We start from the raw sequence: 144179 nt of genomic DNA, 5'->3' as shown, positions 1-144179 counted from the left end.
AGTCAGCGAGAGAGAGAAACCGATTATCAGGAAGCCCAGTCAGAGAGAGAGAGAGAATCAGATTATCAGGAGGCCCAGTCAGAGAGAGAGAGAATCAGATTATCAGGAGGACCCAGTCAGCGAGAGAGAGAGAGAGAATCAGATTATCAGGAGGCCCAGTCAGAGAGAGAATCAGATTATCAGGAGGCCCAGTCAGAGAGAGAGAGAGAATCAGATTATCAGGAAGCCCAGTCAGAGAGAGAGAGAGAATCAGATTATCAGGAGACCCAGTCAGAGAGAGAGAGAGAGAGAAAATCAGATTATCAGGAGGCCCAGTCAGAGAGAGAATCAGATTATCAGGAGTCCCAGTCAGAGAGAGAGAGAATCAGATTATCAGGGAGACCCAGTCAGAGAGAGAATCAGATTATCAGGGGGCCCAGTCAGAGAGAGAGAGAATCAGATTATCAGGAGGCCCAGTCAGAGAGAGAATCAGATTATCAGGGGCCCAGTCAGAGAGAGAGAGAGAGAGAGAATCAGATTATCAGGAGGCCCAGTCAGAGAGAGAGTGAATCAGATTATCAGGAGGCCCAGTCAGAGAGAGAATCAGATTATCAGGAGGCCCAGTCAGAGAGAGAGAGAATCAGATTATCAGGAGGCCCAGTCAGAGAGAGAGAGAGAATCAGATTACCAGGAGGACCCAGTCAGAGAGAGAGAGAGAGAATCAGATTATCAAGAGGCACAGTCAGAGAGAGAGAGAATCAGATTATCAGGAGACCCAGTCAGAGAGAGAGAGAATCAGATTATCAGGAGGCCCAGTCAGAGAGAGAGAGAGAGAATCAGATTATCAGGAGGCCCAGTCAGAGAGAGAGAATCAGATTATCAGGAGGCCCAGTCAGAGAGAGAGAGAGAATCAGATTACCAGGGGGACCCAGTCAGAGAGAGAGAGAGAATCAGATTATCAAGAGGCACAGTCAGAGAGAGAGAGAGAATCAGATTATCAGGAGCCCAGTCAGAGAGAGAGAGAATCAGATTATCAGGAGGCCCAGTCAGGAGAGAGAGAGAGAGAGAAACAGATTATCAGGAGGCCCAGTCAGAGAGAGAGAGAATCAGATTATCAGGAGGCCCAGTCAGAGAGAGAGAGAATCAGATTATCAGGAGGACCCAGTCAGCAAGAGAGAGAGAGAGAATCAGATTATCAGGAGGCCCAGTCAGAGAGAGAATCAGATTATCAGGAGGCCCTGTCAGAGAGAGAGAGAATCAGATTATCAGGAGCCCAGTCAGAGAGAGAGAGAGAATCAGATTATCAGGAGGACCCAGTCAGCGAGAGAGAGAGAGAGAATCAGATTATCAGGAGGCCCAGTCAGAGAGAGAATCAGATTATCAGGAGGCCCAGTCAGAGAGAGAGAGAATCAGATTATCAGGAGGCCCAGTCAGAGAGAGAATCAGATTATCAGGGAGGCCCAGTCAGAGAGAGAGAGAATCAGATTATCAGGAGGCCCAGTCAGAGAGAGAGAATCAGATTATCAGGAGGCCCAGTCAGAGAGAGAGAATCAGATTATCAGGAGGCCCAGTCAGAGAGAGAGAATCAGATTATCAGGAGGCCCAGTCAGAGAGAGAGAGAATCAGATTATCAGGAGGCCCCAGTCAGAGAGAGAGAGAATCAGATTATCAGGAGGCACAGTCAGAGAGAGAGAGAATCAGATTACTCAGGAGGACCCAGTCAGCGAGAGAGAGAGAGAGAATCAGATTATCAAGAGGCACAGTCAGAGAGAGAGAGAGAGAATCAGATTATCAGGAGGACCCAGTCAGAGAGAGAGAGAGAATCAGATTATCAGGAGGCCCAGTCAGAGAGAGAGAGAGAGAATCAGATTATCAGGAGGCCCAGTCAGAGAGAGAGAGAGAGAGAATCAGATTATCAGGAGGCCCAGTCAGAGAGAGAGAGAGAGAGAGAAGCAGATTATCAGGAGGCCCAGTCAGAGAGAGAGAGAGAGAATCAGATTATCAGGAGGCCCAGTCAGAGAGAGAGAGATCAGATTATCAGGAGGCCCAGTCAGAGAGAGAGAATCAGATTATCAGGAGACCCAGTCAGAGAGAGAGAATTAGATTATCAGGAGGCCCAGTCAGAGAGAGAGAGAGAGAATTAGATTATCAGGAGGCCCAGTCAGAGAGAGAGAATTAGATTATCAGGATGCCAAGTCAGAGAGAGAGAGAATCAGATTATCAGGAGGCACCAGTCAGAGAGAGAGAATCAGATTATCAGGAGGCCCAGTCAGAGAGAGAGAGAGAGAGAATCAGATTATCAGGAGGCCCAGTCAGCGAGAGAGAGAATCAGATTATCAGGAAGCCCAGTCAGAGAGAGAGAGAGAATCAGATTATCAGGAGGACCCAGTCAGAGAGAGAGAATCAGATTATCAGGAGGCACAGTCAGAGAGAGAGAATCAGATTATCAGGAGGCCCAGTCAGAGAGAGAGAGAGAGAATCAGATTATCAGGAAGGCCAGTCAGAGAGAGAGAGAGAATCAGATTATCAGGAGGCCCAGTCAGAGAGAGAGAATCAGATTATCAGGAGGCCCAGTCAGAGAGAGAGTAAATCAGATTATCAGGAGACCCAGTCAGAGAGAGAGAGAGAGAAAATCAGATTATCAGGAGGGCCCAGTCAGAGAGAGAGAGAATCAGATTATCAGGAGGCCCCAGTCAGAGAGAGAATCAGATTATCAGGAGGCCCAGTCAGAGAGAGAGAGAATCAGATTATCAGGAGGCCCAGTCAGAGAGAGAGAGAGAATCAGATTATCCAGGAGGGACCCAGTCAGAGCGAGAGAGAGAGAATCAGGATTATCAGAGAGGCACGTCAGAGCCAGTAGAGAGAGAATCAGATTATCAGGAGACCCAGTCAGAGAGAGAGAGAGAGAATCAGATTATCAGGAGGCCCAGTCAGAGAGAGAGAGAGAGAATCAGATTATCAGGAGGCCCAGTCAGAGAGAGAGAGAGAGAATCAGATTATCAGGAGGCCCAGTCAGAGAGAGAGAGAGAGAGAGAAGCAGATTATCAGGAGGCCCAGTCAGAGAGAGAGAGAATCAGATTATCAGGAGGCCAGTCAAAGAGAGAGAGAGAATCAGATTATCAGGAGGACCCAGTCAGCGAGAGAGAGAGAGAGAATCAGATTATCAGGTTATCAGGAGTCCCAGTCAGAGAGAGAATCAGATTATCAGGAGGCCCAGTCAGAGAGAGAGAGAATCAGATTATCAGGAAGCCCAGTCAGAGAGAGAGAGAGAATCAGATTATCAGGAGGACCCAGTCAGCGAGAGAGAGAGAGAGAATCAGATTATCAGAGGCCCAGTCAGAGAGAATCAGATTATCAGGAGGCCCAGTCAGAGAGAGAGAGAGAATCAGATTATCAGAGGCCAGTCAGAGAGAGAGAGAATCAGATTATCAGGAGGCCCAGTCAGAGAGCGAGAGAGAATCAGATTATCAGGGGGCCCAGTCAGAGAGAGAGAGAGAGAATCAGATTATCAGGAGGCCCAGTCAGAGAGAGAATCAGATTATCAGGAGGCCCAGTCAGAGAGAGAGAGAGAGAGAGAATCAGATTATCAGGAGGCACAGTCAGAGAGAGAGAGAATCAGATTATCAGGAGGCCCAGTCAGAGAGAGAGAGAGAATCAGATTATCAGGAGGCCCAGTCAGAGAGAGAGAGAGAATCAGATTATCAGGAAGCCCAGTCAGAGAGAGAATCAGATTATCAGGAGGCCCAGTCAGAGAGAGAGAGAATCAGATTATCAGGGGCCCAGTCAGAGAGAGAGAGAATCAGATTATCAGGAGGCCCAGTCAGAGAGAGAATCAGATTATCAGGAGGCCCAGTCAGAGAGAGAATCAGATTATCAGGAAGCCCAGTCAGAGAGAGAGAGAGAATCAGATTATCAGGAGGCCCAGTCAGAGAGAGAGAATCAGATTATCAGGAGGCACAGTCAGAGAGAGAGAATCAGATTATCAGGAAGCCCAGTCAGAGAGAGAGAATCAGATTATCAGGAGGCCCAGTCAGCGAGAGAGAGAAAGAATCAGATTATCAGGAGGCCCAGTCAGAGAGAGAGAGAGAATCAGATTATCAGGAGGCCCAGTCAGAGAGAGAGAGGGAATCAGATTATCAGGAGGACCCAGTCAGCGAGAGAGAGAGAGAGAGAATCAGATTATCAGGAGGCCCAGTCAGAGAGAGAATCAGATTATCAGGAGGCCCAGTCAGAGAGAGAGAGAATCAGATTATCAGGAGGCCCAGTCAGAGAGAGAGTGAATCAGATTATCAGGAAGACCAGTCAGAGAGAGAGAGAGAATCAGATTATCAGGAGGCCCAGTCAGCGAGAGAGAGAGAGAGAATCAGATTATCAGGAGGCCCAGTCAGAGAGAGAATCAGATTATCAGGGAGGCCCAGTCAGAGAGAGAGAATCAGATTATCAGGAGGCCCAGTCAGAGAGAGAGAGAGAATCAGATTTATCAGGAGGCCCAGTAAGAGAGAGAGAGAGAATCAGATTATCAGGAGGCCCAGTCAGAGAGAGAGAGAGAATCAGATTATCAGGAGGCCCAGTCAGAGAGAGAATCAGATTATCAGGAGGCCCAGTCAGAGAGAGAGAGAGAGAGAGATAATCAGATTATCAGGAGGCCCAGTCAGAGAGAGAGAGAGAATCAGATTATCAGGAGGCCCCAGTCAGAGAGAGAGAGAATCAGATTATCAGGAGGCCCAGTCAGAGAGAGAGAGAGAATCAGATTATCAGGAGGACCAGTCAGAGAGAGAGAGAGAGAATCAGATTATCAAGAAGGCACAGTCAGAGAGAGAGAGAGAATCAGATTATCAGGAGGACCCAGTCAGAGAGAGAGAGAGAATCAGATTATCAGGAGGCCCAGTCAGAGAGAGAGAGAGAGAGAATCAGATTATCAGGAGGCCCAGTCAGAGAGAGAGAGAGAGAGAGAAGCAGATTATCAGGAGGCCCAGTCAGAGAGAGAGAGAGAATCAGATTAACAGGAGGCCCAGTCAGCGAGAGAGAGAATCAGATTATCAGGAAGCCCAGTCAGAGAGAGAGAGAGAGAATCAGATTATCAGGAGGCCCAGTCAGAGAGAGAGAGTGAATCAGATTATCAGGAGGACCCAGTCAGCGAGAGAGAGAGAGAGAGAGAGAGAATCAGATTATCAGGAGGCCCAGTCAGAGAGAGAATCAGATTATCAGGAGGCCCAGTCAGAGAGAGAGAGAATCAGATTATCAGGAGGCCCAGTCAGAGAGAGAGAGAATCAGATTATCAGGAAGACCAGTCAGAGAGAGAGAGAGAATCAGATTATCAGGAGGACCCCAGTCAGCGAGAGAGAGAGAGAGAATCAGATTATCAGGAGGCCAGTCAGAGAGAGAATCAGATTATCAGGCGGCCCAGTCAGAGAGAGAGAATCAGATTATCAGGAGGGCCCCAGTCAGAGAGAGAGAGAGAATCAGATTATCAGGAGGCCCAGTCAGAGAGCGAGGAGAGAATCAGATTATCAGGGGGCCAGTCAGAGGAGAGAGAGAATCAGATTATCAGGAGGCCCAGTCAGAGAGAGAATCAGATTATCAGGAGGCCCAGTCAGAGAGAGAGAGAGAGAATCAGATTATCAGGAGGCCCAGTCAGAGAGAGAGAGAGAGAATCAGATTATCAGGAGGCCCAGTCAGAGAGAGAGAGAATCAGATTATCAGGAGGCCCAGTCAGAGAGAGAGAGAGAATCAGATTATCAGGAGGACCCAGTCAGAGAGAGAGAGAGAGAATCAGATTATCAAGAGGCACAGTCAGAGAGAGAGAGAGAATCAGATTATCAGGAGACCCAAGTTGCAGAAGAGAGAGAGGAGAATCAGATTATCAGGAAGCCCAGTCAGAGAGAGAGAGAGAGAATCAGATTATCAGGAGGCCCAGTCAGAGAGAGAGAGAGAGAGAAGCAGATTATCAGGAGGCCCAGTCAGAGAGAGAGAGAGAATCAGATTAACAGGAGGCCCAGTCAGCGAGAGAGAGAATCAGATTATCAGGAAGCCCAGTCAGAGAGAGAGAGAGAGAATCAGATTATCAGGAGGCCCAGTCAAGAGAGAGAGAGAGAATCAGATTATCAGGAGGACCCAGTCAGTGAGAGAGAGAGAGAGAATCAGATTATCAGGAGGCCCAGTCAGAGAGAGAATCAGATTATCAGGAGGCCCAGTCAGAGAGAGAGAGAATCAGATTATCAGGAAGCCCAGTCAGAGAGAGAGAGAGAATCAGATTATCAGGAGGACCCAGTCAGAGAGAGAGAGAGAATCAGATTATCAGGAGGCCCAGTCAGAGAGAGAATCAGATTATCAGGAGGCCCAGTCAGAGAGAGAGAGAATCAGATTATCAGGAGGCCCAGTCAGAGAGAGAGAGAGAATCAGATTATCAGGAGGCCCAGTCAGAGAGAGAGAGAATCAGATTATCAGGAGGCCCAGTCAGAGAGAGAATCAGATTATCAGGAGGCCCAGTCAGAGAGAGAGAGAGAGAGATAATCAGATTATCAGGAGGCCCAGTCAGAGAGAGAGAGAATCAGATTATCAGGAGGCCCAGTCAGAGAGAGAATCAGATTATCAGGAGGCCCAGTCAGAGAGAGAGAGAATCAGATTATCAGGAGGCCCAGTCAGAGAGAGAGAGAGAGAATCAGATTACCAGGAGGACCCAGTCAGAGAGAGAGAGAGAGAGAATCAGATTATCAAGAGGCACAGTCAGAGAGAGAGAGAGAATCAGATTATCAGGAGACCCAGTCAGAGAGAGAGAGAGAATCAGATTATCAGGAGGCCCAGTCAGAGAGAGAGAGAGAGAGAATCAGATTATCAGGAGGCCCAGTCAGAGAGAGAGAGAATCAGATTATCAGGAGGCCCAGTCAGAGAGAGAGAGAGAATCAGATTACCAGGGGGACCCAGTCAGAGAGAGAGAGAGAGAATCAGATTATCAAGAGGCACAGTCAGAGAGAGAGAGAGAATCAGATTATCAGGAGACCCAGTCAGAGAGAGAGAGAGAATCAGATTATCAGGAGGCCCAGTCAGAGAGAGAGAGAGAGAGAGAAGCAGATTATCAGGAGGCCCAGTCAGAGAGAGAGAGAGAATCAGATTATCAGGAGGCCCAGTCAAAGAGAGAGAGAGAATCAGATTATCAGGAGGACCCAGTCAGTGAGAGAGAGAGAGAGAATCAGATTATCAGGAGGCCCAGTCAGAGAGAGAATCAGATTATCAGGAGGCCCTGTCAGAGAGAGAGAGAATCAGATTATCAGGAAGCCCAGTCAGAGAGAGAGAGAGAATCAGATTATCAGGAGGACCCAGTCAGCGAGAGAGAGAGAGAGAATCAGATTATCAGGAGGCCCAGTCAGAGAGAGAATCAGATTATCAGGAGGCCCAGTCAGAGAGAGAGAGAATCAGATTATCAGGAGGCCCAGTCAGAGAGCGAGAGAGAATCAGATTATCAGGGGGCCCAGTCAGAGAGAGAGAGAATCAGATTATCAGGAGGCCCAGTCAGAGAGAGAATCAGATTATCAGGAGGCCCAGTCAGAGAGAGAGAGAGAGAGATAATCAGATTATCAGGAGGCCCAGTCAGAGACAGAGTGAATCAGATTATCAGGAGGCCCAGTCAGAGAGAGAATCAGATTATCAGGAGGCCCAGTCAGAGAGAGAGAGAATCAGATTATCAGGAGGCCCAGTCAGAGAGAGAGAGAGAATCAGATTACCAGGAGGACCCAGTCAGAGAGAGAGAGAGAGAATCAGATTATCAAGAGGCACAGTCAGAGAGAGAGAGAGAATCAGATTATCAGGAGACCCAGTCAGAGAGAGAGAGAGAATCAGATTATCAGGAGGCCCAGTCAGAGAGAGAGAGAGAGAGAATCAGATTATCAGGAGGCCCAGTCAGAGAGAGAGAGAGAGAGAATCAGATTATCAGGAGGCCCAGTCAGAGAGAGAGAGAGAGAGAGAGAAGCAGATTATCAGGAGGCCCAGTCAGAGAGAGAGAGAGAATCAGATTATCAGGAGGCCCAGTCAGAGAGAGAGAGAATCAGATTATCAGGAGGCCCAGTCAGAGAGAGAGAATCAGATTATCAGGAAACCCAGTCAGAGAGAGAGAGAATTAGATTATCAGGAGGCCCAGTCAGAGAGAGAGAGAGAGAACCAGATTATCAGGAGGCCCAGTCAGAGAGAGAGACAGAATCAGATTATCAGGATGCCAACTCAGAGAGAGAGAGAATCAGATTATCAGGAGGCACAGTCAGAGAGAGAGAATCAGATTATCAGGAGGCCCAGTCAGAGAGAGAGAGAGAGAGAATCAGATTATCAGGAGTCCCAGTCAGCAAGAGAGAGAGAATCAGATTATCAGGAAACCCAGTCAGAGAGAGAGAGAGAATCAGATTATCAGGAGGACCCAGTCAGCGAGAGAGAGAGAGAGAATCAGATTATCAGGAGGCCCAGTCAGAGAGAGAATCAGATTATCAGGAGGCCCAGTCAGAGAGAGAGAGAATCAGATTATCAGGAGGCCCAGTCAGAGAGCGAGAGAGAATCAGATTATCAGGGGGCCCAGTCAGAGAGAGAGAGAATCAGATTATCAGGAGGCCCAGTCAGAGAGAGAATCAGATTATCAGGAGGCCCAGTCAGAGAGAGAGAGAGAGAGATAATCAGATTATCAGGAGGCCCAGTCAGAGAGAGAGTGAATCAGATTATCAGGAGGCCCAGTCAGAGAGAGAATCAGATTATCAGGAGGCCCAGTCAGAGAGAGAGAGAATCAGATTATCAGGAGGCCCAGTCAGAGAGAGAGAGAGAATCAGATTACCAGGGGGACCCAGTCAGAGAGAGAGAGAGAGAATCAGATTATCAAGAGGCACAGTCAGAGAGAGAGAGAGAATCAGATTATCAGGAGACCCAGTCAGAGAGAGAGAGAGAATCAGATTATCAGGAGGCCCAGTCAGAGAGAGAGAGAGAGAGAATCAGATTATCAGGAGGCCCAGTCAGTGAGAGAGAGAGAGAGAATCAGATTATCAGGAGGCCCAGTCAGAGAGAGAGAGAGAGAGAGAAGCAGATTATCAGGAGGCCCAGTCAGAGAGAGAGAGAGAATCAGATTATCAGGAGGCCCAGTCAGAGAGAGAGAGAGAATCAGATTATCAGGAGGACCCAGTCAGCGAGAGAGAGAGAGAGAATCAGATTATCAGGAGGCCCAGTCAGAGAGAGAATCAGATTATCAGGAGGCCATGTCAGAGAGAGAGAGAATCAGATTATCAGGAAGCCCAGTCAGAGAGAGAGAGAGAATCAGATTATCAGGAGGACCCAGTCAGCGAGAGAGAGAGAGAGAATCAGATTATCAGGAGGCCCAGTCAGAGAGAGAATCAGATTATCAGGAGGCCCAGTCAGAGAGAGAGAGAGAATCAGATTATCAGGAGGCCCAGTCAGAGAGAGAGAGAATCAGATTATCAGGAGGCCCAGTCAGAGAGCGAGAGAGAATCAGATTATCAGGGGGCCCAGTCAGAGAGAGAGAGAATCAGATTATCAGGAGGCCCAGTCAGAGAGAGAATCAGATTATCAGGAGGCCCAGTCAGAGAGAGAGAGAGAGAGATAATCAGATTATCAGGAGGCACAGTCAGCGAGAGAGAGAGAGAATCAGATTATCAGGAGGCCCAGTCAGAGAGAGAGAGAGAATCAGATTATCAGGAGGCCCAGTCAGAGAGAGAGAGAGAATCAGATTATCAGGAAACCCAGTCAGAGAGAGAGGGAGAGAGAATCAGATTATCGGGAGGCCCAGTCAGAGCGAGAGAGAATCAGATTATCAGGGGGCCCAGTCAGAGAGAGAGAGAATCAGATTATCAGGAGGCCCAGTCAGAGAGAGAATCAGATTATCAGGAGGACCCAGTCAGAGAGAGAATCAGATTATCAAGAGGCACAGTCAGCGAGAGAGAGAGAGAATCAGATTATCAGGAGGCCCAGTCAGAGAGAGAATCAGATTATCAGGAGGCACAGTCAGAGAGAGAGAATCAGATTATCAGGAAGCCCAGTCAGAGAGAGAATCAGATTATCAGGAGGCCCAGTCAGCGAGAGAGAGAAAGAATCAGATTATCAGGTGGCCCAGTCAGAGAGAGAGAGAGAATCAGATTATCTGGAGGCGCAGTCAGAGAGAGAGAGAATCAGATTATCAGGAGGCCCAGTCAGAGAGAGAGAGAGAGAAGCATTTTATCAGGAGGCCCAGTCAGAGAGAGAGAGAATCAGATTATCAGGAGGCCCAGTCAGAGAGAGAGAGAGAAGCAGATTATCAGGAGGGCCCAGTCAGAGAGAGAGGGAATCAGATTATCAGGAGGGCCCAGTCAGCGAGAGAGAGAGAGAATCCGACCATAGGAAGAGCCAGTCTGGGAGAGAAGAGAATGAGATTAGCAGGTGGACCCATTCAGAGAGAGAGAGAATCAGATTATGGATTTGTTTATTGTCACGTGTACCAAGGTACAGTGAAAAGTACTGCCACGCGTGCAGGTCAAAGAAATCATTTAGTACATGAAAAGAAAATATGTAATAGGGCAATGCAAGGTACACAATGTAAATACATAGACACCGGCATCGGGTGAAGCAGCCAAGAGTGTAGTATTCATCAGGTCAGTCTATAAGAGGGTCGTTTAGAAGTCTAGTATCAGTGAGGAAGAAGCTGCTTTTGAATCTGTGTGTGTTCTCAGACTTTTGCACCAACTTCCAAGAAGTTGGAAGAGTAGAGTGAATAAGGCGTGTGGGAGGGGTCTTTGATTATGCTACCTGCTTTCCCAAAGCAGCGGGAGATTAGACAGAGTCAATGGATGGGAGGGGGGGGGGGGGGTTGCATGATGGAATGGGTGGTGTTCACAACTCTCTGTAGTTTCTCACGGCCTTGGGCCAAGCAGTTGCCATACCAGGCTGTGATGAAGCCAGATAGGATGCTTTCTATGGTGCACCTGTAAAAATTGGTAAGAGTCAATGTGGACATGCCGAACTTCCTTAGTTTCCTGAGGAGATATAGGTGCTGCTGTGCTTTCTTGGTCGCAGCATCGACATGGGTGGATCAGGACAGATAGTCTTTTTTTTATAAATAATTTTTATTGAAATTGTTTACAGAAAATATAACAACAAACAATGAAAAGCAACAATAAAACACCATAGTAACTGTAACACCCCCAAGACCGTATCAACGCATGTATCTCACCCCCCCCCCCCCACCCCCTCAAACCCAGTAAACAACAAGAGAACTTAAAAATAAATTTAAATTAAATAAACATAGTCAATCCCCCCCCTCCCCCACCTTTCCCCCCCCTCCCCCCCAGGTTGCTGCTGCTGCTGACCCAGTACCCTATCGCTGAGCCAGAAAGTCGAGGAAAGGTTGCCACCGCCTAAAGAACCCTTGTACCGATCCTCTCAGGGCGAATTTGACCTTCTCCAGCTTAATAAAACCCACCATGTCATTGATCCAGGTCTCCACGCTTGGGGGTCTCGCATCCTTCCACTGTAGCAAGATCCTCCGCCGGGCTACTAGGGACGCAAAGGCCAAAACACCGGCCTCTCTCGCCTCCTGCACTCCTGGCTCCACCGCAACCCCAAAAATCGCGAGTCCCCAGCCTTTCTTGACCCTGGATCCGACCACCCTCGACACTGTCCTCGCCACCCCCTTCTAGAACTCCTCCAGTGCCGGGCATGCCCAGAACATATGGGTATGGTTCGCTGGACTCCCCGAACACCTGACACACCTGTGTTCGCCCCCAAAGAACCTACTCATCCTAGACCCGGACATGTGGGCCCGGTGCAGCACCTTGAATTGGATGAGACTAAGCCGCGCACATGAGGAGGAAGAGTTAACCCTCTCCAGGGCATCCGCCCATGTCCCATCCTCGATCTGTTCCCCTAGTTCCGCCTCCCACTTAGCCTTTAGCTCCTCTACTGACGCCTCCTCCGCCTCCTGTATTACCTTGTAGATATCAGATATCTTCCCATCCCTGACCCAGACGCCCGAAAGCACCCTGTCACTCACCCCCCTCGCGGGAACCAAAGGGAATCCCTCCACCTGTCGCCTAGCAAACGCATTTACCTGCAGATACCTGAACATGTTCCCCGAGGGGAGCCCAAATTTCTCCTCCAACTCCCCCAGGCTCGCAAACTTCCCATCAATGAACAGGTCCCTCAGCTGTCTGATGCCCGCTCTGTGCCAACCCTGGAACCCCCCATCAATGTTCCCCGGGACGAACCGATGGTCCCCCCTTAACGGAGCCTCCATCGAGCCCCCCACTTCCCCCCTATGTCGCCTCCACTGCCCCTAAATCTTGAGGGTAGCCGCCACCACTGGACTCGTGGTATACCTTGGAGGAGGGAGTGGCCACAGAACCGTTACCAGGGCCCCCAGGCTTGTGCCTCCACAGGACGCCATCTCCAACCGTTTCCATGCTGCCCCCTGCCCCTCCATCACCCACTTGCGCACCATCGACACATTGGCCGCCCAATAATACCCCGAGAGATTGGGGAACGCCAGCCCCCCACCATCTCTACCCCGCTCCAAGAAGACCCTCTTCACCCTCGGGGTCCCATGCGCCCAAACAAAGCTCATAATGCTGCTAGTCACCCTCCTAAAAAAGGCCCTAGGGATAAAGATGGGCAAACACTGAAAAAGGAACAAGAACCTCGGGAGAACCGTCATTTTGACGGACTGCACTCTACCCGCCAGCGATAGAGGCACCATGTCCCACCTTTTGAATTCCTCCTCCATCTGCTCCACCAGCCTGGTAAAATTAAGCTTATAGAGAGTCCCCCAACTCCTGGCCACCTGCACCCCCAGGTATCTGAAACTCTTCACTGCCCTCTTAAACGGGAGCCTCCCAATTCCCTCCTCCTGATCACCCGGGTGTACTACAAATACCTCGCTCTTGCCCAGATTCAACTTATAGCCCGAGATGCTCCCAAACTCAGCCAACAGCTCCATCACTCCCGGCATTCCACCCTCTGGGTCCGCCACATACAATAGCAGGTCGTCCACATACAGCGATACCCTATGTTCCTCCCCACCCCGCACCAGGCCCCTCCACCTCCCCGACTCCCTCAGCGCCAAAGCCAGAGGTTCTATCGCCAGTGCAAAAAGCAAGGGGGACAGCGGGCACCCCTGCCTGGTCCCACCGTAGAACCTGAAGTACTCTGATCTCCTTCCATTGGTAACTACACTCGCCATCGGGGCCTCGTAGAGCAACCTCACCCATTTGATGAACCCCTCCCCGAATCCGAACCGCTCCAGCACCTCCCACAGGTACCCCCACTCAACTCTATCAAACGCCTTCTCTGCATCCAGCGCCACCACTATCTCCGCCTCCCCCTCCACCGCCGGCATCATAATAACATTTAACAATCTCCGCACATTCGTGTTAAGCTGTCTTCCCTTGACAAATCCTGCCTGATCCTCGTGCATCACCCCTGGCACACAGTCCTCTATCCTGGTGGCCAGGATCTTCGCCAGCAACTTAGCATCCACATTGAGGAGCGAGATTGGCCTGTATGATCCACACTGCAAGGGGTCCTTATCCCGCTTCAGGATCAGAGAGATCAGCGCCCGTGACATCGTCGGGGGCAAAGCCCCCTCCACCCATGCCTCATCGAAGGCTCGCACCAACAGGGGGCCTCCAGGACAGATTGTTGATGACGTGCACACCCAGGAATTTGAAGCTGTCAAATATCTCCACCTCGGCCCCATTGAAGCAGACAGGGGTGTTTACAATACTTTGCTTTGACCCGCTCTTTAGTTTTGCTGGCATTGAGGGATAGATTGTTGTCGCTGCACCACTCCACTAGGTTCTCTATCGCCCTCCTGTATTCTGACTCGTCATTGTTCAAGATCCGACCCACTATGATCATGTCATCAACAAACCTGTAGATGGAGTTGGAGCCAAATTTTGCCATGCAGTCGTGTGTGTATAGGGAATATAGTAGGGGGCTAAGTAAGCAGCCTTGGGTGCCCCGGTGTTGAGGACTATCGTGGAGGAGGTGTTGTTCTTAGTTCTTACTGGTTGCAGTCTATGGATCGGACGTCGAGGATCCAGTTGCAGAGTTAGGTGTCAAATCCTAGGTTTTGGAGCTTTGATATGAGCTAGGCTGGGATTATGCTGTTGAAGGCGGAGCTGTAGGCAATAAATAGGAGTCTGATGGAGAAGTCCTGTTGTTGAAATGCTCCAGGGATGAGTGTAGGGCCAGGGAGATGGCGTCTGCTGTGGATGGGTTGTGGCAGTATGCAAATTGTAGTGGATCTAGGGATTCCGGGTGTATGGAGTTGATGAGCCTCATGACCAACCTCTCGAAGCACTTCATTGCAAGCGATGTCAAGGCTACCGGACAATAGTAATTGAGGCACATTGCCTGGTTCTTCTTGGGCAATGGTATGATGGTGGTCTTCTTGAAGCAGGTGGGGACCTTGGAATGGAGTAGGGAGAGGTTGAAGATGTCCGCGAACACATCCTAGGAATGTGTGTACTACTTTCTTTGGCACACATTCGTCTACACATTTGCTGATGAAGTCTGTGACGGTGGTGGCAAACTCATTTAGGTTGGTCGCTGAGTTCTTAAATATGGACCAGTCCACTGACTCCAAGTAGTCACTTAAGAGCTCTCCTGCTGCCACAGACCAGCACTGCATGACCTTCTTAAGCAGATTCTTCCACTTAAGTTTCTGCTTGTATGCCAGGAGAAGGAGTATCGTCTTATGGTCCGATTTCCCCAAGTGCTGTTGGGGGATGGATCAGTAGGTGCCCTTGATTTTTGCGTAGCAGTGGTCAAGAGTGTTGTCGCCCCTCATGGGACCGGAGATGTTTTGGTGAAAATGTGGGAGTGCACTCTTGAGGTTGGCCTTGTTGAAATCCTCGGAAATGATGAACAAGGCCTCCAGGTGTACTGTTTCATTGTTACTTATAACTGTGTACAATTAATCCAGCGCCTTCTTCACTTCTGCCTGGGGTGAGATGTAGACCGCTGTGATAATGGCTAAAGTGAGCTCACGTGAGGGTCGTTCCTGGAGCAGTAGGTCGCCAGGGTCACCACATCCGAGCACCAGGAGGTGTTGATGACGAGGCAAACCCCACCAGCCTTTGCTTTGCTTGATGACACCGTGGGTCCGTCTGGTGTATTAAGAAGTTGACAGGTTATACGGCACAGTCCGGTGAGACAGGAGTGAGCCATGTCTCTGTGAAACAGGGCGCACAGCAGTCTCTTACTTCCCCCTAAGAGGTAAGTCTCGCGTTCAGTTCGTCCATCTTGTTTTCCATCGCTTGGACGTTTGCCAGGAGTACGCTCGGGAGAGGAGTCTTCAAACCACGTTGCTTTAATCACACCTGCACTTTCCCACACTTCCTTGGTCGGCGGCTGCATCTGGATGGTCCCGGGATGTAATGAGAGAAGTCTGATCTTGTGGAAGGTAAGTGGTTGTGTCTGGCGGGCGGCGGGGCGCTGGTTGCGATTTTGGTGTTGCTGGGGGAGCATGTTTGCGATCCGGTCAGGCCCTGGCGTTCTGCAAGGATAGGTCTACTTTGCGGCACGTTCAGGTCCTCACGCGGGGTCGCTGCCATGTCGGGGATCTTTAATCCAGGTTTGGGTCACAGGCAGGGGCTTCCTGGGTCAGGTTAGGCCTGGTTCCGTGTTCTGCTCCTGCCTTGGTGGTCTGGTCGGGCGTTCCTGGAGTTAGGACTTGGAGGAGGCCTGTCGGGCCTCCATGTGGATTCTTCCTTCCAGGAGTCCCAGTCAGAGAGGGAGAGAAAGAGATTATCAGGAGAACAGAGAACATAGACCATACAGTGCAGAAGGAGGCCATTTGGCCCATCGAGTATGCACTGACCCACTTAAGCCCTCACTTCCACCTTATCCCCGTAACCCAATAATCCCTCCTAACCTTTTTGGACACTAAGGGCAATTTATCATGGCCAATCCACCTAACCTGCACGTCTTTGGACTGTGGGAAGAAACCGGAGCACCCGGAGGAAACCCACGCAGATACAGGGAGAACGTGCAGACTCAACACAGTGATCCAGCGGGAAATTGAACCTGGGACCCTGGCGCTGCGAAGCCACAGTGCTAGCCACTTGTGTTACCATGCTGCCCAGTCAGAGAGAGAGAGAGAGAATCAGATTATCAGGAGGGCCGAGTCAGAGAGAGAGAGAGAGAGTTAGATAAGACCAGTGTGTTGAGATGGACAGAATATTTGGTGTCAGACAGGAAACAAAGAGTAGGAAATAACCTACTTTGGTCTTTTTCCAAATGGCATGTATTGACCAGTGGGGTACCGCAGAATTTGGTGCTGGGACCCCACCTATTCACAATATTTATTAATGATTTGGATGAGGGAGAGAAATGTAATGTCTCCACCTTTGCAGATGACACAAAGTTGGGTGAATGGGTGAGCTGTGTGGAGGATGCAGAGATCCTTCAGTGTGATTGGACAAATTGAGCGAGTGGCCAAACGAATCGCCGTGCAGTATAATTTGGATAAATGCGAGGATATCCACTTTGATAGCAAAAACGGGAAGGCAGACTTTTATCTGAATGGCCATGAATTCGGAGAGGGGAATGTGCAACGAGACCTGGGTGTCCTCATGCACCAGTCGCTGAAGGTCAGCATGCAGGTGCAGCTGGTGATATGTTGATATGTTGGCCTTCACAGTGAGAGGATTCAAATACAGGAGCTGGGATGTCTTACTGCAATTATACAGGATCTCGGTGAGGCCACACCTGGAATATTGGGTGGAATTCTCCTTCTAGCGACGTTGGAATCATGAAACATGATGGGGAGGAGAATCACACGTGAACCAAAACTCTTGGCCGGCACCTGATGCCCAACGGAATGCCATGCTCTGGTGCTTCAACAGCGGCGTCAATACATTCCCGTATTTTACGGGTCCTCTGCAATGCTCCGTCTCCACCAGGAGGAATTATTGACAGCCGGTTTCACTTGTGGTTTTAAAACACAGGAAACAGGTGCTGTGGCTGCTGAGGACGAGAGAGGAGGTAGGACAGTTTCCAAGAGACGCAACCATCCATGAGCTGTCAATTCTGCCTACCGGGTTGGCTGGGGAGGGGTGTCTGCCAGGGTTGGGGTGTAGAGGAGGGTGACGGGGTTGTCCTGGGGATGGGCCATGGTGTCAAGGTGACCCCGGGACTGAGGTGGTGTCCAAGCATGGACCGCCATTGCTGGGGCCTGCAGGGCAGCCATTGCTGCGCACCCCACTGACCGCCCACTGTAGCCCGTGGTTGCATAGAGCAACACCCACCCCACGTCCCCTGATCTTTTACGCAACAGGGTCCTTCTAGGTGCCAAGTGGGATCTATTTGGGATCTCACTGACCTCGGTGCACATGCATATCCATGCTGTAACGGAGGCCCTATATGCCCAGTCGGCACAATATATCAGCTTCAATGTGGACTGAGCCCACCAGGATGCCCGGGCAGTTGTGTTTGCCGCCATTGCCAGGATGCTCCAGGTCAAGTGGGTGATAGACAGGATGCATGTCCCCTGTAGCCATCTGGGATGGCCACTTCCAACTAGGTGCAGAGGAACTCGCAAAGACTGATGGGTAAAATGGACAAGCCAAGACTCAAGCAGGCTCAGAGCCTGAAATGCATATTTGTCAGCAAAAGTCCAGACGGTATCGAAACTCCGTCCCATTAGCATTGCAATCAGGTGTTTAGCATTTGATGGCCCATCTTCCCCAAAACAAAGGACTGGTACTCAAGCAACTGGGACAGACCCAGACATTTCGGCGCCACTCCCTGTTCAAGGGAAACGCAAACAACGGGATCAGTGACCGCTTGGGACACGTCCAGCCATCCAGATCCCCGCCCACTGATGGTTAAGGAATCGAACGGAGTGATCAGGGATCACCCAATTAGTAAGATCCAAATCGAAGGATCGCCCAAAAGAGTGCGAAAACCCCCTGAGTATAAGAAGAAGAGTTTGCCATATGTTCTTTCTCTTTTGGCCTTGGTACCCCGGTCACGGCCATCGCCAATCGCAGCAACACCAGAAGCGAGTCCAGGTTCAACGCCCGCTACCAGATGGATGAGCTCAGCTGAGCAGCAGTTACTCCTTTGAACACGAGAGATCCAGAATCGAACAGCGGCCACTGTTTCCTGACCTAAGCCGGGTGCCCGAAGTTAGGTGCAGGCTGTCTTAGTTGATAGGTGTTGTTAACTAGTAGTGTTTATGTTGCATGACTAATTGTGTGTAAATAAAGTACCTTTGACCTTGAACTAACTAACTGGTGTTTGGCTCTTTGATCGATAGCCGGTTGAACCTTGTGGTGGTATCATTCAATACCTGGCGATTCTAAGCATTCGGACATAGAGAGCATAGAAAGAAAGGCAAATTCACTGATTGCCCTAATTGGAACAGAGCCACAGAAAAGACCAAATAGAAAAGAAAGGCACCGGCCCAAGACTGGCCGATCTTCACAAACCAGAAGGGATTCCACTCAATGAATGTGTAGCTAATATGTGACCATGCACGTCTGTGCTCAATACCCGGGCAGTGTGATACCTTCATCCTGGCACACTCAACAGTTCCTGTCACCTTTGAAGAGCACCCCCAGCTGAGGGGTTGGGTCCTCGGCGATGGGGTTATACGCTGCAGTTTTGGCTGCTGACGCCTACCCGGAAGCTACAGACTGACACGGAGACCCGCTACAATGACAGCCATGCAGCGACCAGGGATGTGATCGAGCAGTGCGTCGGCATCCTGAAGATGCGGTTCAGGTGCCTGGCACTCTAAAGAGGCCCTGCAGTATAGCACAATGTAGGAGGGTCTCCCACATCGTGGTGGCCTGCTGCATCCTCCTCAACATCGCACAGCAGAGGAGTGACCTGCTGGGATGAATGCCAGGCCTCGTATGATGAGGATGCGGAGGAGGGCCAGGATGGGCAGGACAAGGGGTCTGGGCAGGCACAGGATGCCACGCAACGTGTGCACCAGGGCCGGATACTCTAATCGTCTCCAGGTTCACCGACTAGGGGGCCTGGTTGACGATATGAAAATCCCATTGCACCCCCATACCACCACCACCTTACCTAACGCCCTCCTATGTGCTGCACCCATACCAACTTAATGGTGTCTACCTCTCTGGCCTGACGGACCCTAATGTTACATCTAGGTGAATGCCCAGGTGGCACATTCAGAGTGGAGGTGGCCTGCTGTGACTCCCGCCCTGTGACCTGGTTCCCCTTTGGCAGCAGTCTTCTGGATCAACCAGGCATGGATGTGCAGCAGTCGCTTGGGTTGTTCCAAGTGACGTGGTGTCACCCTGTTCTTCCTGGTGCCCATCGGATGTGCCCGGTATGGGGGAGGGGGGCGCTGGATGCTTGCTGAGAACGTATCTTTTAGTCCCTGGATCTGTGTCTGCATCTCCATTATCGATGGGACTGCCCCTTCCAGAAGCCCGAGACCCATCTGGACGGCAGCTAGTTCCTGGGGTCGGGCCGCCCTCCGACCGCCCACCCCCTCGGGGGTTCCTGCCTCCACCTGATGAATCACAGCACATGTGTGGTGCGCACCAGATAGTGCCCCAGGAGCTCTTGAAATGCCCAACCGAGGTGATTGTCTCTGGGATGGTGGAGGGTGCTGGTGACAGCTATGACAGCCAGTGTCGTCCCCAGACTGGTTCTCCGGGGTGTCTCGGGCTGGAGTTTTGGGGCTTGTCCATTGCCTCCTCATCGCTGGAATCTGTTTGGGGTCGAGGGCAGAGGGGCACCAGAAGGACCAGCCTCGTCACCAGGTGATGCTACAAGACACAAGACATAACGCATGACCAAGAGTGGGAGTGGTGTGGGAGTGGTGAGTGGGTGGTGTGTGGTGGGGTGGGGGGGGGGGGGTAGGGGCCATATGGGGTGGTGGTGCCCCCCTGGGAAACTGCAATGCAGTGGGGTCTCTCTCAGTTGCCCAATGCTGACCTCTGCCTCAGCGACTGTCCGGGCCCACCGACCAGGTTCACTGCCCTCCGCTCTCCGGCGGTGAAAGGCCATAGGTCCGGCAGTCCCCTCCGTCTTCTCTATTTCTCTCCAATTATGCGGCACCTTCTCCAGGGGAGGATGGTGGGGGAGTCAGTATGCGCACAGTGTTGGGCAGGCTCACAGACAGTTGTATGCAGCCAGCATGAGAGGTTGGCAGCTGGTGGTCTTTGTCGCCAGGACACCTGGCCATGGTGGTCCTTATGGGTGCTGGCATGTGGTGTGGTTCAGGGTAGGGAGCGAGCGTACTGCTGGGGGGGATGGGGTTTGGTTGCCCTCTGGGTGGAGGGTGGGGAGGGCTACCAGTGTGTGGGACGGGGGTTGGTGCCAAGTGCACAGTGCTGCCTACTCACCTTTGCTACCCTGAGGAAGTTGTGCAGCTTCTTTTGATACTGCTGGCCAGTCCTGGCGGTGGGGCCCAACGCGTCCACGGCCTCGGCCACCTGCGCCAGGTCTGGTGTATGGCGACAGGTGGCAGCCTCCTTCCAACCCCGGGGAACAGGGTGGCCCACCTCTCCTTCACGGTTTCCAGCAGGGCTCCAGCACAGGATCTGCGAACCAGGGTGCCTCTCTCCGTGCTGCCATCTTCTTGGCTGGAAGATGTGGTGGGGAATGGAGTGCTAATTTGTGGCTGCTATTTGTCAGTCTGTTGAGTGGCAATCCCAACCCAGGTGAATCGGACACCATTGGAATCACTTGAGTTCCACATGGCATCGGTGCTAGCCCATTAAGGGATCTTGAATTGCTCCAGGACCGGCGCCAATTTACTTGTCGTAGAAGTCCACTGATTTAGTCCCAGTGTCAACACTTACAGCGGAATTCTCCGTTCCTGAGACTTGAGTGTTGTCGCTGGGACAGGATTCGTGGACGTCTACAACATCAAAACTGGTGCCGCACCTGGACCGAATTCAGCGACTGTTGAGGGCGAGCACCGGCATCACTTGGAACACAATCAATTCCAATGGGAAACAGAGCCGGATTCACCGGGTTTGCGATTGATACTCAGGAGGCTGCTATGTTGCAGCCGCATACACCCACTTCACTCCCCACACACACCAGGGTGGCACGGTAGCACAGTGGTTAGCACTGGTACTTCACATCTCCAGGGTCCCAGGTTTGATTCCCAGCCTGTGCCGAGTCTGCCTGTTCTCCCCGTGTCTGCGTGGGTTTCCTCCGGGTGCTCCGGTTTCCTCCCACAGTCAAAAGATGTGCAGATTAGGTGGATTGGCCTTGCTAAATTGTTCTTAGTGTCCTAAAAGGTTAGGTGGGGTTACTGGGTTATGGGGATAGGGTGGAGGTGTGGGTTTGGGGAGGGTGCTCTTTCCAAGGGCTGTTGCAGTCTCGATTGACCGAATGGCCTCCTTCTGCACTGTAAATTCTATGATTCATCCCAGCCAACAAGCTGGCAGCAAGGAGATTGCAACCCTGTTTTACAGATGCCGAGCTCGAGACCCTGCCAGACACCATGCAAGAGAGGCAGGCAAACCTGTACCTGGGCCTGGAAGGAGGCTGTCAGCCAACACCGTTCGCTGGGCCTGGGCCCAAGTGGCAGAGGTCTTCAGCACTGTAGCAACACCATCTGGACCTGCCAGCAGTGCCAAAAGAAACTGCACAACCTCCTCAGGGCGGCCAGGATGAGTAGTCATCACTGTGCCCCGGCACCAACCCACACATCTGAAACCCCACCACCCCCGCCCAGACCCAGAGGGTGGCTGAACCCCCACCCTGCACCACATGCCGGCACCCATACCAGCTGCCATGGCCAGATGCCCTGGTCACTCAAGCCAGCAGCTAGCCACCCTGATGAAATCTGCCCATGGTTAAGTGTAGTCTTGTATACACCAAAGTAGAAATTTTCACTCCACGTCTCGGATGCATAATGAAATCTTTATTGGGCGTCTATTGATTATAATTGAGAGTTTGAAATCTTCTTGTGGTTACAAATCAAATGTTCTTAAGAAAGCCCCTGCCAGCAGAAGACCTTTCCGAGCTATAATAAAACTTAGTAGCTTACAAACGACTTGAACTTCAAAAATACAGTAATGGTTTCTTGCTCAAAGCAAAACAGCTTGCGCAGATTTAGAGTTAGAATAGAAATATGAAAATAAAGATAGCAAGTGGTCAGATAAATAGTATAGAGTGATTCCAGAATAGAAAATGGCTGCCCGGACCTCTATTTTTAAGGAATTTGTTATCAATCTGAGTCAATCTGTTTCAACCCCTGTAACATGCTGATTGGTTTCGGTGAGTTTTCAATACATTTGATTCGATGATTGGGCTGACAATCTTCAAGGTGCAATATTATTTTGTTGAACTTTAAAGTTAATATAAATGTTGCATGTGGAATTCTTAAATGTGTATTGGAATGCAAACTCTGCTCTTATGATTGAACTGGTATGTGCTGAAATCTGTAATTCCTTTCTTTTGAACAATGGAGAATTCATATGAACTATAATGTCAATTTGACCCTCAGTAGAAATGTTGCATTTGCTTCTCGTTCGACTGCTAATGTTTCAAATGCTGTGCTTTTATTTCTGCAAGCTGTGTGCTTTTGCAAACTGAGGTTATGTTTGATCATTTTTGCAGTGCTATGATGGGATCCATTTAAAAATGATTTTTGAACTGTGCTTTAATATTTATAACAAAATGGCTAATTAATGATCCTTTTACCTATTGGAAATAGCAGGTTTCTTTCACACCCCTGGACTGCATGCGTCTGACACTGTCTAACACTGTGCATTTTCTGAGTCCCCCCCTCCTCCCAAGTGAAGGCCGCCCATAATGGCCGGGAGCGGGAGGAGACTGGAAGGGAACTGCCAGACATGTGGCCCCTCACCGCAGTAGAGCAGAGGGCGCTGGACGTGGCCCGTCTTACCTTACGTCTTGCAGGAGCTGCTGGTGATGGAGTGGGTCCTTCTGGAATCCCCTGACCCCGACTCCAGCCACCACCAGAACCCCAGGTACTGACCAATGACAAGGATGACATGGACGGGAGCCATCGATCCGATCCCCAGGACACCCCGGAGCGCGAGTCTGATGTTGACACAGATTTCCCGTCACAGCTACCTCTACCTCCCAGAGCCACTCGCCTTGTTTGGGCACTTTCGTGAAGAGACTCCTGGGCACTCTGTGGTGAGCACTACACACATGCTCCAGTACAGCAGGTGGAGGTAGGGGAAGGCGAGCTGTCCCCGAGGATTAGCTGCCATCTCGATTAGTTTCAGGCTTCTGGAATGGACAGTCCCATCAATTATGGAGATGTAGTTGCATAGCGGCAGCATGGTGGCACACTGGTTAGCACTGTTGCTTCACAGCTCCAGGGACCCGGGTTCGATTCCCAGCTTGGGTCACTGTCTGCGTGGGTTTCCTCCTCATGGTCCGGTTTCCTCCCCAAGTCCCGAAAGATGTGCTGTTAGGTGAATTGGACATTCAGAATTCTCCCTCCGTGCACCGAACAGGCGCCGGAATGTGGCGATCAGGGGATTTTCGCAGTAACCTCATTGCAGTTAATGTAAGCCTACCTGTGACAATAAAGATTATTATTGTTCGTAGTATTAGACCCATGGACTACATGAGGGGTTGTCACTGAGCATCCAGCAGCTGAAGGTGCAGTTGGAGGAGTCTAACCGTGTGCAGCAGCAGGAGGTGGTGCCAACCATGCATGCCACCCATGCCAACACCGCAGTGTTGCTCGGGTGGTGTCCGCAGTGGAAGCCTTGGGGGCGAGGGTTTCGGCTATAGATCAGCATGTCCAAGGCCTGGGGCACTCTGTGCAAGCAGTGCCGAGGCCCAGGACAGGGCTGCCCTCTCACAGGCAGACATAGGCTAGAGCCAGCTGGACATTGCATCGGCACTCCGAAGGGTGGCCCAGTCACAGGGTGTCATGGCTGAGAGTGTTGGTGGCATCGCTCAGGCACTGGCCAACCAGTGAGATGGCACAGTCACTGGCTGATGTGGCACAGGCCCAGAAGGTGATGGCACAGTCACAGCATAAGTTGGCACAGTCCCAGAGGGAGGTAGTCCCTGTGCTCTATAGCCGCAAGTATGCAGACCCTGGTCGAGATGGCAGTGGGCCTCCAGGCCTGGCAGTACCAGGTAGTGGGGGAGCCTCCAGGGTTAGCTCCTCTTGTATCCCTGTCCCATGGAGTAGCCTGGGGTCCATCGGGCACCCCGAGGGAGGAGGAGGTGATGGGGCCTGTGCCAGTGACTCACACGGGGAGGTCCCGGAGGCGCCTCCACTCCTGATACACCTTCTGGGGATCCACCTAGGTGGAACGTTAAGGCCCGTAAAGCCAGAAAAGTAGACACCAGTTAAGTTGGCACGGTGCAGGGCACAGTTCAGTGATAGGGCCCAGGGCACAAATCTGTATATATGCTTTCACATTAAACACATGTGCACACTGTTATAACCTGCCTCGGTGCTCTGTCAGAAGGGTGTGAAGGGTGGGCTAGTCTGGGCTGGCCACAGAAGTAAGGGTGGGGGGGGGGGGAAATGGTCACAGAGGCTGGGTAGGGAGGGTAAATGGGCGGACATTGGAGATTCCAGTCAGACCTTCGTCTGTATCCCATTTGCAGGATGCAAATTGTTTTCATGCCAGCCTCTGATGGGATTTACCACCTGCCATGGAGGGCCGGAGTGGAAGATCCCGCCATTATTTTACGCTGGCGGGAAATTGAGTTTCAGCGCCCATTGCATCATAGCCCCTTTCCACCCACCCCAGTGAGGACTGGAAAACTCAATCCAGCATCTCAGCGTTTATCCTCTCAAGCCCTCTGAGAATTTTATACATTTCAATGAAATATCCATTAATTCTGCTCAACTCCAGAAAATATAGGCCGATTCTATTCAATCTCTCTTTGACCCCAGGAAGTGATCCAGTGAACCTTTGATGCACCCTTTTGAAAACAAGTATCTCCTTCCTTAGATAAGGATAGTAATCTGTGCACATGTGTGGTCTCACCAAAAACCATTTATATGGCAGCAAGAGGTCTTTACGTTTATACTGCGACTCTCTCATAATGAACTTGGACATACCATTTGCCTTCCTAATTGCTCCCCTACCTGCATGTCAACCATGTGTGATTTATGTGCACTTTATTGTGTTCTTATTATGATATAAGTCCTTGAACTCATTTGCTGTAGCAGACACAAGGCACCAACAGCTCAGAATGGATTGGGTACACACCTTGTGGGTTCATTTATTACACACAAAAGGTGCAATGGTAAGCTGTAACCCACGACAAATCAGATCCATTTCAGGTTCTCAAACACCTTGCAGTCCCACTGCATCAAGGACAAGATTCCCAATGCAACCAGGAGCACACGAGAATAGTCTCATATTGTTGTTAAGCTTGAAGGCTCAGAGCAGTGTGAGTGCTCTGCTCAAAGCAAAGATAAAACCAAGATTGGATCACATGACATATTTATCTTCTAGTGATGTCATGCTGATATCCTTTGATGGCATATGGCAACATTCCCTTTCTTTTAAAAATATACTTTAATCCCTTCCAAAATATAACTATTTACAATACACATTGTGTATTTACCACTGGACAAGTGCACAGAACTGATGAATATATCAGTCTGTAAAACATAATGGTAATCTGCTGGTATGCCTAGATCTTGTGATGGTGACCTTGCCTGGAGCTTGCCTTGACAGCTCTCAGTGATCTGTGGGATTGTCATTCTTGGATGTTGCTCCTGGTTGCATTGGGAATCTTGTCCTTGATGCAGTGGGACTGCAAGGTGTTTGAGAACCTGAAATGGATCTGATTTGTCGTGGGTTACAGCTTACCATTGCACCTTTTGTGTGTAATGACTTCATAGGACTTTGGTTACGATCAAACTCTTATCAACTCGACTGGTTGCCATGTACCTTTGTGGGATCCTAGATACAAACTTGTTGGCCCAACTGTAAACTTGGCAATTCTGTATCTGCATTTCTATCATGCATATTGCTCATGTTCGCTTGCAGTTTTAAAAGTTGTTCTCTGGTTTCTGTGTGACTAGATTAGGTAGGTGTAGGTAAATTGGTCCACACTGATCTGTAAAACATGAGCTCGCCCGGTGATGGAATATTTGCACTTAAAGATGTCACTCTCAGATGTAACATTGAAATTTGTAGATCTTGCTTGGTCTTTGAGAATGAGGTACTGTGCATATCATTCATTCAGCTAAACCACCAGTCTAGGCTAATGAGGGGATGAAGTAGTGTGATTGATATTTCACTTCTCACACATATCCTGAAATGGCTTATCAATAAATTGCGGACCGTTATCCATAATGATTTCTTTAGGTACACCAAATAAACTGAAAATAGCACTTGTGCGTGACAATTGTTGAATAAATGCGATACTTGGTAAAGGAGTCAATGATGATAACAAAGTCGCTGCCATGGACATGAAAGAGGTTGGGTGCAATATTTGGCAAAGGATGGGGAGAAATTTCATGTGGAATCAATGGTGCTTTGTGCTAACTTGGCAAATGCTCTTGACATGTCTCGTGTTTCTTGACAATGACTTCAATAATTATTGTTCACACCTGGCCAATGGAATGTCTCCCTTGTGAGCCTTCTTATCCGATCTATGCCCATGTGTGAGCGTTGAAGATCACAAATATTCCGGTATGATAACCTGCCTGCTTTTTAAAATTACTCTCCAGGAAATGCCTGAGTGATGAATGTAGGAGTCCAACCGCGTGCAGGAGCAGGAGGTGATGCTGACCATGCATGCCACACAGGCCAACACTACGCGGGTGGCATCCGTGGTGGAGGCATTGGGGGCGAGGATTTTGGCTATGGATCAGCATGTCAAAGGCCTGGAACATTCTTTGCAGGCACTGGCCGAGGCCCAAGACAGAGTTGCCACCTCACAGGCAGCCACCTGTAAATTGCAGCGGCGCTTCTGAGCGTGGCCCAGTCACAGAAGGCCACGGCTGGGTACATCAACGGCATTGCCCAGATACTGGCCAATGTGGCATAGACACAGAGGGAGGTGGCGCAGTTACTGGCTGATGTAACATAGACCCAGAAGGCGATGGCACAGTCAATGTGTGATGTGGCGCAGTCCCAGATGGCCATAGTCCACTCACTGTGCTCCATGGCTATGCGCATGCAGACCCTGGTTGAGTCCAGAGCGGGCCTCCAGGACTGGCACCGTAGCACCTCGGACGCCCCCCGTCCTATCCCTGGAACATCTGGTGGGCAGTGGACTGAACAGAGCAGCACCATGCCACCTGGGACATCCGAATAGCAGCCAGGTACATCCATGACCGGTCGCCCAGAAGACGCCTGCCAACGAAAACCAGGACGCAGGGTGGGAGTCACAGCAGGCTGCCTCCACTCCTGATGGGCCATTGGGGATCCACCTAGACGTAGCGTTGGTTCCCGTAAGACCAGAAAGTTAGACACCAGTTAAGTAGGCACGGGTACAGGGCACAGTTTAGTGATGGGGCTAGTGCACGACTCTGTATATATGCTGTCACATTATACACCTGTTCACACTGTTAGAAGCTGCCTCGGTGCTCTGTCTGATGGATGTGAGAGGTGGGCTGGATTGGGATGGCCAGAGAGGGGGTGTGGGGGTGGGGTAAAAATGGGCGGACATTGTGGGTGGCCTGGACTCTCCACCCTCCTCCCTGCCGACCGTCCCCATCACCGTCACCCTAGGAATTCAATGGCACTGTGTGATGGAATGGCAGCTCGCATGCACGGATTATGCAGGTGGACAGTGGAAAATGCTACCAAGGGCGGAATGCCAGAGCTCATCACAGAGCGGGTTGGCATCATCCTCCATCCTATGGACCAAACGCAGTTTTACTGCTAACCCAGAGCCCACATCCTGTCATGCAGGATGCGGTGTCCATGCCCCTGGCCTGTTTCCCCGCCCCCAATCGGTGAACCTGGAGGCTATCAGAACGTCCTGTGCATGATGGCCCTGGCGCACGCATCGTGCGGCTTCCCGTGCCTGCCTGGACCCTCCCCTTCCCTGCATCGTCCCCAGAGCGGGCGTCCAGAGAGGTCCAGGCATCTGAACCACATCTTCAGGAGGCTGAAGCACCGCTCAATCACACCCCGGCTCGCTGCGTGGGCATTGTTGTAGTGGGTCTCGGCATTGGTCTGTGGCCTCCGGATAGGCATCATCAGCCATGACCGCAACAGATAACCCCTGTCACCCAGGTGCCAACCTCTCAGCCAGAGTGTGCCAGGATGAAGGCGTTGTGCACTCTGCCCAGGTATTGAGCGCAGACGTACATGATGCACAGCTGCTGGTCACATATCAGCTGCACGTTGATCGGGTGGTACCCCTTTTGGTTTGTGCAGAGCGACCTGTCATCTGCAGGTGCTCATAGGGAGACATGCATCCCGTGGATCACCCCCTGGACCTGGAGTGTGTCGACGATGGCGAGAAACCCCGCTGCCCGGGCATCTTGGTAGACTCGTTCCACATTGAAGTGGATGTATCGAACCGCCTGGGCATATAGGATTTCCTTGACAGCATGGATGCACCTATGAGATCTGTGAGATCCCAGACAGGTCCCCACACGGCACCTGGAAGGACCTCGTCGCCTAAAGGTTTAGGGCAACCATCACCTTCACGGCCACTGGGAGGGGGTGTCCTCCCCCATACCCCGCGGTGCCAGATGTTCCATGATCTGAAAGATGTGTTGCACTGTCTCTCTCTGCTCAGCTGGAGTCTTTGACGACATGCCGGTCTGGCAGGTCCTCGAATGACAGGCGCTGCTGGTACACACGAGATCTCATGCGGTGCTGCATTTGCACCTCCTCCTCCTCTTCAGTCTGTAGAGCGGCCGGCTCTCCATTCTGGGCGGCTGCTTCCTGTTCTTCTGGGGCAGGCTTCGCAATTACAGCTTCCTCCTCATCCTCCTCCTTAACATGTGGATGGGAGATTTAAAGATAGACCAAATGTATGGAGCTCTTAGGGAACCGGTTATTTTGGAGGAATTTAAAGATTCACTTCTCGTAGTTGTGCGAACTCACGTGGAAGAGAAAAAGGTTAGAACTGCTAGACTGGTGGCAGGAATGGCAGATGATTTTGAATTAGTTCATAAATCAAGGTTTTGTTTTCAACATCAGTTTCAGTCTGTAAAGGATAGAAACTGGGGAAATGAGAAATTCACAGGTGATCAAGGCAAAGGACATCTAGTTGCAGATATTAAGGAGAGTTTGCCTCAGGTTAAAACAAAAACTTATAATTTTGGAAGAGAAATAAGGAAACTTAAATGGTTTCATTGTAATAAAGTTGGAGATGTGAAGTTGCAGTGTTTGTGGCTGAAGAAAAGTACTGGGAAGACAGACTTATTAAAATAAGGTAAGCCAGTGCGGTTTATTAAAGTGACAAAAGAAACCATGATTGCAACTGAAGAGGTGTAAAAGAGTATAGAGCCGGTTCAAAGGTTAGTGGATAAGAAGATGTCAGATTTTCTTAAAGATTTTATTTGTGAAGGTAAGGTTTACTCATGTGTACAAGGTGGAGTAAGTAAGGAGGTTAATATCTTAAGGAATACAAGAACAAGTCAATCTTTAACGGGGAGAGATAAGGAGATATATAGTTCAGAAGAACTATTGCTGGAAAAGGTGATAATATGTGGAATTAGTGGTGAAAAGAGAAGTGTGCCTCTATGCAAGGTAAGGTTAGAGAGTCCAGTGAAAAGTGGTGAAGTGGTGGTAGGGGTAACAGAATAGGTACCCCTATTCTGTACCCTCAGGGGTACAGTTTATCCTGGGTGATGATATAGCTGGATCATGGATGGGAGTGCAGCCTACTGTGGTTAAATATCCAAAGGAAACAACTGAGGTGTTGCAAGAAGCTTATCCTGAGGTGTTTCCTGATTGTGTGGTGACAAGATCACAAAGACACAGAGGAGGAGAAGTTAAGGAGTAAAGATAGGGAGGCTGAGGTTCAATTCTCAGAAACAATATTTGACCAATTGGTTGATAAAGAACAAGAGCAGGTGGAGGATGAAGCTGATATCCATAGTTCAGGAAAGTTGGTGAATTAAAACTGAAGGATTCAGAGACAAAGCAGCTGTCTCAGAAAGCATACACAGAAATAGGATCTGAGTGTATATTAGAGTGTTATTAAATTAGAAATAATGTATTAAAGTGAAAATGGAGACCTTTACATATTCAGGCAGATGAAAAATGGGCAGAAGTTCATCAAGCTGTATTACTGGTGGGTTATAGAAAGGGGGATGCATTCTCCGCTGTCGGGATTCTCCACTGGCAGCGCACCCACGCCCGGGGATTTCCTAACAGTGTGGACTGCTCACAATGGGAAACCCCATTGGCCGGCTGGCAAGACAGAGGATCCTGCCATCGGCGGGGGAACGCCGCACCGGAAAACTGGACGGCGGGATAAAGAATCCCGCCCAGGATGTTTTGCGGGCAGTGCATGAGGTTCCAGTAGGAAGTCGTTTAGGAGTAAATAAAGTCCAAGCAAAAATACAAAAACATTTCTATTGGCCTGCACCCCATCAGAATTCAAATAAATTTTGCTGTACATGTCACACATGTCAGGTAATAGGAAAATCTCAAGCAGTAATCAAACCAGTACCCTTAATACCCATTCTGGCATTTGACGAACATTTTACTCGGATCCTAATTGATTTCTTAGGACCTATCCTAAAATGAAAGGTGGGAATCAGTGTGCTTTTTTTAATAAACATTTTATTGAGGTATTTTTTGGTATTATAACAACAACACAATAAACAATGTACATGAAACTATAAACATAGTGCAAAAGCCGTCTCCCTTCCTTACAGGTCCCACCTTTATTAACCCCCTATTCTAACCCCATCCCCTTCCACCTTCTGCTAATGATTAGTTTTCCGCGAAGAAGTCGATGAACGGTTGCCACCTCCAGGCGAACCCGAACCAACAAAAAGGAAGGATGGTAGACAGAGGGAAAATCGACCGTTGATATCTGAGGAAATAAGGGGGAGCATCAAATTGAAGGAAAAAGCATACATAGTGGCAAAGATTAGTGGGAGACTATGAAATTAAATGAAAATGAAAATCACTTATTGTCATGAGTAGGCTTCAATGAAGTTACTGTGAAAAGCCCCTGGTCGCCACATTCCGGCACCTGTCCGGGGAGGCTGGAACGGCAATCGAACCGTGCTGCTGGCCTGCTTGGTCTGCTTTAAAAGCCAGCAATTTAGCCCAGTGCGCTAAACCAGCCCCAAGAGGACTTGGAAATCTTTAAGGGGCAACAGGAAGCTACTAAAAAAGCTATAAAGAAGAGTAAGATAGATTATGAGGGCAAACTTGCTCAGAATATAAAAACAGATAGTAAAAGTTTCTACAAATATACAAAACAAAAAAAGAGTGGCTAAGGTAAATATTGGTCCATTAGAGGATGAGAAGGGAGATTTAATAATGGGAGATGAGGAGATGGCTGAGGAACTGAACAGGTTTTTTGGGTCAGTCTTCACAGTGGAAGACACAAATAACATGCCAGTGACTGATGGAAATGAGGCTATGACAGGTGAGGACCGTGAGATGATTGTTATCACTAAGGAGGTAGTGATGGGCAAGCTAATGGGGCTAAAGGTAGACAGGTCTCCTGGCCCTGATGGAATGCATCCCAGAGTGCTAAAAGAGATGGCTAGGGAAATTGCAAATGCACCAGTGATAATTTACCAAAATTCACTAGACTCTGGGGTGGTCCCGGTGAATTGGAAATTAACAAACGTTAACCTTTTTAAAACATACAGTGAACACCTTAGCAACCATCAATTCAAATACAACCACCAAAAAATACAACACTAAGTAATCCTTAATAACTTCCCAAACAACATCCAGAAGACAAAAGAAATACCTTTTAACAGAAGCACATCAGGGTTACATTCACTACTGAGAACATTTATAATTCTGAATTCACCAAATGATCAAGAGATAGTCTTTTCATGGCAGAGAGAACAACAGTACAGCTGCTTTGTCTGACTTCAGCTCCAACACTGAAAACAAAACCAAAAAACACCCAAGCTTTTCTCAACGTGGAACTAAAAAGCAGAGCCAGAGCTCAGCTCCACCCACACTCTGACATCATTGCAGTAACACGAGCAGCCAAACATTTTTTAAAGTGACATTCTCATGACAACAGAGCCTCTGATCCTTCTTCTCTTTCACGCCCTTTTGGGCGGGGTTAACTCAGGATCCAATGAATCGATAGGGCCTCGATCACTCTGACTGGCCAATTAGGGACCTTGATGGCTGGGCGGTTCCTAGTCGTTATTGTTCCAAGTGCATAGGCCTTTCCAAATAAGGGGAGGTGGCGCCGGGGAGTCTGCTACTATTGCTATTCCTTAATTTGAGTCTATTGTCCTGGGGAAATCGGTGATTGACCTTTAAAAGGTTCAATTTGGTCTGGTTTTCCTTTGCTCAATACACAGGGGTTGTGTACTGTCTGCGTCCCGACTTGATCATAATTCCCTTTATCCTTGGCGGTTGGCCATTTTAGATGGCCACAGTATACCATGCCGAACAAAGATCGCTTTGGCATGTTGTAATGCACACCGAGCAGTCAGGTTTGCCAACTGTGCAACCTCCAGGTAGTCCGAGAAGTCATCAATAACTACAAGGTAGTCTCTCCCATTGAAGTGGAAAAGATCCAAGCCCAATTTCTGCATGGACCTGTGCTAATCTCACCCACATGCATCGGTTCTTTGTTTTACTTGCAGCAGAAGACCATTCCTGCAATGCCTTGAGTGACGCCTGGCCAAAAAATTGTATCCCTGGTCCTGTGTTTGTACTCCTCAATGCCCAGGTGCCTTTCATGGAGCTTCTTGAGCATGTGTGGCCTCAAGGAATGGAGAAGCACAATCCTGTACTGTCGCTGTCGATCACCATTTGCCTCACTCAGTTCTGACCCCCAAATTATAGTAACCCGAGCAGGAACCCTTAGGCCATCCCTCTCGGAGAGATTTGATTACCTTTTACATCCTTGGCTGTTTCTGTCTTTCTTAGGTGCTTCTCATTGTAGACTGGAGGCGATGCAGCGACAAGATTGACATGTAACACATCCTCATCAACCAGATATACCTCTGATGCCCGTGGCATGAGAAAGTGTGTCAGCGAAGGCAAGGTACTTGCCTGACTTAAGGATTAGGTCAAAGTCATAGTGCTGGAGCTTCATCATCAGGTGCTGTATTCCCGGGAACATTTGGCACAAATTCTTTAGCACAATGGATACAAGTGGCCTGTGGACAGTCTTCACCAGAAACGTCGGCAGCCCGTAAGCGTAATCATGGAATTTTTCCAACCCCGTGACTAACCCAAGGCATTATTTTTCAACCTGCGCATCTTCGGCCATCACTCTGGATGCATATGCCATCAACAGCCAGCTGTTGCCTGCACCCTGCTGTAGGAATACTGCTCCTAGGCCATCCTGGTATGCATTGGTCGAAATTTTTGTTTTTTTCGCCGGGTCAAAGAACGCGAGGACTGACACTGTCATCAGCAAGATACAAAATGCTTGTCACTCCTGCCCGTGTTTGGGAGACCATTGAAACACTATATCTTTTTTTATCGAGTCTCATAATTGGGAAGTTTTGGAGGCCAGGTTGGGAATAAACTTGCCAAAAAAATTCACCATCTCAAGTATGCGTAAGACGCCGTTTTGTCTGTGGGTCATGGCATCGTTGGAATGGCCTTTATCTTTTCGTTAACCGGCTGCACACGCCAAGAGCCTGTGCATTTTGTTTTATTGAGCTTGAGGCCATTTTTTTTACCCGCTGTATGACTCTGAAAGCGTTTTGTCATGCTCCTCACATGTGGACCCCAGATTACAACATCAACGACATAAACAGAGACGCCTGGTAACCTTTCCACTACGTGCTTCATGGCACGATGGAAAATTTCAGACGCTGAAAATATGCTGAACAACCTTCTCAGGAAGCAGGGTGTGTTAAACGTACACAGCCTTGTGCTCACTTTGTCCAGCTTGAGCTACTCGAAGCCTTGTGGTGCATCCAACTTGCTGAAACATGTCTCTCCAGCCATCTCGCATGCTATTTCTCCCCTCCTCGGAATTGAGTAGTGCTTCCTTTTGATGTTCAGTTGAGGTCTTTGGGGTCCATGCATATCCTCAGGTCACCATTCCTCTTTTTAACACACACAATTGAGTTAACCCGGTTAGTGGGTTCCTCTATGTGTCTGATGACTCCTAGAGCCGTCACTCTGTGTAGCTCGGCCTCCAGTTTGTCCTTCAGTGGAGCAGCACGTGCATGACTGGCTTCGCATTTTCCTTCAGCTGGATGTGGTGCATAAAAGGCAGAGTGCCAAAGTCTTGAAATGCCTCCGAAAGTCCTTTAGAGTGGATTTTATGGATGCATGTTGGAGAGGTGCCGTGCTTTCTGCAGTATAGACCCGCTTAATGAGTCCATGCTCTTCACAAGCTTCCACTCCAATGAGAAATTTGCGCTCTGTCTCCACTATGGAGAATGTTATACACGCTCTGTCCTTGACAGTTATTGTGCGCTCGAATGCTCCTAACGTTGTGATTTGATGACCGTTATAGTCCTTCAGTAGCACTGTTATTCATCTTGATTTTCAGTCATTTCAATGCTGACAAAGTGATCAGAGTGGCCCTCGTTCCCGTGTCGAGCTTACATGTTATGTGCGTGCCATTAATCATCACCAGAATTGTCCATCTGTCCTCTCTGGTCTTCGCATCCGCATCACTATGGCTGCAAATTGTGAGGAAACATTTGCCACTTTGGCTGGTTGGACTATTAGTGTCATGTTCACAGCAGCCAGGTCGTCGATGCATATCTCATTATCCACACCAATTGGTTCTGTTTGGTCAACTGTTGGGCGTAGGGTACATCGACTTGCGAAATGGCTCGTTCTGCCACATTTGCAGCAGGCTTTTCCAAGTGTGGAACATCGTTGTGGCAAATACCTATTGCTGCATTGCTGATATAAAATGGCGGATCCAGTCGGCCGCCAAAAAACGCCCAACTGCATTCTGACCATGTTTCTTCACTGACTGCAGCACAGTGCTTATGCTGCCAGTGTCTTCTTCGAGATTGGCATCAAAATGTTTCAAGCTGAGTGTACTGAATGTCTGTGCAGCCAGCTCACTTGCATGGCAGATCTCGATAGCATTTTCCAATTGCAGGTCTTCTTCCTGCAACAACCTCTCACGGAGTTCATCATTCGATATCCCAAACACAATCTCGTTGTGGATCATTGATGACTTCAGATTACTGAAATTGCAAGACTGGGCCTTCAACTTCAAGTCAGTACAAAGCTACCAAAACATTTGCCTGCTATTTTGGTATGCGTACGAAATATGTAAGGTTCAAATATTTTTTTTTCGGAGAACAAGGCCGATCAAAGTACTTTATCACCTCATCGTAGCTCTTGCTTTCCTCTTCGCTGTCAAAAGCAAAGGTATTATATATTTCTATTGCTTGAGGACCTGCTACCGTGAGAAGCAACACAATACGCTTCTCATCGGGCTGTGCCTGCAGGCCAAGGTCTGCCACATAGACTCTAAATTGTTGCTTGGAAACATGCCAATTTTTATCTATGTTACCTGAGATTTGAAGGTGGGGTGCCTTTAAACCTTCCATCTCTAACTTCACCATCTTTCATTGCGTTGAGTTGCACATGGCTGTAGTTCACCAGGTCAACGGAAGAACCTTTGCTTTTCGTTCTTCTGCCTATTTCGCCTCATCTTCTCTGTTGTTATCTTTAAATGGTCTGCACACCTGGTACCATGTTGTGTTCTGTATATAGCCATTGTAATAATTCCACAGAACACCTAATTGTTTAACTAGAAAGATGATTTATTAACAAATATGTGGAAAGATAACTGACAGACTATAATACAGACAATGGCTACTAAATGAATTCAGTGAATTCTCCTGGAGCCACTCTAAGTGCAACCAACCTCTTATATGACTTGACACCAACTGGTGGGTTTCTCTAGTCACATTATGGATGTCTGACACCACCTGCTGGTCGGAGGTTGTACCGATAACTTACATGTTTTGAATGTGTACATGTATATCACCATGCAGCCCACCTAGAAACTCCCTCATCTCCCACTCCTCCTCCGGTGGCTCCGACCTATAGAGGTCTCGAATAAACTCCGCAAACACTTTATTAACCTGTTCCGGAGCCACCCCCAACTCCACCGTCTTATTCCGCACCCCAACTATCTCCCTTGCCGCGGCCTCCCTTTGGAGCTCACCTGCCAACATACATCCCGCCTTCTCCCCATATTCATATACAGCTCCCCTCACCTTCTCAACTAACATACTGCTTTGCCCATGGACAGTAGGTCAAACCTCTTCTGCAACTCCTTCCTCTTTTCCAGGAGATTCGGGGGCTCAGCGTGCCTCCCATCCACTTCCAAAATCTCTTCTATCAGACATTAGTGTTCCTCCATCTCCTCCCTATCCACTTTATCCTTAAACGAGATCACTTCCCCCCCTCCCAGACCACCAACCACGAGATATCCCCAGTGCAATTAAACTCCACATTCTCCTCAATCACCTTCCCTATCTTGTCACAAAGCTCCAGTCCACCAATAACCCCGCATCCATTCTCCACCCTGGCCTCTGGGCAGCTCCCATCTCCAAAACCACATCCATCCAATGTGGAGCATAACCCAAGATCACAATTGCCGAGTATTCCGGCCTCTTAATCCCAGCCAACTGCGCCTCTCCCACAACAAAAATGTAAATCATTGAATAAACCTTGTGCACCAAGGAGAAAAATGAACTCTCGATCCCTTAGGTGTAAAAACCTCCATGGGTTCACTCCTCCCATCTCCCTCATGGACCCAGCCAATGCCTTTGCCCCTCCCACCCCCCGACTAGGTCAGCGAGTATGGCTGGGACTTGCACACCTTCAGTTCTGACACTATGTTCCAGTCCCCACACTATCAGCTCATGGGTATCCTGATCCTGGATAGCACCCAGCGCCCTCTTCACAGATCCTGCAATTAGGGCCACATATGCTTGCCAGGGTCACCAGCCTCCCCTCTAACGCACCAGTCAAAGAATTAACTCACCCAATCCTTCCTAAGCCTCACCTAATCCTTCACCCTCAAATGGGTCTCCTGCAACATCAGCTTTTAAACTCTTCAAGTGCGCAGAAACTCTTGATCTCTTCACCAGTCGCCCTAACGCCCTCACGTTCCACATCACTATTCTGACCGGGGGTCTCTCGCCTCTACCCCGCCCCTCCTATCCACCACAATCATAGCCCCGGTCCCTGTCCCTCCGGCCAGGCCCATCCCAAGCCTTCATTACCGTCAAACTCCTCCCAGAACCCTCCCATCCACTTCTTGCAAACACCTCATCCAGTATCGATCCCCTCCTCCCACCTTTCACACCTCCCAGGCCCATCAAAGCCTGTTCTCCCAGGCTCCAATGACTGCGGCCCCTCTCCCCATCACACTCCCATTCACTGGCCAACATTCGCTTGCTAGTCTTCATCACTGCCGCCTTTACCGGGACAATCATCTCCTCTACCCACTCTTTCATTGCAGTCATCATCTCTTCCGCAGCACCTCCATATCCTTTGTGAACAGCCTCTCGAATTCCCCCGACATCACCTGGGTCAGAGTTACCTCTGTGAGGGAAGTGGCCCCACCCGACGACCCAACCTCCGCCATCTTCCTTCCTACAAGTCTCTCAGACTCACCCGACGGCGGACTTTCGCTCACCCCCTTCTTTTCCAGCACCCTTCTTCTGGGACTTTGACATTTCATACCTTCCTTCCATCTTCCCACACCAACTCATTCACCAACAACCCCTGAAACCGGGCATAAAAGTCCAAAAACTAGAGGCACCAGCAGGAGGCTCCTAATGTGCAACCTTCCGCTGCATGCCGCCACCGCAAGTCCTCCATATCTTATAAATGTTTCTCAGTTTCAGAGTCTGGTATCTCAGTATCATCAATAGCCAGCGGGGCAGTGGCAGCAACAGGGGTGGCAGGGGCAGCAGCCAAGACAGGGGTGCTGGGACATCTGAATCAACAGCCAGTACGGCCGGAATATCTGGCAGGCGGATTTGGAGGTGGTACAAGTGGTGATTAAACTTGCCGATTTGGTAGGAAATGGGTCCTGTTGGGGGCTTCCGGTGTGGGCCATGGAGTAAGTGGTCACATACAAGGAAGCTCCTGCCCAGGGTCACAGAGAAGAGCTCTTTTTAAGAATTTTGATGAAAAGACGTAGGTGAATGTTGGAGGAGTACTTTCCCCCAGGAATGGTGGGCGAAATTCTCCGTCCCCCACGACGGGTGGGAGAATAGCGGGAGGGCCTTCCCGACATTTTTGCCGCCCTCCCGCTATTCTCCACCCCCCCGCCGAAGTCCCGACCCGAATCGCTGCCGCCGTTTTTTTACGGCCGGCAGCGATTCTCAGCTGTTAGATGGGCCGAAGTCCCAGCCCTTTCCGCCGTTTTTACGAACGGCAAACACACCTGGTCTTGCCGTTCGTAAAAACGGCTTCACAAACTCGCTATTAATAACCATGGCACCGATTGGCACGGCCGTACCACGGCCGTGCCAAGGGTGCCATGGGCCCGCGATCGGTGGGCACCGATCGCGGGCAGCGGGCCCGATGCCCGCGCACTACTTGCCCTTCCGCCGCCCCGCAGTATCCATTCGCGGGGCGGCTGAGGGGCAACCCGGCCCGTGCATGCGCGGGTTTCGCGCAAAAACGCGATGACGTCACCCGCGCATGCGCGGGTTGGAGTCTTCCAAACTGCGCATGCGCGGCTGACGTCATATGACGCGTCAGCCGGCACTAACTCCGGCAAGCGGGCTTAACGATTTTCGTTAAGCCCGTCTTGCCGGAGCCTACGGCGTCGGGCTGCTAGCCCCGACCGGGGACCAGAATCGGTCCCCGGTCGGGAAGGGGCGTGTTGCCATAAAACCCGCCCGGGTTTTACGGCAGCTTTACGATTTCTCCCGTTTTGGGAGAATCGCGCCCGGTATGTCTCTTGGTTACTAGACTTGGCAGAAAACAGTGAGAGATTTGGCTGAAAAATTATGGAGCAGACTTCAGCAGCAAAAACAAAAGACATGCAGGTGGGGGAGGGGCCGGTTCAGGTTAAAAGGCTTCAGCTTGACTTGATGGTCTTTATTAAAACTGAATTCCAGCAATGTGGTGAATGTATTCACAAGGCGATGTGGTGCCTGTGTAACCTTTAACCTTTAAGGATTGAGCTGGAACCCCGGTGGGCTCCGCCTCTGGCTCCGCCCCCCCGGGATGGTATATAGTCCTGCGCAAAGTGGGTGCGCTCATTTAGTACAGAAGTCACTGGCAGGCTAGTTCTTTGTGTAATAAAGCCTTTGTTCACTTGTTCCTATGGTCTCGCTGTGAATTGATGGTATATCAATTTATTACACAAACAACGTCACTATAGATGCCGCTCTCAAGCCAGAAAAACATGACTTAGACGCCTGTGCCCCAGAAGCCAAGGGGATCTTCTCTCACTGGCTCCGCTGCTTCGAGGCCTACCTCGGCTCCTCCGAAGCGCCTATCCCTAAAGCTCGCTAGCTGCACTTCCTCCACGCGTGGGTAAGCCATCGAATTTCAGTTTTGATCGAAAAGGCGGCCACGTACGAGGCAGCAGTCGCGATTCTGAAGAAGCGCTTCATCAAGCCTGTAAATGAGGTGTTCGCGCGGCATCTGCCCACTACCCGCCAGCAACGTGCAGGAGAATCTCTGGATGAATATCTGGAAAACCTGACCTTACTCACCAGAAACTGTACTTATCAAGACGTGACGACTGAGGAGCACAAGAAGCTGCAGATCCGGGACACCTATGTGGCTGGGGTCCGCTCTAATTACGTCAGGCAGCGACTGCCGGAAAACGGAGCTACCAACCTGCAAGGCACAGTAAAACTAGCCACATTGTTAGAGGTGGCCTAACAGAGTGGGCCCCGCCGACGCGGATGTCGCCAGACCCGGCCACGCCACAGGGCTGTGTCGCGCGGCTGCCCGCCCAGACTGGGGGACCGTCGTGCTACTTCTGCGGCCAGGGCCAACACCCACGGCAGCATTGCCCAGCCCACTCTGCGACATGCAGCGACTGTGGCAAAAAGGGTCATTTCGCCAGAGCCTGTCTGGCCAGATCCAAAGCCCAGAAGCCGAAAGCTCCTCAGGCCCAACCCACGGACTCACAGGCCTGCAGACCCCATAATGCGGCTGTGTGCCTGCCGGAAACGCCCCCTTCAGAAGCGTCATCAGCCACGTGCGACTCGTGGGGGCCTCCATTTTATGACCCAGATCCTCCGACTACACTGATTACCCGCAACCCATTTTAAGCTGTATGTCCTTCCTCACCTCTGCTCTCCTCTACTGCTTGGTCTAGACTTCCAATGCAGTCACCGAAACCTGACCCTTACCGCCCTCATGGTATGTAGCCTCGCGACCCTTAAGGTCGCTCCCACCCCCTCGCTCTTTGCGAACCTCACCCCCGACTGTAAGCCCGTCGCCACCAGGAGCAAGCGGTAGTGCACAAGATATGACTTTATCAAGTCAGAGGTCCAGCGACTCTTCAGAGAGGGGGTCATCGAGGCCAGCAATAGCCCCTGGAGAGCTTAAGTGGTGATTGTCAGGACTGGAGAAAAGAACCCAATGGTGATGGACGACAGCCAGACCATTAACCGGTTTTGCAACTGGATGCGTACCTCCTCCCCCGCAATCCGGAGATGGTCAACCAGATCGCGCAATACCGGGTTTTCTCGACGGTGGATCTGAAGTCTGCCCAGCACCAGCTCCCAATCCGCCTGGAAGATCGCCACTACACGGCTTTTGAAGCAGCCGGTTGACTTTTCCACTTCCTCAGGGTCCCTTTCAGCGTCACTAATGGAGTCTCGGTCTTCCAGAGAACGATGGACCGAATGGTGGACCAGTACGGGCTGCGGGTTACATACCCATACTTGGACAATGTCACCATCTGCGGCCATGACCAGCAGGACCACGACACCAACCTTAAGAAGTTCCTCCAAACCGTCCAATCCCTCAACCTCACATATAATAGGGAGCAATGTGTTTTCCGCACAACCCGGCTAGCCATACTCGGCTATGTCGTGGGGCCCGACCCCGACTGCATGCGCCCCCTCACAGAACTTCCCCTTCCCCACAGCCTCAAGGCCCTCAAACGGTGCCTGGGGCTTTTCTCATACTACACCCAGTGGAACCCAACTACGTGGACAAAACCCGCCCACTTATTAAGAGCACTACGTTTCCCCTAACGGCTGAGGCCCGCTCGGCCTTCAGCCGTATCAAGGCCGATATCACTAAGGCTGCCATGCACGCGGTCGACAAGTCCATTCCTTTTCAGGTACAGAGCGATGCGTCAGACGTCGCCTTTGCTGCTACCCTCAACCAGGCGGGCAGGCCCGTAGCCTTCTTCTCTAGAACCCTCAATGCTTCCGAGATTCGACACTCCTCTGTCGAGAAGGAGGCGCAAGCCATTGTGGAAGCTGTGCGGCATTGGAGGCACTACCTAACTGGCAGGAGGCCCTCCCCAACGCGCTCCACTCCATTAGGTGGCACTTCTGCACAGCCACGAATGCGACCCCTCACAATCGCTTGTTTGTCTTCCCCAGGAAGTCCATCTCCGGGGTCTCGCTTCCATCCTGGCTGACAACTCCGGGGCCTGTCCTTCTCTGGAGGCACGTGAGGAGCCATAAGACCGATGACTAGTCGCGAGGGTCCAGCTGCTGCACACAAACCCCCATTACGCCTACGTCGTGCACACAGACGGACGGCAAGTTACAGTCTCCCTACGGGACCTGATGCCTGCTGGTTCCTCTGCCAACGCGTCCCCCCGGACTTGGTTTTTTTTTAAACAGGGGTGAATGTGGTGAATGTATTCACCAGGAGATGTGGTGCCTCTGGCTCCGCCCCCCAGGGTCAGTATATAGTCCAACGCCCAGTGGGTGAGCTCATTTTGTACAGAAGTCACTGGCAGGTGAGTTCTTTGTGTAATAAAGCCTTCGTTCACTTGTTCCAATGGTCTCGCTGTGAATTGATGGTAACAGCAATAGAGGGAACAATTTCGAAAAGATCTCGCTAAGGCCATTGAGGAAGCGGTGACACCCCTGAAGAGCTCTTTGGAGGGTGTGGAGAAGCGTTTGGAGATGCAGAGGTTACAGATTCAGGAGATTGAAGGAGTAATCTTGGACCACAGCAATTGTGTACTGCCTCCCGAAGGTGGAGGTGGGGCTCCTAGGGGACCTGTGTAAAACATTGAAAACAAAGGTGGTGAGCAGGAGAATGTCTCGAGAAGGCAGAACCTGTGAATAGTGGGCCTGCCTGAACGAGTGGAAGGTGTGAGTGCCACGAGTTACGTCTCGAAGATGCTGGCGGGGCTGGTGGCAGAAGGGGTGCTCGATAAGGCGCCTGAAGTGGATCGAGTGCATAGGTGCCTGAGGCAAAAGCCTAGAGCTGGGGAGCCGCCGTGGGCGGTGATCATGAGACTCCAAAAATTTGAAGTGAAAGAGTAGATTTTACGAAGGGCCAGGGAAAAGCGTACCTGTGACTGGAAGAGGAATAGGGTCCGAATTTATCAGGTCATCGGAGCCGAGTTGGCAAAGCGATGAGCAAGCCTCAACAAGGCCAAGGCGGTGCTGTACCAGCAGCAATCAGGTTTGGGGAGCTCTACCTAGCAAAATCACGGGTGACGTATGGAGGCCGGGAGTATTATTTTCAGACCCCAGAAGCAGCCGAAGACTTCATTAAGGAGCATAAACTAGGGGAGAACTGAGCGGACAATGCTTGGGAACCAGGGTGATGGCACTTTGTAATGGTTGGGAGCATGTTTGATTGGGGAATTGGGGAATGTTTATCTTTGTTTTGGAGGGGGCTGTTTGCTGGTTACTGTTGAGATTGTGATGGGTGGAAGGTTTATGTGGGGATGGATGTTCCCATTCCCCCCTCCTGTTTTCTGGAACTGTTTATGTTCAACATTTGTTTGTTTGCTTTTGGAGAAGGCTGCCTGGAGTTTAGAAGTCTTTGTTTGGGCGGGGGAGGGAAAGGTCAACAGGGAGTCTTTCCCCTTGAGCTGAGGAGTGGGGGGGGGGGGGGGGGGGGTTGGAGGAGATCATTGGTAAGTGCCTTTGGACAGGGGCTGCTACGCTCGCAGGTGATGCTAGTGAATGGAAGTGAGGTGGAGTAGGAGAAGACCGAGAGGGGTGGCTGGGTGAGGGGGAGCGGGGGAAGGGGAGGCTGGGGAGAGAGGGAAAGAGGGGGGGGGGAACACTGTTGCAAAGTGACAGGGGCTGAGAGATGACATGGTCATGGGCAGAGACGGGGCAATCTGGGATGGGCTAGGGACAGGGTGGAATTCAAGGGGAGTTAAGTGGGAAAGATGACAGGCGGTAGAGGGGATCGCAGGCATAAGCCACCGGTAAGGGTGGTAACGTGGAACGTCTGGGGACTGAATGGGCCGGTTAAACGTTCATGGGTGTTCGCGCACGTCAGGAGCTGGAAAGCGGGGTTGTTCTTTCTGCAGGAGGCGTACCTCGGTGTGAAGGACCAGGTTGGGTTAAGGAAGGGGTGGGTCGGGCCGGTTTTTCACTCAGGGTTTGATTCAAACTCGAGGGGAGTTGCGATTTTAATGAGCAAAATAATGGGATTTGTGAGTGCGAAGGAGGTGAGGGATCCGGGTGTGAGATGTGTGATTGTGAGTGGGGTATTGGAAGGGGCACCGGTAGTGTTGGTAAATGTGTGTGCCCCAAATTGGGATGATGTGAATTTTATGAGGGAGTTGCTGGCAGCGATCCCAGATTTGGCCACGTACCAGTTGAACATGAGAGGAGATTGTAACTGTGTCCTAGAGCCGAGGGTGGATAGGTCAAGCCCCAGGGAGGATGCAAATGGCGAGGAAGCTGGGGGGCTTTATGGAGAGGATGGGTATGATAGATCCATGGCGCTTTCAGAACCCAGGGGGAAGGGAGTATCCCTTCTTTTCACATGTCTATAAGGTGTATTCAAGGATTGATTACTTTGTAGTGAGTCGGGAGATTTTGGTTGGGGTGGAGGGGGCAGAGTATGTGGGGATAGTTACCTCGGACCATGTTGGAGATTCGGTTTCGATTGGGACGAGAGTAGAGGCCGGGGTGGAGGTTTCTGTGATAAGATGTGGGCGGTGATTAAGGAGTATGTGGAGTTGAATCAGAATGGGGAGGTGTCGGCAGCCATTTTCTGAGAAGCACAAGGCAGTGGTCCGGGGGGAAATTATTTTTTTTAAGGCTGGTGCGTATAGGGAAGGGAGGGAGGAATATGACCGTCTCATGAGCACGATAGTGGAGGTGGACAGGGAATATTCAAGGTGCCCACCACAGAGGGATTGGAGAGGAGGAAATGTTGCAGGGACAGTTTGACAGGTTGACAATGGGGAGGGCGATAGAGCAACTGAATAGGGTAAGGGGGGGGGGGGGGGGCAATATGAGTATGGGGAGAAGGCGAGATGCATTAGCTGCGGAAGCAGACTGCGTCCAGGGAAATATTGAACATAGAGACTGGGGCTGGGGATGCGGTGTCAGAGCCAGGAAAGATAAATGAGGCATTTAGAGAGTATTACCTGGGACTTTATGAGGCAGACCCAGTGTGGCGCAAACAATTGCACTCAAAGACAAGAGACATGTACAATTGAGGCTTTATTGCTGTGTGATGCTATTCCTCCGGCTGCAACTGTAGACTAGGGTCTGAGTGACTCACACGCATATTTATACACAAGCTCCCTGAGGGCGGAGCTAGCCGGCAGGGGCTTACCTGAGGAACCTGTATTACAGGTACAGCCATACATCCCCCTACTGCAAGAATGCATATCTACAGTGGTTATCACCACACCCAGGAGGAGAGGAGGGGGACATGGGGCGGTTTCTGGTTGAGCTGGAGTTTCCCCAGCTGGAGGAAGCAAAGAGGCAGACGTTGGAGCTGCTGCCATGATTAGCCTCAGTGACCCTGGACCAGTCTCGGCCTCGAACACTCTCAACTGCTGCAAGAACGGTGCTAATCAACAGATACGAGACGTCCTGCTTAATCGACTCTGGGAGCACGGAGAGCTTCATACACTCTGACATGGTAAGGCGCTGTTCTCTCCCCGTCCACCCTGTTAATCAAAAAATCTCCCTGGCCTCCGGTTCCCACTCAGTAGAGATAAAGGGGTTCTGTGTAGCAAGCCTCACGGTCCAGGGAAGGGAGTTCAAAAATTACCGGCTCTACGTCCTTTCCCACCTCTGCACAGCCACACTCCTAGGGTTAGACTTCCAGTGCAACCTCCAAAGTCTAACTTTCAAATTCGGCGGCCCTATACCCCCTCTCACTGTCTGCAGCCTCGCAACCCTCAAAGTCGATCCGCCTTCCCTGTTTACGAACCTCACCCCGGATTGCAAACTCGTCGCCACCAGGAGCATACGGTACAGTGTCCAGGACCGGATCTTTATTAGGTCAGAGGTCCAACGGCTACTGAGGGAAGGAGTCATTGAAGCTAGCAACAGTCCCTGGAGAGCTCAAGTAGTGGTGGTAATGTTGCACGTTTTACTATGGGTGTAATACGCGTTTATTGGAGTGTATTAACACGCCTCCGTTTAAAGGCCGTGTGCTTAACACTACTAGGCTCTATGTATGTATTTTCAGCTCAGGAGTCGCCAGATGCCGTATAGACACCTCACAAATATTCCAAGGTCAGGTTCAAAGTAATAAAACGATACACCGATTAGTAAGTTCCAAACGATCAATATTTATTATACAATTATAATAAATACGCATGCACACGCTAAGGGACTAAGCTATGACTAAACTAAGCGATCAGAATACTTAACTAAGGGCAGCACGGTGGCCTAGTGGTTAGCACAACCGCCTCACGGCGCTGAGGTCCCAGGTTCGATCCCGGCTCTGGGTCACTGTCCGTGTGGAGTTTGCACATTCTCCCCGTGTCTGCGTGGGTTTCGCCCCCACAACCCAAAAATGTGCAGAGTAGGTGGATTGGCCACGCTAAAATTGCCCCTTAATTGGAAAAAATAATTGGCTAATCTAAATTTATAAAAAAAAAAAGAATACTTAACTAAACAGGAACAGGCAAGGTCAGGGAGCGAGGCCTTCGTTCCGATCTTGGTCTGCAACCTTCAGAGAGCGTGCTGGTCACTGGGGGTCTAGAGGGCCTGGTTCGCGTAGCGAGCGTCGTATTGGCACTTACGGTTCGGCAGCTGGTGCTCAACGGCTGGAGTCAGGATACAGGTTGAAGTTCTTGGTCAAAGCCGGAGCACGAAACAACAGACAGGACCATGGGTGGGGGTCTATCTTTTATAGGGGTCCCCAATGTCCGTGCCTTTTCGGGGCGGGCTTTACCTTCAGGTATCGATTGGATCACTCCCAATCGATATCTTTTGAATTCCTCCAATGTGAGGGTCTTTCTTGATGGCGGGGGCGGTTTCTATAGTGGATACTTCTGGTGCCGCTCTGTCTGGACATCCACTTAAAGTATCTTATTCAAACCCAAATGTTGCCATTGTGTGTGCCTAGATCTGGACTGCCTCATTAGTATGTAAAGCGTTTTGCTATTATCACCTTTGGTTTGAGATCTTCCACCTGGCCAGAAACTAGTTTTGCTGCTTGCAAAATGCTAATGAGTCTTTGCAGGCTGCTGGCTTGGCTAAACTGCTTTTTCCCTGCAGTCTTAGCGATTCTCGATCTTGTTAGCCCAGTGTCCATTTTAGGTGGCTACAGTAAAGACTGGGGAGAAGAATAGGATGGTCATAGACTACAGTCAGACCATCAACAGGTTTACGCAGCTGGACGCATACCCTCTCCCTCGCATATCCGACCTGGTAAACAGGATCGTGCAATACAAGGTCTTCTCCACGATGGACTTTAAGCCCACCTACCACCAGCTCCCCATCCGCACGAGTGACCACAAGTACACTGCCTTCGAGGCAGATGGGCGGCTCTACCACTTTATAAGGGTGCCCTTCGGTGTCACTAACGGGGTCTCGGTCTTCCAACGAGAGATGGACCGAATGGTTGACCGCTATGATTTACGGGCAACATTTCCGTATCTCGATAATGTCACCATCTGCGGCCGCGACCAGCAGGACCACGACACCAACCTCCAAAAATTCCTCCAGACTGCAAAAATCCTTAACCTTACGTATAACAAGGATAAATGAGTGTTTAGCACCGACCGCCTAGCCATCCTTGGCTAGGTAGTGTGAAATAGAGTTATAGTCCCAGACCCTGAACGCACGCGCCACTTATGGAGTTCCCCCTCCCTCACTGATCCAAAGCCCTGAAGCGCTGCCTCGGTTTTTTTTCTTACTACGCCCAGTGGGTCCCCAACTATGCAGACAAGGCCCGTCCTCTGATCCAATCCACAGTTTTTCCCCTGTCGATCGAGGCCCGCCAGGCCTTCAGCCACATCAAAGCAGACATTGCAAAGGCCACGATGCACGCCATCGATGAGTCCCTCCCCTTCCAGGTCGAGAGTGACGCCTCTGACGTAGCTCTGGCGGCCACCCTCAACCGAGCGGGCAGACCCGTGGCCTTCTTCTCACGTACCCTCCATGCTTCCGAAATCTGCCACTCCTCACTCGAAAAGGAGGCCCAGGCCATAGTAGAAGCTGTGCGACATTGGAGGCATTACCTGGCCGGCAGGCGATTCACTCTCCTCACTGACAAACGGTCAGTCGCTTTCATGTTCGATAATGCACAACGGGGCAAAATAAAAAACAATAAGATCTTGCGGTGAAGGATCGAACTCTCCACCTATATCGACGAGATCTTGTATCATCCTGGGAAGCTAAATGAGCCTCCTGATGCCCTGTCCCGCGGCACATGTGCCAACGCACAAGTGGACCGCCTCCAAGCCCTCCATGAGGACCTCTGCCACCCGGGGGTCACTCGCTTCTTCCATTTCGTCAAGACCCGCAACCTGCCCTACCCCATCGAGGAAGTCAGGACAGCCACCAGAAATTGACAAATCTGCGCGGAGTGCAAGCCGCACTTCTACTGGCCAGAGAAAGCGCACCTGTTAAAGGCTTCCCGTCCCTTTGAACGCCTCAGCATGGACTTCAAAGGTCCCCTCCCCTCCACCGACCGCAACACGTACTTCCTGAACGTGATTGACGAGTACTCCCGCTTCCCATTCGCCATCCCCTGCCCCGACATGACCGCAACCACTGTCATCAAAGCCCTCCATAGCATCTTTACACTGTTCAGGTTCCCTGCTTACATACATAGTGATAGGGGTCCTCCTTAATGAGCGACGAACTGCGTCAATTCCTGCTCAGCAAGGGCATTGCCTCCAGCAGGATGACCATATACAACCCCCGGGGTAACGGACAGGTAGAGAGGGAGAACGGAACGGTCTGGAAGACCGTCCTACTGACTCTACGGTCCAGAAATCTCCCAGTCTCCCGCTGGCAGAAAGTCCTCCCGGATGCCCTCCACTCCATCTGGTCACTGCTCTGCACCACAACCAACCAAACACCTCACGAGCGTCTCCTTGTCTTCCCCAGGAAGTCCTCCTCTGGGACCTCGCTCCCGACCTGGCTGGCAGCTCCCGGACCCATCCTGCTCCGAAAACACGTCCGGGCGCACAAGTCGGACCCGTTGGTCGAGAGGGTCCATCTTCTCCACGCTAACCCCCAGTGGCGTACCCCGACAGCCGACAAGACACCGTCTCCCTACGAGACCTGGCGCCCGCCGGATCCCCACGCACACCCCCACAACCAGTCCCACCCTCCATCCCACCGGTGCACCTTACAGCCGCCCCTTCCCAGGAGGATCGGTTATTCCGCCTACCCCGTCTAGGCCCCCCCACCCACCAACGCACCCCGCAGACGCTCCCTTCCCAGGTCAATCAGTTTCCCCACCAGCACCGTCTAGGGGTGTTGAAGCTGCCACAGAGATCGAAACCACTCTCCCGGAGTCACAGACGCCCAAACCTCCATCGGCGTCACCACCAAAGCTTCGACAATCACAGAGGATGACCAGGGCCCCCGATCGTCGTGTAAATAGTTGCGATAATAAGGCAAAACGCTGTACGGAGGTATTACAGTACCTCCATAACCATGACTTCTACCACGTTACCATGTTGTAATACCAAGCCACCACCCCCGCCGGATTCTTTTTTTTAAACAGCGGGTGAATGTGGTAGTCTGTGTCGAGGTATTACGGTACCTAGTAATGCTGGAACACCATTGGTAGATAATGTATGCTCTCCATTGGTCGAGCCTGTATGGTAGCTCCGCCCTGCAAGGCGGGGTAAAAGAGCCCGTGCCACCCAGCAGCTTTCTTTCTGTACCTGAGCTGCTGGGGGAAAACATCTAGTTTATTAAAGTCTTCAGTTGGATTACAACCTCACTTTAGTAGTCATTGATCGTGCATCAGATAGTATCACGGTTATGAAGTCAGGGAAGACCCCTGGGCCGGATGGGTAGCCGGCGGAATTCTATAAGGAATTTGCGATGGACTTGGCACCACATCTGTTGGGGGCGTTTAATGAAGTGCTGGAGAAGGGGGAGTTGCCGGAGACGATGACGCAGGCAGTAATCATGCTCATCCTCAAAAAATGGAAGGACCCGATGGAATGTGAGTCGTATAGACCCATATCACTATTGAACACGGATGTGAAAGTATTGGCTAAGTTGTTGGCGGGGAGGATTGTGTCCCCGGGATGGTGGCAGAAGATCAAACAGGCTTCGTGAAGTGCAGGCAGTTCACGAGTAATATAAGATGGCTGTTGAATGTGATGATGAATCCATCGGGGGCTCTGGTGCCGGAGGTGGTGGTGTCCATAGACGCGGAGAAGGCATTTGATCGGGTGGAGTGGCGGTTCTTGTTCGAGGTTTTGGGAAGGTTTGGACCGAGATTTGTGGCATGGGTGCGGTTTCTGTATGTGGCGCTAAGAGTGAGGATGAGGACGAATAATATGAGCTCACAAAGCTTTGACTTACACAGGGGTACGAGGCAGGGGTGCCCACTGTCGCCATTGCTGTTTGCGCTGGCCATAGAGCTGTTGGTAATGGCTCTCAGGGGTCGGCAGAGTGGCGGGGGATTATGAGGGGACAGAGGTAGCATCGGGTGTCACTCTATGCCGAAGACCTCTTGCTGTATATTTCGGATCCGTTGGAGAGAATAGGAAGGATTATGAGCCTGTTGGGGAGGTTTGGAGGATTCTAAGGGTACAAGCTGAATGTAGGGAAAAGCAAGGTATACCTGGTGAATGAGCTGGCACAGCAGGCTAATTTAGGGAGGATGCCATTTACAGTAGCGAGGGATAGGTTTAGGTACTTGGGGATTCAGGTAGAGGGTATGGACGGGGCTCCACAAGTGGAACTTAATGGAGCTGGTAGAGGAGGCCAGGGAGGATCTTAAGAGGTGGGATACATTGCACTTAACACTGGCAGGGTGGGTCCAAGTGTTGAAAATGAATATTCTGCCGAGGCTTTTGCTTATCTTTCAAGCTCTCCCGATCTTTATACCAAAGGCCTTTTTTCAGAAAGTGGACAGGATCATCTCTGACTTTGTATTGGCAGGGAAGGTGCCGAGGGTGGGGAGGACCCTGCTACAGAGGCAGAGGCAGCAGGGAGGGTGGGAACTTGCTTCATTATTATTGGGCGGCGAATGTGGACAAGGTGCGGCGGTGGTGGGAAGGAGAAGGAGTAGAGTGGGTTAGGATGGAAGAGGAATCTTGTAAAGGGTCTAGTTTGAGGGCTATGGTGATGGCAGCGTTGCCAATGACTCCAAGTAGGTATTCAAGGAGCCAGGTTGTGCAGTCCACAGTAAAGATATAGAATCAGTTCAGGAGGCATTTTAGGGTGGAAGGGATGTTGGTGCTAATGCCGCTGTGCGAGAATCATGGGTTTGAGCCGGGGGGATGGATAGTGTATACAGGAGGTGGAGGGAAGTGGGGCTGGTCAAGGTGAGGGATCTGTATTTGGAGGAAGGGTTTTCCAGTCTGGAGGAGCTAAGAGAGGGTCGTGCTGCCGAGAGGGAGTGAGTTCAGGTATCTGCAAATTCTGGACTTTGCGCGAAAGGTCTGGAGGGGGTTCTCGAGGTGCCAGGACACAACACTGCTGGAGCGCCTGCTGCTTTCGGATGTGGAAGGGGAGGGAAGAATTGGGGATATATACATGTGGCTGCGGAAGTAGGGAGGTGAGCGCAGGGTGAAGATCAAGGAGAAATGGGAAGTGGAATTGGGAGGGGAGATCAATTGGGGAGTATGGAATGAGACACTGCGAAGGGTAAACGGGACATCCTCTTGTGCAAGGATGAGCCTGATACAGTTTAAGGTCATGTACAGGGTGCATATGACTCAGGCGAGAATGAGTGGTTTCTTTCAGGGGATAGCAGATGAGTGTGAGAGGTGTGGGCAGGATCCAGCGAATCACGCACATGTGTTGGGGTTGTGAAAAAATGGGAACATTCTGGGCGGGAGTGTTTGCAGTCTCAGCCAGGATAGTGGAGGAGGAGGTGGACCCGGATGCTTTGGTGGCGATATTTGGGGTTTCAGAGAAGCCGGAGCTCATGGAGAGGAGGAAGGCCGATGACTTGGCCTTCGACTCTCTGATTGCACAGTAGCAAATTTTGCTGGAGTGGCGGTCGGCATCGCCAATGGGCGTAGCGGCTTGGTTGGGTGACATGTACGACTTCCTGCGATTAGAGAAGATAAAGTATGAGTTAAGGGGCTTGTCGTGTTAAGCACACTGAGATAACACGGGCTGCAACTGGATGCAGCTATAACTGAAATATACTCCAGACCTTGAAGTTCATTCAATTTGATTTATTGAACCTTTCACACAGTTAGTTCAGTTCTCTGTGAGTTCGACTCTCCGCTTGTAATGGGAGCGGCCTTTTCAGAACCCCAAAATGTATCATGGAGTTGAACCAACCTCTCCCTTTAATGTATTGTTGCTTTTGAAGCACACGGCTTGGTTTCCAGGTGTGGGATTACAATTATGGACACGTGAGTTTTTAAACACAAAACAATATTTATTCCATGAATTCAACTTAAACTTTTTAAATAAACATTGGATCACTTACCACCCCTTACTTCAAATATAACCCCAAAAATAATACAACACAAAATAATCCCTCAAAAATGTTCCTTCAAACCTCCAAAAGACTAAACACCTTTAAACAGAAACACACAGGTTAAAGACATTACTATTATGAGTTTAAATCACCCAAATGATTCAGAGATATTCTTTCCTGGCAAAGATCACAGCAGGTCCAGCTTACTGCAAACAGAGACACACCCAAGCTCTTTTTCTCAAAACTGGCTTTCTCCTTTAAAAACAGCTCACAGCAAACCAGCCAGGCACTTTTCAGCTGCTTTCACAAACTGAAACTAAAAACAGAAAAAGCAGAAGTGATCTCAGCTCAGTTCCCCCCTCTGACATCACTTCAGTAATAAGAGCTGCTCCATTTCTTAAAGGTACATCGCTTAAACATCCATTTCTTAAAGGTACTCTCACAGGACAGCTAACCTCAGTAATCAGTGTGATTACTCTGTCTGACTGAACCAGACTAGCTCTTAGTCACATGCTAACGTGGGGTTACTGGGTTATGGGGATAGGGTGGAGGTGTTGACCTTGGGTAGGGTGCTCTTTCCAAGAGCCAGTGCAGACTCGATGGGCCGAATGGCCTCCTTCTGCACCGTAAATTCTATGATAATCTATGATTAATCTAGGACAAAGGTTCGGCACAACATCGTGGGCCGAAGGGACTGTTCTGTGCTGTATGTTTCTATGTGCTATTCTATGCTGTAGGTGTTATGTTGTATATACACCTGACTCACTCCATAGATGTCCCCGTGGAAAGAGACGGAGTGTGACTGCCTCGTGCCTTTTATAATGGGAAACCACCCCCAAGTCTTCTGCCTGCTGATTGGTTATGTCCTGTTCGCTGTGTTCCTTAGCTGCCTGTCTATATCTCATTATGTGCATGTCTGCATATCATGACATCTCCCCTTTTGAAATGTTTATCTGTAGCATATGTGAAAGTATTTATATGTGTCGGACGAAAAACTAACTTATTTGCATACAATGGCAGATGGGAACATATGTACATGTGAAAACAGGTGTCTAATGTGCGAAAATAGAACATAGCAAAACAAATGTTCATAAGTCCAGTCTCTGGGGCTTGTGTCTGATCCTGGTCGACCGCTGGAGAGGTGGTGATGGGGACGACGGCGCCTTGATAGGCGGGATTGAAGGAGGACTGGTGGCCTCGTGGTTCGAGGTATCAGGAGGTGGCACAATAACAGATGGAAACAACGAAGAGTGTGGTTGCGGGCGGGCAACTGTGCACAGTGCCCATCTGTTGCGCCGCTCAACAGAGCCATCAGCCATACGCAGAACATACAATCGACGAGCAGCCTGTCGAAACAACAACAGCTGGAGCTGACCAGCCTCCATCAGGTAGCTTGATCTGAACAGCATCCGCCGGGGATAGCACAGGCAAATCGGTGGCATGAGCATCATAGCCCTGCTTTTGCCGGTCCCTGAGTTTCTGCACCTTCTGCAGCACCGGAAAGGTGATCCAGGTCAGGCAAGTGTATGGCTGGAAGAGTCGTCCGCAGGTCCCTGTTCGTCAGGAGTTGAGCTGGTGACATGCCGGTAGACAGAGGGGTTGCCCTGTATGCAAGCAGCGCAAGGTTGACGTCAGAAGCAGGATCCGCGGCCTTGCAGATGAGCTGCTTCACTATGTGCACCCCGTTCTCAACCTTCCCGTTGAACTGCGGGTAATGTGGACTGGAAGTGACGTGATGAAACTGATATAACTGGGCAAATCTTGACCACTCTTGGCTGCTGAAGCAAGGACCATTGTCACTCATGACAGTAAGAACATCTCCTTACAGGCCTTGATGACGGTCTTGGATGTGAGGTCCGAGAACTTCACAACTTCTGAGTCGTTGGAAAAATAATCAATGTTAACACATAATCAGGACCACTGGCGTGAAAGAGATCGATGCCCAACTTGGATCACGGGGAGGTCACGGTTTTGTGCTGCTGAAGTGTCTCCTTGCTCTGTGCTGGCTGGAGGACCATATTTGAGATGTCCTGACTAATCCCAGGCCGGTAGACAGCTCGCCTGGCTCTGCGCCTGTACTTCTCGACACCCAGATGTCCCTCGTGGATTTGCCGGAGAACCAAGCTCTGGAGACTGAGTGGAATGACAATGCGGTCCAGCTTGAGGAGGATACCATCAACCACCGTCAGGTCATCCTTCACATTGAAGAAATGAGGGCACTGCCCTTTTTGCCAGCCATTGGCGAGGTGGCGCATGACACGCTGTAGAAAGAAGAGGGTCTTTGGCTGTCTCGTCGCGGACGCGGATCACCTTTTCATCCGACGCTGGGAGGTTGCTGGCCCACAGCTGCACGTTGATTCGATCTGTTGGATGAATGCCAGCAGGTCAGCAGGCAAGGTTATGGAGCGGGACATGGCATCCGCAATAATGAGCTCCTTGCCAGTCGTGTACACGAGTTCAAAGTCGTACCTTCTGAGTCTGAGGAGGATGCGCAGCAGCCGGGGCGTCATGTCGTTCAGGTCATTGTGGATAATGTGGACCAGTGGCCTGTGGTCCATCTCGATGGTGAACGTCGGCAGGCCGTAGACATAATCGTGGAACTTGAGAATTCCAGTGCAAAGGCCCAGGCGTTCCTTTTCAATTTGGGCATACCGCTGCTCAGTGGGTGTCATCGCCTGTGATGCGTAGGCCACCGGTGCCCAGGATGGGGTGTCATTGCGCTGGAGCAACACTGCGCCGATGCCGTCCTGGCTCGCATCTGTCGAGATTTTCGTTTCCCTGTCAGGGTCAAAAAATGCCAATACAGGTACAGTGGTGAGCTTGGCTTTCAGCTCAAAACACTCTGCCTGATGAGCTGCCTGCCACTCAAAGTCAGTGGAATTTTTCACCAGGTGTCTGAGGGCCGTGGTTTTTGAGGCCAGGTTTGGGATAAACTTGCCCAAAAAGTTTACCATGCCTAGGAATTGCAGCACCGCCTTCTTGTCTTCAGGGGTCTTCATGGCTTTGATGGCCTTGACCCTGTCTGTGTCCGGGCGCACACCCTGCTGAGATATCTGGTCACCTAAGAACTTAAGTGTCGACATGCCAAAGCAACACTTGGCCCTGTTCAGCTTGAGGCCATAGGCATAATACGGCGGAATACCTGCTGGAGATGAGATATGTGCTCTTCGGGGGTTGTGGACCATATGATAACGTCGTCCACATACACACAAACCCCTTCAATGCCCTCCATCATCTGCTCCATGATTCAATGGAAGATCTCTGAGGCCGAGACAATGCCGAAAGGCATACGGTTATAGCAGTACCTGCCAAACGGTGTGTTGAAGGTGCATAGCCTTCTGCTGGACTCATCCAGCTGGATTTGCCAGAATCCATGTGACGCATCTAACTTTATGAAAAACTGGGCGTGTGCCATCTCACTTTTGAGTTCCTCCCACTTCGGGATGAGTTAGTGTTCCTGCATTATATTCTGGTTGAGATCCTTGGGGTCAATGCAGATGCGCAGCTCCCCCGAAGGCTTTTTTACACATACCATCGAGCTGACCAGTCAGTCGGATCTGTAACTTTGGAGATGATGCTCTGGTCCTGAAGATCCTTTAGCTGCACCTTCAGGTGCTCCTTCAGTGGACCCTGCGTGGTGCGTGGACCACAGGCGTGGCATCAGGCCGCAGCAGGATCTTGTACCGATATGGCAGAGTGCCCATCCCGTCAAACACATCCAGATACTGAGCGAGGATGTCGTCAATGCCGGCTTGAAGATCCACGTTGGGGGAGGTCATTGTGTAGACCCGCTGCACAAGGTTCAGCTGTTTGCATGTCTGTGCGCCGAGCAGGGAGGCCCTGTCTGGCTTGACGATTTCAAACCTTAGCCTTGTGTGAATGCTCCTGTCGGAGATGAGCAGATGGCAGGATCCCAGTGCTGTGATGGTATTGCCGTTATAGTCCAGGAGCTGGCAGGCTGCTGGCAGGAGTTTGGGTGGCTTCTTGATGTGGTTGAAATCTGTCTGTGAAAGGAGATTGGCAGAAGCACCTGTGTGCAGCTTGAACTGGATAGAGCATTGATTTACTCGCAACACCGCACGCCGTTCGTCCGCAGAATCCACAGTGAGGATGGGCAGGCTCTGTGATGATGTCGGTGATGCATGTTCATGTGTGGTAATGATGCCCACATGATCGGGGGACTCCAGGCAATCGTCCTCTGGATCCGTTGTACTGCCAGGATCAGAATCCTGTAAATCTTGCTGTACACTCCGAGCGCGTCTGTGTTGGAGTTGGGAATGCTGGTCCTTGACTGGTGGTGAGGCCCTGCACAAAGCTGCATAGTGTCCAGGCTTTCTGCAATTTAAACATCGCCTGCCTCTTGCAGGGCAGTGTTTCTTTAAGTGGGCGGTGCTGCAGTTTGGGCACGTCATGACTTTGTTGCACTCCGTGAGTCGTCGCACATGCGCATTGCGGTCGGCAGATGTTCGCACCTGCGCAGTGTGGTGATCGGCCGCTTTGTTATCCCATTTGCATCGCGCATGCGTGGGGCTCCGGGAAGAGCACACAAAATGGCCGCTTTCATCAATGCTGAGGCGCTGCATCCAGACGATGGCCTGCACACACTCTGCCTCGTGGGAGGCAAGTTTCTCATTTTCAACCGATTTGTATTGGGAATACTGATTTTTTTTCATGTTCATGCAGTGTACATGTTTCAATTGCGACTGACAGGGTCATATGTCTGATTTTTAAAAGCTGCTCTCTCAGAGGATCAGAGCGCACTCCAAAAACGAATATCACCAAAGTTGCAGGACAGCGCTAGTAGACGGAGATTAGTTAAGAAGGAGTTGAAAGATTCATCTTTACCTTGTAGGCGTTGTTTGAATATATAGCACTCGAAGATTTCATTGATGTCCACTTCACAATGACTATCAAACTTATCCAGGATGGTCTGAAATTGTGTCTTGTCCTGGCCTTCGGTGAAGTTAAACGAGTTGAAGAGTTGGATGGCTTGATCACCCGCTGTTGAGAGGAGAAGGGCGATCTTTCTGGCATCAGATGCACCCTCGAGGTCTGAGGCTTCGATGTACAGCAGAAACCTTTGCTTGAAAGTCCACCAGTTGGCACTGAGATTGCCGGAGGTCCGCAGCTGTTGAGGAGCCTGGATCTTCTCCATGGTGCCAGGATACATTTGCTGGTCGTCATGGAACAGATTGAGGTAAACCACCTAGGATAGCAGTCTTCTTGTACCATGTCGTGTTAAGCACACTGAGATAACACGGGATACAACTGGTTGCAGCTATAACTGAAATATAGTCCAGACCTTGAAGTTAGTTCAATTTGATTTATTGAACCTGTCACACAGTTAGCTCAATTCTCTGTGAGTTCGACTCTCTGCTAACCTAAGTGTGATGACTCTGTCTGACTGAACCAGACTAGCTCTTAGCCACATGCTGTAGATGTTATGTGATATATACACCCTGACTCACTCTGTAGATGCCCCACATGGAAAGAGACGGAGTGTGAGTGCCTCGTGCCTTTTATAGTGGGAAACAATCCCGAAGTGTTCTGCCTGCTGATTGGTTATGTCCTGTTCTCTGTGTTCATTAGCTGCCTGTCTGTATCTCACTCTATGCATGTCTGCATATCATGACAGATCTCTTCAGGGGGATTTGAGGAAAGGTGGGGGATGTTTGTGACCATGAACATAGAACATACAGTGCAGGAGGAAGCCATTCGGCCCATCGAGTCTGCATCGACCCACTTAAGCCCTCACTTTCACCCTATCCCTGAGCGCGGCAGAATTTCCCGCCAATATCCGGAAAGTTGAGACACAACCAGGTGCGAAGGCGTAGACCCATCAACATCGCAGCTGGCGCGACGCCTGTCGTGGCATGCGGGTCGTCCGGAAACAGAATAAGAACAGAGATAAGTGGGTCTCCCAGAAAACCGATGGCTCCTCGGCCAACCCATTTGAAGCCGGGTGGTCCTTACGTGATGGATCCATTGGCAGATATGAATGCTCCAAATGCCGCACTTGTGATAGCCGTACCATTGTAGTACGGCGGCAGTGGTGTAGTGACTGTCATTGGACTAGTAATACAGAGAGGAAGAGTCATGCTCTGGGGACCCGGGTTCGAATCCCGCCATGGCAGATGGTGAAATTTAAGTTCAATAAATATCTCTGGAACTAAAAATCTAAAGATAATCACAAAACCATTGTCTTAATGGACAGCACGGTAGCATGGTGGTTAGCACAATTGCTTCACAGCTCCAGAGTCCCAGGTTCGATTCCCGGCTTGGTTCACTGTCTGTGCGGAGTCTGCACGTTCTCCCCGTGTCTGCGTGGGTTTCCTCCGGGTGCTCCGGTTTCCTCCCACAGTCCAAAGATGTGCAGGTTAGGTGGATTGGCCATGCTAAATTGCCCTGAGTGTCCAAAATTGCCCTTAGTGTTGGGTGGGGTTACTGGGTTATGGGAATAGGGTGGGGGTGTGGGCTTGGGTAGGGTGCTCTTTCAAAGAGCTGGTGCAGACTCGATGGGCCGAATGGCCTCCTTCTGCACTGTAAATTCTATATCTATTGTCTGACACCAGCAATTCAGGATGCCGTGTGTGCGAAAAATGTGCCGGACTTTCTCTATGGTGGCCCGGGCGGTCGTTGTCTGTATCTTGAGGACCTCCATCCATTTGGAGTGGGCATTGACAGCGAGGAGGAAAACTGAACCCTGAAAGAGGTCCACAATGTCTATTTGGAGACAAGACCATGGACGGCCCGGCCAATCTTATGGGTGGGGTGGGGCTGCAGGAGGCAACGTCTGGTGGGCCTGACATTGGACACAGCACTGGGCCATACACTCAATGTAATGTCTGTATCAATGCCGGGCCACCAGATATAGCTACAAGCTAACATTTTCAATCTTGGACACCCCTGTGTGTCCATTGTGGAGGTCCATCAGGCTCGGGTCCTGCCTACGTTTGGGGAGCACCACATAGGTCACCCAAAGGAGTACTCCATCCTCTATGCTCACCTCTGGCACCTTCATGGTGTCAGCCTTCAGGTCCTGCGGACAGACTGATGAAACTTCTGGACTCTGAACACGACGGCCAAACGCTCCTTCTCGATCTGCGTGCATAATTTCTCTGCGTCTGCCAACGTTCATGAGACAAAGGCAATACTTTGACCAGTATATCAATCAAAGTTTTACCCAGGTGCCCTTAGTTACAAGATGGACAAAGGACAAGCACAAATAAAGGTTCAATAAGTTTATTAATAATAATACTATGAACCCTTAAATTACCCTCATAAAACAAGAGGATACCCCAGATTCAAGTCTACTACCAGCAAAGATGGTTGGTAGGCTATGGATCTGATCGCTAGAATTCCTCTGGCCCGTCTTCACAAAGGTGGTTCTCGCTAGCGGTCTCTTCCTTTCTTCCTGCTTGCCTTGTGGTCTGGTCAAGGTCACCTTAGAGTCTTTGCTGCCTCATGTACTGGCCAGTCTTAAGTGAGTGAAGGATGCGTACATTTATCCCCCTCCCTCCCCATCTTTCCAAAAACTTCCCTGGCTTCCGGTCAATGATACCTCAGGAGAGAGTCTCAGCACCCAATGGTCCGTTTGATGTCCGTTTGACAGGCCACCTGAGCCCGCCCCAGGTTTCCCATCTCTGGTGGTGTGAGCTGCACATAACCTGTTCCCATATCAGGCAACTGTAGAAATTCTGGGTGACGGAAAGTCTGGCTTGCTCTGGGCTACGGACAATAGACCTGTGCATTTCAATGGTGTACGATGATCTCCTGCTGGGACTCAGTAGTGTGCGATGATCTTTGATGGGTGATTGATGGGACAGGCCCAGACATGATCTGGCAGCTCGTCTGTTGGTGGATTTGACTTTGGTCAAGTCTGAATTCCAACAGCCTGCCTGAGGTTTCAACGCAGTATGATTTTAAAATGCCCAATTCTTAATTTAAGATATCCAATTTAATCGGCCTCAAACTAGGCCCTGATTATATTATCACAGCCCCATCTTTAACAGGCGGTGGAGGAAGGGCTAAACTGGTGGCCAGGATCGGGAGGAACATGCCATAGTAATTGACGAGGCCCAGGAATGATCGGAATTCCGTCAGACCGCCTGGCACTGGGGCCTGCCGAATTGCCTGTACTTTTCTTCCATCAGGTGCAACCCATGGCGGTCAACGTGTAAGCCGAGGTACGTTACCTCGGTGATGCTGAAAACACACTTCTCCCACTGGAGTTGGACGCCAGCCTCAAAACGCCACAGCACCTCAGCCAGGTGTCACAGATGCTCCTGGTCGGAAGAGCCAATGATCAGGGCATTGTCCAGATAGACTGCCATGCAAGGAAACCTCAAAGGGCAGGTGGGTGTATTCATATAGTCCCCGGTGCATGTTCACGGTGACAAAGCGTCTGGATTCGGGGACCAGGACCAACTGGAGGTAAGCATAACTCATATCAAATTTTGTAAACTTGCGACCTCCCGCTCAGCTCGTAAAGAACCTCGATCCACAGGACTGGATAGCGATCCAGCCGAGACATACTGTTGACCATCATCTTATAGTCCCTGCATAAACATACTGATCCATCAGGCTTCATGAGCCAGAGGAAATGGGTGAGTTACTAAATGAGTACTTTGCATCAGTGTTCACCAAAGAAAAGGACTTTGTGGAGGATGTTCTTGGGTAGGATATGTGGACAGTCTGGATCATGTTAACATTGAAAAGGAGGTGATATTGGGTCTTTTAAAAGATATTAAGGTAGATAAGTTTCCTGGGCGGGATGGCATTTACCCCAGAATACTGAGGGAAGCAAGGGAGGAAATTGCTGTGACCTTAACTGACATCTTTTTATCCTCATTGGCTACAGGTGAGATTCCAGAGGACCGGAGAATAGCTAATGTGGTACTGCTGCTTAAGAAAGGTATTAGGGATAATCCTGGAGACTATAGGCCGGTGAGCCTCACATCGGTAGTTGGTAAATTATTGGAGAGAATTCTCAGGGACAGGATTTATACCCATTTGGAAACAAATGGACTCATAAACGATAGACAGCATGATTTTGTGACGGGGAGGTCGTGTCTCACTAACTTGATCGAGTTTTTTGAGGAGGAGACAAGATGATTGATGAGGGGAGGGCGGTAGATGTTGTTAACATGGACTTCAGTGAAGCCTTTGACAAGGTGCCTCCTGGCAGACTGGTACAAAAGGTGAAGTCACACGGGATCAAAGGTGAGGTGATAAGATTAATACAGAACTGACTCAGTCACAAAAGGCAAAGGGTGTTTGTCTGAATGGAAGGTTGTGACTAGTGGTATTCCACAGGGATCTGTGCTGGGGCCTCTGTTATTTGTGGTGTACATAAACCATTTGGAGGAAAATGTAGCCGGTCTGATTAGTAAGTTTGCGGATGACACCAGGTTGGTGGAGTGGCAGATAGTGTTGAGGATTATCTGAAGATTCAGCAGGACATAGGTAGTTTGGAGAAGTGGGCAGAGAAATGGCAAATGGAGTTTAATCTGGACAAATGTGAGGTAATGCAGTTTGATAGGTCCAACATAGAGGGGAAATATACTGTAAATGGCAAAACACTTAGGAATATAGAAAGTCAGAGAGATCTGAGTGTGCAGATGGCAACAAAAGTGGACAAGGTAGTCAAAAAAGCATACGGAATGCTTGCCTTCATTGGGCGTGGCATCGAGTATAAAAACTGGCAAGTCATGCTACAATTGTATAGAACCTTGGTAAGGCTACACTTGGAATATTACGCATAATTGTGGTCGCCACCAACACCAACAATGTCCATGTGATCAGTGCCAACTGAGCAGAGGAGGCAAACAACACAACACAACACTCCTGAAGTTCACAGTCAGAGATGATCAACCTGATGATCTCAGCCCATTGATGCATCCTCTGTATCTCCAGCCACTGCACTGGGACAGGAAGTCAGTGCCTCTGATGTCATCATTGAGCAACTGAAACAGGAAGTTGGCACCCACTTGACTGCATATGTGTGCCGCTAACATCATCATCATGGTCCATTGAATGCTTGCCATCTCCCTCACTGCCCCAGTCACTGTACCAGTCACTGTTCCCTTGCCGCCCCTCTGCTGTGCTCACCATCCCACTCACTGTCCCAATCCACTCACCACCTCAATCCATTCGCCCCCCAACTCACTGCCCCCCCACCACCCTAGTCGCCACTCCCTTGCTATCCCGCTCACTGCCCTGCTCGCAAACCCCCTCACTGCCCCTGCTTACTGCCCTGCCCGCAAACCCCCTCACTGCCCCTGCTTACTGCCCTGCTTGCTTCCCCCCTCACTGCCCCTGCATACTGCCCTGCTGTCTTCCCCCACTCACTGCCCCTGCTTAATTGCCCGGCTTGCTTCCTTCCCCTCACTGCCCCTGCTGGGGAACTGCCCTGCTTTATTCCCTCCGCTGCCCTGCTTACGGTCCCTGCTTGCTTCCCCCTCGCTGCCCCATGAACAGCGCGTACTGCCCTGCTCGCAAAGTCCCCTCGCTGCCCTGCTTACTTGCCCTGCCTTAAGTCCCCCTTACTGCCCCTGCTTACTGCCCTGCTTGCTTCCCCCCTCGGCTGCCCCTGCTTACTTGCCCTGCTTATTTCGCCCCTCGCGGCCCTGCTTACTGCCCTGCTTGCTTCCCCCTTCGCTGGCCCTGCTTACGGCCCTGCGTTGCTATCCCCCCTCGCTGCCCTGCTTACTGCCCTGCTTGATTCCCCCTGCCCTGCTTGCCCTGCCTTCACCCCCCTCGCTGCCCCTGCTTACTGCCCTGCTTGCTTCCCCCCTCGCTGCCCCTGCTTACTGCCCTGCTTGCTTCCCCCCTCGCTGCCCCTGCTTACTGCCCTGCTTGCTCCCCCCCTCGCTGCCCCTGCTTACTGCCCTGCTTGCTTCCCCCCTCGCTGCCCCTGCTTACTGCCCTGCTTTATTCCCCCCTTACTGCCCCTGCTTACTGCCCTGCTTTATTCCTCCCTTACTGCCCCTGCTTATTGCCCTGCTTGCTTCTCCCCTCACTGCCCCTGCTTACTGCCCTGCTTTATTCCTCCCTTACTGCCCCTGCTTACTGCCCTGCTTGTTTCCCCCCTCGCTGCCCCTGCTTACTGCCCTGCTTTATTCCCCCCTTACTGCCCCTGCTTACTGCCCTGCTTTATTCCCCCCTCGCTGCCCCTGCTTACTGCCCTGCTTTATTCCCCCCTCGCTGCCCCTGCTTACTGCCCTGCTTTATTCCCCCCTTACTGCCCCTGCTTACTGCCCTGCTTTATTCCCCCCTCGCTGCCCCTGCTTACTGCCCTGCTTTATTCCCCCCTTACTGCCCCTGCTTACTGCCCTGCTTGCTTCCCCCCTCGCTGCCCCTGCTTACTGCCCTGCTTTATTCCCCCCTCGCTGCCCCTGCTTACTGCCCTGCTTTATTCCCCCCTTACTGCCCCTGCTTACTGCCCTGCTTGCTTCCCCCCTCGCTGCCTTGCTCACTGTTCTGCTCCAAGTCCTGGCCACTTTGCTCTCCACCCTGCTTGCTGCTGTAGACAGCGAGGGAGAATGATGGTGAGTTAGAGGAAGACTGTGCATGGTTGTTGCAGGGCAGTCAGTGAGGCTGTGAGAAGGGCGGTGAGCAGATCAGAATTGTGATCCGAGGATTTTTAACTGGTGTTTTGGGATTAAATTTTCTGTGAAAACTGCAATTGCTAATCATGATGAAAAAAACAGATTTTATTGATGTTGCGCTTGTTAAAATATCTTTACATTGTGCAGTATTACAGATGGTCCTATTCTTCAATGCAGGTAACTACCTATAGTGTCTCTGGCAGTAATATCTCACACACTGTAACTGCCTGTCTGGTGAATGTGCCCCTGCAATTGTGGTGGTATCAATGGGTACGGGGAGCGCGCTGGAGTCTGGTGTTGCCATAGAGGATCAGCCAAGATCATGTTAAGGCTTAGCAGGCTCAAAGGGTCGAATGGCCTACTCCTGCTCCTATTTTCTATTTTCTATGTCTCTATGATTCATCCCCACATCCCTCACAGAGTATCTCCCAAACACACACGCTATTTTCATGACTGACTTTCTTTAAGGACCTGTTCGTGGCCAACAGTTAGGGCGATGGGGAGGGAGGATAGTCGGGCTGAGGGGGTATAGGGTTGCTACTGTTACTTCATTACAATAAAAATGACAAACACTTTGTATGTAAGAATTTGATGATGTTTGAAATAAAATTAATTTTTTAAAAAAGACTCATCCTTGATAATTACCCACTCCGTATCCTGTACCTGTTGGTGAGAAATTAAACAAACTGTATTATTTAATGAAGCCAAATATATGCTGCATCAAACTTTCATTAAGGAAGATTTATTGTCATATTTTTACCATGTTTCAAGACGCAGGTTGATCTATTTGGACAGTCTTCCTGGTCCATTTAAAATGACAACACAGAGTAACCATTCCCGCAGTACCAAAGTCCCTACACCAGCAACAGGCAGCCCATGTGCAACATCCCAGGGTAAGAGAGAATTAACATAGAGAATTACAGATTTAAAAAACATTTATTTCATCGATAAATTCTCTGATGTTGTAAATTTCTACTTTAGGAATCGACAACCAGGGTGTCCTCGTCAACAGGTAATTAAATATGTTTTTAATAAAATCTCTCATTCAGTTCCGCAAAATGCTAAAGTAAAAGTAGTTTCGATAGAAAAGGGTCAATTGGTTTCAGCAATTAAACTAATATTAATAACTGTAGCACAGACATTTCAGGGTGTTTGGCTGTTTACAGACAGAGGCCCTTCTTTATCACATGTTGGGTTGTGCTGCATTTGCACCAATGTGAGACAGTCACACTGGAGATTTCAGCTCAGCTCATTTGCCTTTCCCTTGAAGGAGTCATTCCCAAAAATCCCACTGAAACAGGAGTCATGTTCTGGGTTGTATTGAAATTAAAGTACAGCTTTTGTAAAGGGTGAAGATTACAATAGAAAGCAGGGGATTCACAGCTAAATTACAGAGTTTTTGATCAGCTCAGTTCACTGTTAACTAGTTTGATTTAGATTGCATTGGATTCTCCCCTTAATCACTGACTCTTCTGAAGCAGATTTGGGATGTAGATTATGGGCTGAACTTTGCACTGGAATGCAGTACCTTCCCTACGGTGTTCACAGTGTAAAGGTCGGGGTGAGCCCTCACCACTGCCCCCCCCCCACCCCCACTTCCCCCCCCCCCCCCCCCCCCCACTACACCCCCGACCCTGCAGCACTTTTAATAGCCATCAGGCCGTCAATTAACTTTAGTCAACCATTCTGCCCCATCTGTGAGGAGACCCACCTCCCAAGAGATGTCAGCCAATCAAGCGGCTGCTGTCGGCAGGCACGTTTTAGAATTTTTAATCACTTCCCTAGTCTCTCCCCTCCAGTTCCATATGAACTTTTGTGCACTGGTGCGGCCTGTAAAAATGGTGCCCCAATCTACAAAAATCCAAGTTGCTTCAGGGTTGGATTGAATCAACCAGTTTATGTCATGGGACCTTACCCATACCTTTTTCTTCAGTGTTTCCAACGACATTGCAGTGACAGCTGCCATTGGTGTTGGTGGCATCAATGCCGCTTTTCTTGCCCGCTATTGGCCTTTGCCAATATTCTGGAAAATTCGATCCCATGTTTGATCTGATCAAGGCCTCAATTCCACTTCTCTGCCTTTTCCCCAGAACCTTTGACCCGTCCCATGGTTTTCGAGAAGGAATTCAACCCTTGGCACTACTGTTTGGGAATTCAGCTTACTCAGTAAGAGTGCCCGTTTTGGTGTAGACCTCATCATAACAGTTTGGAGTGTAGTACCAGACTTCCTCATTGATTACTTATGTTGGCTACGTGGGGCACACATCACCACCAATAATAATCTTTTCATTTTGTCTTTCCTATAAAAAGGTCAAAAAGAATTGAGAGAATAAATGTTATTGTGGGCGCCCTCAGAAAGCTGAATATTCTGCTGGCAGTGATCACAACCCCTTACTTTGTTAATGCAACACAATTCCATTATTACATTAATAGAATACAATTGGAGCCCTCAACACCAATATGGAAGTAATCAATGATAATGAATAATTAAGTAACTTGAGGATGTTGGCGGTGAATGAACATTAATCTATTCAACTATTTACAGAGTCCTGCTCAAAGCAGCATATTATCCCAGTACAGTCCTTGCTGGGAGAGATAACTAAACCAGGCTCTGCATTGGGCCAACTTTTATATTATTACATAACGAGGCCCAGGCAGGTGGCCTCTGCCCCCTATCTGGGGAACTTGTACTACACGAGTCCCAAGGAAAGATCAATGATGGTTTCCCTGTGGTCCTCATGGGGGTTATGACACCCCCCCCCCACCCCAGTCCAAAAGTCCCCCTTCAGCCGCCAATGGTGTGGGCCACTTTGCCTGTGGCTGGGTTTCCAAATGTTGCGGCTCTGGGTCGGGGAGAGGGTATCGATTTGCTGACCACTGTTTCCTGGCCAACCACCGAAGAATTATTGCTGGGACCTCTGTCCACGATATGGCATTGTGTGCCAGAATGTATTCCTCTGCGTCCATGTTGGATTTGCAGTCATCTTCCTCCTGCTTAATTGGGTGTTGTGATCAGGACAGCTGGGTCCCCAGGCTGAGGGGCGGTGTCTGATGCGGTGGAGACAGCAACACTGCTGGTCAGGTGATGAGCTGTGCAGGTTCCCACTTCATCAGGTGGTCCAAGTGTTTGGCGTGGACAGTCCCTTGAATCCAACCTTACAAGAGACTGGACCTGTTCGTTTTAATACTGCTCCTGGGAGCCACAACACTTCATCACTAAAATTGTGAGCATAGGCAGCATCCCTGAGGCACTCTCAATTACGATGCGAAACTTAGGTCAATAATCAAAGGCTTTAATAAGCAGTGAACAATGGCAGCATCCCAGGGAAGTGTGCTCGCAAAATGGAGTCTCATCTTAAATACTGTTTCCCAGGGGGCAGAGTCCCCCAGGGTTCCAAGCCTCTTAAAGGGGCAAGGTATTCAAGCCTCTTAAAGGGGCAAGGTATTCCGATCATCACATTCACCCCCTGTTTAAAAAAAAACACATAGTCCGTCGGGGATGAAGTGTTTTTAAATTATAAGTTCAGTCTTTGTGGTGGTCTGATAGTCCGTGCTGACTTTCGCCGCTCCGGTGGTGGCGCCGTGGATGCGGTCGGTTCCGATGGTGTTCTATCCGGGAGCACGGTTGACTGAGGCTTTGTCCGCCTTGGAGAGGGGGGGGGTATCAGGAGTGATTAGGGTGGTCGGTGTCGGCTGGGGGGCAGGGGGCGCTATGGAGGGGGCGCTGTCGAAGTCGGCGTTCGGTGTAGGGCCGGGAGCGTCGGTAGAAGGGGGGGGGTCGGTGGGAGGATCGGTGGGGTCGGTGGGAGAGCCAGCGGGTGCCAGGTCTCGCAGGGATACTGTATCCTGCCTGCCGTCGGGGTGCTCGACGTAGACGTATTGAGGGTTTGCGTGTAGTAGGTGGACCCTCTCGACTATTGGTTCCGTTTTATAGCTCCTCACATGCCTCCGGAGTAGGACTGGACCCGGAGTCGTCAGCCAGGGTGGGAGCGAGACCCAGAGGTGGACTTCCTGGGGAAGACAAACAAACGATTGTGAGGGGTCTCATTCGTGGCCGTACAGAGGAGCGACCGAATGGAGTGCAGGGCATCGGGTAGGACCTCCTGCCAGCGGGCGATAGGGAGACCCCTTGACCGTAGGGCTAGGAGGACAGCCTTCCAAACTGTCGCGTTCTCCCTCTCCACTTGCCCGTTTCCCCGCGGGTTATAGCTCGTTGTCCTGCTCGAGGCGATGCCCTTGCTGAGCAGGTACCGGCGCAGCTCATCGCTCATGAACGATGTACCCCGGTCGCTGTGGATATAAGCGGGGAAACCAAACAGAGCGAAGATGCTGCGCAGTGCCTTGATCACGGAGGCCGAGGTACTATCGGGGCAGGGGACAGCAAAAGGGAAGCGGGAGAATTCATTGATGATGGTGAGGAAATAGATGTTGCGGTTGTTGGAAGGGAGAGGCCCTTTGAAGTCCACGCTTAGTCGCTCAAAGGGCCCAGAGGCTTTTATCAGGCGGGCCTTGTCTGGTCGATAGAACTGCGGCTTGCATTCCGCACAGATCTGGCATGCCTTAGTCATGGTCTTGACCTCCCCTGTGGAATAGGGCAGGTTGCGGGACTTGGTGAAGTGGGCAAGCCGGGTGACCCCGGGTGGCAGAGGTCATCGTGGATGGCTCTCAGGCGGTCCAATTGCGCGTTGGCGCACGTCCCGCGAGACAGGGCATCTGGGGACTCGTTGAGCCTCCAGTGTCGCACGGCCTCCTTCTGCACTGTAAATTCTATGAATTGCTCCACTGGCAATGGGGGGGACGAAGACGATGCTCCCACCTCCGCCATGTCTTCACTAACTCCATCAGGCCGTCCTCCACTTCCAGCATCGTCGCCTTATTCGACCTCTGTCGGGCACAATAACCTGCGACATTCCACCTCGAAGGAGAATGGGTCCTAAGCATACCGGACTGGAATGGTTACAGTGAATATATTTTAACGTGCTCCATTTTATTAGTGTGCCCCTGTAGATCTTAATATAAAATTGCACAAATAATCAGGACATGGATTTCTACAGTAGACCCAGTAAGTGATTATTCAAATGTGCAAGAATAGTTGACAAATTTGAACATTATAAGAGAATAGTAACATGATGGGATTGTTACTCTCTGTATTATTTGTAACAAGCTGAGTCATGGGCCTGGTTGAACCTCCTTTGTTCACGACCTGAATAAAGTCATCACTGATTCATTCAGTGCACAACAGGGAATTTCTCACAAACTCATTAACCAATTTATTCCAGAGCTGAGAAAGGAATTTCACTCCCCAAAATATAACAGCCAGGTGAAGGCCTGATTTACATTGCTGCCAGACAGTGAGTGCTTTCCAGGAAGGGTTTCAAAGGACTCAAGTGTATTTGTATTGACCTCTTTGCTTTATCCCCTCCTTCTCCATTTAGGTCCAAATGAGAGTTGTAATTATTTGTTCGATCGATTCAAAAATAATGAAAATGAACAATGTTTGGATTCAGTTAAAACAGCGAATGAACTCATACAGAGATGTACCGATCACATTCCTAACATGTAGGTAACCATTCTTCTGGAATGTAATATCATCTCAAAACACCATCAATTTCTGATATATGGTAGATGTAATATAATCTTTTAAAATTGTTTGTATGTGAAATAATGCCTGACGTTTTCCTGACCTATCCCTCATTCCCAGCCTGTAGCTGTGCTCGGCTCCCAGTGTTAAGGAGATCTCTGGCCTCACCCTAACATTGTACATGAAAATACTTTTCCACCTTTCATAGTGACAAATGAGTGGGAAGACCGATTTACATAGTTTGTACTTTTTATTTTGTTACCAGCCAATTCATTTTAAATTGATATAAAATGTTAAATTCGCAAGTTTCTGTATTGTATTCCTGGAGTGGTCACTACATTTTGCACATACTCCTGTTGTCTTTAATAACATGCCCAGAACCCAACACACTTCAGGACAACACTAAAAATAACGTATATTCCTGAAATGGAATTGTCACAGAGCAAGTCTTTGTCATTTTCAATGTTTAAACAAAAGTTTCTTACTTAAAGGCTCAATTAGTTTTAAAGAATACTGAAAGTTTGTTACATGTTGCGCAACATTACCATTTAAAAAGATTAATGCAAAATTATTGAAGATGAACAGCAGCACATCAAACGTGAGGACAAGGGGAACAGATATCCCTGGTAGGACAGCAGCTGGTACACAAAGCACACAGTTGCGATGGACAGTCATTCATGATATTTTCTCCTTTAAGTGTGCATGTGTCTCCAACAATCTTCATATACAAATGCTGGCTGAGAGATATCCTGTGGTGGAAATTCAATGAAGTGTTTCACACAATATAATGCCAATACATAAACAAAGGAGCAAAAGTTTCACTTGTACCAAAACAGTCACAGCCAACAAATCAATTGAAAGTAAAGTGAAGCTAAAGGAATTATAGAATAGAACGATACAGCGCAGTACAGGCCCTTCGGCCCTCGATGTTGCACCGACATGGAAAAAAACTAAAGGCCATCTAACCTACACTATGCCCTTATCATCCATATGCTTATCCAATAAACTTTTAAATGCCCTCAATATTGGCGAGTTCACTACTGTTGCAGGTAGGGCATTCCACGGCCTCACCACTCTTTGCGTAAAAAACCCACCTCTGACCGCTGTCCTATATCTATTACCCCTCAATTTAAGGCTATGTCCCCTCGTGCTAGCCACCTCCATCCGCGGGAGAAGGCTCTCGCTGTCCACCCTATCTAACCCTCTGATCATTTTGTATGCCTCTATTAAGTCACCTCTTAACCTTCTTCTCTCTAACGAAAACAACCTCAAGTCCATCAGCCTTTCCTCATAAGATTTTCCCTCCATACCAGGCAACATCCTGGTAAATCTCCTCTGCACCCGTTCCAAGGCTTCCACGTCCTTCCTATAATGAGGCGACCAGAACTGTACGCAATACTCCAAATGCGGCCGTACTAGAGTTTTGTACAACTGCAACATGACCTCATGGCTCCGGAACTCAATCCCTCTACCAATAAAGGCCAACACACCATAGGCCTTCTTCACAACCCTATCAACCTGGGTGGCAACTTTCAGGGATCTATGTACATGGACACCGAGATCCCTCTGCTCATCCACACTACCAAGAATTTTACCATTAGCCAAATATTCCGCATTCCTGTTATTCTTTCCAAAGTGAATCACCTCACACTTCTCCACATTAAACTCCATTTGCCACCTCTCAGCCCAGCTCTGCAGCTTATCTATGTCACTCTGTAACCTGCAACATCCTTCCGCACTGTCTACAACTCCACCGACTTTAGTGTCGTCTGCAAATTTACTCACCCATCCTTCTGCGCCCTCCTCTAGGTCATTTATAAAAATGACAAACAGCAACGGCCCCAGAACAGATCCTTGTGGTACGCCACTCGTAACTGAACTCCATTCTGAACATTTCCCATCAACTACCACTCTGTCTTCTTTCAACTAGCCAATTTCTGATCCACATCTCTAAATCACCCTCAATCCCCAGCCTCCGTATTTTCTGCAATAGCCGACCGTGGGGAACCTTATCAAACGCTTTACTGAAATCCATATACACCACATCAACTGCTCTACCCTCGTCTACCTGTTCAGTCACCTTCTCAAAGAACTCGATAAGGTTTGTGAGGCATGACCTACCCTTCACAAAACCATGCTGACTATCCCTAATCATATTATTCCTATCTAGATGATTATAAATCGTATCTTTTATAATCCTCTCCAAGACCTTACCCACCACAGACGTTAGGCTCACCGGCCTATAGTTACCGGGGTTATCTCTACTCCCCTTCTTGAACAAAGGGACCACATTTGCTATCCTCCAGTCCTCTGGCACTATTCCTGTAGCCAATGATGACCTAAAAATCAAAGCCAAAGGCTCAGCAATCTCTTCCCTGGCTTCCCAGAGAATCCTAGGATAAATCCCATCCGGCCCCGGGGACTTATCTATTTTCACCTTGTCCAGAATTGCCAACACTTCTTCCCTACGCACCTCAATGCCATCTATTCTAATAGCCTGGGTCTCAGCATTCTCCTCCACAATATTATCTTTTTCTTGAGTGAATACTGACGAAAAGTATTCATTTAGTATCTCGCTTATCTCCTCAGCCTCCACACACAAGTTCCCACCACTGTCCTTGACTGGCCCTACTCTTACCCTAGTCATTCTTTTATTCCTGACATACCTATAGAAAGCTTTTGGGTTTTCCTTGATCCTACCTGCCAAAGACTTCTCATGTCCCCTCCTTGCTCGTCTCAGCTCTCTCTTTAGATCCTTCCTCGCTTCCTTGTAACTATCAGACGCCCCAACTGAAACTTCATGCCTCATCTTCACATAGGCCTCCTTCTTCCTCTTAACAAGAGATTCCACTTCTTTGGTGAACCACGGTTCCCTCGCTCGACCCCTTCCTCCCTGCCTGACTGGTACGTACTTATCAAGAACATGCAATAGCTGTTCCTTGAACAAGCTCCACATATCCAGTGTGCCCAACCCTTGCAGCCTACTTCTCCAACCAACACATCCTAAGTCATGTCTAATGGCATCATAATTGCCCTTCCCCCAGCTATAACTTTTGCCCTGCGGGGTATACTTATCCCTTTCCATCACTAACGTAATGGTTACCGAATTGTGGTCACTGTTTCCAAAGTGCTCACCTACCTCCAGATCTAACACCTGGCCTGGTTCATTACCCAAAACCAAATCCAATGTGGCCTCGCCTCTTGTTGGCCTGTCAACATATTGTGTCAGGAAACCCTCCTGCACACATTGTACAAAGAATGACCCATCTAATGTACTCGAACTATATCTTTTCCAGTCAATATTTGGAAAGTTAAAGTCTCCCATAACAACTACCCTGTTACTTTCGCTCTTTTCCAGAATCATCTTCGCCATCCTTTCCTCTACATCCCTAGAACTATTAGGTGGCCTATAGAAAACTCCCAACAGGGTGACCTCTCCTTTCCTGTTTCTAACCTCAGCCCATACTACCTCAGAAGAAGAGTCCCCATCTAGCATCCTTTCCGCCACCGTAATACTGTCCTTGACAAGCAGCGCCACACCTCCCCCTCTTTTGCCCCCTTCTCTGAGCTTACTAAAACACCTAAACCCCGGAACCTGCAACAACCATTCCTGTCCCTGCTCTATCCATGTCTCTGAAATGGCCACAACATCGAAGTCCCAGGTACCAACCCATGCTGCCAGTTCCCCTACCTTATTTCGTATACTCCTGGCATTGAAGTAGACACACTTCAAACCACCTACCTGAACACTGGAACCCTCTTGCGAAGTCAAATCTGTGCTCCTGACCTCTATACTCTCAATCTCCCGTACCCCAAAACTACAATCCAGGTTCCCATGCCCCTGCTGAATTAGTTTAAACCCCCCCAAAGAGCACTAACAAATCTCCCCCCCAGGATATTGGTGCCCCTCAGGTTCAGATGTAGACCATCCTGTCTATAGAGGATAGACAGGATCCTGCCTACCTTCCCCAGAAAGAGCCCCAGTTATCCAGAAATCTGAATCCCTCCCGCCTGCACCATCCCTGTAACCACGTGTTTAATTGCTCTCTCTCCCTATTCCTCATCTCACTATCACGTGGCACGGGCAACAACCCAGAGATAACAACTCTGTTTGTTCTCGCTCTGAGCTTCCATCCTAGCTCCCTAAAGGCCTGCCTGACATCCTTGTCCCCTTTCCTACCTATGTCGTTAGTGCCAATGTGGACTACGACTTGGGGCTGCTCCCCCTCCCCCTTAAGGACCCGGAAAACACGATCCGAGACATCACTTACCCTTGCACCTGGGAGGCAACATACCAAACGTGAGTCTCTCTCGCTCCCACAAAATCTCCTATCTGTGCCCCTGACTATTGAGTCCCCAATTACTAGTGTTCTACTCCTTTCCCCCCTTCCCTTCTGAGCAACAGGGACAGACTCCGTGCCAGAGGCCCGTACCCCATGGCTTACCCCTGGTAAGTCGTCCCCCCCACAAGTATCCAAAACGGTATACTTGTTACTCAGGGGAACGACCGCAGGGGGTCCCTGCACTGACTGCTTCTTCCCAGTCCCTCTTACAGTTACCCATCTATCTCCAGTGTTTGGTGTAACTACTTCCCTGAAGCTCCTATCTATGACCCCCTCTGCCTCCCGAATGATCCGAAGTTCATCCAGCTCAAGCTCCAGGTCCCTAACACGGTTTTTAAGGAGCTGGAGTTGGGTGCACTTCCCACAGATGAAATCAGCAGGGACACTGACGGCATCCCTCACCTCAAACATTCTGCAGGAAAATTGATTTACACAATTGTCAACAACAGGGTTAATGCAGCATTAAGTATTGTTTGCCCTGACATGCCCAGCCCTCTCTGCCACCTTGACTCTATTACTGAGTCAATACCTGTTCAGGTTGCCAGGAGAGTGACCAAGGATGTATCACATCAGACTGCACCCTGACTGTGAAAACAAATGGCTGCAAGGACCCAGGCCCTTTCTCCAATAACCCTTTATATTGCAGAACCTTGTCCAGAGCAGAGTTTCTGCCCCATGCCTCTCTGCGAGTACATTGAGGCAGGTGGGTGGTCATTTGAGAGAGGGGCAGTGCCGTGCTCCCAGTAATTAGCACCATGTGCACTCCTCTCTCCCGGGCCCTGGGAGTTGGCCATTCAGCCCTTTGAGCCTGCCACTGTTCAATAGGATCATGACTCATCTCCTGCCTCAACATCCCCTAACTGCACTATCCCCATATCCCTGAGTACCCAAAAATCTATTGATCTCTGTCTTGAATGTGTTCAATGACTGAGTTTCCACAACTCACTGTGGGGTAGATAATTCCGAAGATTTGAAACCATTTAAATGGAAACATTTCTCTTCATCTCAGTCCTAACTGGCTGATCCCTTATTCTGAGATAATCACCCTTTAACAATCCGTCTTTCTCAGTTACAACATTTACAGTTCCAATACTATTATGGCAGCCCCCACAAAAGGAGTCCACATCAGGTTGCAGGATGAACGGGAGGTTTATTGACGTTTGTTACAGAGATTTTTGTGAGTGAGTCCCGGCTGGTTCTGAGCCGGCCAGCTTTAAAGAACAAAGAAGAACAAAGAACAATACAGCACAGGAACAGACCCTTTGGCCCTCCAAGCTTCCGCCGACCATGGTACCTGCCTAAACTAAAACCATAAGCATTTCCAGAGTCCGTATCCTTCCATTCCCACACTAAAAGACCGGAAGTCCTCTGAAGCTCCGCCCTCTTGCAGTAGCGGAATGCATATTCTTCGAGGGCTTCTGGGCGAACCAGATCCCCGACTCCATAGACTTTTGTCGGGCCCAGATATACATCCCTTCCCCCAAAAAGTCCAATACTCCCTCAATGAGCCATTAACAAGAGGGAGGAGGCGAGATCGAGGAAGAAGAGGGTCGACGAATCCGGTGCAACACCGCCTCTGATGATCGAGGCAGAGGTGCCCCCGGCGGAGTGTATCGTGTCGGAGAACGTCTCTTACGATTGGAACACCATGTAGAACAGGGGCGGGCTGAGCTGTACCTTCGGCTCCTCCCTAGACGACCCAGAGGATTCGGCTCCAACTCTGAATCTGAAGAGGGCACTGCCATCGGGAGGTCCAGGGCGCAGGTGCACAACGGTATCACAGGCTTGTGGAACCTTTGCCCTGGATCCTCAGGAACGGGACTTGCCGCTGGTTGTGGGCACAAAGGTGGTTGGCGTGCCTGCAGATGATCTAAATGTTGTTGTAACTGCTGGGCCTCGACCTGAACCCAATCGGACACCGGACCAATCTGTTGCAGCACGGTGCCGGATAGCTAATGGGCACAAAGGGTGTAATTTCAGTCAAAAATCTTGTGTTTGTGGCAAAATGACAGGCCGAATGATGTGGGGCATGGACTTCCACCTTTGATCTTGGGCCCATTGCACCTTCTCCCCTTGTCTGGGAGTAACAACCCTAAGTGGGTGTGGAGGTGTAGGCCCAGGAGCAGTTCCACTGGAGCCACCCCGGTCACGGTTTGTAGTGTGGTCCATTCAGTGAACAAGAATCGGGCCAAGCATGTGTCTAAGGATCCTGTCTGTTGTTTACGGAGGCTCTGCTTGAAGGTCTGTATGGCCCTCTCTGCTGGAGGCCGGATGATAGGGGCATGTCATTTATTTAATTAATGGGAGGAGCTAAGGTACCAGGCATTTTTCAGAAAAGCAGTTTTGTTGCGTTTTAGATGGGATGTGAGCAGAAGTCAAGCATCTGTTGTCACTGCAATTCAGTTAAAGATATGTCTATGGACAGATTAGCAGTTTGTTTCTAAGCAGCTCAGAATTGTGTGGCTGGAAGGTGAACTGACCCCCGGCTGAGAAGCAGCTTCTGAAGAAATACAGCCAGAGTTTCTGCATGGTTCTGACAGGATTCAGACATTTTCTTTAAAACAGTCTCAAATAAGATATCTATAATGCAAATGTGCCTGGGTCTGCTATTTGTATTTGAAAGTGGATTGAGTGCTGCGGTGATTTTGCTCTTTGAGTGGAAATAAAGATAGCAGTTAAGGGTTATTGTGTCACTGTATTGATTAGCATTGTTTAAAGGGTAATTGTAAGCTATTTTTCTTGTGTGAAATATTATTATTACATTAAACATATATTAATACTGTATTAGTAATAATGTTTATTTTAATATACCAAATCCCTCTGTCTTTGTGAAATCACTCCTACAGCGAAATATCCTCTTCTCATGTGGTTGAATAGTGGTGTGGATCTCACCCGAAAATTCGGCAAGAAACACCCTGCAAACTCGCTCAAAATTACAGAAATGTTTTTCTTGAATTCCGCCGAATTAACCTAATGAATCGTGTTCACAGCTTTAAAACTCTCCCCAGATAAGGGGCTGGATTCTCCGTTTGGGAGATTAAATTGCTGAAGCCAACGGAGCATGTGTGGTCTTTCACAACTGAAAATTCAGCGTGAAACCCTCACCGATTCCGGTACTGGTGAGGGGTTAGCACCAGCGCCGACTGAAACTCCCCCCCCGCCTGCGCTGAAAACGGGCAGAGAATGGCCGGGTCCCGGGGCTGCGCATTCGCACAGCTGACGACCTGCACCGGTAATGCCCTACAACATGGCGCCGGCCGTGCGCAACCCCAACGTGCCAACCGCGACCCCACAGCCCTCCCCCTGGCCACCCGGCACCAGATCCCCCAGCCCCAGCAGAAGCCCCCCCCCGGCCAGCGGCACAGATACCGGCCGAGTGTGGCGGCGCTGGACACAGTCTGCAACCAGCACGCCAGGTTCCCACACGTTTGGTACCATATGTGGCCCACGCCATCGAGTATTCGGCCCATCAGAGATGGAGCAACGTGGATGGAGCTGCCGATAACACGCCAAAGCCATTGAAACGGCGCATGGCACGCGTCATGATGACGCCAGTTTGGAGGTGGCGGAGCATGGCGGACCGGCGTCAAACTGGCACCGGCCCCCATTTCAGCATGGAAATCCATTCTTCACCGTTCACTATTTCGGCATCGGGCTACGGAGAATCCTGTCCAAGGCCTTCCCCAGCTACCACATCTTGGGCAGCTTGGGTACATTGTCGGCCTCAGGCCAATACACCATGTCAATGATTAGTCCTGATTTAGCCATGTTAACCCTTGCCCTCTGTTATTGACTATTTTCACAGCAGTAAAATTCTTTCTTTCTCAATCTTTTACAGAGCATCAATCAGTACAATTCTGGAAAATAGATTGAAGCATGGAGATCCTGAAGTGGAAATGCAAGTTGCTGAAACAGAAGAAATAGCGTTTTACCTAAAAAAAATAAATCATGAAAATTTCGCAGGAATCCAGTTTCCTAATGTGGATACAGTGAGTGTATTTGGAATTCTTGTGGTCCCGTTCAAAGTGTGGAGGGTGTGTCCCAGTTTGAGTTGGGGGGTTGGATTCTCCAATCCCGATGCCGGGCAGAAAATAGAGCGTCGGGTTGAAAACATTGCAATGCTCCAGTCCCCCACTGGCAGCGACACGAGGTATATACCCCACGCTGGTGGCACATTGCAACACTGCGATTTGCATGGATTTAAATGTGATTGGGATGCCACGGTGGCACTGTGGTTAGCACTGTTGCCTCACGGCGCTGAGGACCAGGGTTAGATCGTGGCCCCGGGTCACTGTCCGTGTGGAGTTTGCACCCTTGCCATGTTCTCTGTATGCACAGATGGCGAGGTCTTTGTAGTTGAAGTGATCAGAGAACATACAGCTTTGTAAGTGAACAAACCAGGATCTTAGCATGGAGACAACTGGCTGCACAATATGACCATCTCCACCACAACCAATTGCAACCCTGCTGGCAGGATAACACACGGCCCACGCAGTGAGGAGACACACAGTAGACCTGACTGGGGAAACAGGACAGGGGTCACAGAGCCTTTTGGTAACATCGGTTGTGGCAGCCACCGGTACCCCTGTTGGGATGGGTGATGAGGATAGAGGCCAGGTGCCAGTCACTGATGGCGTCAGGGGTGCAGTGCGGACGATATCATCTCGAATGGGCCGGGTTGCGGGGGACATGTTGAGGGTGGTGCAGCAGTACAACTCAAGGTGACCATGTAACCTGGTAGTATGTCATGGTCAAGGGAATACTCATCTTGGTCACATCCTCTGTCCAAGCCCCCGTGCAAAGAATGAATTTTGGAATACAGCTTGTAATCTACCTGACCACTGGTGCTGTTGCAGATGCACGGCAGCAAGAACGCCTGGGTCAGCAGGGATGACCATGCACAAGAGGAGCCTGCCCCAGAAGAGCAGGGGCCAGCCGGTGAGGCTCGAGTGCTGTTTGCCCAACAGGCCAAGGAGGAGGTGCGAAGGAGGCGCCGCACAAGGCCACGTGTGTACCGTCGGTGAGTGTCCTTTGAGGATCTGCCGCTGCAACAGGGAGACCATGCATCACCTGTGCCAGATGGCACTGTGGGGGTTTGGAGGAGGACACCTGCTACTGGTGGCTGTCAAGATGTCGGTCACCTTGAACATATGCCCTTTGCATCCAGGAATCGGACTACATCAACAAGGGGTGCCTTTCATCAATAGGAAGGGATTCCAATCTATGAATGTGCAGTTGGCTTGCGACCATCATGCACATCTGCGCCCGATATCCAGGTAGCGTGCATGATGCATACATCATGGTGCACTCATCGGTTCCTGGCACCTATGAGGTGCTCCCTCGGGTGAGGGGTTAGCTTTTGAGCGACATCGGTTACCCGCTGAGGTCATGCCTAATGATACCTGTGCGGAGGACCCAAACCAGTATAACGCTTCCAATGCCTGGAATGATCTGATGGGAAGCTCCAATATAGCCCCAGGAGGGTCTCAAGCATTGTGCTAGCCTGCTGCATCCTTCATAGCATTGCGCAGCGGCGGGGCGACATGCTGGCAGAGGAGGCATGTCTCATCGGTCGATATGGTGTCCAGGAGGACCCAGTATTGGAGCTTGGCTGGCAGGACAGGGCGCTCAACATGTGGTCCAGGACCGTCGCACATGGGTCAACCTCATCGTCTCCCAATTTACCAACTAGGAGGCCTGGCCACCGGCAGCTCCACCTGTCCCATCTCTCACTGCCCTCCCCCCACTCCACACAGAATCCACCTTCCTCTGAACCTCTCACCCCTTCCCTCTCCCTCAGTCCTTCCATCCCTTCCCTCTCCCTCAGTCCTTCCATCCCTTCCCTCTCCCTCAGTCCTCCCATCCCTTCCCTCTCCCTCAGTCCTTCCATCCCTTCCCTCTCCCTCAGTCCTTCCACCCCTTCCCTCTCCCTCAGTCCTTCCATCCCTTCCCTCTCCCTCAGTCCTTCCATCCCTTCCCTCTCCCTCAGCCCTTCCAACCCCTTCCCTCTCCCTCAGTCCTTCCATCCCTTCCCTCTCCCTCAGTCCTTCCATCCCTTCCCTCTCCCTCAGTCCTTCCATCCCTTCCCTCTCCCTCAGTCCTTCCACCCCTTCCCTCTCCCTCAGTCCTTCCATCCCTTCCCTCTCCCTCAGTCCTTCCACCCCCTTCCCTCTCCCTCAGTCCTTCCACCCCCTTCCCTCTCCCTCAGTCCTTCCATCCCTTCCCTCTCCCTCAGTCCTTCCATCCCTTCCCTCTCCCTCAGTCCTTCACTCCTTCCTTGTCCCCAGCCTTCCACTCCTTCCCACTACTGCAGTTCCCCCTCAGCTTCCAAGGGTCCTCCCAGCATCACGAGGGTGTTGGCCCTGCGTTGGCAGTATCAGCGGCTCCTGTCCATGGGATGGAGGATGATGTCGACCTTCTGTGAAAAGAGATCTTGTTCACCTGATTGTCTGCCTCCTGCCTTCAAGATAACATAGCACTGTCTGCCCGGGTGATCCCTGCATGTGCACTGCCAATTCCTTCTCTCCGGACCAAATTTCCTGGTGGGATTTGTGGTGGGCTGGTGGATTGGGATTGGAGGAGATAGTGAGCGGTTAGCGCTCATTCACTGGGCATGCTATCATACAAGGCAGGCTCACAATGCTGCCCCCATGCCCTGCCACTTATCAGTAAAGGTATAACCATGCGACACATTCATGTGTCATGGATGCCCTGCATCCACCCCCCCCCCCAAAGACCACCCGGCCACTGGACAACACTCACTCCAACCCATCCTTCACACCAGTGAGATGAGGGTAGAGGCAGATCAGACTGTGCAGGGGTAAAAGTGTTTAATTTTGTGTATTTACAATAAGTGTTCCCTTCCCCCTAACTATCTTAAGTGTCATCTGCCTTTTGTGGCCTGACGCTTCTTCTAGGTTTTAACCCAGACTGCTGAACAGAGGTGGAAGCGGCCTGCTGCTTGCCTCGCCCTCTGATGCCCTTGGCTTTCGCCCTCTGGAGGGCCCAGCTAACGTTCGGGTGTCACAGGGGACGGCATGTCAACCTGCTCTGCCTGCTGCCCATAAGATGCTGCAGTGTCTGGTGCGGGAGGGGGGGGGTTCGAAAACATTGAGATGTTCCAGTGCCTCTCCTGCAAGAGGAGCTGGTATGGGCCACATCTCTTCCTCCTCACTCTGGGAGATCTCTGGCTTCCGGGCTACTCCATGGGACGGAAGTGAGGCTGGGGAGAGCTCCAGAGGCACCACCATCACCTGGTACTGTCCGTCTCGGAGGCTGGCCCTCATTTGAACCATGCTGTCGATGCCCTCAGCCATGGAGCACTGAGACTGAGACATGCCCTTCAGTGAGTGTGTCATGTCCCTCATAACCTCAGTCATGTACCTCTGTACCTGTGACATGTCCCTCTGGGCAGCACGGTGGCACAGTGGTTAGCACTGCTGCCTCACAGCACCAGGGATGTAGGTTCAATTCCAGCCTTGGGTCACTGTCTGTGAGGAGTTTGTACATTCTCCCCGTGTCTGCGTGGATTTCCTCCGGGTGCTCCGGTTTCCTCCCACAGTGTAAAGATGTGCAGGCTAGGTGGATTGGCCATGTTATAAATTGCCCTTGGTGTCCAGGGACGTACACCAAGGTTGGGCTATGGGGATAGTGTCGGGGATTGGATCCAGATACAGGGATCTCTCGGTGGGTCGGTACAGGCCAGATGGGCCAAATGGCCACCTTCTGAACTGTAGATATTCTATGATTTTATCATTGACCAAGGTCAATCAGCACTGAACCACTGCTTTTGATGCCCTCTGCCAGGACACTTTGTAAATGGGCCAAGCTCTGCAGCGACATAGCAATGTCCATGTGGCTCGGGACATGTCTGCCTGTGTCTGGGCTCTCTTGTCCTGTATCTCAGCACAGGGTGGACAGCACAGGGTGCCCAGGTCTTGGACATCCTGACACATAGCTCTGATGTTCTGTCCCAGGCCTTCCCTAGTGGATGCCACCCTTTCCGTGCTGGCCTGGGTACCACATATTGCCAGCACCATCTCCTGCGCCTGAAGGTGGTTGACTCCTCCAGCTGGACTTGCAGGCGGTGGAAAGTTGCTGACACACCTCCTGTCGATTCTGGCTGTGCTTCTGCATCTGCACCAGTGACAGGATTATATTTTCAAGAAGCGCAACACCTGTCTGGGAATAGTTGTTCCCTGGGATCGGGCAGCCCTCCAACTGTCCACTCCCCGGGGAATCCCTGTCTGCACTTGATGTGCTGCAGCATGTGTGTGATGTTCACCAGAGGGTGACCCAGGAACCTCATTGCCAATATTCCCCACTGAGGTGAATGGTGGATGGTGAAGGTGAAAGCAGTACTGAGACGTCGGTGTCGTCTCCAGAGCGGTGCCCTGGGGTATGCTGGGGATCGGGCCGGGGGCTGCGAACCTGGACAGTCCGGCCTCGTCTGATGATCTTGCAAGACAAAAACATGGGGTGAGATCCTGGGAAGGACTGGTCTGTGGGAGAGGGGTGACTCACTTGCTATAGGGACATCTGCGTTACATTGGACCCTCACTGGTTTGACGCATGCCGACCCCCGTCTCAGCCACTGTCCTCGCCTCAATCTCCCCCCTGGGTTGTCGGGTCCTATCCCCTGAAGGGACATGAATATCTGGGATGTTTCCTCCTGTCTTCTGTTGTTCCTGGTGATTATGGCCCGCTTTATCCTTGGGGATGCAGAAAGGACACTATGCGGCATGAGTTCTATGGTGGTCTGTAGCTGGTGGTATGTGAATGCAAGGCTGCAGGTCAAAGAGACAACACATATGTTCGGGTTTCGTGGAGGGTGGGTTGTCAGGGAGATGCAGGCAGGTGGGGTGTTGTTAACCACTTGGGAATTGGGGGATGATGTCAGGAGTGAGGGATTGAGTGATGCCAGGGGCTTACAAGTGAGGACTCAAGCAAGCTGCCCTAAGGAGGCCGTACCTCTTTCAGCTCTGCCTGCTGGTCCTCCTGGTCAGTTGGCCAGGACTGACAACTTCGGCCACCTTATCCCAGGTGTTGTTGAGTATTGCGGACTTGAGACTTTGCCCACCCTGGGGAAGAAGATGTCCCTCCTCTCCTCAATGACATCCAGCATTCTGTCGATCTCCAAGTCCCGGAACCTGGGAGCTGGTCTGTGTTCAGCCATCTTCTTGGCTGGATTGACGGTCTGTGGTGAGTGACGCGTGGAAAAGCTGCTCCAGCGTGTCAGGCTTTTAATATGAATCCTGGCCCCAGCGACTCAGACACCAGCAGGTCAAGGAGCACAAATTTCCCATGATTCAAATTCAATGGGAGACCTTGGGCGGAATTCGCCGACCCCCTGGGGGATCGGAGAATCGCCCGGGGATGGCGTCAATCCCGCCACCGCCGTGGCCTGAATTCTCCGCCACCCGGGAATCGGTGGGGGCGGGAATTGCGCTGCGACGGTCGGCGGGCCCCCCGCGCCGGTCGGCGGGCCCCACGTGCCGATTCTCCGGCCCCCGATGAGCCAAAGTCCCGCCGCTGGCAGGCCAGTCCCGCCGGTGGGGATCAAAACACCTCTGGTGCCGGCGGGATTGGCGGCGCGGGCGGGCTCCGGGGTCCTGGGGGGGGGGGGGGGGGGGCGTGGGGCGATCTGACCCCGGGGGGTGCCCCCACGGTGGCCTGGCCCGCGATTGGGACCCGCCGATCGGCAGGCGGGCCTGTGCCGTGGGGGCACTCTTTTTCTTCCGCCCCTCCATGGCCTTCACCATGGCGGGGGTGGAAGAGACCCCCCTCCCCTGCGCATGCGCCGGTATGACGTCAGCAGCCACTGACGCATCGGCGCATGCGCGGACTTCCACCGGCCGGCAAAAGCCTTTCGGCCCCGGCTGGCGGGGCGCCAGAGGCCGTTCGCGCCGGTCGGCAGAGCAGCAACCACCCCGGCACTGACCTAGCCCCTCAATGTGAGGGATTGGCCCCTAAAGGTGCGGAGAATTCCGCACCTTTGGGGAGGCCCGACGCCGGAGTGGTTGACGCCACTCCAATACACCGGGACCCCCCCGCACCGCCGGGTAGGGGAGAATCCCGGCCTTTAAGCCTCCCAAAGGAGAATCCTGCCCCTGGTATCAGGAGTACCTGTATGGCCATGCTGCCCCCTATCACTCGTCATCGTACTGCAGTTTCTTTTCATTATTGCTCCCAATTTGAGTGAGTAATGTTCACTTGCCTCGTGCTATACCATCACCGGCACATCCCAGCAACTTCCACATCCTCTCTCCCGCCCTAACCCCTCACCCCAGAGACGTCTCTTCCCACATCTAGACATTAGCTAAGGGCAGCACCGTGGCACAGTGGTTAGCACTGCTGCCTCACAGCACCAGGGACTGGGGTTCGATTCCGACCTCAGGTGACTGTGTGTTTGGTGTTTGCACTTTCTCCCCGTGTCTATGTGGGTTTCCTCTGGGTTCTCTGATACCATCCCACAGACCACAGATAGAACATAGAACATAGAACGATACAGCGCAGTACAGGCCCTTCGGCCCTCGATGTTGCACCGACATGGAAAAAAAACTAAAGGCCATCTAACCTACACTATGCCATTATCATCCATATGCTTATCCAATAAATTTTTTAATGCCCTCAATGTTGGCGAGTTCACTACTGTTGCAGGTAGGGCATTCCATGGCCTCACCACTCTTTGCGTAAAAAACCCACCTCTGACCTCTGTCCTATATCTATTACCCCTCAATTTAAGGCTATGTCCCCTCGTGCTAGCCACCTCCATCCGTGGGAGAAGGCTCTCGCTGTCCACCCTATCTAACCCTCTGATCATTTTGTATGCCTCTATTAAGTCACCTCTTAACCTTCTCTCTAACGAAAACAACCTCAAGTCCATCAGCCTTTCCTCATAAGATTTTCCCTCCATACCAGGCAACATCCTGGTAAATCTCCTCTGCACCCGTTCCAAAGCTTCCACATCCTTCCTATAATGAGGCGACCAGAACTGTACGCAATACTCCAAATGCGGACGTACCAGAGTTTTGTACAGCTGCAACATGACCTCATGGCTCCGGAACTCAATCCCTCTACCAATAAAGGCCAACACACCATAGGCCTTCTTCACAACCCTATCAACCTGGGTGGCAACTTTCAGGGATCTATGTACATGGACACCGAGATCCCTCTGCTCATCCACACTACCAAGAATTTTACCATTAGCCAAATATTCCACATTCCTGTTATTCTTTCCAAAGTGAATCACCTCACACTTCTCCACATTAAACTCCATTTGCCACCTGTCAGCCCAGCTCTGCAGCTTATCTATGTCCCTCTGTAACCTGCAACATCCTTCCGCACTGTCTACAACTCCACTGACTTTAGTGTCGTCTGCAAATTTACTCACCCATCCTTCTGCGCCCTCCTCTAGGTCATTTATAAAAATGACAAACAGCAATGACCCCAGAACAGATCCTTGTGGTACGCCACTCGTAACTGAACTCCATTCTGAACATTTCCCATCAATTACCACTCTCTGTCTTCTTTCAACTAGCCAATTTCTGATCCACATCTCTAAATCACCCTCAATCCCCAGCCTCTGTATTTTCTGCAATAGCCGACCGTGGGGAACCTTATCAAACGCTTTACTGAAATCCATATACACCACATCAACTGCTCTACCCTCGTCTACCTGTTCAGTCACCTTCTCAAAGAACTCGATAAGGTTTGTGAGGCATGACCTACCCTTCACAAAACCATGCTGACTATCCCTAATCATATTATTCCTATCTAGATGATTATAAATCGTATCTTTTATAATCCTCTCCAAGACTTTACCCACCACAGACGTTAGGCTCACCGGCCTATAGTTACCAGGGTTATCTCTACTCCCCTTCTTGAACAAAGGGACCACATTTGCTATCCTCCAGTCCTCTGGCACTATTCCTGTAGCCAATGATGACCTAAAAATCAAAGCCAAAGGCTCAGCAATCTCTTCCCTGGCTTCCCAGAGAATCCTAGGATAAATTCCATCCGGCCCCGGGGACTTATCTATTTTCACCTTGTCCAGAATTGCCAACACTTCTTCCCTACGCACCTCAATGCCATCTATTCTAATAGCCTGGGTCTCAGCATTCTCCTCCACAATATTATCCTTTTCTTGAGTGAATACTGACGAAAAGTATTCATTTAGTGTCTCGCTTATCTCCTCAGCCTCCACCCACAACTTCCCACCACTGCCCTTGACTGGCCCTACTCTTACCCTAGTCATTCTTTTATTCTTGACATACCTGTAGAAAGCTTTTGGGTTTTCCTTGATCCTACCTGCCAAAGACTTCTCATGTCCCCTCCTTGCTCGTCTCAGCTCTCTCTTTAGATCCTTCCTCGCTTCCTTGTAACTATCAAGCGCCCCAACTGAAACTTCACGCCTCATCTTCACATAGGCCTCCTTCTTCCTCTTAACAAGAGATTCCACTTCTTTGGTAAACCATGGTTCCCTCACTCGACCCCTTCCTCCCTGCCTGACTGGTACGTACTTATCAAGAACATGCAATAGCTGTTCCTTGAACAAGCTCCACATATCCAGTGTGCCCAACCCTTGCAGCCTACTTCTCCAACCAACACATCCTAAGTCATGTCTAATGGCATCATAATTGCCCATCCCCCAGCTATAACTCTTGCCCTGCGGGGTATACTTATCCCTTTCCATCACTAACGTAAAGGTCACCGAATTGTGGTCACTGTTTCCAAAGTGCTCACCTACCTCCAGATCTAACACCTGGCCTGGTTCATTACCCAAAACCAAATCCAGTGTGGCCTCGCCTCTTGTTGGCCTGTCAACATATTGTGTCAGGAAACCCTCCTGCACACATTGTACAAAGAATGACCCATCTAATGTACTCGCACTATATCTTTTCCAGTCAATATTTGGAAAGTTAAAGTCTCCCATAACAACTACCCTGTTACTTTCGCTCTTTTCCAGAATCATGTTCGCCATCCTTTCCTCTACATCCCTAGAACTATTAGGTGGCCTATAGAAAACTCCCAACAGGGTGACCTCTCCTTTCCTGTTTCTAACCTCAGCCCATACTACCTCAGAAGAAGAGTCCCCATCTAGCATCCTTTCCGCCACCGTAATACTGTCCTTGACTAGCAGCGCCACACCTCCCCCTCTTTTGCCCCCTTCTCTGAGCTTACTAAAACACCTAAACCCCGGAACCTGCAACAACCATTCCTGTCCCTGCTCTATCCATATCTCTGAAATGGCCACAACATCGAAGTCCCAGGTACCAACCCATGCTGCCAGTTCCCCGACCTTATTTCGTATACTCCTGGCATTGAAGTAGACACACTTCAAACCACCTACCTGAACACTGGCACCCTCCTGCGAAGTCAAATCTGTGCTCCTGACCTCTATACTCTCAATCTCCCGTACCCCAAAACTACAATCCAGGTTCCCATGCCCCTGCTGAATTAGTTTAAACCCCCCCAAAGAGCACTAACAAATCTCCCCCTGTGCAGGTTAGGTGAATTGGCCATGCTAATATTGCCACAAGGTTACAGGGATAGGAGCGGGGGATTGGGCCTAGCTATTGCGCTCTATCGTAGCAAGGGCTAGTGCAGACAGAAAACGAGTCACTGTGCCATTCTGAGGCTGTTCACTGGCCCCAGGTTTTCCAAGGCGGAGAGGAAGGAGCTGATTTGAATAAGATTTTAAATCGAATGGAGTGTAAAACAATCAGTTGTTTTCCATCCATTTCACACTTGGCACGTGAGGTTAAGATTACTTCAAAGGTTCTCTCCTACAACACTTGAAATTTGAATCCTGTTCCCAGAGAGGAATTCCAGCAGTGAGATCAACAAATCCCGCAAATGGCTTTGGAATGATTAGTTACATTTCTGATGTCACTCACTTCCATTTACTGCTTCCCCTCTCAGTTTACTGCAATGGTCGCAACCATTTCTCGGTCTCTATATTTTAAAACACAGGTTGCTATGGGGGCTGATTAATAATTTTCACGGTAAGTGTTCAGATTTTCCAGGAAGCGTAAGTACTTATTTGAAAAAAGAAACATTTGCATTTAAATAGCACCACCAGACGTCACTGAGCATTCACAGTCAATTAAGTACTTTTTAAATATAGATCTGTTGTAATGTAGGAAACACAGAATCAATTTCTACACAGCAAGCTCCCATAAACAGCAATGTGAAAAAGACCAGATAATCTGCTTTGGAGATATTAATTGAAGGATAACCCACCTGATCATCTTCAAAACATTCCTTGGTTTCTTCTACATTCACCCAGCAGGCCGGTGGTGCCTCGGCTTAACATCTCAGGTGAACCACTCCCTCAATACTGAGCCCCTGACGGTGCCACGTGCCACACTCCCTCAGGACTGAGCCCCTGACGGTGCCACGTGCCACACTCCCTCAGTACTGACCCTCTGACAGTGCCACATGCCACACTCCCTCAGCACTAACCCTCTGACAGTGCCACACTCCCTCAGTACTGAGCCCCTGACGGTGCCACACTCCCTCAATACTAACCCTCTGACAGTGTCACACTCCCTCAATACTGACCGTCTGACGGTGCCACACTCCCTCAATACTGACCGTCTGACGGTGCCACACTCCCTCAGTACTGACCCTCTGACGGTGCCACATGCCACACTCCCTCAGTACTGACCCTCTGACGGTGCCACATGCCACACTCCCTCAGTACTGACCCTCTGATGGTGCCACATGCCACACTCCCTCAGTACTGCGCTCGTGATTGGCGGCGATTCTCTGGTGGCCGGAGAATCGGGCAAAAGCTTCGCTGGTCTGATGCTCCATTTTCCGCCCCCGCGCCGAGCTCGATTTTGATGTGGAAGCTCGGAGAATCCCGGCCAGACTCTTTGAACATGTTACTCGTGAACGTAAGAAGTGAAATATCCTTGCAAATTATTATCAAATTACCAAATCATTTACATTTCTTTTTGTTAAATATAAAATCCAGGAGAATATCTCCATCTCGGAACTACGGATCAAGTTGCCGTCAACTCTCGTGGACAATGTTAACATCAACAAGTATAACACTACTGCTCTTCGAATCATTTTCCTTATATTCAAGAATACACAACTGTTCCAGGTAATATAATCACAACTGCTCTTCTCAAAGTGTGTGATGAGATGTTGGGCTGGATTCTCTGATTTTGATGCTATGTCCCTGTCCCATGGGAACAGTGGCATTTTACGCCCAAACAAATGACGTAAAACGGCCTCCGAAACTCCGTTTGGCTGGGCAAGGTAGAGCACCCGGCTCGAGTATCCGATACAGTCCGGAGTATTGCCGGGTCCGTTGCCACGCATGTGCACGGCGGCGGCCTGCAGCGGTGCGCCGTCATACATGGCGGCAGCCGCTCGCAAACCCGGCCCGTGAAATAGTGCCTCCCCTTTGTGGTGAATGAGATTCACACGGTATTATAAGTTACCAATGTCACTCTGTTCCCAGTATATATATGTACCGATATTGTAAGTGCAGTTGCACTACCTGACCACTAGGGGGAGTAGCTCTGGGAGTACTCGAGAGTTTGTACTGGGCTCCCCCCTTGGCTCCGCCCAGAACTCCTCCCCCTGGAGCTGCTGTATAAAGATCCGTGCCACAGAGTCAGCCAGCCAGTTCACCGAAAGTTCAACGGCTAACAGGCTGGCTCTGTTGTAAGTATATTAAAACCGCTATTCTAATCCTACAAGCACGTGTCGATAGAATTGATGGTTCCATCACCCTTTAGCCGACTCACGTGCCCCGGGCCAACCCCCACAGTGCCCCCCCCCCCGCCCCTGCTAGAGTTCCTTCTGCCCATAGATCGGCCCTCCCCCGATTGTGGCGCTGCTGTTCTGAGTCCTCAGACGCCACGCCAAGTTCCTGACTGATGGGACCATGAGCGACCCCGCCATCGGGAACTTGGCCAGTCGGGGGCGGTGCATCGGGGGGCAGGCCTCAGGCAATGTCCTGAGGCCGTCGATATGTCGCGCAGGGGTGTTACCTGTGCCATGCCCTCCCCCTGCCCTGGCTGCAGTGCACTTGTGCCCAGTGTGTCACCAGGTGCAGATGCTGCTTCTGCCCCATCCTGTGAAGTGCTCGCGGTGTCAGTGCCTGAGCTGGTGTCTGTGAATGGGAAACTGAGTGATGGTGTGTCTTCACCTTTCCTGCCTTATTGCTCTTCCTGCACTGTCTGGGCTGTTTTGGATATCTGAAATGAAAAAGGGACAAGTATTGGGTTGTAGTGAGGGGAGAGGAAAGAGTGCACATTCACACTATCTGCAGCTAGTCAATCAGAAGAGATTGAGGAATCAGGGTGAAGTTTGATTCCAGGAAGATTAGCTATGCAGTGTTCTCACCTTCAATAGTTAGGGGGGTATGAACCTGCCCACTCTCTCTCAGGATGACTTTCTTTTTGCGCTTCCACACCTGCCACTCTGCCAGGGCCTTTTCTGTTGCCTGGACAACCTGATGAGCAGTGATGGAGAAGAGATGAGGAATCTGGAACTGTTTGCGAATTAGGATTTAGGTTGAGGTTACTGGTATTGATGGTGAATTATTTGTTCACATACAGATAGACAGTAAGGGTCCACCTAGATCACAGTCTCCTCTCTTCTTCCTCTTCCTGCTCCTCCTTCACACAGCCCTGTTCCTCAGCTCTCCGTTTGATAGCTAGGGTCAAGGCTTCATGATGACGAGGTTGTGCAGCATATACGACAGGCCAGGAGAAATCCTGAGACCTGCTCAGCTGAGTACTGCAGGGCTCCTGGAGAACAGTTCAGACAGTGGAACACTGCAGGACATCAAATGCCTGCTCTACAGGAGAGACAGCATGATTCTCTCCTGCGGTGCACGTGTGTGGGCATTCCAGAATGGAATCATGAGGCAGACCACGGGGGGGGGGGGGGGGGGGGGGGGGGGGGGGTTGTTATGCCTTGTTGCTCTGTAGCCAGCCTTTGTTTTGCTAGGATGGTTGAAATAGCAGCTGGCACTGAGGACTGCCATGGAATGAATGCTGACAGGATAAAGGACATTCATCTGAAAGAGATGCTACCTGTGGCCACACACTAGACACAAAATGAGAGAGATACACCTGTCACACCGTAACAAAGGGTCCTATGGCAAGATCAGGAAGGACAGAAACCTCCTGTGGAGCAGAAGGACACTTAAGTTCAGGTAAACGGCAGAAATTTGAATGCGGTGTATGCAAAGCGATATCTGTGCATTCAATGGCACCCTGCACTCTGGGAAGGCCTGAAATCCATGGAACCTTTCAGCTTGTTCCACAAGAGGGGCCCAGATGTCATTGTCTCTCTTTGCATCAAGAGCCTCAGTAATCTCCCACACACAGTGATGTGCTGCAAGATGTTGTATAACTTTTCAGCAAGTTCAAATAAAGCAGACAGGTAAGAGTTGAGAGACATGGTTCCCTTGTTGGCCACAGGCAATGCTGTCTTTTCCCCGCTTTGAGATTTGGGTTGTAACTGCAGCGATTTCAGGCATGGCCTCTCTAGCCAAGTGCAGATGTCTCAAGCATTGGTCATCACTGATGTTCTGGTAAGAATTGCTCCCTAAACATCCTTTGTAGATTATGGCCTCCTTCTGAAATCCCTTTCCTCCTCCTCCCTCTTCTCATAACTTCTTTCAGTCCATCCGAAGTCACTCCAGATGCAGGTTCCCTGGCGTCTGGATGGGCGGGCCATGCAAATTGCCATTGACTTCAGCAGATTGGAAGATCCTAAACTGCCAATGGCGAGCTGCCTCTGCCTCAGGAAATCCTCCCACAGGAGAGACTGGGAAATTCTGGCTGTGGTGTACACCGGTGTGTGGAGCTCTAAAATGGCAGTGCTGATGTCAAATCAGTACTACACACTGACTGACAACATGATTTACCAGCTCTGTATGTTGCTGGCAGTGATTAGGTAAAAACAACTCTTTTATGAAGATGGTGGCTCTTGCTCTTTCTGTTGGAAGTGAATGTGCACATCACAGATATATTTTCGTAATTTCAGAGTCCTCAAAATGGCCAAACAATGGGTGCTGTAGAGCCCAATTTCAACCCATAAAAAAGGAAATATGTAATGCCAGTATCTTCAGTCAACTCATTGACCAGCAGCCTTTGTCAAACATTTGACATGAAATTGCTGAAGTGTGCATGGCTGTGAATCAGTAACTAGTATGGTGTGTAAAGGAAGGAGTGTTGTATCTACTCTGAGCTGTGTCTATGTCTCCAACCCCTTCTCTACGTCTCCAACTCCTTCTCGAAGACCCAGCCTTCAGCATTGCAGTTGCACTCACCAAACAGGATTAGAGGATTCAACATTTTTGTCCCTCCCTCCCCTCTAGTTTCAGACATCTGTCTCCCAATCAATGCTCATGGCCGACAATATCCCAACAATGCTTTGAAAGTATCACTATAACTGCCTGGAGTCTGTCCACTCTGAGAGGTCCATGACAATTTTTCCTTTGCTCTTCAATAGAAATTCTGGTAAAATCTATATTTGTGCCTTTGCAGGATCAAAATCAGAGCACGATTTTAAATAATGTTGTTGGAATTCAAGTGGGAAATTTAAGCATTGATAATCTGACAGACCCTGTGACAATTGAGTTTAACAAATCATTATCGGTAAGGACATTATTTTAGTTTCTCAATTCTGTTAAAAGGAACTATTTATGTTAAGGGCAGTAAAGAATTCTTGTCAATCTTTTCCATTTTAGGGAAAGTCCATTCCAAAATGTGTCTTCTGGGAAGTAGAACAATATGGTAAGAAAGGGAATCACTTCTTTCAAATATTTCAATCATGTTGCAGCCACGGAGCAGTTTCTCAGTTAGTAACTTTCCATTGCAGGGAATACAGCTAGGGGTCACTGGAATGACTCTGGGTGTACAACTGAAAATACAGACCATCAAGTCATCTGCCGATGCTATCATCTGACTTTCTTTGCTGTCTTACTGGTAGGTACAATAGAATGCAATGTTGTGTCTTTCATCTCACTCTAGTTTGGCTGTGAACAGCTGTGGTAAACCACTGTTACACCTGTATCTGGTGATGTAAGGTTGGACCTGTACTACAGGTTCGCCGGTAGCCCCTGCCTGCCATAAATATGCATGTCCTCTATTCAGCAGCCATTTCACCAACTGCTGTGGGAGGCCATACATCCTACTGCAATAAAGCCACAGTTGTATCCAACCTTAGTCTTTGTACAATTGATCGTGCATCAATTTATTGCAGTAAGATTTTCTAAAAGATGGACCTCCAAATCAAACCAGATCGCCTGCATCTGGATCCGCACTCAAGTGACACCAAAAAGGACTTTAATCACTGGCTAGCTTGCATCGAGGCCGAGATCAACTCAGCGACCACCCCTCCATTGGAGGCTCAGAAGATACAGATCCTGTACTCAAGGTTTCCGCTGATCCAGGATGCCCCGACCTACGCAGACGCCATGGTGCTCCTCAAAGAAAACTACGCACAGAAAACGAACACACTCTTCGCCAGGCACGTACTCGCCACTTGCTCTCAACTCCCTGGTGAGTCCATAGAGGACTTCTGGTGGGCCCTAATCCCACTCATCTGGGACTCTGACTGTCAGGCCGTTACGGCCACCGATCATTCCAACCTTCTTATGCGCGATGCGTTTGTAACGGGGATTGGGTCGGACCTCATACGCCAAAGCCTTCTAGAAGGGGCCATGCTCGACCTAGTTGAGACTAAAAAGCTAGCACTCTCCATGACGGTTGCCTCACGTAATGCTCAGGCCTACTCCTCCGGCCGCGTGGTCCACCCCTCCTATCCCTCGTGGACCCCACAGACGGCCTCCCCAGCCGGAGCTTTACCCAGCTAGTACGCCTGTGCCACACGCCAAGCCGCACACCTCGGGGGTCCCCGATGTTACTTCTGTGGTCAGCAGAAGCACCCCCACCACGCTGCCCGGCCCGCACTGCCATATGCAAGGTTTGCGGCAAAAAGGGGCACTTCACCGCGGTGTGCCAGGCCCGCGCAGTCGCCGCTATCGCACCCCCCCCCCTGACCTACACACAATGGGTGCCGCCATCTTCACCCTGGACAATGCGCGGCCAGTGGGCGCCACCATCTTCACCTCCCCGGAACACGCGCAGCCAGTGGGCGCCGCCATCTTCACCTCCCGGGGCCACGTGCGGCCAGTGGGCGCCGCCATCTTCCCCCCCTCAGTCCACGTGCGGCCCATGGGTGCCGCCATCTTGACCAGCCCCCGCAACGTGCGGTGCATGGGTGCTGCCATTTTGTCCCCTGCATGATCTTCAGGCGCTGCCATCTTGTCTTCCCCACGGGGCATGGACGCCGACAGCGTTCCACGACCTGGGCCCCCCACGCTCTCGATCTTCTGATGCCACGACGACCGACCGCAGCTCGCCTCAGTGACGATCGACCAGTCACGTCCGCACAACGTGGCCACCGCTTCGACCAGTGTGAGAATCAACGGTCACGTGGCTTCTTGCGTGCTGGACTCCGGGAGCACCGAAAGCTTCATCCACCTGGATACTGTAAGGCACTGCTCCCTCGCTGTCCACCCCGCCAATCAAAGAATCTCCCTGGCCTCCGGATCCCATTCCATCGCAATCCGGGGGTTCTGTACGGCCACTCTCATGGTCCAGAGCGTAGAATTCAGCGGCTTCCGCCTCTACATCCTTCCTAATCTCTGCGCTACACTACTACTAGGCCTGGACTTCCAGTGCAATCTCCAGAGCCTTACCCTCAAATTCGGCGGGCCCCTACCACCCCTCACTGGGTGCGGCCTTGCGACCCTAAAGGTCGACCCACCCTCCCTCTTTGCCAATCTAACTGCAGATTGCAAACTCGTTGCCACCAGGATCAGACGGTACAGCACCCAGGACAGGACCTTCATCAGGTCCAGCGGTTGCTTCGGGAAGGCATCATCGAGGCCAGCAACAGCCCCTGAAGAGCTCAAGTGGTAGTCATTAAAACTGGGGAGAAACACAGAATGGTTGTGGACTACAGCTAGACCATCAATTGGTGCACGCAGCTCGACGCGTACCCCCTCCCACGCATATCTGATATGGTCAATCAGATTGCACAGTCCTGGGTCTTCTCAAAGATAGACCTCAAATCCGCCTACCACCAGCTCCCCATTCGTAAATCGGACCGTCCATACACTATTTTTGAGGTGGATGGTCATCTCTATCACTTCCTCAGGGTTTCCTTCGGCGTCACTAACGGGGTCTCAGTCTTCCAAAGGGAGGTGGACCGAATGGTCGACCGGTACGGTTTGCGGGCCACCTTCCCATACCTAGACAACGTCACCATTTGCGGCCACGATCAGCAGGCCCACGCCGCCAACCTTGCGAAATTCCTCCACACCGCCATTCTCCTCAACCTCACCTACAACAAGGAGAAGTGCGTGTTCAGCACAACCCGCCTAGCAATCCTCGGCTATGTTGTCCAGAACGGAGTTCTGGGGCCCGATCCCAACCGCATGCGCCCCTTCAAGGAGCTTCCCCTCCCCCACTGCCCCAAGGCCCTCAAACGCTGCCTGGGGTTCTTCTCCTACTATGCCCAGTGGGTCGCAAACTATGCGGACAAGGCCCGCCCACTCATTCAGTCCACCTACTTTCCTCTTACGGCCGAGATACAACAGGCCTTCGCCCGTATCAGAGCTGATATAGCCAAGGTCGGGATGCACGCAGTAGACTAGACACTGCCCTTCCAAGTAGAAAGCGATGCATCAGACGTCGCACTTGCTGCCACCCTCAATCAGGTAGGCAGACCCGTGGCATTCTTTTCCCGCACCCTTCATGCCTCAGAAATTCGGCACTCGTCCGTCGAAAGAGGCCCAAGCTATCGTTGAAGCTGTACGGCATTGGTGGCATTACCTAGCCGGCAGGAGATTCACTCTCCTCACTGACCAATGGTCGATAGCCTTCATGTTTAACAACACGCAGCGGGGCAAGATGAAAAACGATAAAATCGTGCGGTGGAGAATCGAGCTCTCCACCTATAATTACGAGTTTTTGTATCGCCCCAGGAAACTCAACGAGCCCCCAGACGCCCTATCCCGAGGTACATGTGCCAGCGCACAAGTAGACCGACTCCGGGCCCTACATGACAGCCTTTGTCACCCGGGGCTCCCACGATTGTACATCTTGTCAAGGTTCGCAATCTGCCCTACTTCGTCGAGGAAGTATGGACAGTCACCAGGGACTGCCAGGTCTGTGCGGAGTGCAAGTCGCACTTCTACCGGCCAGACCGTGCGCACCTGGTGAAGGCCTCCCACCCCTTTGAACGCCTCAGCGTGGATTTCAAAGAGCCCCTCCCCTCCACCGACCGAAACACGTATATTTTCAGTGTGGTCGATGAGTACTCTAGATTCCCTTTCGCCATCCCATACCCCGATATGACATCTGTCACCTTCATCAAAGCCTTGAACACAATCTTTGCTCTGTTCGATTTCCCCGCCTACATCCACAGTGACAGGGGATCCTCATTCATGAGTGACGAGTTGCGTCAGTTCCTGCTCAGCAGGGGTATCGCCTCCAACAGGACGACCAGCTATAATCCCCGGGGAATCAGGCAGGTAGAGAGGGAGAACGGGACGGTATGGAGGGCCATCCAACTGGCCCTATGGTCCAGGAGCCTCCCAGCCTCTCGCTGGCAGGAGGGCCTCCCTTATGCCCTACACTCCATCCGGTCACTACTGTGCACCACTACGAATAACACACCCCATGAATGTCTTTTTGCCTTTCCCCAGGAAGTCCATATCCGGGGTGTCACTCCTGACCTGGCTCGCAGCTCCAGGACCGGTCTTGCTCCGTAGTCACGACCGACTCCACAAGGCGGACCCATTGGTGGATAGGGTGCACTTGCTCCATGCCAACCCCCAGTATGCCTATGTGGCATACCCCAACGGCCGCCAAGATACTGTCTCCCTCAGGGACCTGGTACCAGCAGGTTCCACCCATACACACTTCTCCGGCCCGGCCCCACCCTCTCCTCGCCCAGCGCTCCCAACATTATCCCAACCAGGACCATCCCTCCTTCCGCTGCCCACGCCAGAGGATGAAGAGGATCTCGGCACATTCCTGGACTCATCCAACATCAGGCCAGCATCGACATCCCCGCCACCGCTCCGTCGCTCCCAGCGGAACGTCAAGGCACCAGACCGGTTGAATCTCCAACCGGCACCGGACTTTCAAAGGACATTTTTTTTTCCCGACAAAACACTGTACATAAATTCACTACTGTATATAGTTCTGTACCACTCCCGCCGGACTCATTTTTAACAGGGGGTGAATGTGGTAAACCACTGTTTCACCTTTATTAGGTGATGTAAGGTAGGACCTGTACTGCAGGTTCGCCGGTAGCTCCTGCCTGCTGTATAAATATGCGTTTCCTCTATTCGGCAGCCATTTCGCCAGCTGGCTGTGGGAGGCCACACATCTTACTGCAACAAAGCCACAGTTGTATCGAACCTTAGTCTTTGTACAATTGATCGTGCATCAACAGCAAAACTTAGCAGCAATAATCTTTCATTCGACATACAGATACAAAATGGGATAAAAAAGACCAAATTAAGCTGGGCCCATCCCAAGATGGGGTGCACTGCTCACAGCATTAAATCCATTCCCCCCACCCCAAACAATCGCTTTCCGCCCATGACTACACAACCGCCTCAAGGAAGCACAAAAAATGAAGATAAAATCCTAATTTAGGGATGAAAAAGACTTTGGGAAGTTTCTCCCCGACTCCCACTGACTAAACGCAAGTCCCATGAGACAATGACAATTGGTGGCACGACCCTGTTAATCCACTCACCTTGGACAACTGGAGATGTTTTCTACATGCAGAATCCAGCTCCCTTGGGAATGTCTGCAGCAAATCACACACTCACCATGCGGGCTGGTGATTTATACCAGATACTGATGACTTGTGAACAGAATTGTTTCCAAGTATCTGACCTAAATCTCTGCCTTTATAACTTGTACTGATGTGCCCCCTCCAAATCACCATCTCCACGCCCCATTTTCCCCCTGCCTATCTCTGTATGATTGTGAAGAAAGTGGCTGGGAATTCGATCAAATCTGCTCCTGTTCTGCTACCATAACTTTTCCAGAAATGTGGCGGAAACCCCATTTATGTGCACAAATGTTGTTTCTCCCCCAACTCCATTAAAGTTAAAGTGGCAGAGTGGGAGCAGCATTGAGCAAACTCCAACCCTCCCATTAAAGTCCACACTTTTCCAAAGTAAAAAATGCCCAGCTTGCTCAATTTGCTCCAATCTTGAGGAGTTCCCAGACCTCATGTCAATCAAACAGCTCTCCACTGAACCTCTTTCAGGGACTTGATTTTCTCTACTTTCTGAGGGAGCCAAGGCTAACACAATAATCTCGATGTGGCCAGATCAAGGCCTTGCACAAAGTATGCACTTCTGGTTTTACATTGAGGGCGTGATTCAGTGACTCCGTTGCAGCCGGCGTGAATCTGGACGCAACAGGTGAATCGCAGGTGAGCCCAAAATCGGGATCTGCACCGGGTGCCAGGTCAATTGCAAGTCACCTGACTCGTTCCACTCGGCGCAAGCTGGATCTCACCTCCAGATCTGAATATTTAAATAGCCGGATGCTGGATTCATCTGGATTCCGGCAGTCACCGGCCGCGCCTGGGAGACCTCACCAGGTTGTTGTTTAGTATTGGTCCATACAAACATGTACCACTTGTAAGGACGCCTGGGGTGGTCTCCCAGGCCATTGGAGACACTCAGGTGTTCAGAGACAAGCTGGCAGTGCCAGGGTGCCTCATTAGCACTGCCAGGAGTCTAGCCGGAGAGGGTGGTCTTGCCAAGTAAAGGGGAAGTTCCCTGGGGCCTCCCCAAGGTTGGGGGGGGGTTAATGTGCCACAAAATTGGGGGGGGTAGGGCCTGAAAAAGGCGAGGTAAGATCAGGGAAGCCTTCGAAAATGGTCCCCCCATGTGCGAGGAGCCTTTCCTGCTGACGCGATTCAGCAGGAAATCTCTCTAAGTGCGGCCTCGGCGGACAGAATTTCCGAGAGGTCCAGAAAAAGGGCAAATGCTGTTTAATAGCGCCAAGAAATACACCACTAAACACGCCGTTCATCGGACTTTAACTCGAGTCCGCTGAATCGCGTCCCTACATTTTCGTACTATAAATTCTGATGTATCATTTGCCCTTTGCAACAGGCTTGTGACATTATTCATGGGCCTTCATTCCCATTTATCATTATACCTGGTTGACTGATGTTCTTTAGGGAATTCAGGAAATTTGTCTTCCTTACCTGGACTGTACTTTATGCCACTCCAAGCATACACCAATGTGGTTGTCTGTTAACTGACACCTGAAGTGCCTGAGTGAATCTTTCAGTTGCACGGGGCAATGAAGGATAGGCAATGAATGTTGGCTTTGCCCAGAAACCCCAGAATAAATTACAAAAGACATAAAGCTGTACAATAGAAAACTAAACAGTGTCTTCCACCACCCACAATCTTCTGGTGCCAATTGTCTGATCTCAGACATGTCATTGTGGGGATTGTGTGAGGCCATGTGCATCCAATCAGGAGAGAGAATTGTCCAAAGTGTGGGCATCCTTATCAGCAACTTTGAATAGACTTGATGTGGAGGAAGGAGCAGTGCTCCGAAAGCTCGTGTTTGAAACAAACCTGTTGGACTTTAACCTGGTGTTGTAAGACTTCTTAAATAGACTTGGCCTTGGACAAGTCTTCATGTCTTCCTGCTGTGGTCTCTCAGCAGGGGAAGAGTAGATATCACAAGGGCACCAGCAAGGGTTAGGGAAAAAATACATCGGAAGAAGAGAGTGCAACTCATTTAAAATAAAAACTAACATTCACCATAATAATGCTTATCCTATTCTTCTTTAAAGCAACTCGATAGGAGCCAACCCTTGGATGAGAAGATATTGAAATCGCTGACATATATCACACAGATTGGTTGTGGTCTTTCTGCCATTTTCACAGCAATTACTTTAATCATCCATTTTTTGCTCAGGTATGAGTTCATCTGGCATCAATGCTATAATTTCATGTTGGGTTCATTCCAAAAGAACTGGCTGTGCAATCAAAATACAGAACAAATTAAGGATGGCACAGTGGTTAGCACTGCTGCCTCAAAGCACAGGGACCCGGATTCAATTCCGGCCTCGGGTGACTCTCTGTATGGAATTTGCACTTTCTCCCCGTGTCTCTGTGGAGTTTGCATTTTCTCCCCGGGTGCCCCGGTTTCCTCCCACAGTCCAAAGATGTGCAGTTTACGTGGATTGGTCATGCTAAATTGCCCGTTTGTGTCCAAAGGTTTAAGTGGGGTTACAGATTTGCGTTGAGTGGGCCTAGGTAGGGTGCTCTTTCAGAGGGTCATGCAGACTCGATGGGCCGAATAGCCTCCATCTGCATTTAGGGATTCTATGATTCTATGAAATTATTCTTTCAGGATTGAGCTCGTATAATTTACACAGCAGGTGCATTAAACAATGCTTACTTCTGTTTGAAATGTATTTATTTTGAGAAATCTATAGCCAAGATATGAGCCAATTTTGTAATTCAGTATGTTATATTAAGATATTGTGTGGTGCAGTGAGCAATATCCCCACCTCTGGCTTCAAATCCCACTCCAGGACTTGATGGCTGAGGAAGATGTGTTCATAACGCGGCCAAACAGATTAATTTCACAAGCTGTAAATCCTCCCTATATATCAATAGCATGGGTTTATAATGGGAGAACCTCCTGCTCAGCCATGCTTCATGCAGAGTTGGTCCTCAAACTATTGCCTCTGGCATCAGGCAAGTGACCTGTTCCAGGAAATGAGAGCTACAGAAATGAATATAACCATGAGCATGTCTGCTTTCTGCCTCCCTAGATAGGGGAAGTCTTCAAAAGCCAAGTCTATGTAATATTATCAGTTTGCATCATTTCTCTAAAACTTTTTTTACCTCTAGGCGTCTTTCCCCATTTAGAGAAAGACAAAAGGATGTTTCCATCCAGATACACATCAATCTCAGTGCTGCTCTGTTTCTTCTCAATGTGACCTTCTTAAGCAACACATGGCTCAGTTCCAGTAGCACCGATGGTCTCTGTAAAGTCATGGCTGTCTTGCTGCATTATTCACTGATTTGCAGCTTTACATGGATGGGATTTGAAGCATTTCATCTGTACATCATGCTGGTCAGAGTGTTTAACACTTACATTAAATGCTACTTGCTGAAGCTCTGCCTTGCTGGTTGGGGTGAGTACAAAGTATTCTGTTGTAAGTTGTGTGCATGATCTGATCCTCAGTGTATCATGTGGCCACAATAATTATTTCCATATTGTAAGAAAAAGAACAAAAGTTTCAAACAGTTATTCTTTGGGGGGTTTTGGATAACTCCTGTCCCATGAAAAATTTCAGGCCAAGAATGTTTAATCATCAAACTTGGGTACAAAGCAGGGACCACGGTTGGCAAATGAATTGGACTGAAACCCAGAGCAGAGGAATCAGAATGGAAGATATTTTTGATAGTCCAGATTTACTTCCATAAAGACAGTGTGAAATTTCCATGACATTCATGCTGAACGAGCAACCTGATCAAAGAGGTCATAAGGCCGATTAGTCTGAAGGAAAGAAATAATCGAGAGACCCTCTTCTGAGAAGTGAATAGTGGTATAGTAGAATGGAGTGTATCATGTGTTTTTCCTTGATTAATCAGGGAGGTTTCTCTCGTAATTAACTGTGTTTCTGGTTGAGAGATGAGTGTTAGGCCTTGACCGGACCAGACCCCAACATGTGTTACGATACCAGCCAGACCCCAACATGTGTTAGGATACTAGGCCAGACTCAAACATGTGTTAGGATTCCAGCCAGACCCCAACATGTGTTAGGATACCAGCCAGACCCCAACATGTGTTAGGATACCGGACCAGACCCCAACATGTGTTAGGATACCAGCCAGACCCCAACATGTGTTAGGATACCGGACCAGACCACAACATGTATTAGGATACCAGCCAGACCCCAACATGTGTTAGGATACCAGACCAGACCCTAACGTGTGGATACCAGACAAGAGCCCAAAACCATTTCTTTGAATTTGTAAAACTGTGAGGAAAGGATACTTCAGCCCAGGACTGATGATTCTGACCATAACCATCTTTTATGTTGAAACAAACTTTAATTTAAACACAGAATTAACTACATTGGCACCCCCAAAGACCGATCAGGGGACATAAGGGGACGGGGGTGGGGGGCAGAGAGAGATGGATTGGGGTGGGGGGGGGGGTTCCACACGCTGAGCCAGGGGGCAGCAGAATGTAAATAGGGGAAATTAAGGGAAAGACAAGACAAACCTTTTTGTATAATGCAGTAAATAAACACAGCCAACTATGTACATAACTGTTGATAAATTTTGAAAATGGCAATAAAAAGTTTTTTTTCAAAAAAAAGAGACAGCTTCACATTTATCAGTTAAACAATTCTTAATCAAAAAGGAAAAATGGGAACTTACTATCTATACCTGCTACTAACTCCAATTAAGCAATCCAACACAGTTCAAATGCCACTTACAAGTAAGAAGTTAACAAGTAGATTACTTGCTTAACTGGGCAGACATTTGGAGAGGTCCCTTTCAAGAACAGATCCATTACACTCCTGCTCAACCGAACAGCAATTTGGCAGAACTGCTGCTCAACGTAAAATCCTGCATCAAACTCAAAAATAGACAAACCTGGCTCCTCCCATAATCTGTATTCCACTAAGTTCCATGACCTTCTTAGCTGGGACTAAACACCATAAATTTTTACACTCCAGGGAATCTCCAGTAATTAAAACACCATTCCATTAGTCCTTTATCTGTAACCACGTAAGTGTTTGGAATGAAGAATTTCACTCCCGCTATATTCCAAAATGCTGGAGTTTCAGACAAACAGACAGGTCACTGATATCAAGGCACAGGCTACATATTTCTGGGGGACATATTCAGCCGTTCAGGACTGCTGCCCACCATGGAGCTGACCCCTGGAATTCCCACTGGTGTCCTTTTCATCATTCACCTTTCACGACTCTAACTACAACTTTAGCAGACACACAGTCTCCATACCTTACCCCAGGCCTTTCAAAATCCTACTGCAACCGATACAAAATACAATATATATACCAAGTTCTTACATTCATCACACATGACCACGCACAGGCCCATTGCCAGCACAACACTTTAAAGAAAGAGCAGGTTCCCTTCAGGGAGCTGTCATTGTCTTGTTGAGTTGTCAGGGATCCAAGGACTCTGGCACTGAATTCTGTTCCCCAATCTAGTGAATCATCAGGAGGAGACTGGGCCCACCTCACCTCCACACTTTTCTATTACCTAAAAGGCAGAAATACAGACACGGTCATGGGGTCACCTCCATAGTAGGCAGCAGACTTGCCTGACTGATTATGTCCCCAGAAATGTAGCCTGTGTCTTGATATCAGTGACCTGTCTGCTAGTCGGAACCTCCAGCATATTGGAATATAGCGGGAGTGAAATTGGTGTACCCAGTTGCACAGTAGGGATTTGGAGTGAAACAGCAGTCTGTTATACACTGTGTCAGATTGGATTTCCTGTTCATTTGAAAAATATTGCCAAGACGTTTCAATTCAAGCCGCAATGAGATAAGGTGACAATTCTCCAAAAGGAATGTGAACAATTATTCTGCAAACTTCAGTGAAATAAGATGGGACACAGTGAAACATCAACTGTCGATTCGCTACAATCCCATTTTGTGCCACTGGCACACAGCAATTTCACCTGCAATAACTCTTTGTAACCATGTTGATATGTATCCTAAGGCATACCCGCTGGCGTAATTTTCATCATCATTGGAATAAATACAAACTTTTATGGTCGACATTTGATACCTGTGAATGGCAATTACAACTCTACTAATATGTAAGTTTTAGTATTTCAGTAGCAGAATCACTGAATATTACCCATTTGACCCATCGTTCCTGTGCAAACCTCTTTGGTGAATGTATCGAATTAATCCTACTTCCCTATTCTTTCCCCATAGCCCTGAAGACCCTTTCCTTTTTGAGTTTTTATCCAATTCTCTTTTGAAAGTCACTGGGCAGGATTCCATGTCCCCAGGGATTCTCTGTCTCGCCAGCCGGCCAATGTGGTTTCCCATTGTGGGCAGCCCCATGCCGTTGGGAAACTGTGGGCAGCTCCATGCCATCGGGAAACTACCGGGCTGCCGGCACAATGGAGAATCCAGACAGCGGAGAATCCAGCCCATCATCTGCTCCCATCATCCTATCAGATCATGCCAACTCTCTGTGCAAGAATTTGTTTCCTCACGTTGTCCCTGATTCTTTTGCCAGTATATTGAATCTGTGACCCATGGTATTGACCCGTCTTCAATGGGAAGCTGTTTATCTTTATCTACTCTATCCAGAATACCTTTGTCAAATCTCTTCTTACTCTGCTAGTTGCAAGGTGAACCACCCGACTCTCTCAAGCCTCTTCAGAGAATAGAACTGCCTCATCTCTGGTACTATTCTAGTGCATCACTCTGCACCCTCTCCAAGACCCTGTTATAGCTTCTCAAGTGTGGTGCTCAGAATTGATCACAGAACTATAGTTGGGCATTTTATAATTTTCTTGCTTTTGTATTTAATTGCTTTTGTCACAATGTTTATGAATAATTAATGACGGATCCTATGGGCGCGATTCTCCGCAACGGCGGAGAACCGGGAAGGCTGCCGTGAAAGAGGCCATCTCGGCAGCCTTCCCGCCCCCTCCCGGGACCCGATTCTCCCCCCCCCCCCCCGGCGGGGCTAGTATCGGGGCCCCGGGGGTCTCGGCAGCGCGGTTGGCGTCTTTCCCCTCAGCCGCCCCGCAAGACGTGGTGGCTTGATCTTGCGGGGCGGCGGAGGGGAAATAGTGCGTCCGTTTTGGACGCCGGCCCGGCGATCGGTGGGCACCGATCGCAGGCCTGTCCCCTCCCAAGCACGGCCGTGGTGCTCCCGTCCCAATCGGGCGCCTAGAAGCCCCAAACGGTTGTTGTTGCCGCCGTCGTGAAGACCTTGGAGAATCGCTGTTCACCGTGAAAAACGGCAAGCGGCGATTCAGCGAGTGGGGGTGGGGGGTGGGGGATAGCGGGTGGCGCCAGGGGGGCGTAAAAAATGGTGGGAGGCCCTCCCGCTATACTCCCAGGCCGCGTGGGGAGCGGAGAATTCCGCCCCATATCTTTTTAACCAGTCTTCTCAACTAGTTTTGCCAGAGGATTGGGTACAGACATCCCCAGATCTCTCTCTTCCAGAACCGCTTCCCAATTGTACCAAGATATGAAAATACAAACAAGGAGCAGGAATTGGCCATTCAGCCCCTCGAACATTTAACAAGATGATAGCTGATCGGAGAGTAACCTAAAATCTGCATCCTGCCAATCCTGGATAACCTATCACCCACTTGCTCATCAAGAATCTATCCATTTCTGCCTCAAAATATTCAAAGACTCTGCTTCCACTGCCCTTCCAAGAAGAGAGTTTCAAAGACTCACAATCCTCGGAGAGAAAAAAAAATCACCTAATTTCCTTTTTATATGATAAACCCCATATTTTTAAACAGTGACCCCTGTTTTAGATTTTCCCACAACAGGAAACATCCGCTCCACATCTACCCTGTGAAAACCTCCAGGATCCTGTAACACTTGGTCCTCCTGCCTTTCCTCGCCTCTGCAATTTCCACCCTTAGTTCCCTCAGTAGCCTCGGATGCACTCCATCCAGACTGGGCAACTTTTTTTCTGATGATAATTATTTGACCCCGTATTTGGCAAAGCCATTCTGGTGCAGAATGATCAAAAATACAGGAGTAGTGAATTTCTTTGAGATTTCCTCAGCTGACCAGCTCCATGGGGTTTTCTCCACTTGATTACTCTTGTCTATCATGCCAGATCACTTCTCACCAGGGCTACCCTTACCATTCCTGAAATGTTGCCTCTGAACCCATTCTTGGACCCTCCTCCAGAGCTAATGCTTCTTGATACTTGCTGACATTAACATCAGTCACACAGTCAACTGGTGACATGCAAATCAACTTCCCCATCACCTCTGTAAAAACCTTCATTGTTTCTCTGATATCAGATTGGTTTTCAACTTTTAGTTCTGAATTTACTTTAACTTGCTCCAACTAAATAATGGACAAACTGAAAATGTAATTTTTTACATCAACCACAAACCCTGCACTGATTCTATTCCCCTCCTGGACCATGGCCATTGTCTCAGGCTGAAACAGATGTTCAAAACTTTGGCCTAGTGTTTTGACGTGTATATTGTCCACGTGTAGCTACATGCATTCCACCCCCCCCCCCCCCCCCCCCCCCCCCGCCACTCTTACCCAGCCCATCTGCTGCTGGAGCTCTTACACATCTTTGTTGCCTCCAGCCTTGACTACTCCGATATTCTTCCCAACAGCCTCCCATTCCCCACCTTGTGTACACTTCAGCTCATCAAGAGCTCTGCAGCCATACCTTCTGCACCAAGTCGTCATTGCCCATTTTCCTCATCCTCACTGACCTGCATTGACTCCTGACATTCCTGATCCTCAGATTTAAAATTCTCATTCTCACATTAAAATCCCCCATGACTTTTCTTGTCCCCATATTGCTCCTCCATCCCTACAATTCATCCGAACTATCTGACATCTTGAGCATTTCTCCCTTCCTTTTCCTGACCATTGGTGTTTTTTTTTAAACGTTCTGGCATTTCCTCATTAAGCTCCTCCCCCTCTCCAACTCCTTTTTCCCTCAGAACTATTCTGCTGAAAACCCACCTCTATGACCAAACAGTTATTCACACCTCCAAATGTCTCTTTTGGATTGCTGGAAATACCAGAGTGTAAAAAGACACCAATAGTCCGTTTTTTTAATACATCCGAATGCGTGAAGAACCTTTGCCCATTTTGGCCTATTGAAAGCCTCCTATGAATCCAAGTAGTAGTTTTGCATAGAAAATAACTCCCTGAAAGTAGCAAGTTTCAATATGTAAGCAAGACATTGAAATCGGCTCACTGAAAATTTAACAGTTTTACAATGCATCAGAATGTCCTTATTGGGGCAACACTATAACACAGTGGTTAGCACTATGGCTTCACAGCGCCAGGGTCCCAGGTTCGATTTTCGGCTGGGTCACTGTCTGTCCTGAGTGTGCATGTTCTCCATGTCTGCGTGGGTTTCCTCCGGGTGCTTCAGTTCCCTCCCACTAGTCCCCAAATGCATGCTGTTAGGTAATTTGGACATTTTGAATTCTCCCTCTGTGACCCGGAATGTGGCGACGAGGGGCTTTTCACAGTAACTTCATTGTAATGTAAATCTACTTGTGACAACAAAAGATTATTATTATTAACTCCTTCAGTCTACATCTTCCAGCAATGCCCTGAATTTAATTCAAAAGCTGAATTTAAGAAGGCAGTTTATATTTACTACATGCTTCTTGTCATAAATACATGGGGCGCGATTCTCCCAAAACGGGAGAAATCGTAAGGCTGGCGTCAAACCCGGGCGGGTTTGACGCCAGCGCGCCCCTTCCCGACCGGGAACCGATTCTGGTCCCCGGTCGGGGCTAGCAGCCCGACGCCGCAAGCTCCGGCATCACGGGCTTAACGAATTTCGTTAAGCCCGCTTGCCCGAGTTAGCGCCGGCTGACGCGTCATATGACGTCAGCCGCGCATGCGCGGATTGGAAGACTCCAACCCGCGCATGCGCGGATGACATCATCGCGTATTTGCGCGAAACCCGCGCATGCGCGGGCCGGGATGCCCCTCGGCCGCCCCGCGAATGGATACTGCGGGGCGGCGGAAGGACAAATAGTGCGCGGGCATCAGGCCCGCTGCCCGCGATCGGTGGGCACCGATCGCGGGCCCATGGCACCCTTGGCACGGCCGTGGTACTGCCGTGCCAATCGGTGCCATGGTTATAAAAAGCGAGCTGTTCCCGCCGTTTTTACGAACGGCCAGACCAGGTCTGTTTGCCGTTCGTAAAAACAGCGTAAAGGGCTGGGACTTCGGCCCATCGAACAGCTGTGAATCGCTGCCGGCCGTAAAAAAACGGCGGCAGCGATTCGTGTCGGGAGTTGGGCGGGGGGGGAGAGAATAGCGGGAGGGCGGGAAAAATGTCAGGGAAGGCCCTCCCGCTATTCTCCGACCCGTCGTGGGGGTCGGAGATTTTCGCCCATGGTTTTTAAAATTTGTTTCATTCAGTCCCGCCACCCTGAGGTTTAATAGTATTTTATTTTGCAACAATCTGTATTAAGGTATTCATACTTGGAATTCTTCAAAGAATATTTTTGATCCAAACAGAATTTGAAGTGATAATCCTCAGTCAAACAACCTTAAAATGGTTAAAAATGATCTTTGGATGAAAAGTTACTCTTAGTGATATCAGTAAGAAAATCTTAACACATTCATACAACATTACTCTGCTTATTATTTCAACTGAGACATTAGCTGTTTGATGTAAATTACTCACTTCCTGTGATAAAATAGCAGGAAGAATCATATTCATACATTGAACATGCATCCAATCACATCCCAGTGTAATTTCTATATACAACATGAACTCCTGATGGAAAACATGTTGTATGCAAATTTAAGTGGCAGTCGGTGCTTTAATCATGAATCCTTTACATGCTGAAACTCTCCTCTCTGACTTGTATAGGCATATATTACTTTGAGAATATTACTCACTTAGTCAACAGATAGCACAGTGATTAGCACTGTTGCTTCACAGTGCCAGGTCATAGGTTCGATTCCTTATTATTATTATTAATAAATCTGAGGCTTTTCACAGTAACTTCATTGTAGTGTTAATGTAAGCCTACTTGTAACAATAAAGATTATTATTATTATTAGATTGGGTCACTGTCTGTGCGGAGACTGCACGTTCTCCCTGTGTCTGCGTGGGTTTCCTCCGGGTACTCCGGTTTCCTCCCACAAATTCCGAAATACGTGCTGTTAGGTGAATTGGACATTCTGAATTCTCCCTCTGTGAACCCAAACAGGAGTCGGAGTGTGGCGACTAGGGGCTTTTCACAGTAACTTCACTGCAGTGTTAATGTAAGCCGACTTGTGACAATAAAGATTATTATTATTACATTCATGGTAAATTCATATTTCACTGAATTATTAACCCCTTTCAAATTGCTGAAATAGCTGACTTTGTTAAAATGGTGCAAATAGAAATTTTACACAAAAAAGCACTTTACCCACCCGCAATTAAATTAGCAGACAGAGGGAGACAGTGAGTGCTCAAAATTAATTTCTCCATGTAGGGATCAGTTGATCAATTGAAATGTGCACTTCTCACTTTTGATTAAAAATCAAGCCATTGCCTTGTTCTGTATAAATTCTTCTTGTGGTATTTTTATGAATATTAATTAAACCACTTTCATATCCTCCCAACAGGTGTTGGATAACAAACAATATTGTGCATTACGTTACAAATGTTGCCTATTTCATCCTTGTATTCCTGGGCAATACAACCATGCTGATTGTTGTGTGTGTTAAGGTGGTCAGGCTGAAAGGAGGTGATAAAAAGAGTATATTCACCGTACTGGGTCTGACTTGTCTACTGGGCATAACCTACGGTATAGCTTTTTTCTCATATGGACCTCAGAGTGTACCTGTGCTGTACCTGTTCTGCATCCTCAACCCTCTGCAAGGTCAGTCAGAGTACCACTGGCATTATATACATGCACCAGACATATAAACTTACAGTTTCAGAAGTCAAATTAATTTGCTATACTCAGACGTACGGACAAATTAACAGGCTTTGTTACAATTGAAGCAGAGTGCAATTAATTGAGTTGATGAAATGACACTGACGCAGTTCCACACAGTAGTTGGGTACAAATTTGTGTCTATCATTCCTCACTTGTCAAGTTCTCCAACTCTGGAGCGACTGAGGTGAAATCTCATGATTCTCCACAAGGAGGGAGAAAGATTTGCAAAAACTGGGCCTGTCTGATGTGTCTCAGGTTAGACAATTAGAGAATGGCGTTGGCAAACATGAGAGAGAAAATCATCAGGCAATCATTCTTGGTGTGAAGAACAATAAATCATAAAAGCGTGCAACAGTAAGACTGATCTACTTATGAACTGCATTAATGGACAGTATTTCTTGCTGTAGACCACTAAATTAACATTGGCCATCTCAAAGTTGATTAAAAACCTTTGTAGTTATTAATGGGCTTTTCACAGTAACGTCATTGCAGTGTTAATATAAGCCTACTTGTGGCAATAAAGATTATTCATTTTATTTATTATGACTGGAAATATATTTACAAAAATGAATACGAATTAGAAAAACACTGAAAAAATTCCTTACATTATTTCTTTTCCTCGCAGGGTTTTTCATATTCCTGTGGTACTGCATGTTAATAAGATCGTCCAGTAACACGGCCAGCGAGACATCAAAAAGCAGCAGAAGTACAACTAACTAATGAGGACCTCTGAAATGTCTACCTATCTATGTTTGAAGCCCAATGTTAAGTTTTAATTTTCAGTGTTCGAGCGCAGAGCTTCGCACACCAGGTCCACACAGAGGGTATTTAGGGAGTGACCCATAACTTTCCATCATGGATAGAAAAGGATGTGGGTTATGTACCTGAAATCCTGATTTGTCAACCTGACAAATGAAGCTCTGCACTGGGAGTGCTAAAGATAGTCACACATTCCATGTCCACAGATATGCTAGAAATGATTCCCAACTATGTTAGATATATTTTTAAATATATTTTATTCCAAACACAATCAATAATGCAAACAATAAGCAAACTGAACACAACCAATTTAAACACAGTTTGTCATTTTCCCCTTTCTCTCCCCTGCTGAAGAATAGAGCATTCATCAAATCTCCTCCCCCACCCTGACCTGCATAATCACCTGTGTGGCCGCCTATCACCTCAAATGATGGACTAGCCATGAACTAGCCTTCTCCCCATACTCATAGAACATCTCTCTGAGCAGTGAAGCTCACTCACGCCTTCCCTGTCCCGACTAGGTCAAACTCCCCCTGTAGTTTCCTCCGTTGTCCTAACAGCTGCCTATTCGGGGCCACCGTCGGTCCACTTCGACAATGGCATCCACCAACCTCTTTCTCTCCGCCGTCTCAACTTTATCCATATGGGCCTTGTAGTATATAACCTCCCCCAGACCACCTTCTTCAACACCTACCAGAACATGGAGTGTGAGATCTCCCCCTTCTGGTTAAACTGCACATAGTCCTTTATCACCGAGGCCACCTTCGCACAGAATTTCTTGACCACCAGGAACGCTATGTTACGGATATTTAAGGCGTTAGTGGTACAGGAACTGCCCGGCATTGTGCAAGAATGCGGGCACATGTCGATAGATTTAGAAGAGGCGATGGAACTCATGTGGAACCTAACTTGTGTAATACTGCTTTTTAAGTATCTTAATGAAAAATAACAGACATGCATGAATAGAATATGCTTTAATATCCTTTAGTATAGAAAATGTATTTGGCATATAACTTTGATATTCATATGTGGTTGAATCAAACATTGGAATAATTTAGTACGCATATATTTTGCTTTGATCGGAGTGGTGTTTAATATCTAATTATGTTTCTGTGTTATAATTCCGTAACCTGTGGTCAATGTCCAGATAGAGCAACAGCATCTTGCTACAATCTTGGTAATATTTTTACTCTGCAAGTTTTATGTGGTTTATCTATTTGACGAAAATGCTAGATCAATTGTTACAGGTTGGCTAATTTTATGTGGCAAAATTACCATGATAAAACATTAATTCTTATATTAATTGATAATATTTAAGTTTTCTAATGATTAAAAAATTTCTTGACTTGCAATTTAGTTTATATTTTTATCTGTGTATTGTTAAAGTAATCCATGTACTGATACTCATGGAAGATGAGAGACCACCAGATGTGTATGCAGCTGATAATGGTTTCCATTCAATCACTAATCTAAGTCTACTGACAGATCAAAAGAGGTAACATCTGAGCCGTTTGGGGCTGTAAGCCAGTGTTACAAGCTTGATCTGATCACTTTGCTGTTTTGGTGCTGTGCTTGATGAGATGCCAACAAATAAAACAGCAATAAAACAACATGGTAACATTTAATATATAATTATTCATGTCCATTTACTGTAGGTCAATATAAAATACATCATATAAATAGGAATATCTGTGTTTTTAAAGAACTTTCCAAAGATATTATTGGAATGGATTCTCATTGCCTGATACCGATAATGGGTTTCCGAATCAAGCGGAGATTAGAGCATCAACTGAAAAACGGGATCGGTGTCAGGCGCTAATCCCATTCTGATGCTCCGGCCCCCCGCCAATGGCTACAGAAAGCTACACACCCCATGCCGGCAGGAGGATTTAAACCAGTGATTTGCACCATTTACATCCCATTAACAGGCTGGAAACCAGAATCTCCCCCCGCCCCTCGTTATACACCGACCCTCACAGTGGGAAATCAGTGGGATATGGTGCAAGTTTTCCGAAGCACGGCCATGACATGGTGGACTCTGCGGTGCGTTAAGGGTATCAGTGCATATCTGAGGTGCGCCCCGAAGTCCATCAGAAGGGTCCCCTCACCCCCACGATGTAAATCCAGCATAACCCGTCCATCAGTCATCCCTGCCTAAGAGTGGAGGAGCAATCCAGGCAGCACAGTGAGAAATCACTGCATTTCACATACCCTTTCCTGACATCTGCTGCCTCAGACAAAGAAGTGTTTAAAGCAGCAGTTGTTAGAAGTGTCAGACGCTTCCTCCAAAGCCTAGTACACTTCAAAGGGCTTTGTGTCGGTGTCAGTGCCGTGTCAGATGAAGGGGCTTTTGTGATCCCTTTTGCTGTCTCTGCGACCCCATTGGAATCATGACCCACAATTTGCGATCTGCTGCCTTATATTCCACCCAAAGGCCTCAAGAACAGTATATAACTGATTGCCATATTTCAGTTCCCTTCATTATGTGCTCTGTAATGATGACTTCATTGATCAGAAAGAATATGTGTAAATTAGAAAAGACCGATCTCAATAACTATATACAAAGTTAACACGGCTCCACCCTGGAAATCTGGCTGAGACTCTGGGATTCAGAATGTCACTCAGCTATTTTCTACTCAAATCAGACATAGATGTGCAACAGACATCACATGAAAAATCTCACTGCATTGACTTACTATGATCAGTAATATCAATTCATAAAACTAGGTGTTCTAATCAGAGGTTTCTCCTGCAAGGAGTGAAAACTTAGTGAGTTCAGATTGCTTCAAATTCACTAATTTCAGAAGCTTGGGTGCTTTAGCTGTTTCTTGTGAGCGTTACAGAAGGAAAACTTCTCTATCTTCATAAAGTAAATGATTATTTTCTTATTACATTATTTGGTGTGAAAACTTGACTCTTGAAGAAAACTTAGCGTGTGGAATACTGGTGAATTGCTTTTTAAGAATTGTGAAACTGTTTGAGATTTAAATGCTTTATTATGAGATTGGTTACATTTTAGATGCATATTAAACCTTTAAATTGGCAACATTGATTTGATTATCTAATTATTTCAAAATAAAGTGCTAACGTTAAACATGGGTCACTATCCTCTTGGCCCCGGTACTTGGAGAGATGTGGGGTGCGGGTACAGTTGGGGCTGGGAACGGCTGACGGATCGGTAAAGACTGCCTGTCTTAACACCCAGACTGCCTGTCTTAACACCAGGGACTCATTTGTGTCTTGTATTTTTAGCCATTCACCCGTCAGCTCGCCAAGTGCCCAGCCTGACTCGGGTCTGGAAGGAAATAAAAGTAAAACGGCAAAGGTGGCCAATTCATGGCCTACAAGGGAAATTAGAGATAGGAATCAATCCAAGGAAGACACATACAAATTGGCCAAGAAAAACAACAGGTCTGAGGATTGGGAGCAGTTTAGAATTCAGCAAAGAAGGACCAAGGGATTGATTAAGAAGGGGAAAATAGAGTTCGAAAGTAAGCTTGCAGGGAACATACAAACTTGACTGTCAACATTTCTATAGGTACGTGAGGAGAAAAAGATTGGTGAAAACAAATGTAGTTTCCTTGGTCAGAAACAGGGGAATGTACAATAGGGGACAAAGAATTGGCTCAGCAACTAAACACGTACTTTGGTTCTGTCTTGACAAATGAGGACACAAATCAGATACCAGAAATGTTGGGGAATGCAGGGTTTAGTGAGGGAGGAACTGAAGGGGATCAATATTAGTAGAGAAATAATATTGGGGAAATTGATGGGATTGAAGACTGATAAATCCACAGAGCCTGATAATCTACACCTCCATCTACATCCCATAGTACTAAAGGAAGTGGCTCCAGAAATAATGGATACATTAGTGGTCATCTTTCAGGATTCTACAGCCTCTGGAACAGTTCCTGGAGATTGGAAGGTAACTAATGTAACTCCACTGTTAAAAAAGGGAGGTAGAGCAAAAACAGGGAATTATAGACCAGTAAGCCTGAAGTAGGTAATGGGCAAAATTCTACAATTCACTATCAAAGATTTTATAGCAGAGCACTTACAAAATAGTAGCAGGATCGGACAGAGTCAGCATGGATTTATGAAGGGAAATCAGACTTGACCAATCTACTGGAATTCTTTGAAGATGGAACTAGTAGAATTGACGAGGGGTGCCAGTGGATGTGGTATATTTGGACTTTCAGAAGGTGTTTGACTAAATCCCGCACAAGAAATTAATGTGTAAAATTAAAGCGCATGGGATTAGGGATGGTGTATTGAGATGGATAGAAAACTGATTGGCAGACAGGAAACAAAGATTAGGAATTAACGGGTCTTTTACAAATTGGCAGGCATTGACAATTGAGGTACTGCAAGGATTGTGCTAGGACCCCAGCTACTCACAATATATATTTCTGACTTAGATGTGGGAACAAAATGTAATATCTCCAAATTTACAGATGAGACCACGTTGGGTGGGAGGGTGAGCTGTGAGGAGGATGCAGAGATCCTTCAGTTTGATTTGGACACGTTGAATGAGTGGGCAAATGAATGGCAGATGCAGTATAATTTGGATAAATGCTAGATTATCCACTTTGGTACCAAAAATGAAAAAGCAGACTATTATCTGAATGGCAATAAATTAGGAAAGGGGAATGTGCAATGAGACCTGGGTGTCCTCGTGCACTAGTCACTGAAGGTAAGCATGCAGGTACAGCAGGTGGAAAAGAAGGCAAATGGTATGTTGGCCTTCATGGCGAGAGGATTTGAGTACAGGAGCAGGAATGTCTTGCTCCAATTATACAGGGTCTTGGTGAGGCCACACCTGGAACACTGTGTGCACTTTTGGTCTCCTTATCTAAGTTCTTGCTCTTAGAGGGAGTGCAGAGAAGGTTTACCAGACTGATTCCTTGGATGACGGGACTGACATATGAGGAGAGATTAAATCGGTTAGGATTGTATTTGCTGGACTTCCAGAGGCAACCATGGTGTGAGTGGTCGCACATTTGGTGGCTTCCGCTCGTGGTGGACGTTTTGGACCTTTTCCCCTGATTTACAGTGGAACTGAGCAGTAATACAAGATGCTGGTGAGGTGAAAGAAGAGAGCACCCCACCGGTTTATGGATTTGTGAACCAGAATTGGTCTAAAAAGAAGAGAGCGCTTGTCGAAAACTGGTTTGGAGCCTGCAACACAGGGGAAGATGGCAGTGGGTCAGGGTCTGAGTCTGCTGGCGGAGTGATCGACAGATCAACTTGTGGCCTTTCTGCTTGAGAAATTTGCTCAGCAGAGGAAGGAATATCTGGAGGATCTGGCCAGGGTGGTGGATCTGATAAAGGTGGGGATCAACTGCATGGAGCTGATGTTAGAAGCCCAGGACCAGGTGATCCAGAAGGTGGAGGTGGCGGTGGGCGAGCACGATGAGCAGCTCGCCGTGATAACGGCAAAGATGGGGCTGATGAGAGACCATCAGAAGAGGCTGCAGGACAAAGTGGAGGATATAGAGAACAGATTACGCAGAAAGAATCTGAGGATCATTGGCCTGCCGCAGGGCAGCGAGGGAGCGGATGCCGGTGCATATGTGGCACGAATGTTTGAGACGTTCCTAGGTGAAGGGCCGTTTGCTCGGCCCTTGGAAGTGGAGAGGGCGCTTATGAGGAAGCCGCAGAGGAACGAGTCGCCGAGGGCAATGGTGGTACGAATGCACCGGTTCTTGGATAAGGAACAGATCTTGAGGTGGGCCAGGCAGATTAGGTGCTGCATATGGGAAGGTAGTGAGCTGCGTGTCTACCAGGTGCGGAGCTGGCCAATTGAAGGGCAAGCTTCAATAAGGCAAAATCGGCCCTCTTCAAGAAGGGGGTGAAGTTTGATATGTTGTACCCAGCGTATTTGTGGGTCACGCACCAGGACCAGGAACTTTATTTTGGATCGCCAGAAAAGGCGATGAACTTTATCAGGGACAAGGGACTGGCAGGAGATGGAGGACATTGAACTTTGGAGCGAGTAGTTATGTTTTAGAACTGTTGTTAAACTTTGTTTCTTCTGGTTTGTATAAACCATTTTTGCACTAAGTTTGGGGCCGTTGCTTAGTTTTCTTTATGGGTTTGCTTTGTCCTTAATGGGGGATGGTGGGTTGATTTTTCTTCTTTGTGTTTGTTGGGGATTGGAATGTTTGTATATGTAAGTTGGTTGAATGGGGGAGGTGGTTGGGGGGTGGGAGTGAAATCAGTGGGGGGTAGAATGCTTGGCGCCATGGGTGTGGGCTACCAGGCTAGCTGGGTGGGCTAGCTCATGGAAGCACAGTGGGGGGCGAGTAGGTGATAAGTTTGTTGATGGGGTTGGGATTGCTATTTTGTTATGGAGGGAGGGAGAGGGTGGGGGTTATAGATCTGCTGACAGGGGAGGGACTGACGAATGGCGATAGGACGGGTTCAATGACAATGGTCGGCCGAGGGCGGAAGAGGTGCAGGACGCAGGCTGGCCTAGGAAGCGGTACGTGGGGAGGGGGGGGCGTCAGCCGACAGAAAATCTTGGCTCTTCTGAGATTCCCACCCATTGTGTTTCAGCTTGGTACGATGATGCAACTTAGGAGACATGGTTAGAACAGGGACAAGAATGGTTGTTGGAAGTTCCAGTGATAAAAGAGGTGGCTGAGTGGCATTGTTAATCAAGGATAGTTTAACGGCTTCAGAAAGGCAGTTCGAAGGGGATCTGCCTACTGAGGTAATATGGGCCGAAGGTAGAAATAGGAAAGAAGCGGTCACATTGTTAGGAGTTTTCTATAGGCCCCCAAATAGTAATAGAGATGTGGAGGAAGAAATTGCAAAACAGATTATGGATAGGTGTGGAGGTCTCAGGGTAGTTGTCATGGTAACTTTCCAAATATTGATTGGAACCTCTATAGGTCGAACAGATCGGGTGGGGCAGTTTTTGTACAGTGTATGCAGGAGGGTTTCCTGACACAATATGTGGATAGCCGACAAGAGGGGGGGCCACATTGGATTTGGTACTGGGTAATGAACCGGGCCAAGTGTTAGATTTGTTTGTGGGAGAGCACTTTGGAGATAGTGACCACAATTCGGTGTCTTTCACTGTTGCAATGGAGAGGGATAGGGCCATACGGCAGGGCAAGGTTTATAATTGGGGGAGGGGTAATTATGATGCGATTAGGCAAGAATTAGGGAGCATAAGATGGGAACAGAAACTGTCAGGGAAAGGCACAAATGAAAAGCAGAGCTTGTTCAAGGAACAAATACTGCGTGTCCTTGATAGGTATGTCCCTGTCAGGCAGGGAGGAAATGGCCGTGTGAGGGAACCGTCGTTCACAAAAGAGGTTGAATGTCTTGTCAAGAGGAAAAAGGAAGCATATGTAAGAATGAGAAAACAAGGTTCAGTTGGGTCACTTGAGGGTTACAAGGTAGCAAAGAATGAGCTTAAAAAAAGGTTTAGGAGAGCTAGGAGGGGGCATGAGAAGTCCTTGGTGGGTCGAATCAAGGAAAACCCCAAGGCTTTTTACTCTTACGTGAGAAATAAAAGAATGACCAGGGTGAGGGTAGGGCTGGTCAAGGACAGTAGTGGGAACTTGTGCATGGAGTCAGAAGAAATAGGAGGCATTGAATGAATACTTTTCTTCAGTGTTAACCAAGGAGAGGGGCCATGTTTTTGAGGATGAGAGTGTGATACAGGTGGGTAGGCTGGAGGAGGTAGTTGTTCTGAGGAAGGATGTGTTCGCAATTTTGAAAAACCTGAGGGTCGACAAGTCCCCTGGGCCAGATGGGATATATCCAAGGATTCTTTGGGAGGCAAGGGATGAGATTGCAGAGCCTTTGGCTTTTATCTTTAGGTCCTCACTGTCCACGGGGATAGTGCCAGAGGACTGGAGAGTGGCGAATGTTGTTCCTCTGTTCAAGAAAGGGAATAGGAATGACCCTGGTAATTATAGGCCAGTTAGTCTTACTTCGGTGGTCAGTAAGTTAATGGAAAAGGTCCTGAAGGATAGGATTTATGACCATTTGGAAAGATGTAGCTTAATCCGGGATAGTCAACACGGATTCGTGTAGGGTAAGTCTTGCCTCACAAATTTAATTTAATTCTTTGAGGAGGTAACTAAGTGTATAGATGAAGGTAGAGCAGTTGATGGTATACATGGATTTTAGTAAGGCGTTTGATAAGGTTCCCCATGGTCAGCTCATGAAGAAAGTAAGGAGGTGTGGGATAGAGGGAAATTTGGCCAATTGGATAAGTAACTGGCTATCACATAGAAGGCAGAGGGTGGTGGTGGATGGAAAATTTTCAGACCGGAGACCAGTTACCAGTGGTGTACCACAACACAGTACCAGTGCTGGGTCCTCTGCTATTTGTGATTTTTATCAATGACTTGGAGGAGGGGGCTGAAGGGTGGGTCAGTAAATTTGCTGATGACACCAAGATTGGTGGAGTAGTGGATGAGGTGGAGGGTTGTTGTAGGCTGCAAAGAGACATTGATAGGATGCAGAGCTGTGCCGAAAATTGGCAGATGGAGTTTAACCCTGATAAGTGCGAGGTGATTCATTTTGGTAGAAAACATGTGAATGCGGATTACAGGGTCAACGGCAGGGTTCTGAGGAATGTGGAGGAACAGAAAGACCTTGGGGTTCATGTCCACAGATCTCTGAAGGTTGCCACTTCAAGTGGATAGAGCCGTGAAGACGGCTTATAGTGTGTGAGTGTTTATCAACCGGGGGCTTGAGTTTAAGAGTTTAAGGGTTATGCTGCAACTATACATGACCCTGGTGAGACCACATCTGGAGTATTGTGTGCAGTTCTGGTCACCTCATTATAGGAAGTATGTGGAAGCATTGGAAAGGGTGCAAAGGAGATTTACCAGGATGCTGCCTGGTTTGCAGGATAGGTCTTATGAGGAAAGGTTGAGGGAGCTAGGGCTTTTCTCTTTGGAGCGGAGGAGGATGAGAGGCGACTTAATAGAGGTTTATAAGATGATGAGGAGGATAGATAGAGTGGACGTTCAGAACCTATTTCCTCGGGTGGATATAGCTGTTACAAGGGGTCATAACTATAAGATTCTATAAGGGATGAGAGAAGAACTAGCTAAGGTAGACTGGGAGCAAAGACTTTATGGTGGAACAGTTGAGGAACAGTGGAGAACCTTCCAAGCGATTTTTCACAGTGCTCAGCAAAGGTTTATACCAACAAAAAGGAAGGACGGTAGAAAGAGGGAAAATCGACCGTGGATATCTAAGGAAATAAGGGAGAGTATCAAATTGAAGGAAAAAGCATATAAAGTGGCAAAGATTGGTGGGAGACTAGAGGACTGGGAAATCTTTAGGGGGCAACAGAAAGCTACTATAAAAGCTATAAAGAAAAGTAAGATAGAGTATGAGAGTAAACTTGCTCAGAATATAAAAACAGACAGTAAAAGTTTTTACAAATATATTAAACAAAAAAGAGTGGCTAAGGTAAATATTGGTCCTTTAGAGGATGAGAAGGGAGTTTTAATAATGGGAGATGAGGAAATGGCTGAGGAACTGAACAGGTTTTTTGGGTCGGTCTTCACAGTGGAAGACACAAATAACATACCAGCGACTGATAGAAATGAGGCTATGACAGGTGAGGACCTTGAGAGGATTGTTATCACTAAGGAGGTAGTGATGGGCAAGCTATGGGGCTAAAGGTAGACAAGTCTCCTGACCCTGATGGAATGCATCCCAGAGTGCTAAAAGAGATGGCTAGGGAAATTGCAGATGCACTAATGATGATTTACCAAAATTCACTAGACTCTGGGGTGGTCCTGGAGGATTGTAAATTAGCAAACGTGACACCACTGTTTAAAAAAGGAGGCAGGCAGAGAGCGGGAATTTATAGGCCAGTGAGCTTAACTTCGGTAGTAGGGAAGATGCTGGAATCTATCATCAAGGAAGAAATAGCGAGGCATCTGGATAGAAATTGTCCCATTGGGCAGATGCAGCATGGGTTCAAAAAGGGCAGGTTGTGCCTAACGAATTTAGTGGAATTTTTTGAGGACATTACCAGGGCAGTAGATAACGGGGAGCCAATGGATGTGGTATATCTGGATTTCCAGAAAGCCTTTGACAAGGTGCCACACAAAAGGTTGCTGCATAAGATAAAGATGCATGGCATTAAGGGTAAAGTAGTAGCATGGATAGAGGATTGGTTAATTAATAGAAAGCAAAGAGTGGGGATTAATGGGTGTTTCTCTGGTTGGCAATCAGTAGCTAGTGGTGTCCCTCAGGGATCCGTGTTGGGCCCACAATTGTTCACAATTTACATAGATGATTTGGAGTTGGGGACCAAGTGCAATGTGTCCACGTTTGCAGATGACACTAAGATGAGTGGTAAAGCGAAAAGTGCAGAGGATACTGGAAATCTGCAGAGGGATTTGGATAGGTTAAGTGAATGGGCTAGGGTCTGGCAGATGGAATACAATGTTGACAAATGTGAGGTTATCCATTTTGGTAGGAATAACAGCAAATGGGATTATTATTTAAACGATAAAATATTAAAGCATGCCGCTGTGCAGAGAGACCTGGGTGTGCTAGTGCATGAGTCACAGAAAGTTGGTTTACAGGTGCAACAGGTGTTTAAGAAGGCAAATGGAACTTTGTCCTTCATTGCTAGAGGGATGTAGTTTAAGACTAGGGAGGTTATGTTGCAATTGTATAAGGTGTTAGTGAGGCCACACCTGGAGAATTGTGTTCAGTTTTGGTTTCCTTACATGAGAAAGGACGTATTGGCACTGGAGGGTGTGCAGAGGAGATTCACTAGGTTAATCCCAGAGCTGAAGGGGTTGGATTATGAGGAGAGGTTGAGTAGACTGGGACTGTACTTGTTGGAATTTAGAAGGATGAGGGGGGATCTTATAGAAACATTTAAAATTATGAAGGGAATAGATAGGATAGATGCGGGCAGGTTGTTCCCACTGGCGGGTGAAAGCAGAACTAGGGGACATAGCCTCAAAATAAGGGGAAGTAGACTTAACTGTGCAAGTCTGATTTGTCGAGATGGGACAATCTCCCTCTATCATTGGCGGGCCGGGTGCAGGCGGTTAAAATTAATGTTTTGCCACAATTCTGGTTTTTATTTCAGTGCCTTCCGTTCTTTTTATCAAAATCCTTCTTTGGGGGATGGACAAGTTGATCTCCTTGTTCATTTGGGTGGGAAAGGTGGCCAGGATTAGGAGGGTGGGTCTGCAGAGAGGACGACAGGAGGGGGTAAGTTAGGCCTCCCAAACGTGCGGTATTATTATTGGGCAGCGAACACGGAGAAGGTGCAGGATTGGAGCAAGAAGTGTAAGGTTCTGTTTGTAAAGATGGGGGTGGGCCCATGTTGGGGGTCCGGGCTGCGGGCACTGTGATGCACTATCAATTACCACAGAGATGAGAGTCGTGGAATAACCGAGGCTTTATTGAGCAAAGGTGTTGTGCCTCCTGTAGCTGGAACCAGAATGGCTGCAGCACCGGCGAGCACACACATTTATACGCCGCCTACTGGGTGGAGCCAGCAGACAGGGATTTACCCATGTGCGTCTACTAATAACAAAGAAAAGTGCAGCACAGGAACAGGCCCTTCGGCCCTCCAAGCCCATGCCAACCATGCTGCCCGACTAAACTACAATCTAGGTCCGTATCCCTCTATTCCCTTCCTATTCATGTATTTGTCAAGATGCCCCTTAAATATACAATGCCCCTTACTATATGGTCCTTACCATAATACATGTAATACTACTAGTGGTGACTACCACATTCACCCCCTGTTAAAATAAAGAGTCCGGCGGGGTGGTGGAAAATGTTACAAGTTCAGTCTGTCGGGGGCCTTGATCCTCCTCTGCGATCGCCTCAGTCCTGGTGGTGATGTGGGCACCGATTTGGTCACCTGTGACTCCGGGAGCGTGTTGTCCTCGTCTTCGTCACCCCTGAGTGGAATCAGTGGGAGGACGGATCCCGCTTGGGGGGGGGGGGGGGGGGGGGCAGCGGTGAGGTTCGCTGGACGGAGGGTGAGTGGCGCAGGGGTGAATGAGGAAGCCGGGGGAGGGGGGAGCTGTGTCGTACCGAAGAGAGACTGTGTCCTGGCGCCCGTCGGGGTGCGCCATGTAGGTGTACTGCGGGTTCGCGTGTAGGAGGTGCACTCTTTCGACCAAGGGGTCCAACTTATGGGTCCGCACATACTTGCGAACACGGACGGGTCCAGGAACTGTCAGTCATGTTGGGAGCGAGACCCCGGAGGTGGACTTCCTGGGGAAAGCAAACACACGTTCGTGAGGGGTTTCATTAGTCGCAGTGCAGAGGACCAATCAGTTGGAGTGGAGCGCCTCGTGGAGGACCTCCTGCCAGCGGGTGACCGGGAGATTTTTAGACCGCAGGGCCAGCAGGGTGGTCTACCAGACCGTCCCGTTCTCCCTCACCACCTGCCCATTTCCCCAGGGGTTGTAGCTGGTCGTCCTGCTCGAGGCAATGCCCTTGCTGAGCAGGAACTGACGCAGCTCATCGCTCATAAAAGAGGATCCCCGATCACTGTGGATGTAGGAGGGGAAACCAAACAGAGTGAAGATGCTGTGCAGGGCTTTAATTACCGTGGCAGAAGTCATATCGGGACATGGGATGGCGAAAGGGAACTCATCAATTATGTTGAGGAAGTACACGTTGCGGTCGGTGGAGGGAAGGGGCCCTTTGAAGTCCACGCTGAGGCGCCCAAAGGGGCGGGAGGACTTCACCAGGTACGCTCGATCTGGCCGGTAGAAGTGCGGTTTGCACTCTGCGCAGACCTTGCAGCCTCTGGTGACGGTCCTGACCTCCTCAATGGAGTAGGGCAGGTTGTGGGCCTTGATAATATGGAAGAACCAGGTGACCCCCGGGTGGCAGAGGTCATAGTGGAGAGCTCGGAGTCGGTCCACTTGTGCGCTGCAACATGTACCGCGGGACAGGAAGTCAGGGGCTCGTTGAGCTTCCCCGGTCGATACAAGATCTCATAAATATAGGTGGAGAGCTCGATCCTCCACCTCAAGATCTTGTCGTTTTTGATCTTGCCCTGCTGTGTGTTATTGAACATGAAGCCAACCGACTGTTGGTCAGTGAGGAGAATGAATCTCCTGCCGGCCAGGTAATGCCTTCAATGTCTCACAGCTTCCACAATGGCTTGGGCCTCCTTTTTGACAGAGGAGTGCCGAATTTCGGAGGCATGGAGGGTGCGGGAGAAGAAGGCCACGGGCCTGCCCGCCTGGTTGAGGGTGGCGGCCAGAGCTACGTCCGATGCATCGCTCTCGACCTGAAAGTGGAGGGACTCGTCGACTGCATGCATCGTGGCCTTGGCGATGTTTGCTTTGATGCGGTTGAAGGCTGCGAGCCTCAGCCATCAGGGGAAAAACTGTGGAATGAGTGGGCGGGCCTTGTCCGCATAATTAGGGACCCACTGGGCATAGTAGGAGAAAAACCCCAGGCATCGGTTCAGGGCCTTGGGGCAGTGGGGGAGTGGGAGTTCCATGAGGGGGCGCGTGTGGTCGGGGTCGGGCCCCAGAACTCCATTTTCCACGACATAGCCAAGGATGGCTAAGCGGTTGGTGCGGAACACGTATTTCTCCTTATTGTACAGGAGACAGTAAGGAGTTTGGCAGTCTTGAGGAATTTTTGGAGGTTTGCGTCATGGTCCTGCTGATCGTGGCCGCAGATGGTGACGTTATCTGCGGTGATGTGCATCACTGTAAATACACAAGGGTTTAATATAAATACATGTGGACTAGCTTGACACTAGAGGGAGCACCAGAGACATCACACACACACACTCAACCAATAGATCAGTTAGATAGGACATGACCAATGGGCATCCATGATACACACAGAGGTGACACAACCATAGGAGGGCATTACACCAACTCATATATAAAGGACACAACACACATGATCTGCCTCTTTCCAGTGGAGACAGTCAGTGAGTACAGACACAGGGTTGATTCTATATCATTCCCACCACATGGATTGTAGCAGTCTGGTTAGTCAATCTGAGTAGCTATAGTTGGATTAACAGTAGTGTCGAACCCAAGTTATAGAAGTGTATATAGTTTAATAAACGTGTTGAAATTATCTCCACGTCTGATCCTTCCTTTGTCAAGTGCACCACAAGGAAGCTGCTTATGCTACACCTAGAGCATAACAAGACATGATACCAGGAGTGAACTGTTTCAAACTGTATAGCCTTAGCGTACAGTGATAACCAGCAATGATACCCAGGCAAAATGTTCGAGTTCCCGGTTCCGCAGCAGCTCCAGTGCCACGGCGATCTCCGCAAAAACTGGCGGGCATTCCGGCAAAGGTTTGAAACCTTCCTGGTGGCAGCCGACCTACAAGATGTGGCCGATGCTGAAAAGACAGAGCTTCTGCTCACCATCGCCGGTGCCGGAGCAGAAGAAATCTTTCAAAAATTAAAGTTCTCAAAAAGACAAAACAGGAGCAACTTCCAGTCAGTCCTGGACAAATTCGGCAAATACTGTGAAGAAAACACACTCCAACCAGCAAGAAAAGGTAAGAAAAGCGTTTGTACTCACCACGAGGCCGAGATCCTGGAACAGAGAACGATTTTGATCGGCGGCCATGTTGCTAAAGGAACTGCTGATGCGCACTTGCGCGGGAAGCGCGCAGAACGGGGTCCGTTTGCACATGCGCAATGGCGAAAACGGGCCGCAGTCCAGGAACAGCGATTTGCGCATGCGCAAACGATTCCTCCGTCTCACATGCATCATGACGTCAGAGGCCCCAAACCACGCCTACTTAAAGGGGACATGTCCCAACACTCGAAAAAAATCTCTTAAAGCTGTAAACCAACCCTCTTTCACCTGGAATGACTGCACAATGCCTCAATTTGACCCAGAACATGAAACTTACCTTCAAAGAATCCTGCAACAAGCAGTTACCTACGCCTAAACTGATGATTCCGACTTGGAATACTTCGGGACCGACCTGTATATTTTCTCTGGACCTCGCAAGGCCAATGCCAGCTCCGATGCAGACAGTGATGATATGGTCCTAGAAGTACTATGATGAATCTTTCACCTTGGGAGGCTACCCCCGTACTGAATCCGACGCAGACACGGATTCATTCTTCGCATTTGAGGATCTTCAGTCCAACATCTACAACATCCCGACTCGTGAGTGCAGGATTATGCTGCGGCCTGAAACCAAACGACAGACAGCGGTACAAGCCCACAGAGAGCAGCCTGCTGCCACACAGAGCGTGGTCCATGCATCGCTAAGGATTCCCGACTCTACGAAAGAAGACACGCAAGACTCCAGAGCGCAGTCCTTGCACGAACAGGAAGTGACTCCAGTGTCACACGCCTCCACAGCAAGCTTGTGGACAGCCACCACGATAGAAGCAATGCAAGACTCCAGAGCGCAGTCCTTACACGCACAAGACGTGACTCCAGTGTCACACGTCTCCACAGCGAGCTCGTGGACAGCCTCCACGATAGAAGCAAAGCAAGACTCCAATGTGCAGTCCTTACAGGAACAAGACCATGAGGGTCTAGCAACCTCCTCAGACCAACTTGCAGCAGACGATGCAAGTCTGCCATGCTCCAGTAAACAGCAAGAAGACCATGACAGTCCACCACACTCCAACGCACAGCAGGACGACCATGACGGTCTATCATGCTCCAGTGCAGAACAAGGCGACGGTGACAGTCCAAGCCCAAATGAAGAATGACAGCAAGACAATGACGGTCCACCCACATTGTTTGCGCCATCAAATGAAGAATCTGACAACTTACCCAACCCAAGTGAACAGCAAGCAGCTACTACAAGGCTCTACCCAGGGTATGTGAGACGAGTGACGGCAACATCCCACTTCCCATACCAGATGTGCAAAGTGACAGACCTCAGCTAGTGTGCACAGAGGCACTCGACGATCACTGTGACACCGTTGGTGACTCCGGTGATAACGCGATACTTCCAACCTCTTTCGCTCGAACCTCTCTAAACGTCAATGCATTCCTGCATGTTCCAACTCCAGACGTGCAGCTTCAAGAAATCTCAGCCGCCTCCAGTGAATCTGCTAAGACTCCGGACGAGGAGCACCAATGAACCAACACTGACTCGGTTAACACAGACCGGACTCCAGATAGGGAGCAACCAAACGCCGACTCTGATTCACGTAAGCCGGACTTTACTCCAGACAGGGAGTGCCGCACCCTCAGTGACGGGACGCTCAGGGTGACAGCAGATGCCACAACGACAGGAGATGGATCACTTGATAGTTACACTGCGTCAGTAATAACAAGCAGTGACTACAGTCCGAGAGGAATTCACCAATATTCCCCACAGCCAATGACAGCTTTTGCTGGACACATACAGCATTCAGGCCTGCAGCAGCCAGCAGTCTATGCAGCATCTTCTCAACCAGGCCAGCATCACGATTTGCCCACGAGTGGAATCAAGATCAAAGGAGGACTACCACAGGCGCAATCTGCACCACAGACTGGATGCCTTAGTTACAGCCCAGGATTTGCTGCACCCCAGCCTGGCCAAACGGCATATTCCCATCAGATGCAAGGCTCTAGTTTCATGCCAACACCTTATCGGCTACAAGATGCCATCCAACATCACCATCACAAACATCGCAAAAAGAAGGGACTTCAAAACAGACAGTGAGGTGTTTTGACCACTTCTTGGTTCCTATGGCACAGGAACGTTGATGACATTCATCGCCAAGAGAGACATTTGACCATGCTGATTGATGGTTTTTGGACTCACATGAATAATTTTGACTTATTGTTTCATGACTTGTATATACCTCAACTTATCTAACTGTTTTGTGTTCAATTTTCTTAGTGTACAGAAAATATGCAACATATAAAAAAGGGGGGATGTGGTGATGTGCATCACTGTAAATACACAAGGGGTTAATGTAAATACATGTAGACGAGCTAGACACTAGAGGGAGCACCAGAGACATCACACACACACTCAACCAATAGATCAATTAGATAGGACACGACCAATGGGCATCCACGATACACGCAGAGGTGACACGACCACAGGAGGGCATTACACCAACTCATATATAAAGGACACCATACACATGATCTGCCTCTTTCCAGTGGAGACAGTCAGTGAGTACAGACACAGGGTTGATTTGATATCACTCCCACCACATGGATTGTAGCAGTCTGGTTAGTCAGTCTGAGTAGCTATAGTAGGATTAACAGTAGTGTCGAACCCAAGTTATAGAAGTGTATATAGTTTAATAAACGTGTTGAAGTTATCTCCATGTCTGATCCTTCCTTTGTCAAGTGCATCACAAGGAAGCCACTTATGCTACACTTAGAGCATAACAAGACATTATCTAGGTAGGGGAAGGTGGCCCGCAGTCCGTACCGGTCAACCATTTGGTCCATCTCTCGCTGGAAGACCGAGACCCCATTAGTGACGCCGAAGGGAACGCTAAGGAAGTGATAGAGGCGGCCATCTGCTTCGAACGCAGTGTATTGGCGGTCCTCCGGGCGGATGGGGAGCTGGTGGTAGGCGGACTTCAGGTCCACTGTGGAAAAGACCCGATACAGCGCAATCTGATTGACCATGTCAGATATGCATGGGAGGGGGTACATGTCGAGCTGCGTGTACCGATTGATGGTCTGACTGTAGTCAATGACCATCCTGTGCTTCTCCCCAGTCTTCACCACCACCACTTGAGCTCTCCAGGGGCTGTTACTTGCCTCAATGACCCCCTTCCTGGAGAAGCCATTGGACCTCCGACCTGATGAAGGTCTTGTCCTGGGAACTGTACCGTCTGCTCCTGGTTGCTACGGGTTTGCAATCCGAAGGTGGATCAACCTTAAGGGTCGTGAGGCTGCATACGGTGAGGGGGGGCAGGGGTCCGCCGAATTTTATGGTTAAGCTTTGGAGGTGGCACTGGAAGTCCAGGCCGAGTAACAGGGCAGCGCAGAGGTGGGGGAGGACGTAGAGCCAGAAGTTGCTAAACGCTACGCCTTGGACAGTGAGGGTCGCGATGCAGTACCTCCAGATTTCCAGGGAATGGGATCCGGAGGCCAGGGAGATTTTCCGGGTGACGGGGTGTACCGGGAGGGAGCAGCGCCTTACCATAGTGGGGTGGATGAAGCTCTCTGTGCTCCCGGAGTCAAAGAGGTAGGTCGTCTCATGGCCATCGATCTTCACCGTCATTGTTGCGGTTGCGGGGCCCAGACTGATCCAGGGTGATCGAGGCGAGCTGCGGCAGATGCTGGGAGGTCCTGGGCTGCTCAGCGGTGATGGAGGTAGCAGCCGGCAATGAACGGCCACACAAGCAGGGGTCCTGAAGCACAGTCCAAAATGGCGCCGAAGATGGCGGCACCCATGGGGCGCACATGGCTTGCGAAGAGGAAGATGGCGGCGCCCCTGGGTCACACGTGGGGGGTATAGGAACGCCGGGCCTGTAAACAGCGGCGACAGACCGGGCCTGGCAAACAGAAACAAAATGTCCCTTCTTCCCACATCCATTGCAGGTCGCGCTCGGCAGTGCTGCCTGGGGTGTTTGTTCTGCCCACAAAAATAGCACTTGGGCCCCCCAGGATTGGCTGGCTGCCACGCGGCGCAGGCTTGCGGTGAGCTGGAGTCAGCAGCTGGCAAGGCCCACGATGCCCACGAGGGTGCCGCGCAGTCAGGGGCATATGACTGGATGTTACTGGAGGCCACTTCTAATGAGTTAGTGAGCTGCCTAGTCCCCGCAAGATCAAGAGTCTCCCGTTCCAGTAGCCGCTGGCGGACATACGCAGACTTCATGCCCATAACGTAAGCGTCTCGAATTAAAAGTTCTGTGTGCTGGACTGCCGAAACTGCCTGGCAGTCACAGTTCCTATCTAGGATGTGCAGGAATGTGCCAGAAATCGACCAGAGACTCCCCGGTGAGTTGCTGTCTCCTGGCCAGGAGGTGCCTGACGTATACTTGATTGACTGGTCGAACCTAATGTCCCTTCAGGAGCTCCATCGCTTCGGAGTAAGTGTGCGCATCCCGGATGAGAGGGAAAATGTCAGGGCTCACCCGTGAATAGAGAATTTGGAGCTTCTGCGAGTCCGAGGGTTCCTCAGTGGCTGTTCTGAAGTAGCTTTTGAAGCAGACTGGTCAGTGGTCAAAGGCAGACGTAGCGTTGGAGGGCTCAGCTGCAGGCAATCAGGCTTGATGTGGAGATCCATCGTTTAAAAAAAATCTTTGCTCAATAAATTGCTGCACTATCAATTACCACAAAGACGAGAGTAGTGGAATAATCGAGGCTTTATTGAGCAAAGATGTTGTGCCTCCTGTAGCTGGAACTAGAATGGCTGCAGCACCTGCGAGCACATACATTTATATGGGGCTAATGGGTGGAGCCAGCAGGCAGGGATTTACCCATGTACCTCTACTATACGGGCCTTACCGTAATACAAGTAATACTACCAGTGGTGACTACCACACACTGGCAACGGCGCCGTTTCCAATGGCTCCAGGAAAGTATTTGGTGATTCCGGTGGTGGTGGCCACATCAAAGGTCTGGAGACAGGTTAGACAGCATTTTAAGCTCGAGACTGGATCGGGGGAGGTGGAGGTGGGGGGAGGCCAAAGGGGGAATCATGGGTTCGGGCCGGAAGGGAGGAATGCGAGGTCTCAGAGATGGGATGAGAGGGAGTTTAAGGAAATTATGGATTTGTTCCTTGGGGGAGAGGGGGGGGGGGGGGGTGGATTTGCAAGCCGATAGAAATTTGGAGAGAGGTATGGGTTGGTGCAGGGGGAAGGGTTTAGGTACATGCAGGTTCGGGACTTTGCCAGACTTTGTGTTCCCGACTTTCCCGATAGCGACAGTCTCTTCATTGTTGGAAGCGGTGGTGTCAGCGGGGTGGGGGCGGGCTGGAGAGAGGGGTTGTTTCAGCAATCTACGTGAGGATCCTGAGGGAGGATAGTGTGGCCATGGAGGGGATTGGGGCAAAGTAGTAGGAGGAGCTGGGGGCGGTGCTGGAAGAGGGATTGTAGTGTGGGGTGCTGCACAGGGTAAACGCCTCTACATTTGTGTGTGATTTTGCGGCTGATAAATCTGAAGGTATAATACAGGGCACACCTCACAAAATCAAAGATGAGCTGGTTATTCGAGGGAGTAGAGGATGTTGTTGAGCGATGTGGGAGGGGCCCCGCAAACCATGTTCATATGCTTTGGTCCTGCCTGAAGCTGGAAATGGTTTGGAGGACGGGGGTTTTACATGTGGAGGTGGAGCCCGGTCCCCTAGAAGCCATTTCCGGGGTGATGGACCAGCCGCAGCTGCAGGCGAGTGTGGGGGCAGATGTTTTAGCCTTCGCCTCGCTGATTGCTTGTAGGCAAGTCCTGTTGGTCAGTCTCTGCACCCTGTGCCTCGACGTGGCGGGGGGACCTGCTGGAGTTTTTGATCCTGGAGAAGGTGAAGTTTGGGCTTGAGGGGGGACGAAAGAGGGGGTTCTACAATTGTTGGGGTTTGTTTATCATGCACTTTCGGGAGTTGGTTGCTGTTGACTGTTGAGGGGGAATCGGGGAGGGGGGAGGTGTGGGAGGGTTCCTGGGGTTGGGTGGGATTGTTGTTTATATTGTTGGGGTTGTTCTTCATTTTTGTTTCTTTTGTATGGTGAAAAACTTTGATTAAAAATATATTTTTAAAAAACCGCTGCAAGTCTGTGTCCCACCCATTGTGGGTGCGATCCAGATTGCGACGTCTCGCGAGATCTCGGTGGATTTCGTGAGGCATAGTGGCCGATGGGAATCTCAGATGAGGCCTCTCTCGGGATCTACTTACCGTGTCCCATCTCGATGCCGGCAAGGCGTGGCCAGGAAATCGTGCCCGGATTCACTGGCCTGCCGCTACCTTTTCAGATCTTCAGGGATTGTCCTGCATCCTCACTACTTTAATATTATGAACTGTACACTCACTCATACTGCTGGAAATCTAGTTATCTGCTCCATTCGCCAGTTGTTTCTCTCATTGGGGGGGGGGGGAGGGGGGGCACGGTAGCCCAGTGGTTAGCACAGTTGCTTCACAGCTCTAGGGTCCCAGATTAGATTCCCAGCTTGCGTCACTGTCTGTGCGGAGTCTGCACGTTCTCCCCGTGTCTACGTGGGTCTCCTCCAAGTGCTCCGATTTCCTCCCACAGTCCAAAGATGAGCAGGTTACGTGGATTGGCCATGATCAATTGCCCTTCACGTCCAAAAAGGTTGGGTTGGGTGGGGTTACAGGGTTACCCGGGGATAGGATGGGAGTGTGGGCTTAGGTAGGGTGCTCTTTTCAAGGGTCGGTGCAGACTCGATGGGCCGAATGGCCTCCTTCTGCACTGTAAATTCTATGCTGATTCTATGATACTCGCGATTCTGACTCGTGGTCTCCTCCTTCCAAACTTCTCTCTCTTTTTCTCTTCACCTCTTCTGGTCCTCTCCCTGTCCCAGGACTCCTTTGCATTTTGGCACATACTCCTGGGCCCCATGTTTGCATTTTTCACACCGTTTGTTTTCCTGTGCAGTTGCACAGCCTCAAGATCTCAAAACTCTGAACTGTGCGTGCACAGATCGCTGCAAATTCGAGGATAAGCAGAAACTCCGGGGGCATGTCAGGGCTTGGAGTGCCAGGTAAATCAGGAAAATTCCTATTTCTTGACAATATCCACATGCTTTCCCAGTCTTTATACCAGCAAAGTGCTCAAACTTCACCTTTCTCCCTCCCATCTCCCACAAAGTAGGATAAGGGCATCTCAGGCAGCTGTGCTGTACTCTTTATGGAAGTGCATTTAATGAGCCTTAAGATGTTGGAAAACATTTCTAAATATCTTTCCATTTTCTTGTTTCAAAATTCCACTTATTTGGACAAAAGCTCTTGAGCCACACTTTTCGGAATTGGCAAGAGCTGGTTTATCCATTGTTACGATGGCTTATTGCAGAAAAGTCAACGTGTCCATGTTTACTTCAAATGCATGACCTTTCACACATAGACTCCTTTAATATCCTCAATTTTGTAGATATCCAATCCCCAGCTTAATTAAATTATGTTCACACACAGGCACACACAAACACAAGCCTGCTTCACAGAATAACACAATAAACCCCCAAAATATTAAAAAGAATCACATCTTTTAGCTTAGGGGCTTTTCACAGTAGCCTCATTATAAGCCTACTTGTGACAATAAAGATTATTATTATTGTCTTTCTCCACAGCATTATTGAACTTCCTAATGCAAATTCCCCCTCTTTGGTCGAAGACGGAAGTTCAGTCCACATCAAAGGCAGATTTTCCCCATTTGGCACAGTCCACCAACCACACATACAGATAGCAGCATTTTTATCCCAGCAATAGCTGAGGAGACTGGATGCACAGGTACCAGGTTAGCAGCTGCTACCTGCTACAAAAACACTTGTTAGCTTTTGCCATGGTGCAGGTGTTCCCAGTCAACCTTACTCTCTTACCCCCTTTCACTGCCTCTATCGAGCGGACTGCAGTATCAGCTTATGGAAGGTGCTCTGCAGTGGAAAGAATTGCCACCTTCTTCAAACAACCAACTCAGACTGCACTGCCTTCAGTTTGTCAGACATTAATTCGGAGCATTGTGCTGCTTCATCTCTTTGTCACTAATTCCTATTCCTGCCACTTGTTGGGACTGTTTTCTTGTTCTTATTGATTTTGCTACTTTGAACAGGCATCAATTGTAACAATACTAATGTGGTGGTATGAATGTGAACACTGCCATTGGTGCAGAGCATTGGTTTCCCATTGGCTCTGGTTGGTCATGTGCCTCTCGTCCGATTGGCTGGGACTAGTCATGTGACTGCTCAGCAATTGGTCGAGAGGCAAGTGGACCCCGCCTCCGAGGCGGGGTATAAGTACCCAGGTTTCCCGGCGGTCGGCCTTTCTCTGTAGTCGACCACCGGGCTAACAACTAGCTGATTAAAGCCACAGTTTGGATCTTCATCGTGTCTCGAGTCCAATTGATGGTACATCAATTTAATCAGCTAGAATTTTGGAATGGAGCTATGCTTCAAGCCTGACTGCCTCCGTACCAGCCCGCATGCTGCAAATGTGTCTGCAATCTTTAAACACTGGCAGGCGTGTTTTAACAGTTACCTGACAATTGCAGCCGGCAAGCCCACCAAGGAGCAGAAACTCCATATCCTCCACTCATGCTTGGGCATAGCGGTATACTCAATGATTGAGGACGAAAGCAATTATGATACGGCCATGGAGATTCTCAAAGGACACTTTCTCCGGCCGGTCAACGAAGTATACGCACGGCATCGCCTGACGGCTAGACAACAGTTCCCTGGTGAGTCACTCGATGTGTTTTACCAGGCCCTCACAGCTCTAGGGAGAATGTGCGCATGTCTCCAAGTTTCAGCGACTGAGCACATGGAACTTTTAATTAGAGATGCTTACGTTGCTGGCATGCAGTCCCCTTCTATCCGCCAACGATTGCTGGAGAAGAACACCCTCAGCCTAGCTGAGGCACGGACCCTCGCAACCTCCCTGGAGGTTGTTGACCTGAACGCCTGCGCATACGCCCCCGGCCGCGCAGCAACCCTCTGGACTTCATGGCACGCGCCACCCCCGTTCTTCGTGGACCCCGACCCCCCCCCCCCCCCCCCCCCCCAGGCCTGCGCTGTGGGACGCTCCAATAAGCTATCGGGGCCCCGCTGCTATTTTTGTGACCTCTCCAGGTATCCCCACCCGCGCTGCCCGGCACGCTCCGCTCAGTGTAAGAGCTGCGGGAAGAAGGGCCACTATGCGGTGGTCTGCCAGACCAAGTCTGGCGCTGCTGTTCCGCGCAGAGACCGCGGATCGCCCCCCCCCCGGGCCCCCCTAGGGCCCAGCGCCGCGCACCAACCTCTCCGGCCCGTCTCCCGGCTCCCGCAACAGGCCCACGGTCCTCCCGACCCTTGCTCCCAGCTGCTCCGACCGGCCCGCAGACGCCACTGACACTGCCCCCAGCCGCCACGAGGTTCCCACGGGCGCCGCCATCTTGGGCTCCGGACGCCATGTGCGGGCCATGGGCGCCGCCATCTTGGGATCCCGATTCCACGTGCGGGTCCAGGGCGCCGCCATCTTGGGCTAACACGGAAGGCCCTGCCAGCGATTACTCTGCCACTGAGGAGGATCTGGAACTCTCGCCATGACTCGCTTCCATCACACTCGACCAGTCGCGACCACGCACGCTCGCCAAGACGACGACAACGATCCAGCTCAATGGACACAAAATGAGATGCCTGCTGGACTCCGGGAGCACGGAAGGTTTTGTCCACCCCGACACGGTAAGACACTGCGCGCTCCCCATCCACCCAGTCAAGCATAATATTGAATTGGCGACTTCCGGTGGCTGTGATGCAGCAGTAAGCCACACATTTGGGAGCTCCCGTTTTAAAGAGATTTTTCGGCTCTTTTGAGAGCCCAAAACAGAAATTTTTCGACATCTCCCGGTGGGGGAAGGTGTGCTGAACGACTTTCCCTGCAGTCCATGCCTCGAACTTGGAGTGGAAAGGTGGAAAAAACAGCAGCAGCTCCTCAGAAAAAATGGGGGAAGGGACCCAAGATGGCCGCCGACAGAGCTCCAGAGGAATGGAGACTCTGGGCCCAGAAACAACAAACTGATCTCCTACGCTGCTTTAAAGAATTCAAGGATGAAGTACTGAGCTCTCTGCAGGAAACGAACAGAAGGCTGTCAGAGATTCAGTCCACCCAGGGTGCTGCCATCAAGAAGTTGCAGACGCAGGCCATTGAACGAGAGGAGGAGGCCGTGGTCCTCGTGAGTAAGGTGGAGGGGCACGAAGCACTCCACAAGAAGTGGCAAGAACGCTTTGAGGAGCTGGATCACCGCATGAGGCGGAAAAACCTGCGGATCTTGGGCCTTGCAGAGGGGCTGGAGGGATCAGACCTGACAGCCTATGTGGCTGTAATGCTGAATTCGCTAGTGGGGGCCGGGTCTCTCCATCTGCCCTTGGAGCTGGAGGGAGCGCACAGGGTGCTGGCCAGGAGGCCCAAGGAAGATGAACCCCCGCGTGCGGTGCTGGTGAGGTTCCACCGGTTCAGTGATCGGGAGTGTGTGCTGCGCTGGGCCAAGAAGGTGAAGAGCAGCAATTGGGAGAATGGGGTAGTGCGGATCTCCCAGGACTGGAGTGTGGAGGTGGCTAAGCGGCGGTCCGGATTTAATCGGACGAAAGAGGTGCTTTATAGAAAAAAGATAAAGTTCGGAATGTTGCTGCCCACGCGCCTGTGGGTAACTTATTTGGACCGGCACCATTATTTCGATTCCCCGGAGGAGGCGTGGGCCTTCGTGCGGACGGAGAAACTGGACTTGAACTAGGGGTTGGGGGTTGCGAGGTCGGCTGTAAGATATTAGTGCTGGATTCTGCTGTTGCTGTGTTCTCTTTTTCTTCTGTTGTTTTCTTCTTGTTTTAGTACTTTTGCAATTTTGATATGGTTATTTACGGAGGGGTTGTTCTGCTATGTTTTTGTTTTTGTGCTGTGGGGCATTGTTTGGGCTGTGTATCTTGAGGGGAGGGTCGGGGGGGTATGTTGTATTCTATGTCGGAGTGGGGGTATGGAGGGGGGCTGATATTTGGGAGCTGCTTCAGAAAGGTGTGGTGGGGCAGTGCGAAAGCGCGGGCTTTCCTCTGGTTTCCCGCGCTGCGGGGCTGGGGGGCAGAGACGGTGACGGGGGAGGTGGGGCCTTAACTGGTTCTTCCCCGCGCTGGAGCGGTGCCAGGAGGAGGGATAGATTGGGGGATGATCCCACTTCGGGAGGGGTCGGGCTATTGGCGGGAGTTTCCGGGGTCAGCAGAAGTTAGCTGACCCACGGAAGTACAATGGAGGACGGTTCGCGGCTGGGAGGGTTCCTAGCCTGGGGGGGAAGGGAGGGGGGGAAGGGGAATACCGGGTTGCTGCTGGTAGGGTCAAGAAGGAGCTGGTGGGGGCTGGGAGGACAGAGGTGAGGGGTTGTCGCTATGGGGACGGGGTCGAGCAGGAGGTGCTGGCCTGGGGCGGGCAGTCGACGGGCTATGGCTAGCCGACGGGTGAGGGGGCGGGACGCCCTCTGATCCGGTTGGTCACCTGGAATGTGAGATGGTTGAATGGGCCGGTGAAGCGGTCGAGGGTACTGGCTCACCTGAAGGGGCTAAAGGCGGATGTGGCAATGCTTCAGAAGACCCACCTGAGGGTGGCGGACCAGGTCCGCCTGAGGAAGGGATGGGTGGGGCAGGTTTTCCACTCGGGGTTGGATGTGAGGAACCGGGGAGTGGCGATTCTGGTGGGGAAAAATGTGTTGTTTGAGGCATCGGAGGTGGTGGCGGATAAGGGGGGTAGGTATGTGATGGTTAGGGGCAGGCTACAAGGAGAGAAGGTGGTACTGGCTAGTGTGTATGCCCCAAATTGGGACGATGCGGGCTTTATGAGGCGTATGTTGGGACGGATCCCGGATCTGGAGGCGGGAGGTCTGATCATGGGGGGGACTTTAATACGGTGTTGGATCCTTCACTGGATCAGTCCAGCTCTAGGACGGGTAGGAGGCCGGCGGCAGCCAAGGTACTGAGAGGGTTTATGGATCAGATGGGTGGAGTGGATCCATGGAGGTTTGTGAGGTCGAGGGCACGTGAGTACTCTTTCTTCTCCCACGTACATAGGGTCTACTCCCGGATAGATTTCTTTGTGGTGAGTAGGGGACTGATTCCGAGAGTGGAGGAGGCCGAGTATTCGGCCATTGCAATCTCCGACCACGCTCCGCATTGGATAGAGTTGGAGATGGGGGAGGTGCGAGACCAACGTCCGTTGTGGCGGTTGGATGTGGGGTTGTTGGCGGAGGAGGAGGTGTGTAGGAGGGTCCGGGCAAGTATTGAGGGGTACCTTGAGGTGAATGATACGGGGGAGGTTCAGGTGGGGATGGTCTGGGAAGCCCTGAAGGCAGTAATTCGTGGGGAGCTGATATCCATCCGGGCACACAGGGAGAGGAGCGAGAGGAGTGAGAGGGATAGACTGGTGGGAAAGATGCTGGAGGTGGACAGGAGGTATGCAGAGGCACCAGAGGAGGGACTGTTGGGGGAGAGGCGCAGCCTGCAGGCTAAATTTGATTTGCTGACCACTAGAAAGGCGGAGGCACAGTGGAGGAAGGCACAAGGGGCAGTGTACGAACATGGTGAAAAGGCGAGTAGGATGCTGGCTCATCAGCTCCGTAAGTGGGATGCGGCTAAGGAGATTGCTGGAGTGAGAGACAAGAGTGGGAATGTGGTGCGGAAGGGGGTAGAGGTGAATGAGGTCTTCAAGGACTTTTACGGGGAACTGTACCGGTCGGAGCCAACGGGGGAGAGGAGGGGAATGGAGCGGTTCCTTGACAGGTTTTCTTTCCCGAAGGTGCAGGAGGAGAAGGTGGAGGGGTTGGGTGCGCCGATTGAGCTGGAGGAGCTAGTTAAGGGAATCGGGCAGATGCAGTCAGGGAAGGCACCGGGGCCGGATGGGTTCCCGGTGGAATTTTATAAAAAGTTTGTGGACCTAGTGGGCCCCTTGCTGGTGCGGACACTCAACGAAGCGTGGGAAGGGGGGACTTTGCCCCCGACGATGTCACGGGCGCTGATCTCGTTAATTTTAAAGAAGGACAAGGACCCCCAGCAGTGTTGTTCATACAGGCCCATATCTCTCCTCAACGTGGATGCTAAGGTGCTGGCAAAAATCCTGGCCACCAGGATAGAGGACTGTGTGCCAGGGGTTGTGCACGAGGACCAGACAGGTTTTGTGAAGGGAAGGCAGCTGAACACGAATGTGCGGAGATTGCTGAATGTCATTATGATGCCGGCGATTGAGGGGGAGGCAGAGATAGTGGTGGCGCTGGATGCGGAGAAGGCCTTCGATAGAGTGGAGTGGGGGTACCTATGGGAGGTGTTGGGGAGGTTTGGATTTGGTGAAGGGTTAATTAGATGGGTAAGGCTGCTATATGAGGCCCCGATGGCGTGCGTGGCCACGAATAGGAGGAGGTCGGAGTACTTCCGGCTTTACCGAGGAACCAGGCAGGGTTGCCCCTTGTCCCCCTTGTTGTTTGCACTGGCAATCGAGCCGCTGGCGATGGCATTGAGAGATTCAGAGAGGTGGAGAGGCTTGGTGCGAGGTGGAGAGGAACATAGGGTGTCGTTGTATGCCAATGACCTGTTACTGTACGTGGCGGACCTGGTGGGAGGGATGCCGGGAGTGATGGAGTTACTAGCCGAGTTTGGGACCTTCTCAGGTTATAAATTAAACTTAGGCAAGAGCGAGGTGTTTGTGGTGCACCCTGGAGACCAGGAGGAAGGAATTGGTAGGCTCCCGCTTAGGCGGGCAGGGGAGAGCTTTAGGTACCTGGGGGTGCAAGTGGCCAGGGGCTGGGGGACTCTCCACAAGCATAATTTCACCAGACTTGTAGATCAGATGGAGGAGGAGTTCAGGAGGTGGGACATGCTGCCATTGTCGTTGGCGGGGAGGGTGCAGTCCATCAAAATGACAGTGCTTCCGAGGTTCTTGTTCCTTTTTCAGTGCCTGCCCATATTTATCCCCAGGGCCTTCTTTAGGAGAGTGACCGGCAGTATTCTGAGCTTTGTGTGGGCACATGGGACTCCGAGAGTGAGGAGGGTGTTCCTGGAGCGAGGAAGGGATAGAGGCGGGCTGGCGCTGCCCAACCTTCTGGGGTACTATTGGGCAGCCAATGTGTGAATGGTGCGTAAATGGGTGATGGAGGGGGGAGGGGCGGCGTGGAAAAGAATGGAGATGGCGTCATGTAGAGGTACGAGCCTGGGTGCCATGGTAACGGCACCGTTGCCGCTCTCCCCTAAGAGGTTTACCACGAGCCCGGTGGTGGCGGCGACCCTAAGAATCTGGGGACAGTGGAGACGGCATCGGGGGGAAACAGGGGGCTCGATGGAGGCTCCACTGGGTGGCAGCCATTTGTTTCATCCCGGGGAACACGGATGGGGGATTCAGGGGGTGGCAAAGGGCGGGCATCAGCAAATTGAGGGACCTGTTTATTGGCGGGAGGTTTGCGGGCCTGGGGGAACTGGAAGATAAATTTGGCCTTCCCCAGGGGAACATGTTCAGATACCTGCAGGTAAAGGCGTTTGCTAGGTGACAGGTAGAGGGATTCTCTTTGCTGCCCTCGCAGGGGACGATGGACAGAGTGCTTTCGGGGGTGTGGGTAGGAGAGGGGAAGGTGTCTGACATCTATAAGGTAATGCAGGAGGTGGAGGAGTCGTCAGTGGAGGAGCTGAAGGCTAAATGGGAGGAGGAACTCGGGGAGCAGATAGAGGACGGGACTTGGGCGGAGGCCTTGGAGAGAGTCAACTCTTCCTCCTCATGTGCGAGGCTTAGTCTCATCCAATTTAAGGTGCTGCACTGGGCCCACATGTCCGGGACTAGGATGAGTAGGTTCTTCGGGGGTGAGGACAGGTGCACCAGACGTTCGGGGAGTCCTGCGAACCACGCCCATATGTTCTGGGCATGCCCAGCACTGGAAGAATTCTGGAAGGGGGTGGTGGGGACGGTGTCGAGGGTGGTTGGATCCAGGGTCAAACCAGGGTGGGGACTCGCGATTTATGGAGTTGCGGTAGAGCCGGGAGTGCAGGAGGCGAAAGAGGCCGGTGTCCTGGCCTTTGCGTCCCTAGTAGCCCGTCGAAGGATTCTGTTACAATGGAAGGATGCAAGGCCCCCAAGCGTGGAGACCTGGATCAGTGACATGGCGGGATTTATAAAATTGGAAAAGGTCAAATTTGCCCTGAGAGGATCAATACAAGGGTTCTATAAACGATGGCAGCCTTTTCTGGATTTCCTGGCTCAGAGATAGGTAACTGGGTCAATAGCAGCAGCAATCGGGGGGGGGGGGGGGGGGGGTGCATTATTGTAGTGTTTTTTTCTGTAACTTTATAGTGTTAATTTGCGTTGTTGTTAAAATGCTGGGTTGTTCATGGGGATGGGGCGAATGTATATGATTGTTAATATTATTGTTATTTTCGGTATTTTACTAAGGTGCGTCAATGTTGTATAAAATTAAAATTTCTCAATAAAAATTATTTTAAAAAAAAGATTGAATTGGCCTCGAGTTCACATTCCGTCCAAATCACTGGGTGCTGCATAGCGGACCTCACGGTCCAGGGGAGGGTTTTCAAAAACTTCAAACTCCTCATCCTTCCCCGTCTATGCGCTCCAGCACTCTTGGGCCTGGATTTCCAGTGCAACCTGCAGAGCTTAACTTTCCAATTCAGCGGCCCTATTCCCCGTTTGTATTGTTTGCAGCCTCGCGTCCCTCAAAGTGGACCCCCTTTCCTTGTTTGCTAATCTCACCCCAGATTGTAAACCTGTCGCCACTAGGAGAAGACGATACAGTGCCCAGGACCGGACTTTCATCGGGTCCGAGGTCCAGAGGCTCATTGAGGAAGGAGTTATTGAGGCCAGCAACTGTCACTGGCGAGCCCAAGTGCTGGTAGTTCGGACTGGGGAGAAAAAACGGATGGTCATCGATTACAGTCAGACGATCAACAGGTTTACGCAGCTGGACGCGTATCCTCGCCCCCGTATTTCCGACCTGGTTCACAGTTTAGCTCACCAGGCTAAACCGCTGGCTTTTAAAGCAGACCAAGCAGGCCAGCAGCATGGTTCGATTCCCGTACCAGCCTCCCCGGACAGGCGCCGGAATGTGGTGACTAGGGGCTTTTCACAGTAACTTCATTGAAGCCTACTCGTGACAATAAGCGATTTTCATTTTTTCAGGATCGCGAAATACAAAGTTTTTTCCACGGTGGACCTTCAGTCCGCCTACCACCAGCTTCCCATCTGCGCGAGTGACCGAAAGTACGCTGCGTTTGAGGCAGATGGGCGCCTTTACCACTTCCTCAGGGTACCATTCGGTGTCACAAATGGAGTCTCGGTCTTCCAATGGGAGATGGACCGAATGGTCGACAAGCACGGTTTATGGGCCACCTTCCTGTATCTCGATAACGTCACCATCTGCGGCCATGACCAGCAGGACCACGACATCAACCTCCAAAAAATTCCTCCGAACTGCAAAACTCCTTAATTTAACCTACAATAAGGATAAGTGCGTGTTGAGCACCGACCGTCTAGCCATCCTTGGCTACGTAGTGTGTAACGGAGTGATAGGCCCCGATCCCGAACGCATGCGCCCCCTGATGGAACTCCCTCTCCCCAATACCCCCAAATCCCTCAAACGCTGCCTGGGGTTCTTCGCGCACTACGCCCAATGGGTTCCCAATTACGCTGACAGGGCCCGTCCCCTCATTCAAACCACGACCTTCCCGCCGTCGACGGAGGCCTGCCAGGCCTTTAGCCGCATCAAAGCGGACATCGCAAAGGCCACGATGCACGCCATCGACGAGTCCCTCCCCTTCCAGGTCGAGAGCGACGCATCAGAAGTTGCTCTGGCGGCCACCCTGAACCAAGCGGGCAGACCCGTGGCCTTCTTCTCCAGAACTCTCCAGGCTTCCGAACTCCGCCACCCCTCTGTGGAAAAGGAAGTCCAGGCCATAGTCGAAGCCGTGCGACATTGGAGGCACTATTTGGCCGGCAGGAGGTTTACCCTCCTCACAGACCAACGGTCAGTAGTCTTCATGTTTGATAATGCACATAGGGGCAAGATCAAGAACGGCAAGATCTTGCAGTGGCGGATCGAGTTGTCCACGTACAACTACGATATCTTGTATCGTCCGGGGAAGCTTAACGAGCCTCTCGATGCCCTATCCCGCGGTACCTGCGCCAGCGCGCAGATCGACCGCCTCCGCTCCCTCCACACGGACCTCTGCCATCCAGGGGTCACCCGCTTTTACCATTTTATTAAGACCCGCAACCTGCCCTACTCCATTGAGGAGGTCAGGACCATCACCAGGGACTGCCACGTCTGCGCTGAGTGCAAACCGCTCTTCTACCGCCCCGAACGAGCGCATCTGATCTAGGCATCCGGCCCCTTTGAACGTCTCAGTATAGACTTCAAGGGTCCCCTCCCCTCCGACAACCGTAACACATATTTCTTGAGTGTTATCGACGAATACTCCTGCTTCCCTTTCGCCATTCCCTGTCCCGACATGACCACAACAACCGTCATAAAGACCCTCCTATCCATCTTCTCCCTGTTCGGTTACCCCGCGTACATCCACAGCGACTGGGGGACCTCCTTTATGAGTGACGAACTGCATCAATTCCTGCTCAGCAGGGGCATAGCCTCTAGCAGGACGACCAGTTATAACCCCCGGGGTAACGGTCAGGTCGAGCGGGAGAATGGCACCAGTTGGAAGACCATTCTGCTGGCCCTACGGTCCAGAGATCTCCCTATCCCCGTTGGCAAGAGGTCATCCCCGACGCCCTGCATTCAATCCGTTCTCTCCTATGTACTATCACTAATCAAACACCTCATGAACAGCCTTCTTGTTTTCCCCAGGAAGTCTTCCTCAGGATCCCCTCTCCCGACCTGGCTGGCCACCTCCGGGCCCATCTTGCTCCAGAAGCATGTGCGGGTGCACAAGTCCGACCCGTTGGTTGAGCGAGTCCAGTTACTCCACGCCAACCCGCAATATGCATACGTGGAGTATGCCGACGGTCGGCAGATACGGTCTCGCTTCGGGACCTGGCACCCGCCGGCATGCGGCCTCCCCCCCTACATCAGCACCTCCCCCCCAACACCAATTCCCCTCAGCGCCTCCATGACCCAGCGTACATGCCCCCTCTCCCCTGATTACAGCGTCTCCACCACCAGCCCGGGGTACGGAGACATATCTACGACCGACGCTCCCGGAGGCAAGGACGACCATCGGCCCGACGTCACCGGCTCCACTGCGACGGTTCTCCAGAACACCACGGGCACCCGACAGGCTGATAGTGTCCATCTGATGCGATCATGGGACATTTGTTTTGGACTTTGTTATTATTCTGTTGCACCTTAAGTTCGTAGTAGTAGTATTGTTTTTTAATTGTTTTTATTGTTTATGCTTATTGAGCCAGTGGGCAGCCCACCTTTCTCGATTTTCACTGCTCATACCACCATTCCTTGGACACCCCCCCTCTCTTCCACTTACACCCTCCCGCCTTCTTTCTCCACAAGGGGTGAATGTGGTGGTATGAATGTGAGCACTGCCATTGGTGCAGAGCATTGGTTCCCCATTGGCTCTGGCTGGCCATGTGCCTCTCGTCTGATTGGCTGGGACTAGTCATGTAACTGCTCACCAATTGGTCGAGAGGCAAGTAGACCCCACCTCCGAGGCGGGGTATAAGTACCCAGGTTTCCCGGCGGTCGGCCTTTCTCTGCAGTCGACCACCGGGCTAACAACTAGCTGATTAAAGCTGGGTCACTGTCTGTGCGGAGTCTGCACGTCCTGCCCGTGTGTGTGTGGGTTTCCTCCGGGTGCTCCGGTTTCCTCCCACAATCCAAAGATGTGCGGGTTAGGTGGATTGGCCATGCTAAATTGCCCGTAGTGTCCTAAAAAGTAAGGTTAAGGGGGGCTTGTTGGGTTACGGGTATGGGGTGGATGCGTGGGTTTGAGTAGGGTGATCATTGCTCGGCACAACATCGAGGGCCGAAGGGCCTGTTCTGTGCTGTACTGTTCTATGTTCTATGTTCTATACAAAGGCATGCTCACAACTCATATAAAGCAATCCTACCTTTTATGCATGTTATCACAACATCTTTATACTTCAAAAGGCATCAAAAATAAAAAAAGTGGTGTCAAGAAACTGCGCTAAGCTCATCTCAATCTTTTCTAATAGTCTGTTACCATGGTTATACTGTCCACTGCAGCTCTTTCAACTGGTACAGTTGGAAAAATATGGCTCAGGTTTCTTAGAAACCATTCACAAGCAATCAACAACTAAACCAGCTCAAACCAACATTCCAATGGGTTAAAAGGAACAGTGAGCGATTCTCACGCTGGAAACAAATACTGTTCACTTCTGCTGCCAACCAGAAAGGAGGAAGGAACAGTTAGGCATGCACTTAGGCAGACACTTCTCTTCCCTTTGTTATGGGCCAGAGTTTAGAGAACCCCAAAGTGTATCATGGAGTTCACCTGACCCACAACTTTTAATAGATTGTGGTATTAGGAGCACACGGCCCACTCTACAGGTGTGGTACAGCAGAAATGGAAAAGTATTTTT

The 144179-nt window shown here is 50.0% G+C and overlaps 1 protein-coding gene across 1 annotated transcript; it reads left to right on the top strand.

Moving 5' to 3' along the window:
• Positions 1 to 38101: 38101 nt before the first annotated feature.
• Positions 38102 to 113103, top strand: LOC119970890 (adhesion G-protein coupled receptor G2-like). Its single transcript, XM_038805998.1, has 14 exons — positions 38102 to 38106; positions 39722 to 39857; positions 64598 to 64628; positions 69052 to 69175; positions 77379 to 77529; positions 88524 to 88655; positions 92065 to 92175; positions 92268 to 92313; positions 92399 to 92505; positions 99440 to 99564; positions 100509 to 100795; positions 103370 to 103469; positions 108982 to 109238; positions 109924 to 113103. Exons 1-14 carry the CDS (start codon positions 38102 to 38104, stop codon positions 110016 to 110018), a joined length of 1707 nt encoding a protein of 568 aa, XP_038661926.1. The 3' UTR covers positions 110019 to 113103.
• Positions 113104 to 144179: the final 31076 nt, after the last annotated feature.

This window comes from Scyliorhinus canicula, chromosome 9 (assembly GCF_902713615.1).
Source record: "Scyliorhinus canicula chromosome 9, sScyCan1.1, whole genome shotgun sequence".
NCBI lineage: Eukaryota > Metazoa > Chordata > Chondrichthyes > Carcharhiniformes > Scyliorhinidae > Scyliorhinus > Scyliorhinus canicula.
The sequence above is the reverse complement of the archived record's forward strand: the minus strand, read 5'-3'. Positions and strand labels throughout refer to the sequence as shown.

Bases quoted from the DNA above. Each gene is read 5' to 3' on its own strand.
- LOC119970890 (XM_038805998.1), top strand. The intron at 92,314-92,398 runs GTAAGAAAGGGA...TTTCCATTGCAG, and splicing joins CTGGGAAGTAGAACAATATG to GGAATACAGCTAGGGGTCAC. The intron at 109,239-109,923 runs GTCAGTCAGAGT...TTTTCCTCGCAG, and splicing joins CATCCTCAACCCTCTGCAAG to GGTTTTTCATATTCCTGTGG.